This window comes from Martes martes, assembly GCF_963455335.1.
Source record: "Martes martes genome assembly, chromosome: 9".
Classification (NCBI taxonomy): Eukaryota; Metazoa; Chordata; class Mammalia; order Carnivora; family Mustelidae; genus Martes; species Martes martes.
This window is the reverse complement of record NC_137896.1, coordinates 14,108,629-14,252,132: the sequence shown is the minus strand read 5'-3', so window position 1 is coordinate 14,252,132 and position 143,504 is coordinate 14,108,629. Positions and strand designations below refer to the sequence as shown.

The following is a 143,504-nucleotide window of genomic DNA, read 5'->3' as shown; positions in this document are numbered from 1 at the left end:
CATTCCCCCCCCCCCATATCATGAAGACTCAAATATTTCCAATGTCTTTTTGTTATAAAAATGTCCTGATGAGCCTCTTTATAACTATATCTTTGGCACATGCCTTATTATTTGTATGTATGAGTTAATAGAGAAAGATTGCTGAGCAAAAGATGTTGTCTATTTTAGGCTTTGGAAAACATCTGCCACATTTTCTGACTAAGGGTTGGGTTATACTTACACCAACAGGATATCAGATGTGTGTTACCACACATCCTGTTCTACTCAAGGGGATACAAAGGAAAATCTGATACCACTCCGTTTGCTCTCCAGTATTTCAATGAGGAATGACCACATGCATCAGTGTCAAAGCGGCTTGAACTAGAACCCCAACACCCACTCCCCCCAACTTTTAGCTGTGGAAACTGGGCCAATCACCTAACTCCTGGAGCCTCAGCTACCTCATCTCTATTTCTGCATCATAGAAATAATATTCATATTCATCTCATTAGGTTACTAGGATCAAATAATCTAATGTATATGAAACACTCAGCATAGGACCCAGAACATAGTATATACTCAATAATGCTAGCTTTTAGTATTAAGCTCAGAATTTCCTCTCGTCTAGATGTTGGAAAAATATTTCCATTTAATTTTTTTAGTTTTTTTCTTTTATACTTTACATTTCAATTTGTTGAGAATTTAACCTGTGTGAGTAGAGGGGGAGTTCATTCATTTAATAAATATCTATTGGGGGGCACCTGGGTGGCTCAGTGGGTTAAAGCCTCTGCCTTCAGCTGGGGTCATGATCCTGGGGTCCTGGGATCGAGCCCCGCATCAGGCTCTCTGCTCAGTGGGGAGCCTGCTTCCTCCTCTCTCTCCCTCTGCCTAACTGTGATCTCTGTCAAATAAAATAAATAAAATATTTAAAAAAAAATAAATTAATATCTATTAGGGAGTGCCTGGGTGGCACAATTGGTTAAGTGTCTGGCTTTTGATTTTGCCTCAGGTCATGATCTCTGGGATCCAGACCCAGGTCGGGCTCTGTGCTGGACATGGAAACTACTTGAGATTCTCTCTCTCCCTCTACTCCTACCCCGCTCTCCTGCTCATGCATGAGTTCTATCTATCTCTATCTCAAAATAAAAAAATAAATATCTACTAAGTGTCTAATTACAAGTTCTAGGTACTGGAATAGAGTGGTGAACAAAACAGGCAAAAATCCTTAAATTCATAGAACTGACATTCTAATTAAACAATATAATGGGGAAGGACAAAGATGGTAGTAATTGTTAAGGAGAAAACAGAGAAGCAGAAGAGGATATACCCTGCTGAACCGGCAGTTGAGGGCTGGAGAAGATGGGGCAAGGAGGAAGGAAACTTAATTACCACTCAAAATTCCCAGAGCTCTCCCATCTGCAGCCCTTATCTGCTTCTTCACCATCCTGAAACCAAAGAGGAAGGAAAATAAAAGAGCCCAAGGAAAGAGTAAGATTCCAATATTATAAATTATGTGGTCACAAAACAGTGACTGTCCTTCTCCATGGAAGCCTTTATATTTCTTCAGACATTTTCCACCAAGCAGAAGTGCCTCCCCTGCACTGTCCAATATGGTAGCCACTACCCACATGTGATGATTTTGATTTAATTTAAAATTGAGCTTCCAGTCATTTCAAGCATTCCACAGCCACATGTGATTAGTGGCTATTATTTTTTTATTAGGATTTTATTTATTTATTGACAGAGAGATAGAGAGAGAGTGAAGCAGGCAGCCCAGCAGGTGGTGGGGGCAGGAGGGGGGGTGGAGAGAAGCAGACTCCCCACTGAGTAAGGATCCCCATGTGGGGCTCAACCCCAGGACCCTGAGATCATGACCTGAGCCAAAGGCAGATGTTTAACCTACTGAACCACCCAGGCACCCCACTAGTGGCTATTATATTAGACAGCTCAGACATACAACATTTCCATCACCCCTGAAAGTTCTAGAGAACAGCTATGCTCTAGAAGAATCAACCAAAATTCCTCTGCTCAAAAACAACTGTCCTGCTAGAGATCATTTAAAAGGGGCAAAATTCTTCAAAGGGGATTTGAAAATGTATTCTCTTTTCAGAAGAAGTGAAACTTAGAAGCTAGAAAAATGCAAGCTTTAATCATGTGAATCTTTGACACATTGACTTTGAGCAGGTTGGATATAGGAGAGCTGAGGAGAAGAAGATTTGGAGAGAAAGCAAAGGAGGAGAGAAGCCTTTAAAATGTAAAAGATCAGATGGTGGGGGGGCTTCCATCTTAGATGTTTACCTCTGTTCTCCAACTTTCTCCATTCAGAGCTCATGTCCCTGCCAGGAGGCCTCAGGATGGCTCTTGAAGGAAGTGTCAAGTAAAGGTATTGAGACTTCATTTACCATTGGCTAATGTTTAGTAAGAATACAACCTAATTGGTGAAGCTTCAGGCCAAAGGCGAACTACCTCTGAGCATGGTAGATTGCCAGAAATCCTATAAATCATTCACACAGTTTGTCCCAGAAAGCCAGTTTGACATGGCAGGATACCCAGTTCTTGAGCTGGATCAGAGTGTTCTTACAATCTTCTGAAGGCAGCAATGCATAGAAACACAGAGGAGCAAAGCAGATGCTCTGTCATCTGCTTATAGGTGGGGATACGAAGTAGGAGGTAGATGGGTGAAGGTGAGAATGCACTGGGGTGGGCTGGATTCCTGGACAGTATCTTTGCACAAAGAAGGAGGAAGACTGGTGCACACTGACAGAAACACAGTAAATCCAAAGCCATGGGTTCCATGAAGCTGTTTATTTATATCTAAAAATATCATCCCAGAGCAATCTATACGTTCAACACCATCCCGATCAAAACACCAATGGCATTTTGCAAAGTGCTGGAAGAAACAGTCCTAAAATTTGTATGGAACCAGAAAACACTCCAAATCACCAAGGAAATGTTAAAAAAGAAAAAATAAGCTGGGGACATCATATTGCCTGATTTCAAGCTATATTACTATGCTGTGATCACCAAGACAGCATGGTACTGGCACAAAACAGACACATAGATCAATGGAACAGAACAGAAGGCCTGGATATGGACCTTTAACTCTATGGGCAACTGATTTTGACAAAGCAGGAAAAAATGTCCAATAGAAAAAAGACAGTATCATCAATAAATTGTGCTGGGAAAATTGGACAGATATACATAGATGACTCAAACTCAACCATTCTCCTATACCATAAACAAAGATAAACTCAAATGGATGAAAGACCTCAATGTGAAACAGGAATCCACCAAAATCCTAGAGGATAACATGGACAGTAACCTCTTTGACATTGGCCACAGTAACTTCTTTCAAGATATGTCTCCAAAGGCAAAGGAAGCTAAAGTGAAAATGAACCTTCCAGACTTCATCAAGATAAAAAGCTTCTGCACAGCAATGGAAATACTCAACAAAACAAAGAGGCAACCCACGGAATGGAAGAAGATATTTGCAAATGACACTACAGATAAAGGGCCGGTATTCAAGATCTATAAAGAACTTCTCAAATTCAACACCCAGAAAACAAATAATCAAGTAAAAAAAAATGGGCAGAAGACATAAACAGACCCTTATCCAAAGATGGCATACAAATGGCTAAGAGACACATGAAAAAAATGTTCAATATCATTAGCCATCAGGGAAATTCAAATCAAAACCACATTGAGATACCACCTTGCACCAGATAGAATGGCAATAATTGACAAGACAAGAAACAACAAATATTGGAGAGGTTGTGGAGAAAGTGGAAAACTTTTACACTGTTGGTGGGAATGCAAGTTGGGAGAGCCACTTTGGAAAACAGTGTGGAGGTTCCTCAAAAAGTTAAAAATAGAACTACCCTATGACCCAGCAATTGAACTACTGGGTATTTATCCCAGAGATATAGATGTAGTGAAAGAAAGGCCATATGCACCCCAATGTTCATGGCAGCAATGTCCACAATAGCCAAACTGTGGAAGGAGCTGAGATGCCCTTCAACAGATGAATGGATAAAGATGTGGTCCACAATGAGATACAACCTCATATCAGTCAGAATGGCTAAAATTAACAAGTCAGGAAACAACAGATGTTGGAGAGGATGCAGAGAAAGGGAAAACCTCCTACACTGTTGGTGGGAATGCAAGTTGGGAGAGCCACTTTGGAAAACAGTGTGGAGGTTCCTCAAAAAGTTAAAAATAGAACTACCCTATGACCCAGCAATTGCACTACTGGGTATTTACCCTAAAGATACAAATGCAGTGATCCAAAGGGGCACATGCACCCGAATATTTATAGCAGCAATGTCCACGATAGCCAAACTATAGAAAGAACCTAGATATCCATCAACAGATGAATGGATAAAGAAGGTGTGGTATATATATATGATGGAATACTATGCAACCATCAAAAGAAATGGAATCTTGCCATTTGCCATGATGTGGATGGAACTAGAGAGTATTATGCTGATCAAAATAAGTCAATCAGAGAAAGACAAATATCATATGATCTCCCTGATATGAGGAATTTGAGAGGCATAATGGGGGCTTGGGAGGTAGAGAAGGAAAAAATGAAGCAAAATGGGATCAGAAGGGAAACAAACCATAAGAGACTCTTAATCTCACAAAACAAACTGAGGGTTGCTGGGGGTTATGGACATTGGGGAGGGTGTGTGAAATGGTGAGTGCTATGAAGTGTGTAAGCCTGACGATTCACAGACCTGTACCCCTGGGGCAAATAATACATTATATATTAATAAAAATAATAAGAAAAAGAAAACGTGGTCCATATATACAATGGAATATTACTCAGCCATCACAAAGGATGAATACCCACCATTTGCATCAACATGGATGGAACTGGAGGAGATTATGCTAAGTGAATTAAGTCAAGCAGAGAAACACAATTATCATATGGTTTTACTTACTTGTGGAACATAAGGAATAACATGGAGGACATTAGGAGAAGGAAGGGAAAACTGAAGGGGGGATTCAGAGGGGGAGACAAACCATGAGAGACTATGGACCCTGGGAAACAAACTGAGGGTTTTAGAGGAGAGGAGGTTAGGGATGGGTTAGCCTGGTAATGGGTATTAAGAAGGGCACATATTGCATGGAGCACTGGGTGTTATACGCAAACAACAAGTCCTAGAACACTACATCAAAACCTAATGATGTATTATATGCTGGCTAACCTAATATAATTTTTTAAATTAAAAATAAATAAATAAAAATAAAAATATCACTCTAGATCCACGTTTTCCAGAACTTTGAGATCTGTTCAATGAAAAAAAACTTTACTCTTAGTCCAGTTTTCTGAGTTCCTTACTTACTCTTAAAAGGTGTTTAGGATCCTGGGGATCCCCTTCTTTACACACCTCAGGTATACTAACTGAGCCAGAGAAGAGAAATATAATCACGCCCAGGCTGGGTACTACTCACTTACAGAATTCTGGGTTAATTCTTTGGTCATCTTGAGGTAGAGTGTAGGACAATGACAAGACCCGGAGGCATCACAAAGACACAGAAGGACACTCCCCTCAGAATTCAGGATCCTGGGCTTCCCAGATAATGTTAAAGAGGAGAAAGTATTGGACTTACAGTCAGGAATACTGGTACCTTGTTTCATGTCTGCCCCTTTTACCTGTGGAACCTCGGGCAGATATGCCACTTCTGTGTCAATTTTCTTATTGGAACACCAGAAACAATAATCTCCATCCCACAGAAATAGCATTGACATCCCCCGGACAGAGAACACATCCAAACAAGCCACGAATTAAAGCTCGTGCCTCCAGAACCTTACCCACACTTAGCCTCTCAAGGTGTTGAGTTGAGTAGCTGGCTGACAGCTCTTTTATGTGGCCTCTTCTTACTTGGAGAGTGGGGGAGGAGGTTGTGGCCTGGAAGCAGGGGCAGAGGAACAGAAAAACAAAGTTCAAAGGCCTAGAACTTAATGGTGATTTGCGTTGTGGCAGATCTGTAAGTTCTGCCCAGGAACTTCACGTTGGCCATATCACAGACTCTTTCCTTTGTTACTCTCCCATTCCAAAGTATCAGATTTTCTTTGATATAACCAGTATGTTCTCCTAAGCTAGGAGGAACACTGCGTACCTTATCACAGTCCTGGCCTCCCAAACAGACCCAATTCTTGAGGCTTTTATCTGGTGCATCTGAGTTTATCCATAAGTGGGGAGTGAAAGGCAGTTTGTATTATCTATTTGCCTTGGACCTGCCTTGTGCTAATAAGATCCCACCCAATACCTTCTCTGTATTGATATTCTCTTGCTAATTAAAGCAGAACACTGTCTCCCACCAAATCCCCTGGGGATTTGTGTGGATAAAAAGAGACTGAATAGGAAGGACTTTAGGAAAGACAGATGGCCACCTAACAAATGAGAGAACAAAGTGATCGAATCTAGCACCAACATCTTGGCACAAGTTTGTGAGTTGTGGGCTGTTGGTATTTTCCCAACAAATATCAGAGAGGAGCTACCATACCCATATTTTGGAGCTTATTAGAAAAAGAAAGAGTCCAGTGGGCAAGACCCAGGGCTCCCGAGGAACAGACCTCCTTCTCTCAAACTCTATGTCCAGGAATATGTCATACACTGACTGGAGACATCCCTGTACGGTGATTTTTTCACCAGGATATGTTGGATGCATTGAGCAATGAGAAATGTATGTCAGGATTCTGGGCACTTGGTGGAGGAGAGTGGACTGTATAGAGACAAAGATAGAATCTGGGGACTTGGATACAAAGGTGTGAGAGCAAACAGAAGGGAACTTTGATGGGGACTGCAAAAGGTGCCACACCTAAAATGATTGAATTGTGGATTCCCAAGTCATCACTTTCTATGGCTGGAAAATGATGTTCCTTGCAGGGCTGTCACAGCCCTGCCCAGCATCTGGCTCAGATGTTGGGGTTCTGTAGTGGTCTGTTTGAGGAGCACAGACACTGAGAGTGCCAAAGAGGTTCCTCCCTGGATCTCTGCCACACTTTGTTCTGGACCATTCAGATGGGTCTTCAATAAAGTTGTTTGGAATTTAGGAAAACAGCAGGACTTTCCCTTGCTTTTGTTCTCTGTATATTTTATAAACATATTTTATAAACATACACAGACATATATATACACACACATGTGTGTATAAACACACAAACACACATATACTCTTGGGAGGTGAGCATGCACCCAGTGGAGGGCTGGACAACAGCACTCTGGGAGCTGATATTGGGAAGGGACATGGTTATGAATCAAACCTGGCAAGTATGAGGGGTGCAGGGAGGATGAAGACATGGTGAAATCCCAGATTTCACCCAAGTCCCCAGCTCCAGAGTGATAACAGGACATCTAACCTAGTGCTCAATCACCAGCACTCTATCCTGACCACAAGCCATTTCTCCTCTAAGGAGGAAAGCTATAGCTCCCCAGAGAAAAAAAACACTTTTTGTTTTTTGTTTTTTATTGTGCTATGTTAGTCTCCATACAGATGGGTCTGCAACAAAGATGTGTAGAATTTAGGAAAACAGCAGGCTCCTGCTCTCATTCTCACTATGTGTATATTTTATACACACACACACATACATACAGATATTACACATGTATATGCACACATACATGTATACACATACACATATAAATAGACCTGCATATTTGTGTGTATGTATATGAACTTATGTATACATACACATTAGTATGTATGCATATATTGTATTATATGTATTATTATATATGATTAGATACATACATATGCACACATATATTACACATGTATGTAAAACCTGCTTGTGTGGTTTTGACCTGTAATGCACCCATGTGTTCTTCTAAAACTGTAAGGTTGTGTTTTTGGTGTCCACTCTCATAGTCCCCATTCCTGAGGTCTCCAGAAATCCTAGTGATTGCTTACTCCACAGGTATTTGCATATTTTAATTGAGACATAATTGACATATAACATTAGTTTCAGGTACACAGCATAATGATTCAACGTTTATATAGCGAAATCATAATCACAATAAATTTAGCTAGCACTCAGGATTACATTTTTTTTAACTTGTGATGAGAGCTTTTTTTAAAAAAGATTTTATTTTTTTATTTGAGAGAGAGCCAGAGAGAGAGCATTAGTAGGGGGAATAGGGAGGGGCAGAGGGACAAGTAGACTCCCGTTAGCAGGGAGCCTGACCTGGGGATTGATCCAAGGACCCTGAGGTCATAAGTTAATCTGAAGTCAGATATCTCACCAACTGAGCCCCCAGGTGCCCCAGTGATGAGAGTTTTAAGATCTACTCTTTTATCAACTCTTCAATATACAATACGGTATTGTTCACTATAGTCATCAAGCTGTACAGTACATCCCAGGACTTATTTATAATTTACAATTTATAAATATTTTATTTATTTTGTATTGTATTATTTATTTTGTAAATAATACAAAATTTATTTTGTATTTGTATTATTTATTTATTTATTTTGATCCCCCTCACCCATTTTCTTCACAACCTACCTGCCACCTCTGGCAACTGCCAAACTATTCTTCATATGTATGAATTTGGGCTGCCTTTGTTTTCTGGCCACATATACATGAGATCATACAGTGTTTGTATTTGTAAAGGGATCCACCCTCCAAAGAAAAAAACGGCTGATGATGGAAATTAAAGCATCCCTTAGGAAACCTTTTTGGAGAGGGAGGTCTGTATAAGGGTGAGGATTGTGTCTCTTTGGGTAAGACTATCCCAATCAGAAAACGTTGAAAGAGGAGACATTTTGTAGAGATCTGACCACAATCACTAAGGTAAACAGGGAGGCAGGGGAGAAGGAAAGGTGGAGGGATGCCCCCCAAGTGAGTAAGTGCTGGAGCCTGTCAACAGGAAGAAATAACTTAAGTTGAAGGACAAGTAGAATAACTGAGTATGACCTCACACAACAGAAAATGTCCCTGACTCAGGATTCACCCCCTCACTCCATAAAACCAGAATAAATTCCCCACATTTCCTGTTCTTTCAGAGAGTAGAGGTAGTTCATTTGAAATGGCTGTTTCCGGTTGCTCTATGTACTCCTGGCTCTGCCACCAATCCACGTAGAGTTGACGGATCTGCTTGGATAATCATGCAAACCCCCAACTCCTGGACCAAAAGGTTTTTCTTCTAAGAGTCCAATTTCAGGGCTGGGTCTTAATACCCAGTATAAAATAAGAGATAAGAGAGTTCTTCTGGTCCCAGGGCTTGCTTTGTGTGTTTGGGAAGCAAGATTGGAGAGAAGACAAATGTACTACATTGAGCACCTACTATGTGTGCCAGTTACTACGAAGGTATTTATAGATGTTATCTTATTTCATCTTCAGCGTGGAGGTGTCAAGAATTAATGAGTGAACTAAATCTACAGAGGTCATAGGATTGTCCTGGTGTTATGACACTGGCGAATATCACCAGGATTCAACTCCCCATCTGCCTTAGCAAAAAACCTATGAACAGTCCTCTGCTATTCAAATGTTTATAGACAATAAAGGTTTCATTCCTGCCCATTATCTCCCAACTTACACTGTGTTGCTTTATGAGGTTTGAGGAAATTGACACTCTTCCTCTGTTGAATTAAACATGATTTAAACATGTTTAATTACAAAACCAGTTCTTCCTCTCTTTCTCCATACATATGTGTGTGTGTGTGTGTGTGTGTGTGTGTGTGTGTAGGTACACTTGCATACATGTGTGTATTTATTTACTTATACTTAGAATAGCTACTTAACTCTTACACCCATAAATTCCACCTTTCTTATATTAATCTAAAAAATAAAACATTCATGGTTGTGGAGCACCTGAGTGGCTCAGTCAGTTAAGCATCTGATTCTTGGTTTCTGCTCAGGTCATGATCTCAGGGTTGTGAGACTGAGCCCTGGGTCGGGCTCTCTATTCAGCTTCAGCCCTGCTTAAGATTCTCTCTCTCCCATTCCCTCTGTCCCTCCCCCTGCTCCCTCTCTCTAAAATAAATTAATATATCTTTTAAAAATGATTTATGAGGATGTCTGTGTGGCTCAGCTCATTAAGTGTCTGCCTTTGTTCCCACAGTCCTGGGATTAAGTCCCGCATCAGGCTCCCTGCTCAGCGGGGTGTCTGCTCCTCTCTCTGCCTGATGCTCCCCATGCTTGTGCTCACTCTCTCTTTGAAATTAATAAGGTAATTTAATAAATATGTAAATAAACAAACAAAATATTTTTTTAAAATACTTTAAAAAACAAAAAAGAATTATGGCTAAATGCTCAACATAATATACTGTCTAGATAATCAGTAATTAGTACAATGCAAATGCTTCACAACAGGCATATATTTTTTTTTTTTGTTTCTTTTCAGCACAACAGTATTCATTGTTTTTGCACCACACCCAGTACTCCATGCAATACGTGCCCTCCCTAATACCCACCACCTGGTTCCCCCAACCTCCCACCCCCCGCCCCTTCAAAACCCTCAGGTTGTTTTTCAGAGTCCGTAGTCTCTCATGGTTCATCTCCACCTCCAATTTCCCTCAATTCCCTTCTCCTCTCCATCTCCCCTTGTCCTCCATGTTATTTGTTATGCTCCACAAATAAGTGAAACCATATGACACTTGACTCTCTCTGCTTGACTTATTTCACTGAGCATAATCTTTTCTCGTCCCGTCCATGTTGATACAAAACTCGTGTACTCATCCTTTCTGATGGAGGCATCATACTCCATAGTGTATATGGACCACATCTTCCTTATCCATTCGTCCGTTAAAGGGCATCTTGGTTCTTTCCACAGTTTGGTGACCGTGGCCATTGCTGCTATAAACATCGGGGTACAGATGGCCCTTCTTTTCACTACATCTGTATCCTTGGGGTAAATACCCAGTAGTGCAATTGCAGAGTCATAGGGAAGCTCTATTTTTAATTTCCTGAGGAATCTCCACACTGTTCTCCAAAGTGGCTGCACCAACTTGCATTCCCACCAACAGTGTAAGAGGGTTCCCCTTTCTCCACATTCTCTCCAACACACATTGTTTCCTGTCTTGCTAATTTTGGCCATTCTAACTGGTGTCAGGTGGTATCTCAATGTGGTTTTAATTTGAATTTCCCTGATGGCTGGTGATGAACATTTTTTCATGTGTCTGATAATTAGGCATATATTTTAATGAGTTATGTGTGATTATGGAAAACCACACTGTGAGATATTTACCTCATTAAATGAGTGTGGGACAAAATGGGTAACAATACATGGGTGATTCTAAATGTGAGAAAACAATAGATTGCTTATATTAAATCTGCAAAAAAAAAAAATTAGAATGTTAATAAAAAGAGACACAGGCTTTACTACAAAGCTGTGATCACCAAGACAGCATGTACTGGCATAAAAACAGACACATAGACCAGTGGAACAGAGTAGAGAGCCCAGATATGGACCCTCAACTCTATGGTCAAATAATCTTCCACAAAGCAGGAAAAAATATCCAGTGGAAAAAAAAAACAGTCTCTTCAAGAAATGGTGCTGGGAAAATTTGACAGCTATGTATAGAAGAATGAAACTAAACCATTCTCTTACACTGTACACAAAGATAAACTTGAAATGGATAAAAGACCTCAATGTGAGACAGGAATCCATCAGAATCATAGAGAACCTAGGTAGTAACCTCTTCGATATCAGCCACAGCAACTTCTTTCAAGATATGTCTCCAAAGGCAAAGGAAACAAAAGTGAAAATGAACTTTTGGGATTTCATCAAGATCAAAAGCTTCTGCACAGCAAAGGAAACAGTCAACAAAACAAAGAGGCAACCCAAGGAATGGGAGAAGATATTTGCAAATGACAGTACAGACAAAAGGCTGATATCCAGGGTCTATAAAGAACTTCTCAAACTCAACACACACAAAACAGATAATCATGACAAAAAATGGGCAAAAGATATGAACAGACACTTCTCCAATGAAGATATAAAAATGGCTGTCAGACGCATGAAAAAATGTTCATCATCACTAGCCATCAGGGAGATTCAAATTAAAACCACATTGAGATACCACCTGACGCCAGTTAGAATGGCCAAAATTAGCAAGACAGGAAACAACGTGTGTTGGAGAGAATGTGGAGAAAGGGGAACCCTCTTACACTGTTGGTGGGAATGCAAGTTGGTGCAGCCACTTTGGAGAACAGTGTGGAGATTCCTCAGGAAATTAAAAATAGAGCTTCCCTATGACCCTGCAATTGCACTACTGGGTATTTACCCCAAAGATACAGATGTAGTGAAAAGAAGGGCCATCTGTACCCCAATGTTTATAGCAGCAATGGCCACGGTCGCCAAACTGTGGAAAGAACCAAGATGCCCTTCAACGGACGAATGGATAAGGAAGATGTGGTCCATATACACTATGGAGTATTATGCCTCCATCAGAAAGGATGAATACCCAACTTTTGTAGCAACATGGACAGGACTGGAAGAGATTATGCTGAGTGAAATAAGTCAAGCAGAGAGAGTCAAGTATCATATGGTTTCACTTATTTGTGGAGCATAACAAACAATATGGAGGACAAGGGTAGATGGAGAGGAGAAGGGAGTTGAGGGAAATTGGAAGGGGAGGTGAACCATGAGAGACTATGGACTCTGAAAAACAACCTGAGGGTTTTGAAGGGGCGGGGGGTGGGAGGTTGGGGGAACCAGGTGGTGGGTATTAGGGAGGGCACAGATTGCATGGAGCACTGGGTGTGGAGAAAAAACAATGAATACTGTTATGCTGAAAATAAATAAAAAATTTTTTAAAAAATGGCTATCAGACACATGAAAAAATGTTCATCATCACTAGCCATCAGGGAGATTCAAATTAAAACCATATTGAGTTACCACCTGACACCAGTTAGAATGGCCAAAATTAGCAAGACAGGAAACAACGTGTGTTGGAGAGGATGTGGAGAAAGGGGAACCCTCTTACACTGTTGGTGGGAATGCAAGTTGGTGCAGCCACTTTGGAGAACAGTGTGGAGATTCCTCAGGAAATTAAAAATAGAGCTTCCCTATGACTCTGCAATTGCACTACTGGGTAATTACCCCAAGGATACAGATGTAGTGAAAAGAAGGGCCGTCTGTACCCCAATGTTTATAGCAGCAATGGCCACGGTCACCAAACTGTGGAAAGAACCAAGATGCCCTTCAACGGACGAATGGATACGGAAGATGTGGTCCATATACACTATGGAGTATGATGCCTCCATCAGAAAGGATGAGTACACGAGTTTTTTATCAACATGGACAGGACGAGAAGAGATTATGCTCAGTGAAATAAGTCAAGCAGAGAGAGTCAAGTGTCATATGGTTTCACTTATTTGTGGAGCATAAGGAATAACATGGAGGAAATGGGGAGATGGAGAGGAGAGGGAGTTGGGGGAAATTGGAGGTGGAGATGAACCATGAGAGACTATGGACTCTGAGAAACAACCGGAAGGTTTTGAAGGGGCGGGGGGTGGGAGGTTGGGGGAACCAGATGGTGGGTATTATGGAGGGCATGTATTGCATGGAGCACTGGGTGTGGTGCATAAACAATGAATTCTGTTACACTGAAAAGAAATTAAATTAAAAAAAGAGAGACACAGGTTAACTCCCTACAGTTGGATTATCATGATTTTTTTAAATTATACTTTCCCTCTGTAAATTATCTTATAATTAGAAAGTAGGGGGGGAATCTGCAAAGGAGGGGATTCGTCATGTGAGAGCAAGAATCCACTGCAGAAGTCCAAGTCCCACGGAGAACAGGCTGTATTAAGGGCAGGCAAAGGGGAGGAAACAGGGCTCCTTGTTTGGCCAGTGGAAGCAGGGAGGAGCCCAGGATAACCACCCAGCTCTCCAGGGAAGTCTGTGCCAGACTGAGAGCTCTCCACTCTGGCCGGGGGCATGCCAACCCAGGCTCTGCTGTGCCTCCTGCTCCTCTGTGAGCTGCTGCTGCAGGCCCAGGGAGGGCACAAGAAACTGAAGATGATGCAAAGTAGGTGATGGACTAGGGGACAGAGAGGGGAAGGGGGCCAGGAGGTTCTGTGTCCCTTCTGAGGAGGACCTGGGTATTGGAACCTTGCAGCACATCCTGCTCAGACCACAGCACTATGAGGACTCTGATTTCTCCCAAACTATGGCCCTCTGGCCCCTTTATCTGGCCCTGGGAACAGTGATGGGGGTGGAGGGAAACCTACATCTTTTGACTCTCCATTCCTAATACCCAGACACAAACACCACATACAGTGGTGAAAGGTACATCATGGGCTGAGAGTCACATGGAGAAACCAAACAACTGTTCTTAGATTTCTGCACATATGCGACATGTTACATCCGCAAATGTTGGTGGGAGTAGGTGTAGAATGAAAGGACCGTGGGAAAGCAAGTTTTGGGGTGTACAAGGTCAAGTCAAAGTTATCATCGGAGAGACCAGGATGGTGGCAGTGGAAGGGAAACAGTGCGAGTGGTAAAACCTGGGAAGAGGCAAGGGCCCTGGAGAAAGTGACAGTGACAGGAGAGAGGGGGCAGAGTGGCAAGTCACCTTCCTCTCTAGACGCTGCAGATTCTGGAGAGTGGAGAGGGTCTGTAGGATGTCTCAGTCTCTGCTGAGTTCTCAGAGTGTGGATTCAATGGGAGGCATCACCAAGGCCATGACTAACACGGGAGACAGGGTCCTGATTGCAGAGTACCCAGAGGGCCCGGGAAGGCCAGGTATTGAAATCTACTGGGGAAGAGTCAGGGGTTATAGGATTTAAGATACTACCAATCACCACAATTGAGTGAAGGGCAGAAAATGATTTCCCTGAAAAGTCCAAGAGTGTCATGAGTGGGACCTGGGTTCTGGAGTCTTTGGGGAGGATCTGAGAGGAGTGCTCTCAAGGGATCTGGTTGCACTGACTGTATTCCTGCTTTGCTTCAGAAATGGAGCTGTTTCAAAGAAATCAAGGTCTGCGAAAAGCATACCAGCATATACATGTGCAGATGTCCATGTGAATATCATCAAGGAAGTCAAACAAATAACATGCTCTTCAACCTTCTGCAGGAACATTTGCCTGAGCCTCCAGTGAGTGGGTGAGGAGGCTGGACTGTGCATCCTGTTCCCGCAACCCTTTATTCATACAAAGGCATGAGGATCTCAAATCCTGGGCACCAGCATATTAAGATGAATGCCCTCACCCACTGTCTGAACTCTTTGTTCCTGTCAAATAAACCAGAACAGATGTCCACAGACCTGCCTACTTTAGTCCCAGTGTTTGTGACCATTGAGCACCCAGTGCAGACCCCAGAGGGCCCCCCTCTTTGGGTCCAGGTCTCTGATCTCTCTCCCCTTGTCATTCTTCTGTATTCTCTCTCCTTTTCGTTCCTGCACCATTGCCGAGTCCTGGAGGCCCAGCCTCATTGTTGATCTGCTTACTGAGCCAGTACACCCAGGGGAGAAACTTCTCATGTGTGGTATCTCCCCATGCTAACCAGAACATTCCTCAGCCTGGGGTCAAAAGGGCCAAGTTAGACATGAGGCAGATGGAGGCTAGACCCTGGTCACAGAGTAGGAGGCCCAGGGAGGCCTCTTCTTAAACTTGACCCACCACCACCCCATTCCCCCATTCTCCTTGTGAGGTTCAGATTACTGTCCCTTTATAAGGAAGAAAACCAATCCAAGGGAAGTGGAGTGACATGCTCAAGGCAAAAGAGAGTGAGAGGTCATGCTGTGGCTAGAAGGGGATGTTTGTATAGGCCCCCATTTGCTCACAGTTCCTCCATTATGGGGATGAAAGTTGAGTATCTACACTAACATCTAGTGTTACACTCCAGTCCAGGGCTTCCTGCTGGGCATCAGTGAAGGATTGCCCAGAAGAGGAAATCTGCCTCTCTCAGGCCAGAGCCTCTGGCCCACCTCAGCAACATGCCAGGGCTCCTGGTATCAGAGGAACTTCTCTACCTCACCTTGGACTTGCCCTTGGACCAGGAGACCTTAGGAAAGAGATTATGATCAACCAGCAGCACAGAAATCATCAGACATAGGTTGGTTGGTAAGGACATGCTCTGCAGGAGTGCTCCTCACATAGCCTGACTCTGCGAGCATCTTCCCAGGGCTTGGCCAGGCCCCAAACACCCTGGGAGAGACTATTAGGAGAGGCAAAGTTACCTGCCAGGGCCCACACAGGGAATGACCTCCCACATCTATGACCTGTGCTCCCTACCATGTGGGTACACCATGCTGCCAGCTGACCTATTCCTTGCCACTGGCATGAGCCCCTCAGATCATGAAATCTACTGGAATCTGGTCTTCTCCATCATGATAATTGGTGTCTTGGCCCTTGTTACATAGAGCTCTCTGGACACTCCACCCTGCCCCAGTGGACTCAGAGGCTACCCCTAGAAGGCTTTGACTGGGAGGAGTGCTTACCTGGCCAGCACTCCATGTTCTGTCCTATGGAACAGCTGTGTGTTCCATGGTAGGTTGAGTGGAGGAGTGGGGACCCCTGTAAGGCCTTGACTCTCAGGATTCAAGGAAGGCAAGGAGGCAGAGGAGGGAGCACCTGTAAATTCTGCCATGACCTGGGTGTCCAAAAAGCCTGTGGAGAATTGTTGATCAGGCTGGTCTGGTCTGACAAACACATGGCCTCATGGTTGTCATGGCTTTTGTGGTCATTTTTCTCTTCTCATGCTCCAGCCATGCTACTTCTCTACGTCAGTGCAGATGGGAGGACTCTAGAAGTATCTGCTGTGTCTCATACACCATGATAATGGTCAACTCCTGCCTCATTTCCATCCTTTGGATGACCTCATGCACCCAAGTAGGTCCATACTGGTGCCTTCACCTATAAAGTGCGCCCCACCACCACCTCTGGTAGTAGCCTGTGTCATAACAAACCCAGGGTGTCTAATTAAGGAAGTATTGGAAGTTAGCTTTAGGTGCTGAGTGCAAGATCTACCTTCAAGAAATGCCCATCCGCCCAAATATAATTAGAATGGGCATATGGGCGTGACATGCATGATTCAAGGAAGGCTCTATCCTGAGGCAGTTGTTTCTAAGCCTAAAATCCTACCACTAAAATTACATTCTCTAGGAATGTATACCCACCAGGGAGTATAATGTCTGTCCAGTGTCTTAGCTTGGGAAGGGTTCACTTCCTAGAAAGCATTAAGAAGTGGGTATGAGAAGGTAGAACAATCTATGTGAGAGGACATCACGCATCTGATTTCTGAGTCTATTCTGGGTCACTGCTGCTGGGTATACGGCAGTCCTTTTTTAGGTGGATTCGGGTTTCTTTTATTGATAGAATGCTTTCTAGTTTTTAATAATGGTAATTTGGGGGGTTTTTTTGAAAACTCCAGTTATATTTATTTATTTAGATTTTCTTTGTCCATCTTCTTTATTAATCTTTCTCTCATTGATTTTACTTTTTGCATTTTATTTGTGATCTCTTGTCTTCTTTTTCTTTAAGTTTAAATTCAATTAGCCAAGGTATAGTACATCAATCCTTTTTTATATAATCTTCAATGATTCGTTAGTTGAATATTGTCTTCTTTCATTCTTCTTCAATGCCTCTTGTAGTTCAGTTGAATTTATTCTGTCTCAAAATCTTATAACAATCTTTATTTCTGAAATGACCTTTAACTTTTTCTTTGATATTTTTGTTCCGCACACCCCTTATTTCATGTCTTTCTGGATTTTTGGCCACTTATGTGTGAGTTTTAAAATTTCTGATTCAAGGTATTTTTTTTCATCTGTTAAAATCTTTGTTTACAGATATTTATATAATTAAAGTTGTAGGTGTTGTATTAACCTTCTCCCTGACAAGGTGTTTCTGGTGGGACATTTTTTTTTCTGCAGAAATATTTCAGTTTTCATTTGTTCTGTTTTCTTTAATAGTAGATTTATATTGAAGTTGTCTAATATTTTTCCATTAACTTTGTAATGTCTTATTTTAATAGACCAGCAGGGACAGTTTAATGCTCAAATTGTTCTAGGCTTTGACCACTGGAAACCCTCCAAGGTTAGTTCCTGTTTCTCATTCTTTGACTTTATAACATTTCCTTACTTTCCGGCCCTAAAAGATACTATAGTCTCATCTTGTATTTTCTAAGCCTAGTTCTAGAATCAGCCATTTCTCCAAGAAGCCTTAGCCCACTTATTGGAGAATGGTAATAAAAACCAAGATCTGGGCTTCTGGTGTGTTTATGGCTACTGTGGTATCACTGCTTCCAGGCATAGACAGGAAATATACACCATGTGTAACTAATCCATGTACACACACTCTGTCTACTTCAGCTTCTGTCTCTCTGTATATATATTGAACTGAATGTGGGTTCATTTTGATGTCTCTGACTCGAATCCATTACCCGCAGGGCTCATCCTAGCCTTCCATTTTGCTTATTTGTAACTTCTTTTCTCTTACAGTTAGAAACATGGCTTCTAACATCTCCAGTTATTTACTTATTTGTCCAATCTTGTATACAAACTTATGTACATCTTATATATATGTAAAGTCATATCAGAATTTTTACCCAGGAGCGCCTGGATGGCTCAGTTGGTTAAGTGTCCAACTCTTGATTTTGGCTCAGATCATGATCTCAGGATCATGAGACCAAGCCCCATGTCCAGCTCCGAGCTGGACATGAGGCCTGCTTGGGATTCTCTCTCTCTCCATCTCCCTCTTCCCCTTCCCCCTGTTCATGCACACTTTCTCTCTCTTTCTCTCTCTCTAAAAAAAAATTTTTTTTAATTTTTACCCAAACCCTGTGAGAAACAAGTTTACCAGAGACCTGCTCTCTGAAAAACCGAATGAAAGAGCTATTTGCCAGTTACCCACATTAAAATTATGTACTAAAAATAAACTTCTGGCGGTGCCTGGGTGGCTCAGTGGGTTAAAGCCTCTGTCTTCGGCTCAGGTCATGATCCCGGGGTCCTGGGATCGAGCCCCACATCGGGCTCTCTGCTCCGGGGGGAGCCTGCTTTCTCCTCTCTCTCTGCCTGCCTCTCTGCCTACTTGTGATCTGTCCGTCAAATGAATAAATAAAATCTTTTAAAAAAATAAATAAATAAACTTCTATTCTCTGAAAACCATGAAATTAGCCTATCGTTTCTAAGGTAATCAAATGAGGAAGCAATTTGGGGGTATAATATGGTAATCAAAGGTAGTGGGAGGGAGTTGAAAAAACCAAAATCCACTGCTGATAAATGAGTTTATTTGTCAAGGATTTGCTCTTGCCCAGCCCTCAGTGTGAATGGACTGGTGTCCTGCTGGGAGGTTAGGGTTTAAACCTCATGCAAATATTTCCTGCAAGACAGAAATGTTATATACTCAGAGGCTAAGGGAACTCTGAGGAACAAGCATTCATTTCCAAGCTTTATATTACCCATCCCCACCAGACCCTGGGACATGAGTACTTTATGCAATGCCAAGAATTGTATACTTCTGGGGTGGGGAGGTGGGTTTGGCTCATTGAACAGAGAAATGTAGACATTTGGGGCCTGACTGGGCCCTAAGGGTTCAATGAAAGGTCTGACTATGGAGGAAATGGTTAGAAATTTGGAGAAAAATTGGGAAAAGAGAAAACGATTGAGTAATAAAATGAGGACAACGTAGGCATTGATTATATAATGAAAGAAATAAAGTGCCCCAAACTGGTATCTTGGTTTATTCACCAGTGCTCTACTGTCCAGGCTTAGGGGACATTGTCTTCCACCATTTTTGTGCATAGGATTTGAGGAACCTCGGTCTTCTGTTTATGAATAACAGCATCCTAGAATCAGTAAAGACCCACGCCCAAGCACATCTCCCAACTCACTTTATTCTTCCAACAGATGTTCCCACAATAGGTCCAGCAGCATGTATAATTTTTGCTTACACATTTAAGGGCTCTAGAACACTTCTTGGTACATTCAATGACACTTGGCTCTCCCCAACATTCCTCAAGGAACATTTCATCCCCTGTAATTGACATGAGTTGGAAAGAGGCTGACAGGGGCCACATAACCAAGGTGGGAAGAGAAGTCCTTCATAAGCTTAACAGCCCCTCCTAGAATCCAAGCCCCACCAAGCCCCACCCAGGTATCCATCTGCCTTAGGAGAAAATCCCTGTACTAAACCTCCTCATTACATCTTCACAGATCTCTGCCTTTTCTGCTCCCATAGGCCTCTGGGCCCTCATCAAGCTTCCTGGAGATAGGATTCAGCATACACTCCCCACACACACTCATGTGTCCTCCTATAAAGTCTACATTTCTGTAACAGGAGACTTCAGGGCCCAAGGCAGCCTCTAGCCTCATTACCATACCTACTTCCTAGTGTGGGAAGCCACACCAGGGAGAATAAGGAACAGATTATCTCCCTTCTTCTCTTTCTAATTGACCCTGCCTTTAAGAACAGCTTCTCACCAAATTCTCTCTCTCACCCATTCTCTTGGCACCCTCCACTGATTCCATTTTCTCATCATATGGCCCTCAACTTTGCCCCACTAGAGACACATCTCATGTCTCTTTTCTATCTTTTCACATTCTGAAAGATTTGCCACTGAAACTAAGGGTATATATATTAAGAAATCCCCCTATAGTACTCTTCAAATCACACACAGCTAAGACACAGAGCTTCTGGAAGTACGGAAAGATATGGTACCCTGACATGGAAAAATAACATATCTTTATAACTTATGGGATGTATGCAAAAGGTGGCAGGGCCCATTACCACTTTCAAAGTTGAAAGAGGAAGCATCGCAGAACCTCCACTTGGACATTTCTTAGATCTCTGTGCATTAACAAAAAAGTCTCTGAATCTCCAATAGGTGACCCAAGGAAAGTGGGTCCTGAGTCCTGAGTCAAACGTGCCAGACACAATACCCCTTCACTTGTCCAGGAAAAAGCACAATACCCTCCTTCCACAGTACGCCCATCCCCAGGTTAATCACCTACAGCTGTGTTTTTCCTTCATCACTCCCAGCACAGACGGTAGCACCATACAGAGGAATGTCATGAGTTGAGGTGTCCAGAGCTTCATGATGATGACCATATATGTCTGAATATATACTGTCGTGATGTTTTTTTTCCCCTTCCAGTTGCTGCTGGAAATTGAGAGATATAAACAGAGTTGTGAGGCAAGAAGAATTGCTTATAGAATTTCTTTACTATTTGTCTACTTATTCCTCCTTGCCCCCATCCACCCAACAACAGGCACACACACACCAAAGCTGAACACTGGCTTTGCTGAAAGGTTTCTCTGTATCTCACACTTCCTGCCTTCCTTTTATAGAAAAAAATTATTTTAAAAATGTGTTGCCTTCCGTTGATGAAAAGATAATTCAAATCCAGCTGACAAAATTTTTAAAACACAGAAAAGTACAAAGAAGACAATGAAGTATTTCTGGTAACTCCACTATATTGGTGTATGTTATCCTATCTTCTATATGTGCACATAAAACTGAAATCATATCAGACTTGCTGTATATATCTTTTTTATAATTTTTATTATGTTCATCACCATACAGTACATCATTAGTTCTTGATGTAGTGTTCCATGGTTCATTGTTTGCATATAACACCCAGTGCTCCATGCAATACATGCCCTCCTTAATACCCATCTCCTTGTTGCCTATATCTTGACTTTTTATTTTAAAAATGTGTAACATGATATTCAGGGTGCCTGAGTGGCTCAGTCAGTTAAGCATCTGACTCTTGATTTCTGCTCAGGTCATGATCTCAGGTTCATGAGATTGAGCCCTGTGTTGGCCTCTGTGCTGAGCTTGGAGCCTGCTTAAGATTCTCTCTCTCCCTCTCCCTCTGCCACTCCCCCATCCACCTGCTTGAATGCTCTCACTCTTTCTTTCTCTAAAAAATTTTTTTTAATTTAAAAGTTAAAAAAAATAAAAATGTGTAACAAGATATTAAAATTAAAGTTTTGGCCAAGACCTTTGGATAGCCCCTAAAATGAGCTTGTGAGACAGATCATCTGCGAGTTTAAAGAAAATCTGCTCAAAAATCATCTGCAAAAAATACATCAAGTACCTGGCCATTTTCCACATTTAAAACAAGTCAGGATTCACGTGCACCCGAATGTTTATAGCAGCAATGTCCACAATAGCCAAACTATAGAAAGAACCTAGATGTCCATCAACAGATGAATAGATAAAGAAATGTGGTATAGATATATAATGAAATACTATGCAGCCATCAAAAGAAATGAAATCTTGCCATTTGCCATGATATGGATGGAACTAGAGGGTATTATGCTTAGCGAAATAAGTCAATCAGAGAAAGACAATTATCATATGATCTCTCTGAAATGAGGAATTTGAGAGGCAGGGCTGGGGGTTGTGTGGAGTAGGGAAGGAAAAAATGAAACAAGATGAGATTAGGAGGGAGACAAACCATAAAAGACTTAATCTCACAAAACACACTGAGGGTTGCTGGGGGGTAGGGGAGGTAGGGAGAGGGTAGTTGGGTTATAGACATTGGGGAGGGTATGGGATATGGTGAGTGCTGTGAAATGTGTAAGTCTGACAATTCACAGACCTATATCCCTGGGGCAAATAATACATTATATGTTAATAAAAATAATTTTTTAATTAAATTTTTTATTTATTTTCAGCGTAACAGTATTCATTGTTTTTTCACCACACCCAGTGCTCCATGCAATCTGTGCCCTCCCTAATACCCACCACCTGGTTCCCCCACCCTCCCACCCAATAAAAATAATTTTTAAAAAAATACCTTGCATAGAGCTTTATATGTGCCCCAAGGTTTTGTGGAGACATGGGCAGATGTCTGAGTCATACCAGAGAAACAAAGGGTTGGAGGTTGGCTGAAGTGACCTATGGTGACAGGAGGCTATAGCTTCCACTATGGCATTTGATAAGGCAATGCATGCAAGAAAGCCAGTATGGGTTTGCACTAGACTCATGTCAGGCAGGCTGCCTGGGGAGGCCATGGGGCCTCAGCAGAAGGAAGTGGAGAGTGGCCAGATGCTGAGGGTCTGGGAAAGGTGTCAGAAAAGAGGTGGGTTCCGCCATATCAAGACAACCACAGGTAAGAAACTTCCATCAGCTGGGGTTGGGGGAAGGCTCAAAGAACCCAGGAAACCACCCACAACAGAATCAACTTTAAGCAGTACTAAGGCCAGAAAGCACAAAGCACAACGGTACAATACTCCTTGCCAGAAAGAGCTATCCTGACCTCCTCATCTCTTCTCCCTCCTCCACTTTACTTTTTTTATTGTTATGTTAGTCACCATACAATACATCATTAGTTTTTGACGTAGTGTTCCAAGATTCATTGTATACGTATAACACCCAGTGTTTGAGCACTTTCAAAATAGCACTTAGGAGGCACCTGGGTGACTCAGTCATTAAGCATCTGCCTTTGGCTCAGATCATGATCCCAGGGTCCTGGGATTGAGCCCTGCATTGGGCTCCCTGGTGGGCAGGAAGCCTGCTTCTCTCTCTCCCACTCCCTGTTCGTATTCCACCCCGCCCTCTCTCTCTGTCAAATAAATAAATAAAATCTTTAAAAAAATACAAATGGCACTTAGCCAGCCATAGAGAAACTGGCCACTCTCTTTCCCAACCGCAGGTCTCTAGGTGTGGGGGATGCCACAATTTTAATTCAATTTTAGTATTTTGACTGTTGCATGGGCTTAGACTTTTTTTAATATATTCTAAATTTAGGCAGTGTCTAGAAAAGTCAGCTCTCATACACAGGCAGGAAAAGAAGTTGCTTTAATGAGTAAATTTTTTAAAATTATTTTTATTAACATATAATGTCTTATTTGCCCCAGGGATACAGGTCTGTGAATCATCAGGCTTACACATTTCACAGCACTCACCATAGCGCATACCCTCCTCAATTTCCATAACCCAACCACCCTCTCCCTACCTCCCCCCAAAGCAAACCTCATTTTGGTTTGTGAGATTAAGAGTCTCTCATGGTTTGTCTCCCTCCCGATCCCATCTTGTTTCATTTTTTTCCTTCCCTACTTAATGGGTAAATTTAAATGAGACAAAGGACAAGCTTTTCAACAGGTTATCAATAACACTCCCGGTGAGTATCTTCCCAGCATACTAGTTACACATATCATTCATATGTTCCCATTGATCATAAGACATCCAAAAATTTATAATTTCTCTTCATTAGAAAAAAATTAGTGGAGCACTGGGTGTGGTGCATAAACAATGAATCTTGGAACACTGAAAAAATAAAATTAAAAAAATCAGTAAGAACAATCTTGCGACTAAAATTCAATTAAACCTGTTATTAGCTTCAGAGCACAAATGTATAGAAGTCCTGAGTAAAGGGTACTGCCTAGCCAGTAAAAGAAATGAAATCTTGCCATTTGCGACGATGTGGATGGAGCTAGAGGGTATTATGCTTAGCGAAATAAGTCAGTTGGAGAAAGACAATTATCATATGATCTCCCTGATATGAGGAAGTGGAGATGCAACGTGGGGGGTAGGAAAAGAATAAATGAAACAAGACGGGATCAGGAGGGAGACAAACCATGAGAGACTCTTAATGTCACAGAACAAACTGAGGGTTGCCGGGGGGAGGGGGGTCAGGAGAGGGTGGTGGGGTTATGGACATTGGGGAGGGTATGTGCTGCGGTGAGTGCTGTGAAGTGTGTAAACCTGGTGATTCACAGACCTGTACCCCTGGGGATAAAAATACATTTTATGTTTATAAAAAAATTTTTTAAATTATTTTTTAAAAAAAGGGTACTGCCTATTTCAAATCCTACATAGTTAGCCCCAGTTTTCTTCTCCATTAAAATTGGCTTATTCTGCCAATAGGATGCACATCCTGTCTCACCATAAGAAAGAAATTCTCTCCTACTTGTTACTACACTGAAGACTGTCAATATTGTACAGGACAGAAAACAAAACATGAGCATTGGAGTCAGAGAGACCTGGGTTTGAAACCCAACCTCAAAGCATTGAGCTTCATTTAAATTTTGGGATAGGTCTACCACCTAACTTCTCAGAGCCTCAGTTTCCCCACCTGTAATATTGAAGCAAAGTTAGAATCCACATTGTGAATGCTGAGTCTATGAAGCACTGAGCATAGGGTCTGGCACACAGAATATGTAAAATAAATGGCCATTATTGTTATTATTATTAAGCTCAAAAGCTTTTCTTCTCTAGAGGAATAAAGGTTAATCTCTTTAACTTCATTGTGGTCCTTTTTTTTTATTATTTAATTTTCATTTTCAGTGTTCCAAAATTCATTGTTTATGTACCACACCCAGTGCTCCATGCAATGCATGTCCTTTCTTAAAAATAAATAAATAAATAACTATTTAACCTATTTGAAATTAATTCTGGTGAGTGAGTGGGGGCCCAAATTTTACTCATCTGTCCTAAATTTATTCATCCCACAAACACATTTAGGGGCTACTATAAGCCACTCTTCCAAGCACTGAGGCTACAGTAATAAACAAAATTATAAAAAATCCCTGCCCTTGTAAAGCTTACATTCTAGCACAGGGGACAGAAAATAAACATGATACATAAAAGAAATACATATTACTAGAGGGACATCAATGTGAAGGAGAAAAGAGAAGAGAAAGTCTAGGACCTGGAACACAGAATATGTAAAATAAGTACTAGCTGTGATTTTAGGCAACTCACTGGTGATGCGAGTCAGGGTTCTGAGGAAGAGGTTACCTACTGGTCCCCTAAATTCTCAGTCTTCTTCTCACTTCTCTCTCACTCCCAGCCTGGGACTTCACACTACTAAGGCCAAACAGAAGGACAGATACTTTTACCAAAACACTTACAAAGACAAAAGAAGTCTGGATACTATGAATTATATAGTCACAGGAGATTAATTGTCTCTTTCCCAACAAGTGACCAATTTTCCCTCAAAATCTTTATTTTTACTTCCACATTTTTAACAAAGCAGGAAATAACCTACCTACATTGGTTGAAATCTATTCAAATGCCAAAAAATAGACACAATATATAGAGATGTTTCCAAAGGTGCAAAACTCTTTAGAAGGGCTAACTTATTCTCTTCTTAGGCATATGTGAAAAATTATAAAATAGGAAAATAAAACTTGAGGCATGTGGACCATTAGATGAGTTGCCTTTTACTTTTTAAGAACTATTCTTTGAAATAATTTTAAAGTTACAAGAGTAAGAATAGTACAAAGAACATCTGTATACCATTTGCTCAGAATCACTTAAGAATTTGTCTGTAATTACCTCCTCTTTCCCTCCCCTCCTCCCTCATATATATATATATATGTATATATATATATATGTCATATATAAATATATATTATATTTTTTCTGAACAACTTGAGAGTAAATATCATATATCATGACCCTTATTTAGGAATAATATTTCAGTGAGTATTAAAATAGGGACATTCTCTTACATGATCATAGGACAATTAATCAACTTCATTAAATTTAACATGGATAAAATATACTTTTATATATTTATCTAAGCTACCATCAGTTTTCCATTTTAAAAATACACCCAATAATATCCTTTGTCTCTTATGACATTGAAATTTTTGAAGAAAACAGCCAAACTTTTTTTTAGTTAAACTTTCCTCATTTTGTGGTTTCTCTGAAATTTCTTAATGATTAGACTCAGGTTATACATTCTCAGTGGGAATACTATGTAGGCAATACATAGTGCCCTTCTCAGGATATCACACAGGAAGGGACACAGTGTTCACCTATGTAATCTTTCTCTCTCTCTCGGTCACTCCATTTTTTAAAGATTTTATTTATTTATTTGAGAGAGAGAGTTCGTGACTGCGGGAGAAGGGAAGAAGAAGTGGGGGGAGGGGTAGACTCCTTGCTGAGCAGGGAGCCTGTCACAGGGCTTGCTCCGAGTACCTCAAGATCATGACCTGAGCCAAAGGCAGATGCTTAACCCACTGAGCCACCCAAGTGCCCCTTGGTTTCTCCATTTGAACAAGATAAGAATCTCTTCCATACAGAGATAGTGTTGGCATGATATGGAGGCATGATTTGGACAAGGAATTCATCCAACCAAGCCACAAAAAAGTGTTTGCTGGTTCCCACTTCTAGCCCAGGACTTTGACTCTACCTACCTCTGACGATATTCAAGTTGGAAGAGCTGGTAATTATTTGGCTGGTGGATCTTCTTGCTGACTTCTGGGAACCACAGAGCCCTTGCACGGGGCAGACGATGAACAGAACAGATTTCAAAGACTCAGAATGTAATCATGATTCTGACTGTGGCAGATCTGTGTAATCTGCCCCAAGCCATAAGTTGGGTACATTGAGAACATTATCACTGAATTCCTATTCAAAGAGTACTTCCTTTTTCCTTTTTTGTGGCAGGGAATATAGACAGAAACAACACTGTGGAATTTCGGGAGACTCTCCTCCACTAACACATACATTTCTGGAAGTCTGGGTGATTGTGGAGATGAGAGAGGATTTATATATCTATTTTTTTTCCAGAATCGTGTGAAGACTTTTGTAAAGCTCTATACATGTTTGCTACAAATTTCTTGATTGCTTACATCAGCCTACACTACCTTATCGCCAATGTCTTGTGTCTTTTGTGCTGATAAGAAGAGAGAGGTCTGGGGCGCCTGGATGGCTCAGTCAGTAAGCGTCTGCCTTTGGCTCAGGTCATGATGCCAGGGTCCTGGGATGGAGCCCTTTAGTGGGTTCCCTGCTAGGCAGAAAGCCTGCTTCTCTCTCTCCCTCTGCCCCTTCTTGTGTTCCCTCTTTCGCTGTCTCTCTCTGTGTCAAATAAATAAATAAAACCTTTTTAAAAAAAGAAGAAGAAGAGAGAGGTCTACCAAAGAGCTTTCAAAAGACCACATAACATAGAGATTTAAGACACAGACTTAACCTGGATCCAAATCCTAGCTCCCACTTACTTTAAACAAGTCATTAACCCTCTCTGTGCCTCAACTTCCTCATATGCTAAATGGGGATAATAACAACATTTTCCTCATAAGGTTGTTGTGAGGGTTGCATGAGTTAAGCACTTAGAGCCAATGTCTGGCATAGAAGTCCTGCTGTATTTGTTAAATAAACAAAAGAAACACTTAGCCAATGAAGTGTCAAGAATCATTCACCTTACTGGGGAGACAGTGGAGAAAGGGGAACTCTCTTGCACTGTTGGTGGGAATGCCAGTCTGTACAGCCACTTTGGAAAACAGTGTGGAGGTTCCTTAAAAATTAAAAGCAGAGCTGCCCTATGACCCAGCAATTGCACTACTGGGTATTTATCCCAAAGATACAGATGTAGTGAAAAGAAGGGCCATATGCGCCCCAGTGTCAATAGCAGCAATGGCCACAACAGCCAAACTATGGAAGGAGCTGAGATGCCCTTCCACAGACAAGTGGATAAAGAAGATGTGGTCCATATACACAATGGAATATTACTCAGCCATCAGAAAGGATGAATACCCACCATTTATCTCGACATGGATGGAACTGGAGGGGATTATGCTAAGTGAAATAAGTCAAGTAGAGAAATACAATTATCATATGGTTTCACTTACTTGTGGAACATAAGGAATAGCGTGGAGGACATTAGAAGGAAGGGAAAACTGAAGCGGGGGGGGGGGGAACCAAGGGAGGGAGAACCATGAGAGACTATGGATTCCAGGAAACAAACTGAGATTTTCAGAGGGGAGGGAGTGGGGAATGGGGTAGCCAGGTGGTGGGCATTAAGGAGGGCACATGTTGTGAGGAGCACTGGGTGTTATACACAAATATTGAATCACTGAACACGACATCAAAAACTAATGATGTACTGTATGGTGACTAACATAACACAATAAAAAATGGATCAAAGACATAAATATAAGACCTAAAACTACAAAACTCTTAGAGAAAAACACACGGAAAATCTCTATGAGATTGGATTTAGCAGTGATTTCTTGGATACAGCAGAAAAGACACAGGTTAAAAAAAAATAGGCAAATTGAAAATTTAAAAATTTTGTGCATCAAAAGACCCTATCAACAGAGTAAAAAGATTATCCATAAAATGGGAGTAAATATTTGTAAACCATACATCTGATAAAGAATTAATAGCCAGAATATAGACAGAGCTCCTAAAACTCAACACAAAAAAACAAACAACTAGATTTAATCAAAGACTGGAATAGATATTTTTCCAGAGAATATGGACAAATGGCCAATGAGCACATGAGCAGATGCTCCACATTGCTAATCATTAAAAAAATGCAAGTCAAAACTTCAGTGAGATACCATCTCACACCCATTAGGATGGCTACTATAAAAACAAAAAGCAGAAAGGGGCGCCTGGGTGACTCAGTGGGTTAAAACCTCTGCCTTCAGCTCAGGTCATGATCCCAGGGTCCTGGAATGGAGCCCCGCATCGGGCTCTCTGCTCCGCGGGGAGCCTGCTTCCCTCTCTCTCTCTGCCTACTTGTGATCTCTGTCTGTCAAATAAATAAATAAAATCTTTTAAAAAACAAACAAACAAAAAAAACCCAAAGAGCAGAAAAACAAGTATTAGCAAGGATGTGGAAAAATGGAACCTCATACACTGTCGATGGGAATGAACGTACAATAGCACAGCCTCTGTAGAAAATAGTATGGCAGTACCATCAGCATTTTTCACAGAACTGGAACAAACAATTCTAAAATGTGCATGAAACCAGAAAAGACCCCAAATAGCCAGAGGAATGTTGAAAAAGAAAACCAAACCTGGAGGCTTCACAGTTCTGGACTTCAAGCTGTATTACAAAGCTGTAATCATCAAGACAGTACGGTACTGGCACAAAACATAGAACAGAATAGAAAACCCAGAAATAGACCCACAACTGTGTGGTCAACTAATCTTTGACAAAGCAGGAAAGAATATCCAATGGGAAAAAGACTTCAACAAATGGTGTTGGGAAAATTGGACAGCCACATGCAGAAGAATGAAACTGGATCACTTTCCTACATCATACACAAAATAAACTCAAAATGGGTGAAAACAACCTGTGAGCAAAGAAACAAAACACTCAAATCCGCCAATTTGGATCAGTACTCTTGTGGTCCACAGAGATGCAGTGTGGAAACTCATAAAGGAAAACCTCACTGAAATGGAGTTACAGGGCCACAGGGGGGAGCTCTCATACCACGCACTTGTCCTCAATTACCTATGCATTGGGAAATGTTCCTGGCAAGTGGATCCTACCTTAGCCACTTAGTACTTTGCAGTCACAGCAAGAGAAAGAAAGGTTTTCCTCCTTCCCTGGCAATAGCCCAGCCAATAAGAGGCTATCACAACCCAGCCAACTGAAAAGCCATTCCACTTGGAACTACCAGTTAATTCCCACTTTCCTCTATAAAGAAGCATTCCCTCCTTTGACCTCTGGACTCACCTGTGGTTCTGCCAAAACTTGTTTGCCCTGAATTGCAATTCTCTGCTATTCCCAAATTAACCCATTTTTGCTGGTAAAATAGCTGATGGTTTTATTTTTACAGTTAATGGCAGAGACATACACAAACTGGAGAGACTGCATGGAAGTCAGGAGATGGGACCAGAGGGCTTAGCAAAGAACGCAGGTAAAATCACCCTCCCAAAATGAAAGTCTGAAAATGAATGGAGGAATACTGAAGGCAAGGCTGACACCTGGTAGATTAGACCTCTGGTTCCTAAGAAACCATAAGGAAGGGATTGGAAAGCAGGAGGGGCCCAAACAGGCAGACATGGGAAGACACCATTTCTTTGGGAATGCATGGTGGAAAGGGAAGCCCTTCTTGGAGACTTAGTGACATCGGGCAAGAATGAAGAACGAGGAGATATCAATGAGTAATTAGGGCCCAAACACTTGATTATATAGGTTACTTATTTCCCAAAGAAATGATCTGACTGGGCCCATTCTCATTCATACCATTTCCATTTGGCAACGGACTGCCTCTAGGCACATCCCATTTAAAGTCTTCATAGATCAGATAACTCCCAATTTCTGATGGAAAAGTCCAGTTGTAGAGTGACTCCATGTCCCATGGTCAGGCAATGCAATTTTTTATGTGGGTCCACTAGCAAGTAAAGAGCTGCTTTTGAATGGAAAGCACCCATCAACAGAAGAGGACAAGGCCTGACCTCAATAATCCAAGTGTGTGTTCTGTGATTCTCCTACTTGGACATGCAATGGCTCTATCCAGCATCCTAATCTACCACAGACACATTTAGGAAAATGCATATGGCAGGTCCTAAGACCAAGCTGGCGGCAACTTTCAACACATCCTGGGCTTACTGCAGAGTCTTTTTTTGTAACCTGAGCCTCATGCAGCCTTACAGTCCCCAAGGAAATAGATGAAAGGAGCATGCCCAAAAGGGGCCCAGGTTATCTCCAAAATCCAAAGAGGCCCACCACCCATTATATCTTTCTAAATGGTAAGCAATACAAGGTACAGAAACTTGGCTTCTGTCTCAAAAGACTGTCCCTGTCAGCCCCAGGCCACTGGATCTCTAGAAATTCACCAATATGGAAAGTCCTGAATATCAACAAGAGTATCTCCTACACCCTGGCATGCACATGGTAAAGCACTCGGGAAGCCTACTATTTCCCCATGGCCAGTTAGCACAGTGTAAGTGACCTAAAAGTTCAGCATGATGTCCTGTGGAATAGCCCGTGACCAAAGTCTCTTCAAGCTCTACTTTGTCACAGGACCAGGGAGATGACTTAGCCGAGAGTGAGAGTGAAAGTATGTGCTGAGTCTCTACAGGAGGGCGAGCTACTTCTGAAGATCAAGATGAGGGGTGGGGAAGAGAGAATTTGCAAGGAGCATGGCTGGAGCATGGCTGGAGCATGAGAAGAGAACAATGACTGCAGAAGTCATGACAACCGTGAGGCCATGTGTTTGTCAAGACAGACCAGCCTGATCAACAATTCTCCACAGGCTGGGACTTGGCTTTTTGGATACCCAGGCCATGGCAGAATTTACAGGTGCTCCCTTCTCTGCCTCCATGAGAGTCAAGGCCTTACAGGGGTCCCCACTCCTCCACTCGACCTACCATGGAACACACAGCTGTTCCATAGGACAGAACATGGAGTTCTGGCCAGGCAAGCACTCCTCCCAGTCGAAACATTCTAGGGGTAGCTTCTGAGTCCACTGGGGCAGGGCGGAGTGTCCAGAGAGTTCCCTATGTGGGCCCTGGCAGGTAACTTTACCTCTCCTAATAGTCTCTCCCGGGGTGTTTGGGGCCTGGCCAAGCCCTGGGAAGATGCTCGCAGAGTCAGGCTATGTGAGGAGCACTCCTGCAGAGCATGTCCTTACCACCCACCTATGTCTGATGATGTCTGTGCTGCTGGTTGATCATAATCTCTTTCCTAAGGTCTCCTGGTCCAAGGGCAAGTCCAAGGTGAGGTAGAGAAGTTCCTCTGATACCAGGAGCCCTGGCATGTTGCTGAGGTGGGCCAGAGGCTCTGGCCTGAGAGAGGCAGATTTCCTCCTCTGGGCAATCCTTCACTGATGCCCAGCAGGAAGCCCTGGACTGGAGTGTAACACTAGATGTTAGTGTAGACACTCAACTTTCATCCCCATAATGGAGGAACTGTGAGCAAATGGGGGCCTACACAAACATCCCCTTCTAGCCACAGCATGACCTCTCACTCTCTTTTGCCTTGAGCATGTCACTCCACTTCCCTTGGATTGGTTTTCTTCCTTATAAAGGGACAGTAATCTGAACCTCACAAGGAGAATGGGGGAATGGGGTGGTGGTGGGTCAAGTTTAAGAAGAGGCCTCCCTGGGCCTCCTACTCTGTGACCAGGGTCTAGCCTCCACCTGCCTCATGTTTAACTTGGCCCTTTTGACCCCAGGCTGAGGAATGTTCTGGTTAGCATTGGGAGATACCACACATGGGAAGTTTCTCCCCTGGGTGTACTGGCTCAGTAAGCAGATCAACAATGAGGCTGGGCCTCCAGGACTCGGCAATGGTGCAGGAACCAACAGGAGAGAGAATACAGAAGAATGACAAGGGGAGAGAGATCAGAGACCTGGACCCAAAGAGGGGGGCCCTCTGGGGTCTGCACTGGGTGCTCAATGGTCACAAACACTGGGACTAAAGTAGGCAGGTCTGTGGACATCTGTTCTGGTTTATTTGACAGGAACAAAGAGTTCAGACAGTGGGGAGGGTGCATTCCTGTTGACGACCTGGTGCCTGGGATCTGAGATCCTCCTGATTTGGTCTGAATAAAGGGTTGAGGGTGGAGGCATGATGCCCGCCCAGCCCCCTTGCCCACTCATTGGAGGCTCATGCAAACATTCCCACAGTAAGTTGGACAGCATATGGTATTTTCTTCTGGACACTTTAGAAAATATGAACAGTGATTGCTGCAAAGATCCACGCTGGGCTTCTTTTGACAGGCCTTTGCACCTAAAAGGAGCAGGAACAAGATCACTGGAACCAGATCCCCTGAGAGCCCTCCTCTGAAGCTTAAAGCCTCTCCCAAAACCCCAGAACGCAGGTCCTACTCACGACACTCTTGGACTTTTCAGGGAAATCATTTTCTGTCCTTCACTCAGTCCTGGTGGTTGGCAATATCTTAAATCCTATAACTCCTTACTCTTCCCCCAACAGATCTCAACACCTGGCCTTCCCGGGCCCTCTGGGTACTCTGCAATCAGGACACTGTCTCCCATGTTAGTCATGGCCTTGGTGATGCCTCCCATTGACTCTACACTCTGAGAACTCAGCAGAGACTGAGACATCCTACAGACCCTCTCCACTCTCCAGAATCTGCAGCGTCTAGAGAGGAAGGTGACTTGCCACTCTGCCCCCTCTCTCCTGTCACTGTCATTTTCTCCAGGGCCCTTGCCTCTTCCCAGGTTTTACCACTCGCACTGTTTCCCTTCCACTGCCACCATCCTGGTCTCTCCGATGATAACTTTGACTTGACCTTGTACACCCCAAAACTTGCTTTCCCATGGTCCTTTCATTCTACACTTACTCCCACCAACATTTGCGGATGTAATATGTCGCATATGTGCAGAAATCTAAGAACAGTTGTTTGGTTTCTCCATGTGACTCTCAGCCCATGATGTACCTTTCACCACTGTATGTGGTGTTTGTGTCTGGGTATTAGGAATGGAGAGTCAAAAGATGTAGGTTTCCCTCCACCCCCATCACTGTTCCCAGGGCCAGATAAAGGGGCCAGAGGGCCATGGCTAGGGAGGACCCAGAGTCTTTATAGTGCTGTGATCTGAGCAGGATGTGCTGCAAGGTTCCAATACCCAGGTCCTCCTCAGAAGGGACACAGAACCTCCTGGCCCCCTTCCCTTCTCTGTCCCCTAGTCCATCACCTACTTTGCATCATCTTCAGTTTCTTGTGCCCTCCCTGGGCCTGCAGCAGAAGCTCACAGAGGAGCAGGAGGCACAGCAGAGCCTGGGTTGGCATGCCCCTGGCCAGAGTGGAGAGCTCTCAGTCTGGCACAGACTTCCCTAGAGAGCTGGGTGGTTATCCTGGGCTCCTCCCTGCTTCCACTGGCCAAACAAGGAGCCCTGTTTCCTCCCCTTTGCCTGCCCTTAACACAGCCTGTTGTCTATGGGACTTGGGCTTCTGCAGAGGATTCCTGCTCTCACATGACTAATCCCCTCCTTTGCAAAGAGAATTTTTCCCTGAAAGATGTAATATTTCTATATTCTTTTTTCATTTGTTTTATTTTTTTAAAGATTTTATTTATTTATTTGACAGAGAGAGATCACAAGGAGGCAGAGAGGCAGGCAGAGAGAGAGGAGGAAGCAGGCTTCCCGCTGAGTAGAGAGCCCGATGGAGGGTTTGATCCCAAGACCCGGAGATCATGACCTGAGCCAAAGGCAGAGACTTGACCCACTGAGCCACCCAGGTGCCCAATATTTCTACATTCTAATTACAAAATAATTTACAGAAAAGAAGAAAACAGTATGTTTGTAGGAAGATATAAAAACAACCTGAGTCCATCAAGGGATGAATAAATGAAGAAGATACAGATATCATTCAGCCCTAAGAAGGAAGGAAATCTTGCCATTTTTGACAACCTGGATAAAATTTGAGGCATTGTGATCAGTAAAATGTCAGACAGGAAAGGGCAAATATTGTATGATGCCACCTCTTTATGGAAACTAAAATGCTGAACTGTTAGAAACAGGGAATAGAATGATGGTTACCACTGGCTGGAGATTGGTGAATGGGGAAATGTTGGCAAAGTGTATAAACGTCCAATTGTAAGATGAATAGATTCTGGCTATGTAACATATGCATAATGCTTATAGGTAACATCACTGTATTACCTTCTTGAAAGTTGCTAAGAGAGGGTACCTGGGTGGCTCACCGGGTTAACCATCTACCTTTGGCTCAGGTCATGATTCTGGAGTCCCAGGATCAAGCCCCACATGGGGATCCCCATTCACTCGGGAGTCTGCTTCTCCCTCTCCCTCTGCCCCTCCTCCTGCTCCTTCTCCCTCCCTCTATCTCTCTCTCTCTCTCTTGCTCTCAAATAAATAAAATCTTTGGGGCGCCTGGGTGGCTCAGTGGGTTAAAGCCTCTGCGTTCTGCTCAGGTCACGATCTCAGGGTCTGGGATTGAGCCCTGCATCGAGCCCCGCATTGGGCTCTCTGCTCAGCAGGGAGCCTGCTTCCTCCTCTTTCTCCGTCTGCCTGCATCTCTGCCTACTTGTGATCTCTGTCTGTCAAATAAATAAATAAAATCTTTTTTTTAATTATTAATAAATAAATAAATAAAATCTTTAAAAAAGAAAAAAGAAAGTTGCTAAGAGAGTAATAGTTCTGTGTTCTCACCACAAATAAGGAATGATAATTATATGGAGGTGTTGGATCATTTTACGGTAGGCAAGCATATCAAACCAACACATTGTACACCTTAAATTTATATAATGTTATGTCAGTTATATCTTAATAAGTCTAAAAAACAATATATTACATATTTTATATATATAACTATATATATTACACACATAAACTTTCCCAGCTTGAAAAAAATCTGAAATATATCAAGTATATCTTAATAAAGCTATTAATATATTATTATATTATAATTATAACTAATTAATATTGTTAATTAGTTATCAATCTATTCTATATCGATATTAATTATTCTATATTAATTAATATGTTATGTATTATATCGATATATTATATTAATATGTTACATTTAAGTATATTAATACACTATATTTTATTAGTATATTATATTAATATATCATGATTATATTATTATATTGATCATTGGTATATATATATTTTTTTAATTTCTTTTCAGCATAACAGAATTCATTGTTTATGCACCACACCCAGTTCTCCATGCAATACGTGCCCTCCTTAATACCCCCCAACCCCACCCCTCCAAAATCCTCAATTTGTTTCTCAGAGTCCACAGTCTCTCATGGTTCATCTCCACCTCCAATTTCCCTCAACTCTTTTCTCCTCTCCATCTCCCCGTGTCCTCCGTGTTATTCCTTATACTCCACAAATAAGCGAAACCACATGATAACTGACTCTCTCTGTTTGACTTATTTCACTCAGCATAATCTCTTCCAGTCCCGTCCATGTTGATACAAAACTCGTGTACTCATCCTTTCTGATGGAGGCATCATACTCCATAGTATATATGGACTACATCTTCTTTATTCATTCGTGCATTGAAAGGCATCTTGGTTCTTTCCACGGTTTGGTGACTGTGGCCATTGCTGCTATGAACATTGGGGTACAGATGGCCCTTCTTTTCACTACATCAGTATCTTTGGGGTAAATACCCAATCGTGCAATTGCAGGGTCATAGGGAAGCTCTATTTTTTTTATTTAATTTCTTTTCAGTGTAACAGAATTCATTGTTTATGCACCACACCCAGTGCTCCATGCAATACATGCCCTCCATAATACCCACCACCAGGCTCCCCCAAACTCCCACCCCCAGCCCCTTCAAAACCCTCGGATTGTTTTTCAGAGTCCATAGTCTCTCATGGTTCATCCCCACCTCCAATTTCCCCCAACTCCCTCTCCTCTCCATCTCCTCATGTCCTCCATGTTATTCCTTATGCTCCACAAATAAGTGAAACCATATGATACTTGACTCTCTCTGCTTGACTTATTTCACTCAGCATAATCTCTTCCAATCCCATCCATGTTGATACAAAACTCATGTACTCATCCTTTCTGATGGAGGCATCATACTCCATAGTGTATATGGACCACATCTTCCTTATCCATTTGTCCATTGAACGGCATCTTGGTTCTTTCCACAGTTTGGTCACCGTGGCCATTGCTGCTATGAACATTGGGGTGCAAGTGGCCCTTTTTTTCACTACATCTGTATCTTTGGGGTAATTACCCAGTAATGCAGTTGCAGGGTCATAGGGAAGCTCTATTTTTAATTTCTTGAGCAATCTCCACACTGTTCTCCAAAGTGGCTGCACCAACTTGCATTCCCACCAACAGTGTAAGAGGGTTCCCCTTTCTCCACATCCTCTCCAACACACGTTGTTTCCTGTCTTGCTAATTTTGGCCATTCTAACTGGTGTCAGGTGGTATCTCAATGTGGTTTTAATTTGAATCTCCCTGATGGCTAGTGATGATGAACATTTTTTCATGCGTCTGATAGCCATTTTTTATATCTTCATTGGAGAAGTGTCTGTTCATGTCTTCTGCCCATTTTTGACATGATTATCTGTTTTGTGTGTGTTGAGTTTGAGGAGTTCTTTATAGATCCTGGATATCAGCCTTTTGTCTGTACTGTCATTTGCAAATATCTTCTCCCATTCCGTGGGTTGCCTCTTTGTTTTGTTGACTGTTTTCTTTGCTGTGCAGAAGCTTTTGATCTTGATGAAGTCCCAAAAGTTCATTTTCACTTTTGTTTCCTTTGTCTTTGGAGACATGTCTTGAAAGAAGTTGCTGTGGCTGATATCGAAGAGGTTACTGCCTATGTTCTCCTCTAGGATTCTGATGGATTCCTGTCTCACACTGAGGTCTTTTATCCATTTTGAGTTTATCTTTGTGTACGGTGTAAGAGAATGGTCGAGTTTCATTCTTCTATACATAGCTGTCAAATTTTCCCAGCACCATTTCTTGAAGAGACTGTCTTTTTTTCCACTGGATATTTTTTTCCTGCTTTGTTGAAGATTAGTTGCCCATAGAGTTGTGGGGCCATTTCTGGACTCTCTATTCTGTTCCACTGGTCCATGTGTCTGTTTTTATGCCAGTACCATGCTGTTGGTGATCACAGCTTTGTAGGAAAGCTTGTAATCATGCAACGTGATGCCCCCAGTTTTGTTTTTCTTTTTCAACATTTCCTTAGCAAGTTGGGGTCTCTTCTGGTTCCATACAAATTTTAGGATTGTTTGTTCTAGCTCTTTGAAAAATGCCGGTGGAATTTTGATCAGAATGGCATTGAAAGCATAGATTGCTCTAGGCAGTATAGACATTTTAACAATGTTTATTCTTCCAATCCATGAGCATGAAATGATCTTCCATTGTTTTGTGTCTTCTTCAATGTCTTTCATGAGTGTTCTATAGTTCCTTGAGTACAGATCCTTTACCTCTTTGGTTAGGTTTATTCCCAGGTATCTTATGGTTCTTGGTGTTAAAGTAAATGGAATCGATTCTCTAATTTCCCTTTCTGTATTTTCATTGTTAGTGTATAAGAAAGCAACTGATTTCTGTACATTGATTTTTTTATCCTGTCACATTACTGAATTGCTGTATGAGTTCTAATAGTTTGGGAGTGGAGTCTTTTGGGTTTTCTCTATAAAGTATCATGTCATCTGCAAAGAGAGAGAGTTTGACTTCTTCATTGCCACACTTTCTATGACGTCAGTGTGAACATATGATAAAAGCAGGGAAGAACAGTGTGAGAAAGGAAGGTTACAGGTCCAGCTCTCTTATGAACAAGATGTAAAATTCCTTAAAAATAGCAAACTGAACCAAATTATATGAAAATGATAATATCTAATAATCACATTAGATTATGGGAGAAATGTAAAAATGGTTTAAGATTAGAAAACCTGAAATGGGAGTGTCTGTGTGCTGCAGTCAGTTGAGCGACCAAGTCTTGATTTTTGCTTGGGTGGTGATCTCAGGATCATGGGATCAAGCCCCAAATCGGGCTCTGAGCTCAACACAGAGTCTTCTTGGGATTCTTTCTCTCTCTCTCCCTCTGACCCTCTCACTCTCACATTCTCTCTCCCTCTCTCTCATAAATAAATAAAACTTTTTTAAAAAGCTCAGTGGATTAAAGCCTCTGTCTTAGGTTCAGGTCATGAGCCCAGGATCCAGGGATCAAGCCCCACATTGGGCTCTCTGCTCAGTAGGGAGCCTGCTTTCCCCTCTCTCTCCATGCCTGCCTCTCTGCCTGCTTGTGATCTCTGTCTGTCAAATAAATAAACAAAATCTTAAAAAAAAAAAAGAAAGAAAACCTGAAATGTAATTCAACATGTTAACAGAAAAAAGCAATAGATATAATTTCACATAAATTAAAGAAAATTTTCTTTTTGTTGGGAATGAAAAAGAACTTTCTAAACTTGATAAAAGATGTTTATGAGAAATCTAAAATAGACACTATCCTAAAAGGGGAAATTTGGGAAGCTTTCATTTTAAGTCAGGTATCAGACAAGAATATGCACATCTTCACTTCTATACAGTCATGTATGGAGGTCCTGGCCTGCACAAAGACATTTAAAAATAGCATAAAATTTCTCCATCAGGAAGGATGAATACCCAACTTCTGTATCAACATGGACAGGATTGGAAGAGATTATGCTGAGTGAAATAAGTCAAGCAGAGAGAGTCAATTATCATATGGTTTCACTTATTTGTGGAGCATAAGAAATAACATGGAGGACATGAGGAGATGGAGAGGAGAAGGGAGTTGGAGGAAATTGGAGGGGAAGATGAACCATGAGAGACTATGGACTCTGAAAAACAATCTGAGGGTTTTGAAGGGGCAGGGGGTGGGAGTTTGGGGGAGCCTGGTGGTAGGTATTATGGAGAGCATGTATTGCATGGAACACTGGGTATGGTACATAAACAATGAATTCTGGTACACTGAAAAGAAATTTTAAAAATTAAAAAAAAATTTTTAATGACATAAACTTTTTTTTAAGATTTTATTTATTTATTTGACAGACAGAGATTACAAGTAGGCAGAGAGGCAGACAGAGAGAGAGGAGGAAGCAGGCTCCCTGCTGAGCAGAGAGCCCGATGTGGGGCTTGATCCCAGGACCCTGGGATCATGACCTGAGCCAAAGGCAGAGACTTTAAACCACTGAGCCACCCAGGAGCCCCAAATGGCATAAACTTTGAAGAGAAAAAATACAACTGTCATAATTTGCAGATGATGATTGACTACCCAAAACACTACAAGGAACACGCCAAGAAATTAAAATGAACTGTGGGAGAATTTAGCAAGGTAGCTAGTAACAGATCAATACATAAAAGTCATTTCTCTGCATTAGCAACAAACAGAAAGAAATAACTAAAAAGTTACCCACACCTTACCATTTTATTTTAAAAGTCCAAGCTTCTGGGAATAAATATAACAAAGACATGCCAGAATTCTACGTGGGAAAAATTATTAAAGTTTTGTGAAAGGACATTAACAAAACCTAGACAGAGGAAAGACATAACAAGGACAAGATTAGGAGATGAAAGGGGTGTAGATTTGAAAAAGCTACCTGGCCCTGGGTGGGCGTGGTTGGGAGGTACTTGGATATCTGTCATTGGAATACACAGGTGCAAGGTTGGTCACAGCATGCCTCTACTTTGCCCTCCTTCCCTCTCTCCTCCTCTAAGTTGTGCCTGGTCAAATCCAGCAGTCCTCAGCCAGGACTTACCCATCTGTCCTGCCAGCAGCATGAAGCCTGAGTTGCTTCTCCAGCTCCTTCTGTTGATTCACTTAACACCACAGCAGGTGACTGGAAGCCCCAAGGAACATGTGATGAGTAGGTGCTGGGTCTGGGCTCCGGGGAGGGAAGCAGCATCTGTAGAGATGAGAAGATCTGAGGGCTGAGGATAAACATGGTGGGAAAAAACACAGTATCATGTTCAAGGGTCCAAGTCTTATTGCCAGTAAGATCCAGGTTGAATCCCTGCTGTGTGTGTACTGAGTGGTCTTCAACAAAGTGTCTGGTCCTCAGATTTTAACTTTGCAAAGGTAAAATAACACTGGGACAGCTCAGGGGAGAAACCGAGATACTGCATGTACACACAGAGCACTCTTAATGGACCGTGATAAACGCTCAATAAGAATTAACTACTGTAGATGTTATCAGCCTCATCATCCAGTGTATTCTTGCTGTCCTAGTTTATTCACGGATGCTTGAGCCAACTTTTCAAGCAATAAAACAGAGAGGAGGGGCACCTGGGTGGCTCAGTAGGTTAAGCATCTGACTCTTGATTTCAGCTCAGGTCCTGATCTCCATGTGAGATTGAGCCCCACATCAGGCTCTATGGTCAGCAGGGAGTTTGCTTGAGATTCTCTCTCCCTCTGCCCCTCCTCTCTCTTTTCCTCTCTCTCTCTCTCTCAAATAAGTAAATGAATCTTTTTTAAATAACAGAGAAGAAAATTAAGTTGATAGAACTCAGCCTGAAGCCTACATAATCTAAGCTTTGGAGAACATTTGGGAGGGAAGGAAAGAAAGTCTCACATTTTACTCCACATTTTAAACTTTCAAAGGTACTTGCACAATTACCAGTGACTAGCATCAGCGGCAAGGTATAGAGTCCATCTCAGCAGCCACCATGGCCCAGCTCAACCTGTAAAGAGCTCCCACAGTTCATTTGACCAATACCAAATGGGAAATGAACTATTATCCATCACACCTACATTCTTCTATGGGAAGAGCATCCTCAGAATGGTGGGGGCTCGGAAGAGGGAAGTGTGTACTATCTCAGGAGTTTAGGGGTGCAAGTTCCTGTTTTAGGGGTCTCAGAAAAGCACACAGATTTGTAAGACAGAGGGAGGCCAAGCGAGATGCAAGAGAATGAGGGCAGGATTAATTTGGAGAACCAAGGATTAAAGTTTGAAGAAAAACACAAAAAGGGCTCCTGAGAGACTGGTAAGTCTTTGTGAGTAAGGTTGGAATCACATAACCAGAAAAGGAGGCAAAACATGAGAAGGTCCACCTCTCTGAAATCCCTGGCTCACAGACTCCTTCCTCACACCGTTCCTCCCCAAAGTGGGGACGAGTTTCAATTTCTTGCACTGATCTAGTGACCCATGGGATGACTGGGAGATCAGGATGAATGCTGCATACTGGTCTCTGCCAAATTGTCAACAGCTTGGGCCTTGGCTTTTTTCTCTGGTGCTATTTGTTATAATTATAACCCCAGTTTCATTAATCATTTGTTCTCTCCAGGTCAGTATGATATCCTATGGACCCCTTTCTAATTGCAAATATTTGCAAAGCTGTAAGTCAACAGGGGCTTATAGAATGTTCCACATATGGCATTTACCCCAAAGAAAGGGCAAGTCACAAGGTACAAAAATTAGGGCCTGGCTGGGCTTTGATGAAGGGGCTAATTGTACCTATCCTTAATGCCTTGGAGCTCAGGAACAGAAAGCAGGTTGTGAGCTGTGGCAGGATCTCCTGGTGGAGGTGGTGTTGACTTGGACCCAAGTACGGAGGGATGAGGGAGGAATGAGATGTTAGCATTAAAATGCTTATTCTTTTCTAATAGTAGAACATGGGGGCATCCTGACACTCTGACTTCCTTATCAGAAGAGATCTGGGAAGAAAGAAAAGTTGATCTTTGCTCCCCATTCCAAAATACCCACCCTCAGCCCCATGAAATAAGTTACACCCAAACTCATTTGTGATTCTGGTCCTAGAATTCTAGATGCCAGTAACTTTAGTGTACTGAAGTGTACTTCATCCTTTCCCCAAATCTTCCTTCCCCCTCATTTTTCCTACACACAAATAACACATGTTAGGTCAATCCTAGGATAAACTATGTTGTTAGTGAGAGGTTGTACAACTTGCTTGGGACTACACAATGATTCAGTGCAAATGCACCTACACACCACTCTCTTGCTCATCACACACTGTTCATCTCTTGAACTGGACCTAACTACAGTCTATGAGGTATCTGATCTGCAAGGATGGGTACAGGGTTCTGCCGACCTGTCTCCAGTCAGATATCCAAGCCTTGGTTTTCTCTGCCAAGAACTCAGAGAAAGGCATCAGCTAAGGACAAAATCTGATTCTACATCCCTGTGACCACAGGAGGAAGATCAGGGTGGCTGGTTTTCTGGCAGTTACCTGGGCTTTTGGAGTTCTAAATGTTGCTCCAGTCTGTTGTTTAGACCCTCCTCTTTCCTGGTCTGTGTTCCAGGGAGTATCTTGGAACCCCCACCCTGCAGATCAGATCCTGGAAACTGTACTCAATTCTGTACATTGCAGGAAGATTGCCAAAATGGACTTCAGTGCTGTTCTTCCTTCTGTGGGATAGTCTGTACATTAAACAACCATGTAAATCATGACAGGTAAGGGGCTTTGCATGCCTGTTCTGACCTAGCTACCTTGGGGAGCTCAACAGAAGAGTCTCTTACCAGCCCCTACAGTGGATCTATTTTTCTAACATTCTCCTTCTCTTTGCCAAGAATAATTTTCTTAAATGCCCTGATTAAAAGACACTTCCTCCATTCCCAAACTAATTAATCCATCTCTTCACCACATCTGTGAATCCTTCTCTTCACCACATCTGTGAATCTCTAAATATGCCTCTCTGAGCACACCCACAAACTCCTCCATCCACAAATCCTGCCCTGTCTTAGAATCCACCCTTATCCTGAAGCCTGGGACATTATATCTGAGGTCATAAGTCTCATCAAAATCCCAAAGCCAATCTGTTTTCTTTGTTTTTGCTTTCCTTCTTTCACCAAATACTGTCCTTTGGCCCCCAGTGTTCCTGGGCTCTGGAGATCCTGCAGCCTGAGCAAAGCTTTGGTTAACCGCCAAGGCATTAGCACTGATCCCACATCTGCTGAATGGAAGTGCTCCCAGAACAGAGAAAGAGAGAAAGGGCATTAAAGAGCTATGAGACACCTGGTTTCCAATTCTATCTTTCAGCTATATCTTTCTAACAACCTTAAGAAAGACAATTCCCCATGTTTGCCTTTCTTTCTCATGCATAAGATGAGGACTCTTTATTTCAACCTTGAAAGGTTGGTTCAAAGACCCACAAGGCAAGAGATTCAACCAGTGACCTTCTAAATGGTGTTGTTCTCTGCTGTATTCTCTGCCCTGAACACAATACCCAATATATGAGACAAAGTACAGAGTGAGGAAGTAGGGTCCCAGAGCCATTCATCCACACCCAAATCCTGGCTCTCCTACTTCTTAGCTGAGTGACCTCAGACAAGTTAATCAATCTCTCTCTGAGCATCCTCTTTAAGACTAGAACAACAATAGTGACAAGAAAATAGATAACCCATGCAAACTCTAAAGATATCATGTGCCACAAAGTAATTACTCAGTAAATTTTGCAATTAGGTAACCACTTTTCTTTTATGAGACTGGCCTTTACAATGAAACTTCACACCTTTCAAGGTTCTGCAGGGGGATGCAGAAGCATAAGTATGACTCTCTTGTCACTTGGTTCTTTGAGGTTCTGCTTTCCCTATAGCAAGAAAACTTAGCTTCATGGTCTAATTTTAATGAGGGAAGTAATGGAAAATTAAATATTGTATTTCTAAGAACAAAACTTCACCAGAGAGGGGCACCTGGGTGGCTCAGTGGGTTAAAATCTCTGCCTTCAGCTCAGGTCATGATCCCAGGGTCCTGGGATCGAGCCCCGCATCGGGCTCTCTGCTCCGTGAAGAGCTTGCTTTCTCCTCTCTCTCTGCCTGCCTCTCTGCCTGCTTGTGATCTCTCTCTGTCAAATAAATAAATAAAATCTTAAAAAATAAAAAACTTCACCAGAGAATATTTGAGAATATTTTTCTTCTACAGAACCAAGAAAAAGAACATAAGAAATATCAAGGCACCACCTAAACGTACACCTAGAGGAGTTGGAAAAAGAACAGCAAAGAAAGCCTAAATCCAGCAGAAGAGAAATATAAAGTTTAGAGAAGAAATCCCTGATATAGGAATCAAGAAACAGTAGAACAGATCAACAAGAGTAGGAGCTGGTTCTTTGAAAGAATTAAGATTGATAAAACCCTGGCCAGACTTACCAAAAAGAAAAGAGAAAGGATCCAAATAAATAATCATCAGGACAGTATGGTACTGGCACAAAAATAGACATATAGATCAATGGAACAGAATAGAAAACTCAGAAATGGACCTTCAACTGTATAGCCCTTGGTTTAAAAAAAAAAAAAAGTCTCTTCAACAAATGGTGTTGGGAAAACTGGATAGTCACATGCAGAAGAATGAAAGTGGATAAATTTCCTACATCATACACAAAAATAAACTCAAAGTGGTTGAAAGACTTAAATGTGAGACAAGAAGCCATCCAAATCTTAGAGGACAACACAGGCAGCAACCTCTTTGGCCTCAGCCACAGCAACTTCTTGCTAGACAAAGGCAAGAGAAACAAAATCAAAAATGAACTATTAGGACTCCATCCAGAAGAAAAGCTTTTGCACAACAAAGGAGACAGTCAACAAAACTAAAAGGCAACCTATGGAATGGGAAAAGATAGCCACAACATCTTATCAGATAAAAGGCTAGTATCCAAAATCTATAAAGAGCTGGGTGTTATATACAACTAAAGAATCTTTGACACTACATCAAAAACTAATGATGTATTACATGTTGGCTAATTGAACATAATTTAAAAAAAAAAAGAACTTATCGAACATCCAACAAACAAACAAACAAAAATCCACTTAAGAAATTCGCAGAAGGGGTGCCTGGGTGGCTCCGTGGGTTAAAGCCTTTGCCTTCGGCTCAGGTCATGATCCCAGGGTCCTGGGATTGAGCCCCACATTGGGCTCTCTGCTCAGAGGGGAGCCTGCTTCCTCCTCTCTCTGTCTCTGCCTGCCTCTCTGCCTACTTGTCTATCAAATAAATAAATAAAATATTTTTTAAAAAAATAAATGCGCAGAAGACATGAACAGATATTTCTCCAAAGAAGACATACAAATGGCCAACAGAAACATGATAAAATGCTCAACATCACTCATCATCAGGGAAATACAAATCAAAACCACAATGAGATATCACCTCACACCAGTCAGAATGGCTAAAATTAACAACTCAAGAAACAACAAATGTTGGTGAGGATGTGGAGAAAGGGGAACCCTCTTATACTGTTGGTGGGAAAGCAAACTGGTGCAGCCACTCTAGAAAACAATATGGAAGCTCCTCAGAAAGTTAAAAGTAGAACTTCCCTAGGACCCAGCAATTGTACTAGTAGGTATTTATCTAAAGGATACAAACATAGTAATTTGAAGGGGCACATGCTCCCCAACGTTTATAACAACAATGTCCACAATAACAAAACTATGGAAAGAGTCCAGATGTCCACTGACAGACAAATGGATAAAGATAAGTGGATAACACACACACACACACACACACACACACACACACACACACACAAAGGAATATTACTCAGCAATCAAAAAGAATGAAATCTTGCCATTTGCAATGACATGGATGGAACTAGAGGGTATTATGTGAAGTGAAATAAGTCCATCAGAGGAAGATAAATACCATAAGTTTTCACTCATATGTGGAATTTAAGAAATCAAACAGTAGAACAGAGGGGAAAGGAAGGAAAAATAAAGTAAGGCAAAAAGAGAGAGAGAGGCAAATCATAAGAGATTCTCTTTTTTTTAAGATTTTATTTATTTATTTGACAGAGTGAGACACAGCAAGAGAGGGAACACAAGCCAGGGGAGTGGGAAAAGAAGAAGCAAGCTTCCTGCTGAGAAAGGAGCCTGATGCAGGGCTCAATCCCAGGACCCTGGGATCATGTCCTGAGCCAAAGGCAGACACTTAATGACTGAGTCACCCACGCATCCCACCGTAAGAGATTCTTAACTATAGGAAACAAACTGAGGGTTGTTGGAGGGGAGGTGATTGGGGGAATGAGGTAACGGGGTGATGGCATTAAGGAGGGTACTTGATGTAATGACCACAGGGTATTATTTGCAAGTGATGAATCACTAAATTCTACCCCTGAAAATAATAACACAGTGTATGCTAACTAAATTGAATTTAAATTAAAAATTTTAAAAACAAAGAAACATCATGGTTGGCAACTGAGGCATGTTTCCAAGAGCATTTTGTGACTATTGGGGTTTGGCCTGACACTCCCAGTGTGGGATTTTCCAGTTTTCCTCCTCTAGCCTCTTCAATATCCCGGCAACATCAGAATAGACTTTTGTCACCCCAATTGTGCCCTCCTCCAGTATCCCCACACGCACACACCCACCAGGCTATGCTCCCATTCCCTGGAGCAAGATGTGGTTCAGGGAGGGTTCTGGCACACAGAGCAACATAAGGAGGCAGAGTCTTGGCCTCAGGTTGGGGGTGGGGTGTGGAGAACACAGGGTGCTCACATCTGAGCTGTTGCCAAGGAACAGGCTCTGCCAGGCTTCGGGTTAATGATGTCCCGGGTGGGAAGTCAAGCTGAGCCCTTCACACTCTGTGTGGTCTTGGTCAGCTCACTCCACAACTCTGAGAACATCAGCTTCCTCATGTGAGAGATGAAGAGAACATCCATACATCAGGTTTTGTGAGGATTACATGAGGCCATGTGGAATGGAAGAACTTGATCATTGCAAAGGCTCTATAAAGGTTAGAAGCTGCCAGCAATTCTCTCTTTCTGGGTTCCAGATTTTTCCCCTTAAAAAAGGGGGGATCATCCCTATTATTTTACCAATGTTATAGAAAGCAAGAGAGCAAAGTAGAATCCTCTGTAACTCTACCACCAAAACAAAGCTACAATTCATAACTTGGTGGGTTTGGGTTCAGGCCATTTGGGGGAAAAGGAGGACCTTAGAGTCTTCTCACAGTCCTTCTGAAGTCACCAGAGTTCCCAAGGGGTATTTCAGCTTAGACAGTCCTTTTATTAACCCTGTACAAAGGAGTTCGATAAATGGTGACAAGGAAAGGCCAGTGGAGGAGCTTATGTGCATGAACCCACCCATGTTCAGACCTGGTGAGTCAGCCCTGCTAAATTCCTCTGCACCTTGTATATGATTAACCACCCAGGCCACACCCTGGCCACCCATCAGAGAGCATCAGCATTGTCACATAATCCATGGCCTAGGCAGTGGGAAGATACTGAGCTGGTAGTAAGAACCCAGGTGAAAGGTAACAGAAGGTGGCTGGTGCAATGAAGTAGGTTATTTTTATTGTAGTTTCAGGATTGCATGGTTATGGGTAGATGAGCCTTAGCAAGCCTCATTTCAAAGCATTTCCCAGTGAGACAAGACTTCACCTTGGACATGCAGAAAAACACTTCGGTAGACCTAATTGCATCTTCTACAAAAACAGGCATCCTGTTATCTTCTGGTAGGCTCGGCTAGGACGATGTCCTCTGATGTATCGCATTAACTATAATATCTGTTTGATCTACATGTCCAAATATTTGCTCTCCCCAATGCTGTAGCATGTCCTCTGTAGAATGGTTCCCCTGAACTGACCATGACTGCTCTGGAGGTCCTCGTGCTAGCTGGGAAGCTTGGGTAAGGGAGGAGATGGCAGTGCCAGTGAGGACCTGAAAATAATGCCTGTCTTGTTCCCAGAAAGAGCAGTCTCAAGCTTCCTGTGGTGATGGAATGGAAGACAGAATAGCCCAGGCAGATCTTGCCAGCATCCTCCACAAAACCTGAGCTCTGGTGGTCATTGCCAAGGGCTTCCACCTTTTTAATGTGAGCTAACATTTTAGCCGTGACATGCTTCAACTCATCAGGTCCTCAACTGTAATACCCAGTTTACAAACAAGGAAACTGAAGATCATAGAGTTAAAATCACATAGCCAATGGGCCAGTGGTGAAGCTAGAATATAAACCCAAGGCTTGGGATGCCTTTTTCCCAAGGAATTGCAAATTTGGGCAGTCAGTTTCAGTGCTGCCAAATGGATCTTCACATTTTCCTGCTTCCACTGAATTTTCCCATTGATGCTCTTGCCCCTGCTTCCTGCTCAGGCCTCATAACTCCTCATTCCCCTTCACACTTAGAAAGCTGCCTTTTTCAGCTTGGCCTCCCTCCAAGGCCCCGTGCCCTCTGTCCCTCTGTGCTCAAACTCTAGCTTTTCACTCTGCCAGAATGTCTTTCTCCCACTCTCCCAACGAACTCCCACTCATGCTTCAAGCCTTACATTAAATAAAAATCTTTGTAGGACCAATTCACCCCAGATGGAATGGGCCACTCTGTGTCCTTTCAAAGTACTGTATCTTGCCCTTATATGAACTCTCAACACATTGTCCTATCATCATTTAACCTAGTATTTTCTCTATCTAGAGAATGAATCTCATAAAAGCAGGAACTGTGTCAGACTTCTTTGCCACAGAACCTTAGAACTTAACACCGTGTTATGCACATAGTAAGGCTACAATTCTGACTTTTCATATGGGATGGGACAGAAGCTGGCAAGGAGTAGACCAATCCTAACACTTGATGCCTTGTTCTCACAAAGAAAATCTTTACTGCATAGTCCGGAACCCCTCGGATATCAGATGACTACTTTGGGAGCTGGACTCAGCCTCCTTTTATAAATTATTTTTCTTTTTTTTTAACCATTCTGTTTTTTTTATTTTTCCTTTTCAATATTTTTTAAATTTTTTATGTATTCGTGGTTTTTTAGTGTTCAATGAGTCATTAGTTGTGTATAACACCCAGGGCTCATCCCAATATGTACCTTCTTTGATATCTATCACGTGGTTCCCCCATCCTCCCACCCCATTCCCTTCTGCAACCCTCAGTTTGGTTCCCAAAGTCCAGAGTCTCTCATGGCTTGTCTCCCTCTCTGATTTCTTCCCATTCAGTTTTCCCTCCCTTCTCCTGTGGTCCTCTGCTCTATTCCTTATATTCCACATATGAGTGAAACCATATGATAATTGTCTTTCTCTGCTTGACTTATTTCACTTAGCTTAATCCCCTCTGGTTCCATCCCTGTCGATGCAAATGGTGGGTATTCATTCTTTCTGCTGGTTAATACTCCATTGTATATATGGACCACATCTTTTTATCCACTCATCTGTTGAAAGGTATCTCAGCTCCTTCAACAGTTTGGCTATTGTGGACATGGCTGCTATGAACATTGGGGTGCATATGCCCCCTCTTTCTACTACATCTATATCTTTGGGGTAAATACCTAGTAGTGCAATCTGGTACAGCCACTCTGGAAAACAGTATGGAATTTCCTCAAGATGTTAAAAATAAAAATTATTTTTCTTAAAGACAAAATGATATTTGCTTTTGGAAACTTTGAATAGGATGAAAAACACTCCCTCCACTTCCCCCCAAAAAAACTTGAAATATCCATTTAGAAAGGATGGTAAGATAGAGTAAGGTCTAAAGGTCCTAACTGTTCTGAGATTCAGTCTAGCTTTATCCTTGCTGGCCTGGGGAAGCTGGGCATCTCCAACCCCTTGGGGCCTCAGTCTCTTTATCTTTAAGTGTCATTAAACACCTACCCTCAGGTGTGTCATGAGACCAAATGAGATGATACAGGTGAATGATGTACCACAGTTCCTGGTAGAGTCTAAGGAGACAGTTACTATCATTGTTCATGTCTTTCCAATCCTTTTAACAAAAATTCTTGTTTTAGAAAAGAATCAAAGTGTACCTTCCACCTTAAACTCTATGTCTTAAAAAAATTTACCTAGATTCCATGTAAATTAGCTCCCAAAGAAGACGCGTGTCACGTCTCTGACCTTTGAAACATCTTCTAAGATAGAACAAGGCATAGCTATGGAAAGTGCCCCATCCCTGAGAGATAATATGATTAAACCATATGATGAAGTATCAGATAATTTAACAATGATCTTGATTCTTCTACTAAGTCTCCAGCAACTATGGAAGATGTTACTTCCCCCTGCAAACCCCATGTGAATGTACCAACTTAGAAATTTGTGGTCACCTATTCCCACCATACCATACCCATAACCACATCTCAGCCAAATGAACTTTTCCCAAGATAAATTTATCCCAATTTCATGTCCCACTCCTCTCCTCTATTTCCCCTTTCTAATGTGGCTTATCCCTGGTGATCCTTGGCCCAGAGCCAGAAACTTTGTTCAGAAGATGCTGCAGGCTCCCTCACCACCATGAGCTGACCTGATGTGGTTCAAGTTGACCTAGGCCAGGCCTAGGTCAAGTAGCCAGGCCTCTCACACTAACAATGGCCCATTCAAACTGCAGCTATCACTGTTTGAGTCACTGGAACTTTTTTTTTAAGATTTTATTTATTTACCTGACAGAGAGAGAGATCAGAAGTAGGCAGAAAGGCAGGCAGAGAGAGAGGAGGAAGCAAGATCCCTGCTGAGCAGAGAGCCCGATGCGGGGCTCCATCCCAGGACCCTGGGATCATGACCCCAGCCAAAGGCAGAGGCTTAACCTACTGAGCCACCCAGGCGCCCCGAGTCACTGGAACTTGATCTATCTCTCCATTATAAGGACACTGATCACAGGAGGCTATTTAAATGTAAATTTATATTAATTACAACTCAGTAAAATAAAATAGTCCATCAGTTCCTCAATCACACTAATCACATTTCAAGTGATCAATAACCTCATGTGGCTTGTGGCTACTGTTGTTAAAAAAAATCAAATACAGAACATTTCCACCATGGCAGAAAGTTCTATTGGAAAACATCATTTGGGGCTACATAGAGCTAATATCTAAATAATAATGGCAAAATAAAGATCATGGTGTCAGAGAATTTTACAAGGGTTTACTATTATAGTTTTTTTTTACATTTATTATATTAGCATTTAGTTCCAGTTATTTGTGAAGAAATAAAATTCCAAGAAATGTGCTAATTATTGAAGGATGTATTTGAACTTTTTCCTCTAGTTATAATATATTAGTGTAATATGAAAAGAACCTGAGGTAGATACAGGAAGTGAAGGCACTGGGAAAATGGAGATCTCCTACTTCATAGCTACCCACATGCGGATTTTCCAACTGAAGGACCTGGAGGTGATACAGGAATGGGCCCATTTTTTTTTTTGGAGGATTAGATGAGTGTTGGATTGGAGGACCCACAGCAATCAAACCAAGTGAAAATTGTTACTAAAAGACTGATGAAATAATGATATGGATAAAGATATTTATCAATATTACTTATGAATATGAGATATTTGAATCAACTTTAATATTCAACAATAGGAGACCAGTTATGTAAATCATGGTAGAACCACTGTGTGAAACAAACATATTTATGATAGGCTAAGGAATGGAATTTCATCCCTGTCTCACAGATTTTAGCTGAGACTTATAGCTAAAGACAATCATCAATGAGTGTCCATTCATTCTAAAGAGAAGAATTAAATACTTGAAGAGGAAAGCATTCAGAAGTGGCCAGAGTGGTTCAATGGCCATCACTCACCTCCAGCCATCCAAGAGAAGGTTAGAGCTTTAATAGAGAGGGTCAATGAACATGTTTTTAGAAGGGGTGTCATAGAACTAAGGAATGCTGTGCTCCCCTCCAGCCTGACCCGTGAGGATCTTTGGCAGAACCAACCATCACAGGTGAGTTCAGTCTTCTGCAAGAAGGGATGACTTACATTCCAGCCCCATGCTGAGTGCAGCTGAATTGCAGGAACAGGAGATCCTCTCCTATGCTGCTGTCCAAGCAAGGCATGAAAGAGAGCTTGAAAGAGATTGAGGTGTATCCTCTGAGGTTGAAAGGCATAGAGACTACTGTCTAGATGCTGAGAAGTGATGGGAGAATTTTCCCATAGAGTCTGAAAAGGCTAGGAAGCCTGAGTCTTCTTGTAAGCCAAGAAAATAACAGAGAAGTAACCAGGCTTGAGACATCTAGTAAAACCTTCAGCAAGAAGGCTGCCACTTGTGGACATCTTGAGTGTGTTGCCAGGGGCAGTTATAGAAGAAACCAGGACAGAGTGCATCATCTAATCAGGAAATGCTGCAGCCTGGAAACAAAAACACCCCTTGGACTAAGGGGGATGGGTTATGCAAATGCCTTGAGGAAGGATAGACTAAAAGTCTTCCAAAGACTCAACAACCCAAGATTCCTTGCTCCCCTTCATCTTCCCACTAATCTTTCTTCTAAAACTCCAAGAGTGTCCCCAACAATGCCAATTGTGATCTGCCAGTTTCGTTTTGGGGGGCTTTAGGGTTTGATGGGTTTTGTTGTTGTTGTTGTTGTTGTTGCTGTTGTTGTTTTGTATCACAGGGCAAAATTCCTCCATCAAATGTCACAAAACCATATCTTCATTATGGAGTAAGATTGCCAAGTAGCTACTTCATGCTCCTTATTTCGCTGAACAAATCAAGTGGTTTCCCTGTTGGTTGTTGTGATTAGTCACCTTTACAAAGGAGAAATAGGACTGCTACTCAACAATGCAGCAGGAATGAGACCTAGAACACAGGAATTTTCTAGGTCTGGCATTATAGAAAATTACAGCAACTGATACAGAGACACAAAGAGTTCACATACTTCAGAAATGAGGATTTGGAACATTCTACCAGGTTTAAAAAAAAAAAAAAAAAACTTCCAAAAAACAAGAGCCTGGGACCTGACAGATTCCCTGGGGAATTCTACAAAACCTTCAAAGAAGAAGTAACACCTGTTCTCCTGAAGCTGTTTTAAGAAATTGAAGCAGAAGGAAAACTTCCAGACTCTTTTTATGAAGCCAGCATTACCCTGATCCCCAAACCAGACAAAGACCCCAGCAAAAAGGAGAATTTCAGACCAATATCCCTGATGAATGTGGATGCTAAGATTCTCAACAAGATCCCAGCTAATAGGATCCAACAGCACATTAAAAAGATTATCCATCATGACCAGGTGGGATTCATCCCTGGGTTGCAAGGATGGTTCAACATTCTTGAATCAATCAATGTAATAGAACAAATCAATAAGAGGAGAGAGAAGAACCACATGGTCCTCTCAATTGATGCAGAAAAAGCATTTGAAAAAATCCACCATCTGTTCCTGATTAAAATGTTTCAAAGTATAGGGATGGAGGAAAATATTCCTCAACTTCATAAAATCTATCTATGAAAAACCCACAGCAAATATTATCCTCAATGGGAAAAAGCTGACAGCCTTCCCTTTGAGATCAGGAACATGACAAGGATGCCCACTCTCACCACTCTTATTCAATATAGCATTAGAAGTCCTAGCAACAGCAATCAGACAACAAAGAGAAATAAAAGTTATTCAAATTGGCAATGAAGAAGTCAAACTCTCTCTCTTCGCAGATGACATGATACTTTATATGGAAAACCCAAAAGACTCCACCCCCAAACTACTAGAACTCATACAGCAATTAGTAAGGTGGCAGGATAGAAAGTCAATGTACAGAAATCAGTTGCTTTCTTATACATTAACAATGAAAATACAGAAAGGGAAATTAGAGAATCGATTCCATTTACTATAGCATCAAGAACCATAAGATAACCTGGGAATAAACCTAACCAAAGAGGTAAAGGATCTGTACTTGAGAAACTACAGAACATGAAAGACATTGAAGAAGACACAAAAAGATGGAAGACCATTCCATGCTCATGGATCAGAAGAATAAACATTGTTAAAATGTCTATACTGCCCCATAAAAAGAAATGAAATCTTGCCATTTGCGACAACGTGGATGGAACTAGAAGGTATTATGCTTAGTGAAATAAGTCAATCAGAGAAAGACAATTATCATATGATCAATTATCATATTATCTACCTGATATGAGGAAGTTGAGAGGCAACACTTTGGGGAGTAGGAAAAGAATAAATGAAACAAGATGGGATCGGGAGGGAGACAAACTATAAAAGACTCTTAATCTCACAAAACAAACTGAGGGTTGCTGCGGGGAGGGGGTAGGGAGAGGGTGGTGGTGTTATGGACATTGGAGAGGGTATGTGCTATGGTGAGTGCTGTGAAGTGTGTGAACCTGGTGATTCACAGACCTGTACCTCTGGGGCTAATAATACATTATATGTTAATTTTTTTAAAGTGTCTGTACTGCCTAGAGCAATCTATACTTTCAATGCCACCCTTATCAAAATTCCACCAGCATTTTTCAATGAGCTGGAACAAACAATCCTAAAATTTGTATGGAATCAGAAGAAACCCCAAATCGCTAAGGAAATGTTGAAAAAGAAAAACAAAACTGGGGGCATCACGTTGCATGATTACAAGCTTTCCTACAAAGCTGTCATCACCAACAGCATGGTACTGGCATAAAAACAGACACATAGACCAGTGGAACAGACTAGAGAGCCCAGATACGGACCCCCAACTCTGTGGTCAAATAATCTTCCACAAAGCAGGAAAAAATATCCAGTGGAAAAAAGACAGTCTCTTCAAGAAATGGTGCTGGGAAAATTGGACAGCTATGTACAGAAGAATGAAACTTGACCATTCTCTTATACCATACATAAAGATAAACTCAAAATGGATAAAAGACCTCAACGTGAGACAGGAATCCACCAGAATCCTAGAGGAGAACATAGGCAGTAACCTCTTCGATATCAGCCACAGCAACTTCTTTCAAGATATGTCTCCAAAGGCAAAGGAAACAAAAGCGAAAATGAACTTCTGGGAATTCATCAAGACCAAAAGCTTCTGCACAGGAAAGGAAACAGTCAACAAAACAAAGAGGTAACCCACGGAATGGGAGAAGATATTTGCAAATGACAGTACAGACAAAAGGCTGATATCCAGGATCTATAAAGAACTCCTCAAACTCAACACACACAAAACAGATAATCATGTCAAAAATGGGCAGAAGACATGAACAGACACTTCTCCAATGAAGATATAAAAAATGGCTATCAGACGCATGAAAAAATGTTCATCATCACTAGCCATCAGGGAGACTCAAATCAAAACCACGTTGAGATACCAACTTACACCATTTAGAATGGCCAAAATTAGCAAGACAGGAAACAACGTGTGTTGGAGAGGATGTGGAGAAAGGGGAACCCTCTTGCACTGTTGGTGGGAATGCAAGTTGGTGCAGCCAATTTGGAGAACAGTGTGGAGATTGCTCAAGAAATTAAAAATAGAGCTTCCCTATGACCCTGCAACTGCACTACTGGGTAATTACCCCAAGGATACAGATGTAGTGAAAAGAAGGGCCATCTGTACCCCAATGTTCATAGCAGCAATGGCCATGGTGACCAAACTGTGGAAAGAACCAAGATGCCATTCAGTGGACGAATGGGTAAGGAAGATGTGGTCCATATACACTATGGAGTATGATGCCTCCTTCAGAAAGCATGAGTACACGAATTTTGTATCAACATGGACAGGACTGGAAGAGATTATGCTGAGTGAAACAAGTCAAGCAGAGAGAGTCAAGTATCATATGGTTTCACTTATTTGTGGAGCATAAGGAATAACATGGAGGACATGGGGAGATGGAGAGGAGAAGGGAGTTGGGGGGAAATTGGAAGGGGAAATGAACCATGAGAGACTATGGACTCTGAAAAACAATCTGAGGGTTTTGAAGGGGCGGGGGGTGGGAGGGAGGGTGAGCCTGGTGCTGGGTATTGTGGAGGGCACGTATTGCATGGAACACTGGGTGTGGTACATAAACAATGAATTCTGGTACACTGAAAAGAAATTTTAAAAATTAAAAAAAAAACACACAACACTAACTAGCTGGTGCATTGCTGGGTGAAAGCAAAGGGAATATGGATGAATAATGTGAGGAAGAAGTCATGAATATCAGCCACCACTTTCTGATCAGAAAAGAGGACTATAATTTTCTCTTCTTTGCTGTATCATGGATGTTTATAAATATAAATGTCATTACTGTTATATATTTGTGTGTGTTTATTTTAGTTATTTCCCATCTCCCATGTTCTCCTACTATTTTATATGATGTGAGCAGGTAATACTTATATTAGAATTTTTTCATAGGTGTTTTAGTCAGCACTGTTCAGTAACAATCCCCCACCATAAGTCTCAGCAGCGGCAACAATAAAAGTTTCTCTCACACACACATCAGCAGGAAAACAGATGTCTGACTAATCTAAACCGGGTTTGACCGAACTTGGATCCAGGCTGAGAGTAGAGTCCTTTTGATCCTTGTGTCTCTCCTCCTTCTTGAACCAAGAGTTTCTCAAGAAACACTCTTCCTGTGGTAAAATGCAGAACTCAAAGGGGAAATCCAACCCTGCAAGCACATTTCTTTTTTTTTTTTTAAAGATTTTATTTATTTATTTGACAGACAGAGATCACAGGTAGGCAGAGAGGCAGCCAGAGAGAGAGGAAGGGAAGCAGGTTCCCCGCTGAGCAGAGATCCCGATGTGGGGCTCGATCCCAGGACCCTGGGATCATGACCTGAGCCGAAGGCAGAGGCTTTAACCCACTGAGCCACCCAGGCGCCCCTGCAAGCACATTTCGAGACTGATATTATTCCTTGACCAAAACAAGCAAAAAGATTAAGTCTAAAGTCAAAGACCCAGGAAATATAGAAGTACAGCCTGTCCACCTGGAGGTCATTGGATGAAAGTAGATATATAATAATGGATTTTATAAGGCTTACAAGAAAGAGATTAACTTAATTACTATAAATACATAATGCATCCAATGTACTCACACTTTGCATTTCAAAAAAAAAGAAATGTCCCTTCTGAATGAGTCTGAAATTTTTTAGAAAACTATGATCATATAGTGTGAACACTACACTGGAAGCAATGGGCCAGAGAGAGGGCAACTAGAAAGAAGGAAGCAGGAGGATAAGGAATAAGGTTGTACTTCTTATTTCCACCATTTAAATAATGAGAAAGAAGCAAAGCACTAATGAGGTGTTCTCAGCAAAGCTGGTGAATACATGAAAAAAAAAAACTGCTCTCAGAAAGAGCAAAAGTAAGAGTCAAGGGTATGGGCTAAAAGCAAAATTAGGAGTCAGAGATTTAACCCTTGTTGGAATCTGGGACTCTCCTGATGGAAACTTTTACTAAGTCCTTTTGTGTCCCATCCACACCTCCTTATTGGAATGAAATTTTTCAATTTGAGCAGAACTAAGTGAATGTCTGACTATGTACAAGAAATTATTTCAGTCAAGGGTCTTACATGGGAGGTTGACTACTGCACAAGAATGCTACATAACAGCGGTATGAAGAAACCTGAAGGCTTTTGGAAAAGTGTGCATTAATTCATGATACATATAATAAGTGTAGTAGTGTATCAGCATGACTGAGTTGCTTGAGAAAACTTCAGCGCAGGAATCAATCAGAGAAGCTGGTCCTTCTGCCAGATGACCAAGAAGGGAATTCAGGGCAGAAACTTTCCATTAGACAAATCCAGGGAATCTTTTGGAGCAGTGGTGGGACGCACTGTTTAAGCAAGTAGTATTAAGCTACTAAATAAAATATCTTGCTCCTGCATTGACCAAGAGAGCAGAAAGAAGTCACAGTGACATGGGGACAAAATTATCTGTGTGGATCTATGGATTTAGATTTTTTTTCCCAGTTAGCCTTGTGTGCTGTGGTTCTGGTGACTTGGCATGGCAGTTTCCACACAAATATGACAGAAAAAAGTCAGAAGCACAGTCCTAAGAGAGAAATATACAGGATGTAGATACAGACCCCTTGTCAGATAGCTTCCATACTCAAGGAAGCAGAACTCCTTCATCTGTAGCATGTACTCATGAAACCATGTTTCAGAATGCCACTTGCCTGGGAACTCTCAGGCTGAAAGAAAGATGATGTATCAGGAGCAGTGGCCAGGGAAACAGTTGCAATTCCATGAAGCTCTGAGTGCATTAGCTTCACAGTAGTACCCCCACACACACCCCCGCCACCCTCCAGGCACACGCTTCCTGACTCAAGTGGATTTGTCTATACTACTGGCATGTCCATTCTCACTATCAACTGGAGTAAGTTTATTAAGCTTTGGTCAAACACAAAGTGCCAAGCTACTCCCCTGGACACACTCCAGAATATTGTCCACTCAGTCAAGTCAGAGATAGGTCCTACATTCCATCAATCTTTTGTCACTTTTTAGGAGCTTCTTCCTGAATTAAGAACAAAATTATGGGTTCTGACTATGGGAAAAAATACCTCTTAGGGCATTGGGAAATCCTAACCTAGAGTCTAGCCTCACGGTATTCTAAATCTTTTTCAGGGTAAAGGCTAGGACAGGAATGTAACTCCTCCTGGAGTCTCGGTACTGCTCTTAAACATCAGGTCTAATAATCTGGAGCAGTGGGTAAAGCACCCAGAAAGGCCCAGATGAACCTCCTACTTGATGCTTTTGGGATAAGATGGGAGAAATTTTATCTGAGCTGAAACTATTCTTTTAGGCTGGGACTTAATTTTTTGGTGGCTCCTCGTGCATTTTGTTCCTATCTTTCCCACTTCACTAGTTCTCAGCCCCCGGGGGAGGACAGGATGTGCCAAACAGCTAATAAACCAAGGGGACCTTGTGTCCCCAGAGCCCCATCCCATTCTTTACACCTTCAAAGCAGCATGGTGTCCTGAAAAAAAAATTTTTTAGGATTTTATTTATTTTTTATTTGACAGACAGAGATCACAAGTAGGCAGAGAGGCAGGCAGAGAGAGAGGAAGGGAAGCAGGCTCCCTGCTGAGCAGAGAGCCCAATGTGGGGCTCGATCCCAGGACCCCAGGATCATGACCTGAGCCGAAGGCAGAGGCTTTAACCCAATGAGCCACCCAGGCACCCCCTGAAAACCTTTTTAATTTAATATGAAGACCCAGGTTCAAATTAGTTTATGGTTTTATTTACTGCCATTCAAACTTGTTTCAAAAGATTTAAGGCAGGGGTGCCTGGGTGGCTCAGTGGGTGCACTGCTAGGAGATATCATAAAATGGGTTCTAAGCTTTTGTAATAACAGCACAGTAAGGGCAGCACAGCTACAACCTTTAGAGTAAGCATAAAGTTAGCCCAAAAAGATACTCAGGAATAGTGAAAATAATCATGGTAGTAAGTGGCCAAAGAGACAAGCTCCTTCACATGTCCTCGAAGAGGAAACACTGGGTGGTAAGGTGAATAGCACTCTCTGTGACAGCCTCATGTTAAATTCCAGGAAGTTTCCTGGGGCTCCTTCCTTAAGGGTTATCAAGCATAGGCTGACAACACACAGTTCAGTTCCTTGGAGGCCCTACATGGCATAATCCATGAATGTGTTTAAAGAATCCAGAAGAAAAATGTGCTAATTATCTTCATTTCCCTGCATGCCTCCACAATATTGTTTTCCCTTTTTTTTTATTTTTTTAAGATTTTATTTATTTCTTTGATAGAGAGAGAGACAGAGAGAGTGGGAACACAAGCAGGGGGAGTGGGAGAGGTAGAAGCAGGCTTCCCACTGAGCAAGGAGTCCAATGGGGGCTATATCCCAGGACCCCAGGATCATGACCCGAGTCAAAGGCAGATGCTTAATGACTGAACCACCCAGGTGCCCCTCACAATATTGTTTTTCTTAGTCCATTTTTAGGAAGGCATTGAGGAGTAAATTTGAGACCACCTTCCCCAACAAAACCTGACTTATGAATAGATCTTGGGTTTGGCAGAAAAGACTAATTTACCATGAAACTCATGTAGCTTAAGCTCCAGGCCCCTCACTTGCTTCTCTCCGGATGAGGAGAGGAAAAAGCAACACCATCCAAACATGGAGGCAGACAGCATTGTCCCAACCTTGGCGGGGGGGAGGGGGGGTGTTGGCTAGAAGAGTGGGGGGCTGCAGGGCCATATCCTAATAGTGGCCTTAAGTTAATTCTGTGTTCATGTCTGGGCAGCCCACACTGACGATCTGCCTTGGTTGCACCCATCAAGCAAAATGCTCCCATATTTGATCTCAAGAAGAAATAGCAATAAGATGTTGCATGGCAACATGCTTGGAGCCAGGGTTCAAGGTTTCATGGCCACATCATGAACCCAAGACAGGGCACAGTGAGGGCGGTGAGGACCTGGTAGAGCTCGATCAGTGACTATTAGGCTGCAGTGAGGTTTCATTAGATCAAGACCAAAGAGCTAGAATTCTCCAAGGGCTTGTCCCGGGCATGCAGCACCACCAGAGCCAGAAACTATGAAGAAAGCTATAGATGTGGCATTACCAATGTTATAAATCTAGAAAGGATCTTTCCCAATATCAACAACTTAATTTTTTAATTGAAATATAACTGAGATATGACATTGTGCAAGTTTAAGGTTTACGTTGTGTTTTGATACATTTATATATTACAATATGATTACTATAGCATTAGCTAGCACCTCTATTGAGACACATAATTGTTATTTCTTTTTTGCGGTAAGAATGATTACAATCCAGTCTCTCAGCAATTTTGAAGATTATAACACAGCATTGTTGACTATAATCACTGTGCATTAGTTCTCCAGGACTATAACTTTAAGATTTTTATCAACCATGCTAGAGCAAAGACTGAATTATCTTTCTGTTCTCTCTCTAGAAACAAGATATAGGGTCACCCAGGTGGCTCAGTCATTCGGCATCTGCCTTCAGCTCAGGTCATGATCCTGGGGTCCTGGGGTCGAGCCCTACATCAGGCTCCCTGCTGGGCTGGAAGCCTGCTTCTCCCTCCCCCACTCCTCCTGTTTGTATTCCTTCTCTTGCTGTCTCTCTCTGTCAAATAAATAAAATCTTTTTTAAAAAATAAAAAATAAAAAATCACTGTCATGAGAAGAGGTGATCAAAGAATAATCGCCAGAAAATATAAGAAAATGGTATTTAAAAATATTTTAAATAATAGTAACGAAATGTTATTTTTCTAGGATTCATGATGTTTGATATATTCATAAGCTTTTGTAAGCTTGTGATTTGTTATAATTTCTTTTTTTTAAGATTTTATTTATTTATTTGAGAAAGATAGAGTGAGAGATAGAGAGAGAGAGAGAAGGAGCAGGGAGAGAGGCAGAGGGAGAGGGAGAAGAGACTCCCCAATGAGCAGGGAGCCCAATGTGGGGTTCAGTCCAGGGACTCTGGGATCATGACCTGAGCCAAAGGCAGATGCTTAACAGACTGAGCCACCCAGGTACCCTATAATTTCCTTTTTCCTTCCAAATAAATATTGACTTACATACCTAACTTTGTATCCATAGTTTTTTGCATCATTGCACTGCAGTGTTTCTCTAAAATAAGATTCCCTAAATTGTACAGGTTTCAAGCTCCATGAAACCTGTTACATCCTTTTATAACCAATCAGTAACACAGTAAATAAACTGTTTCTGAAGTCTGTGAACTGCTGTAACAAATTACTCCAACCCAAGGAAGGGGTCATGGGAGTTCCCAGCCTATAGTTTGTTGGTCAGAAGTCTAGTTAACAGCCTGGACTTGCCATTAGTATCTGATGTGGGTAAAGGGGGTGCAGTCTTGTGAGACTGAGCACTTAATCTGTAGGATCTGATGTATTTCCCGGTAAATAGTGTCAGAATTTAGTTAAATTGTAAGGCACCCAGTGGTGTTGCAGAATTGCTTGATGTGGGCACTGGGTGGCTCAGTGGGTTAAGCCTCTGCCTTCAGCTCAGGTCATGGTCCCAGGGTCCTGGGATGGAGCCCCGCATCGGGCTCTCTGCTCAGCAGGGAGCCTGCTTCCTCCCCCTCTCTCTGCCTACTTGTGATGGCTCTGTCAAATAAATAAATAAATAAATCTTAAAAAAAAAAAAGAATTGCTTGATGTATGGAAACACACACACATACACACACACACATCTGATCTCAGAAGAGATGGAGAGGAGAAGGGAGTTGAGGGAAATTGGAAGGGGAGGTGAACCATGAGAGACTATGAACTCTGAAAAACAACCTGAGGGTTTTGAAGGGGCAGGTGGTGGGAGGTTGGGGGAGCCAGGTGGTGGGCATTAAGGGAGGGTACATATTGCATGGAGCACTGGGTGTGGTGCAAAAACAATGAACACTGTTACGCTGTAAATAAATAAATAAATAAATAAATAAATAAATAAAAAGAAGTGAAGCTATATTGTTATTGTAGAGTCAGGAGAGTAAAGGGCATACAGGAGGAGTGTGGTTTTCCCTTTTACTACCCAAAGCAAGTTATAGATTCCATGCAACCCTTATTAAATTCCAATGACATATTTCACAGAAATAGAAAAAACAATCCTAAAATTTTTGTGGACCAAAAAGACCCCAAATAACCAAAGCAACTTGAGAAAAATAAACAAAGCTGGAGGTATCACATTTTCTTATTTCAAACCACATTTATTTTTTCTTATTTTATTATGTTATGTTAGTCAACATACAGTATGTCATTAGCTTTTTTTTTTTTTAAGATTTTATTTATTTATTTGACAGAGAGAGATCACAAGCAGACAGAGAGGCAGGCAGGGAGAGAGGAGGAAGCAGGCTCCCCGCCTAGCAGAGAGCCTGATGCGGGGCTCGATCCCAGGACCCTGAGATCATGACCTGAGCCGAAAGCAGAGGCTTTAACCCACTGAGCCACCCAGGCGCCCCTGTCATTAGTTTTTGATGTAGTGTTCCATTATTCGTTGTTAGCATATAACACCCAGTGCTCCATGCAATACATGCCCTCGTTAATGCCCACTACCAGGCTCATCCATCCCCACACCCCCCCTCCCCTCTGAAACCCTCGGTTTTTTTCCCATAGTCCATAGTCTCCCATGGTTTATCTCCCCCTCTCATTTCCCCCCCTTCATTTTTCCCTTCCTTCTCCTAATAAGTGAAACCATGTGATAATTGTCTTTCTCTGCTTGAGAAATATGCTTATTTCACTTAACATAATCCTGTCCAGTTCCACCCATGTCGAGGCAAATGGCGGGTATTCATCCTTCCTGATGGCTGAGTAATATTCCATTGTATATATGGACCACATTTAAAAGCTACAGGAATCCATAAGAGACTCTTAACTCTAGGAAACAAACAGGGTTGCTGGAGGGGAGGTGGGGGAGGGGCTACAGGGGGATGGACATTAAGGAGGGCACGTGGTGCAGTGAGTGCTGGAAGTTTATGCAACTGATGAATCACTAAACTCTACCCTGAAACTAGTAATACACTATATGTTAATTAATTGGGGGGGAAAAGCTACAGTAATCAAAACATTATTGTACTTGCATGAAAACAGACCCATAGACCAGTGAAACTGAACCAAAAGCCTAAAAATAAACCCATGTGTATACGGTCAACTAATACCTGACAAGGGAACCAAGAATACACAATGGGAAACGGATAGTCTCTTCAATAAATGATGCTGGGAAAACCACATATCCACATGCAAAATAATGGAACTGGACCTCTAACTTACACCACTCATGAAAATTAATTTGAAATGGATATGGACTTAAACTAAGACCTGACACTGTAAATCTCATAGAAGAGAAGCATAAGGAAAAAGCTCCTTGACAATAGTCTTTGGCAATGATTTTTTGGATGAGACACTAACAGCACAAGCAGCAAAAGCAAGCATAAACAAGTAAGACTACATCAAATAAAAAAGCTTCTGCAAACAAAGGAAGCAATCAACAAAATGAAAAAACAATCTATGGATTGAGAGAATATATTTGCAAACCACATATCTGGTAAGGAGTTAATGTCCAAAATTTGTAAGGAACTCATACAATTCATTGAAAGTGAAAAAAAGCCAAATACTCTGATTTTTAAATGAGCAAAGGACCTGGATGGGCAATTTTCTACGAGACGGATGAATAGCCAACAAGTACATAAAAAGGTGTTCAACATCACTACTCATTAAGGAAATGCTTATGCTAGACGTAAGATTAATATATAACTTAAATCACATTTTCATGTATCAGAAACAAATAGAAATATAATGTTTAAAGATATCACTTACAATAATACCAAAAATATAAATAAGATTACAAGACCTGTTCGAGAAATATAAATATTGTTAGCCTTTCTTGGAAGATATTAAGAAAACCAATACAGGGGCACCTGGGTGGCTCAGTGAGCTAAAGCCTCTACCTTCAGCTCAGGTCATGATCCCAGGGTCCTGGGATCGAACCCCGCATCAGGATCTCTGCTCAGCGGGGAGTCTGCTCCACCCTCTCCCCACCTACCGCACCCCCCCCCCCGCCTGCCTCTCTGCCTACTTGTGATCTCTGTCTGTCAAATAAATAAATAAAATCTTAAAAGAAAAGAAAAGAAAACCAATACAGATGGGAAATTATTGTATATACCTAAGATAATATTTTAAAGATGTCATTCTCCCCAAATTGACCTGTAAATCCAATTCAACTAAAATCAATATCCAAGATGGGCCTTTTGGAGAACTTGACAAACTGACCCTGAAATGTATGTGAATATGCAAAATCCTAAGATAATACAAAATTCAAGTAATTAAGAATGGCTTTGGAGCAGGAATATATAGTAGAGTGAAACACAGATCTCAGAAATAAGTCAAGCAGAGAAAGTCAATTATCATATGGTTTCACTTACTTGTGGAGCATAAGGAATAACACGGAGGACATTGGGAGATGGAGAGGAGAAGTGAGTTGGAGGAAATCAGAGGGGGAGACAAGCTATGAGAGACTGTGAACTCTGAGAAACAAACTGAGGGTTTTGGAGGAGAGGAGGGAGGATGGTTGGGTGAACCTGGTGGTGGGTATTAAGGAGGGCACGTATTGCATGGAGCACTGGGTGTGGTGCATAAACAATGAATTTTGGAAAACACACACACACAAAAATTGAATTAAATTAAATTAGAAGCCAAAAAAAAAGAAAAGAAATAATCCCCAATGTATAAGAGAAGTTATTATATAGATATTATATAGATAAAATATATGATATAGATATTACATAGATAAAAAAAGAACTTATCAACAAATGGGTCTGAAGCCATTGAAAAATTCAATCGGATCATTATTTCATACTTGACCAAAAATAATCAACTTCAGGTAGTTTAAGAGTTTAAATGTGAAAGCCAAAATTTCAAAAGTCTTACAAGAAATCAAAACTAAGTTGTCCCATATTCTAGGCAATATAGTATAGTGAGTTCAAATCTTGATTCCACTGCGTAATAGATGGATGACCTTGCACGTAAAACTTAACCTCAACTTCAGTTTCTTCATCTGTGATGATGACAGTTGCACCTAACTCATGTATGTGCTTTTTTTGAAATTGAAAGATTTTATGCAGATGGATAAATAATAGTGCTTACATGAAGGAAGTACCATAGAGGTTAGTTACTATCATTACTATTATTGTTCTTATTACATTCTTCCTGTTTCACCAAGATCAGTGTCTTCCTTGTTGTGGAAGGTTGAAGAGAGGAAAGGAAGCAATTCTTTTTTAATTCTTTAATCATTCTCTCCTCCATCATTAAACTTATGTTAGAAGTTCTGATCCTTTCATTTCTATGGTTCCTAGATGAACATGGGACTCACTGTCAAGAGTTTAACTGGCCTGGGACCTTCAGCTTCATGGCTGGGTACTCAAGCATTCACTGTTCAACTCAATGCCTAGTAATGCCCCGTCCTGGCCCTTGGGGTGAGTGGGCACAGCCATCTCAAGTATCAAGCCCAAAATATAACATCAGTTGATACCAAGACTCTCCTACCTCCTGCTTGCTGCATCATGAAGCCTGCTCAGTTGGGATTTCTCCTAGGGCTCTTCATCTTCCTCTGGCTGACTACCCCATTAATGGGTGGTGTTGCTAGACTTGCTGAAATGATATGTGGAGACCTCAAAGGTATGAACTTAAGGCCAAAACAAATGCAAAGACCAATTATGAATGAGGGAGAAAGTGTCCAAAAAAAAGTGATATCCAGCTGGTCCAGGAAGGTCCTCCTTTTAGGCTAATACCCATAGACTCTTAGTCCTTTGACTATGGGCATTACTTACTCTAGGGCTCTTTTGGATGTCTGATAAGAAAAAGCAAACTATGATGCAAATCAGTCCTTTCCAGATGGGGGTGTCTTTTGTAGGCGTTCCAAAGTACCAGAAGTATTTTGAACTAGGGGTTTCCTGAAAAATTTCGAAGATCCCAGACCATTTAAGAATATGTACTGAGAGGAGAGTAAAGGGGGATTGGAAACTGAGCAAACTGAGGCATTTTCAATATCTGGGTTCTGGGTGCAGAGAGAACACTTGAACCCATGGTCCTTATTTTTTTTTTAAGAGTTTATTTATTTATTTGACAGAGATCACAAGTAGCAGAGAGGCAGGCAGAGAGAGAGGAAGGGAAGCAGGCTCCCCGCTGAGCAGAGAGCCCGATGAGGGGCTCGATCCCAGGACCCTGAGATCATGACCTGAGCCGAAAGCAGAGGCTTTAACCCATTGAGCCACCCAGGCACCCCCCCCATGGTCCTTATTTACAGAAGCTCACAAGGTAGATGTGAAGGATAATGAAGCTTTCTTCCATGGATAATGTGTACAGGCTCATTGTTTCTGGAGCACAAGAGGTGGCACAGTCTACACTGTGAGTCAGACACCCCAAATTCTGGCGTGGCCACTTAGCAAATGCATGCCCTTGGTCAAGCCACTCAACCACTTACTACCCATTTCCAAACTAATGTGAGGAATCTTTAAGGGCCCTGTAAAGCAAGATCTCTGGCTGAGTTCTAACTAATTCTCCCTAACTCAATGGGAACCTCTCATGCAGATCCCTGCAAAATGGATATGGAAGTTGGCAGCTGCTTTGAAATTCACTTCAGATATTTCTACAACCAAAGCTCCGAAAGATGTGAAAGTTTTATCTTCTCCGGATGTAATGGCAACCTTAATAACTACAAGCTTAAAATAGAATGTGACATAGCCTGTGTCAAAGAGTACAAAATAACGTAAGGAATCCCATCTTGCCCTTGATCCTTGGGGGAGAGGAAAAGGAAAGGCTCTGAGATCCTAAGATTCCTTGTTTGGGATGGGAAGAGGGAGGATTGTCCTCAATAAAAAGCTTAATAGTTGAGTTGGATCTCAGGATCATTTATCTTTTTCCAGTTGGGAAATCAAAAGTCCAGAGAAAAAACAGTAGTCACCATTTATCAAATAATTACCACGTGCCAGGTGCTGCGCTAAGCAATTGACATATATTGGTATAATTTAAAATTTAAACCACCCTAAGAGATATTTTTATCATTAAAGTGGGCAGATGAAGAAACCAAGTCCAGTGGAGGTAACTACCTGGCCCAAGTTCACATTTACATGATGTAGCAAGGTTTCTAACCAGATCTGATAGTCACCCAGGGCTTGACCATTTTACATACACAAGTTCACCCAAATCCAACCCTTTTAATCCCAGACTTGTAAAATCTCCACAGTAGCATGGAGTTTTATACGACTGAGCTCTCAGCTCACACTTCGGCCATTTCCCAGTCACTGGAACTAGAAAAAGATCCTTGGAGGCTAACAAGGCTTTTGTATGGCTGATTTCCAGGAGAGTAAAATGGAAAGTGACCTTGGGAGTAACTCAAAAACAGAAATTTTGCTTTATTTATTTAATATCCCTAGTGCATTTTTGCAATGCCTGGCACATAGTAGAAAAGACTAAGTTTTAAGGGAATGAAAGAATAGGAGATTAATCAATGGAACAGGAGGGACATTGAAAGATATGGCATCTCTGCACTTCCCCTGGGATAAAAAATGACTTAAATTAATCCAGGGAAACTTTCCAAAATCTATTAACACAGATCTGTTTTTTGTTGTTTGTTTGTTTGTTTGTTTGTTTTTGCTTAAACAGGGAAAAAAGGCCAAAAGGTTAGAGTTGATGCACCATTCCGAAATATTGTTTTAAGAAAATTCAAGCCAATTTTTAAATCTTTGTAATATTTCCATAATCCTGGAAACTTCAGCTGTTTGCCATTTTCCTGACGTGAGTTCTCTCTTTGCTGAGAAATGACTTTATGACCATTAAAATAAAAGCAACTTTGTGTCAGCCTTCCCTACTCTCTGAAAGTCTCTTCCCCTGTCTTAACCAGAGTTGAATCTCAGCTGGTCCCATCGCCTCCTCACCCCTGAACCATTCCTCATATGTGCACATAATGTTTCAGGCATGACAAGCTAAAGCTGAATGGGTTCATATCACCTCCCTTCTCAGATTGAGCTGGTTCGTAGAACCAAGGTACTAAACCCGTGCTCTTTGCCCTTGAAACCAAATTGATAAGTGAACCTCACATTCACATGACATGTCCTTGTACTCATAACAAATGTTTCTTTGTGATGTGTCCTGATTCATGCCCACCAAGTCAGGAGCCCCAGTTAGTTTAACTAGCCTTCTGAATTGGTCCCTATTAATAAGTAGTTATTTAAACATTGTTTAGTACCTCAATCTTTGAAATTTGACTTGGCTGTTCTCAGTCTTTCTGGAAAAACTACCCTCCATTTCTTTTTTTTAAGGTACAATAATTTTTGAAGTTTAATACATTTCAGACATACAGCCACCCTTTTGTTTAAAACCAATTCTAACTTTCAGCTTCTGCCTGCTTCATTTCATATTCCACACAGTAATTTTCTTCATTTTACAGAACAGTCTTAACTTCTATTACACTGTCATATTTTACTGTGCATTAAGCATTTGGTATCAGTAGACTAAACAACACAGAAAGCAGGATTATGCTGTCAGACTTAATAATTCAGAAATATTAACCAGCTCTCATAATTATCGATAGTTCTCCATATGTAGTCAGCCTTCAGTGTACATTTTGTACTTCTGCATAACTCTCTGCCTACCAGTATAAGATAATAGTGCCTAATCTTTCATGTAACTAAAAGAGTTAATTTGGTTAAATGAAATCAATTCATCAGCAATATTATGCTAAGCAAAATAAGTCAGAGAAAGGCAATTATCATATGACTTCACTCATATGTGGAATTTAAGAAACAAAACAGAGGATTATATGAGAAGGGAGGGAAATATAAAAGAGACAAACCATAAGAGACTCTTAACTATAGAAAACAAACTGAGGGTGGCTGGAGAGGAGGTTGGTGGGGGGATGGGGAAACTGGGAGATGGGTATTAAGGAAGGCACGTGGATGTAATGAGCACTGGATGTTATATGCAACTGATGAATCACTGAAATCTACCTCTGAAACTAATAATACACTATATGTTAATTAATTGAATTTAAATAAATGTTTTTAAAAGATTATCTTTCAAGTAGAAATGTTCAAATGAGGATGTTATGAGAACAAGAACTTCTGATCAGTACTAATGGCTTCAGGTCAGGATTCTGTAAACCCTCCATTTCAATCCAATGACTGTGTTTTAGCTACCAAGAGAATAATCACCCAAACACTAGTTGCCAAGTCTGAATATAATGCTACAAGGTTCACCATGGCCATGACCTTCCCACCTGTAGGACACACAGCCTAACCATTTCATCTCTGAATTTATTCAAGCATCCCTTTCTGTCATACCTTCCCTGTCTATCTTATTGACCAAGTCCAATCCCTCACTTGTGAATGCATCCTGGACTATTGGTACTAGGGCCAACATCAGAGACATTATAAACCAGTGAGATCCTGTAACTAGACAGGCAAGCCTGTTTTGTCTCAATCTTAAGAATAGGAAAATTAATCTAAATTGAGACCATTTTCTGCAAGAGCTCTGATTACTTCAAGATCTGACTATCATCAAAACAGGGTTTATTCTGAACAAGTGAAGCCCAAATTCTGGCATGTTCCAACTTTGGTGAAGACCTGGGAATTATAAATTATTCTTTTTTTTAAATTTTTTATTTATTTTCAGCATAACAGTATTCATTGTTTTTTCACCACACCCAGTGCTCCATGCAATCCGTGCCCTCCCTAATACCCACCCCCTGGTAATTATAAATTATTCTTAAACCAAATCAGCTGCTGGAGACATGCCGTGAACCCTGAAATAATAAGGACTAGGCTAACCTGCCTGGTTAACGTAAATGGAAGTTCTGAGATTTTCCTGTTGTGAGTCACAGGGTATCCTGTGGTGGGTATCCTGGAAATAAACAGACTTTCAGGGATAAAATAACATATTCCCACAGCCTGATTGCTTCCTCTCCTAGCCAAATCCTGGAAAAGCCAGACAAGTAAAAAGAAGGTATATGGGGGCACCTGGGTGGTTCAGTTAGTTAAACATCCAACTCCTGATCTCAGCGCAGCTCATGATCTCAATGTTGTGAGGTCAAGCCCTGAGCCAGCGCTGTGCTGAGCATGGAGCCTGCCTAGGACTCTCTCTCTTCCTCTGTCCACCCTCAACTCGTGCTCTTTCACCCTCTTAAAAAAAAAAAATGTATGGATATGAATAACTAAAGTCAAGATTAAGAATTTTTTGATGAAAGAGGGTACTGTTATCTTGGTAAGAAAATGAAAGAGATGCCCAAGACAGGTTGCTGGGCACCAATAGTAAAAGAATGAGTTGGGTGAAGGCTTTTGAGTTATGTTATTCTCCCCACAACAAAAATCTGGATCTATCATTATTTGCTCAATAACCAAAAACATCTACACAGTACCACAAGTGCAACTAAGATAACAAAATGGTGGTTCCAGAGCCCAGCTATCATAAGAAGTGTATAAAAACACGTGTAATTGGATGAGGCAAACACAGAGTTTATAGTTTTTCTACTTCCTATACACACTGATGGATGGATGCCAAAACCTAAGGGGAAAAATAAAACCTGAGAAGGAAACACATGTAGGGCAGAAATGTAGATAGGTTCCAAGTGCAAAGGGGGGAAAAAGAAGAAAAGTACTATTTAGGAAGTAGCAAATGGGTATAAATAAGCCCAGATTGTATCATTGTGGAGTTTTAACTGGAATTTTCCACCACCTACTTTATTTTTTTTATTTTTTCAGTGTTCCAAGATTCATTGTTTATGCAACTACACCCAGTGACTTTAAATCAACCAAAGGCATGCAGGTTACCCAACCAAACACCCATCTACCACATGCATATGAAAATTAGTAACGAGAAACATCACTAAAATGGAGTTGGGAGGAGTTAGGACTCCTAGTCTATTGTAGACCCAACAGGAAGAGACCAACCTGACCTTGCAAGTGGATATTACTCTACCACAGGAAAGAACACCTTCCTTATCCCTCCCGGCAACAGTTCAGCCAATGAGAAGCCACCATACCTTGAACTCCCAGTTTACGCCAATAGACTTTTAGTTTATAACAGCCTTCCCAACAGACTCCTCTTCTCCTTATGAAAACATACCTCATCTTTGTTCCCCAAACTTGCCTGCAGTTTAGCCATAGCTTGTTTGTTCGGACTGCAAATTTCTTTTATTCCTCAATAAGCCCATCTTTTGCTGGTAAAGTAACTGGTAATTTGTTTGTTTGTTTGTTTCAAGGGTAACATACACAACAAAAGCAAGAAAGCTCACATTTTCATGGACAAATGATCACAACTAAATTTGTCACAAACACCTAAACAAAGAGAAACAACAAGCCAAATAGCCAATAGAAAATAACCCAGAATTAACCGAAGAGATAAATGAAATAATTAATATTCTCAACTAGTTAAGAGTGGATATTGATATGTTAAAGCAGCAACATATATTCACAGAGAAGAACCAATAAAAAATAACAGGATTTGGAAAATAGAAGAGGGGACCTAAATGACACCATAACTGAGATAAATATAAAGGAAACACCCAAAGTTTGAATTAGTGACAGTAGATTAGGTCAAGGAGCCCTTTGAAACATTAGGAAAGAATAAGGAAATCCACAAACTGAGGGTTGCCCGGGGGAGGGGGTAGGGAGAGGGTGGTGGGGTTATGAACATTGGCGAGGGTATGTGCTATGGTGAGTGCTGTGAAGTATGTAAACCTAGCGATTCACAGACCTGTACCCCTGGGGCTAATAATACATTATATATTTATAAACAAATAAAAATTAAAAATTAAAAAAATAAGGAAATCCTAAAATATGAACATTTAAGGTAGGGGAATATGACAGAGTAGGAATCACCAGGACCTCCCTACCTAGACAACAATGGCACTGACAGAGTATGTCTGATGTAACTGTATTCAGGACTGGAGTCTACTGAGGTTTGCGACTTCCAGAGGAAGGCTTGGAGGGTAACTGCAATTAATTTCAATCAATTTCAGCTCTTAGCGCTCTAAGCAGCTACACATTCCCCACCCTCATGGGTTTGGGAGGCAGCTGAGCACATTTTCCTGGAGCAGCTTAAACACAGCTTGCAACAGCCAGGTTGCAGGCCCCCAACTGAGCAGAGAGCCTTGATGTGGGACTTGACCCCAGGACCCAGGATCATGACCTGAGCTGAAGGCAGACCCTTAACCTACTGAGCCACCCAGTGACTCAGGGATAGCTCTCCTCCCAATGTCAGGGATATATGTTCTGATCCCTCATCCGATTGCTGCCTCCCCTCACAGAATGCACACAAAGAAGTGCCTCCTCTTATTACTGCAAGTTCCCCCCACCTCCTCAGGCTAAAGTAATTTCCCAGTGTTTAAGGGGCCTGTGCCTTTTTCTCCTCCCTTTATCTTCCTCTTTTTCTGCCTATGGGAGCCAGACATTAAAGACTAGAAATTCTGGGGCACTTGGGTGGCTCAGTTGGTTAAGCCTCTGACTTCAGCTCAGGTCACCATCTCAGGGTCCTGGGCAGGGAGCCTGCTTCTCCCTCTGCCTCTCCCTCTGACTGCCACTCCCCCAGTTTGTGCTCTCTCTCGCACGCGCTTTTTAAAATAAATAAATAAAATCTTTTTAAAAATCCTTTTACAAAAAGTTAAAAAATAAAGACCAGAAAATTCAAAAACAACTATATACATGGGGAAATTTAAAAGTGACCATGCATGTCCCGGAAAAGGCTAATAAAACATGAGACTATCTTAAGTTTATATTTAAGTCTGTTCCTCAGCATAAGACAGCCTAAGCAATCCAAAAAGAAAACAAATAGAGGTGCCTGGGTGGCTCAGTGAGTTAAGTGGCTGCCTTCGATTAAGTGGCTGTCTTGGGCTCAGGTCATGATCCCAATGTCCTGGGATCAAGCCCCACTTCAGGCTCAGCAGAGAGCCTGTTTTCTCCCTCTCCCTCTGCCTGCTGTTCTGCCTACTTGTGTACTCTCTCTATCTCCTGTCAAATAAATAAAATACTTTTTTCTTTTTTTAATTTTTATTTTTTTTATTTCTTTTCAGTGTTCCAGAATTCATTGTTTATGCACCACACCCAGTGCTCCATGCAATATGTGCCCTCCATAATATCCACCACCAGGTTCACCCAAGCTCCCACCCCCTGCCTCTCCAAAATCCTCAGATTGTTTTTCAGAGTCCACAGTCTCTCAAGGTTCATCTCCCCCTCCAATTTCCCCCAACTCCCTTCTCCTCTCCATCTCCCCATGTCCTCCATGTTATTCCTTATGCTCCACAAATAAGTGAAACCATATGATAATTGACTCTCTCTGCTTGGCTTATTTCATTCAGCATAATCTCCTCCAGTACCATCCATGTTGATACAAAAGTTGGGTATTCATCCTTTCTGATGGAGGCATAATACTCCATAGTATATATGGACCACATCTTCTTTATCTATTCCGTTGAAGGGCATCTTAAAGGAGAACATAGCCAATAACTTCTTCGACATCGGCCACAGCAACTTCTTTCAAGATATGTCTCCAAAGGCAAAGGAAACAAAAGCAAAAATGAACTTTTGGGACTTCATCAAGATCAAAAGCTTCTGCACAGCAAAGGAAACAGTCAACAAAACAAAGAGGCAACCCACGGAATGGGAGAAGATATTCGCAAATGACAGTACAGACAAAGGACTGATATCCAAGATCTATAAAGAACTCCTCAAACTCAACACACACAAAACAGATAATCATGTCAAAAAATGGGCAGAAGACATGAACAGACACTTCTCCAATAAAGAATAAATAAAATATTTTTTTAAATTTTTTAGTAAAATGAAATAATTTAAAATTTTTTTTAAAAAGCAAATAAATAAAACCTCACAAAAGCAACAACAAAATAAAACAGCATACCCTGGGAAAGGAAGAATCTAATTTCCAGAGTTACCACATCATTAGGTTTAAAATTCCAGTTTGCATCAAAAAGAAATCACAGGGGCACCTGGGTGGCTCAGTGGGTTAAGCTTCTGCCTTTGGCTCAGGTCACGATCCCGGGGTTCTGGGATCGAGCCCTGCATTGGGCTTTCTGCTCAGTGGGGAGCCCGCTTCCCCCTCTCTCTTGTGATCTCTCTCTCTCTGTGTCAAATAAATAAATAAAATCTTTAAAATAAAATAAAATATAATGTTAAGAGATAAAACCAAGTCCCAGATCTACTTGTGATCTCTCTCTCTGCGTCAAATAAATAAATAAAATCTTTAAAATAAAATAAAATATAATGTTAAGAGATAAAACCAAGTCCCAGATCCACCTGCATAGCATGATTCCAATTATGTTTTTGGTTTTTTTTTTTTAAGATTTTATTTATTTATTTGACAGACAGAGATCACAAGCAGGCAGAGAGAGAGGAGGAAGCAGGCTCCCCGCTGAGCAGAGAGCCTGATGTGGGGCTCGATCCCAGGACCCTGGGATCACGACCTGAGCCGAAGGCAGAGGCTTTAACCCACTGAGCCACCCAGGCACCCCATGGTTTTTTTTTAAACTAACATAGAAGTTCTCTTAATGAAACCCACTTGGTTAATTAATTAGCACTCTGTTTCCTTTATAAAATACACAGACTTATTTGTTCTCCCCTTGGGAGACATGCATGGGTAGCAGATAGGTAAAACATAATTTGCCCTCAAAAAGATGATTCTAGCTTTTAAAGGAGCAAAGAATACTGCTAATACTTAGAGATAGGTGTCTAAGCAGATGGAGAAAATTTGGAGATTGGGTAGAAGGACTGAGGAGAGAAGTAACGCTTTCCTTTCCGTAATTCAATAAAGAAAATGATGGAGATAGCTATAGATGGTCTCCAACTTTATGATGGTTCAACTTAACAATATTTTGACTTTATAATGGTGCAATAGCAATATACATTCAATAGAAACCATACTTGGAATTTTGAATTTTGATCTTCTCCCGCCAGTACTAGCCATCTACATTCCTTGGCTCTCTTAGACTGGCCAGGAGCTGTGAGCACGAGTCCCAGTTGGCCACAATGATCCCAAGGGTCAACAACCCATGCACTTGCCACCATGGTCCACCCATAAAACCATTTTGCTTTCCACCCTCAGTACAGTATTCAATAAACTACATGAAATATTAAACATGTTATTATTTCAAAAAAAAAAAAAAGCTTTGAGTTAGTTGATTTTGCCCAACTGTAGGCCAATCTAAGTGTTCTGAGCACATTTAAGGTGGGTTAGGCTAAGCTATGATGTTTGATAGGTTAGGTGTATTAAATGCATTTTTGATCTACAATGTTTTTTACTTACAATGGGTTTATCACAACATAATAAGTTCAGGAAGACCTGTACCTTTTCATTTTTTGTAATTTTTAAATAATTTTACTAGAAGAGTTTAAAGGACACAGAAAATTGTCGACCAGTGTTTGGTAGAACATACAGTATAATCATCTCACTTTTAAAGTCAGCATTTACTTCAATTTCATGCATATTTATTAATGAATTCAGGCATTCTGCTGTATATTCAGTCAGTCTCAGCACTTTCATTTTTTGGGGATTTTTTATGCTATTAACCATAAAAATATGCAAACTATTTCCCAGTAAATTTTTTATCTCCTCCAGGTTTGAGTTCTATCCTTTCCACATCCTATTATTGAAAATGCTTATTTCTTCTCTGTCTCTCTTGGCTATTCATGCCAAACTTTTGTCCATTTTAACGATGCTTTTAAAGTACAAACTTTCTGGGCGCCTGGGTGGCTCAGTTGGTTGAGCGACTGCCTTCAGCCCAGGTCATGGTCTCAGAGTCCTGGGATCAAGTCCCACATCGGGCTTCCAGCTCTATGAGGAGTCTGCTTCTCCCTCTGACCTCCCCTCTCATGCTCTCTCTCACTCTGTCTCTCTCTCTCTCTCTCTCTCTCAAAATAAATAAAAATCTTAAAAAAAAAACGAAAGTACAAACTTTCCATTTTATTTGACAATTATATTTTCTTTTCTCTAATTTATTAATTTCAACTGTTGTCTTCATCAATATCTTGTCTACTCTCTTTATATTTATTTCGCTGTTTTTGTTCCATTTTCTTAAGTTCAAGCCAACATCAACTTACTTTCAAATTTTTACATTTATATATTAGAGCACTGATAATAATTTATTTACAACTGTTCTTCATAGTAATGCTGATACCTTGAGCCAGGAGTAGTCATGACCCTTAGATATGAAGAAGAGAGAGGGGAGACTGAGGCTCACTGGTAGAGTTGTGACAAACCATGACCGTGCAATGCTACATAGTTGGGTACCCAAGCACTTCACGTTCTGCTCACTAGGCTGATTCTGGACACACCAGAACACAGGCTTGAGCCCTGGGGGGGTATGAAATCAGAGAGATGGGTTCAACTCCTCCCAAGAGTAGGAACTCCACCCTCAAGATATAATGTGAGCCCAGTCCAGGACTCTCCCACCTGCTATCTGCAACACCATGAAGTCTAAATGGATCCTCTTTTCTTTGTGTCTCCTCCTCTTGTCCATGCCCCTCCAGACGCTGTCAGGCATGCTGTTTCCTGCAGAGCTCAGAAAAGAATTGTGTGAAAGTGGACATCTTGGAAGTAAGGAAAAATAAGAAGGGCAGCCCAGGGGAACATTGTAAAGGCAAACGTGGTCTAGGCAGCCTGGGTGACAAGCAGAAACAAAGTCTTGCTTTTATCTCAGACCATATGGCTCTAAAGCATCTGATTCCAGAAGTTTCATTCAATTCTGTCTAGGGATTGGAGAAGGAGGAAGATAGACAATAGAATCAACTTAGTTTTTTCCAAAGGGATTTCAGAGGAAGAGGAGTGGGGTTATGAAAATTGGTTAATGTCAGGAGTGTCCAGGAAACTACTTTATTGGTGTGTGTGTGTGTGTGTGTGTGTGTGTGTATTAGAAAAGCTTTAATTCTACTTAACACATACGCACAGGACCACTTCTCATTCCAGGGATACAGAGAAGCAGAGGTCATCATTCACACTCTAGAGCACTCACGTCTACTTATCATGATGAATACGTGTGAAATACTCAGAGTAAACATGGCAAAAATTTCCAGTTGTGGGTAAGGGCTGTAGTTGGACTTGAGGAAGACTGACATTAACTCCTTCTTTGTCTCCAATGTGGCCATCATTGTTCCTGCTCTGACCACACACCTCCATGGTCTCAGTGAGGCCAGGTGAGTCTGCCTGGTGGGTAAAAAGAGGGGTTCATTGGGAGAGGACACAGACAATGGTGGAGGAAAGGAAGATATCCTGCCAAATTAAGCATTTTAAGCCTATCCTTCAGGAGTAGATGTAGACAGCCAAAGGCCTGTTTAGCTTGTTTGTTTGCAGAGACTCTGTAATAGTCAAAGTAAGGGCTCTGACCTATGGCCTTGGGGGAGCAGATGACATGTTCACTCCCGATGCTATGGGAAAGCCTGTGGAGAGTTAGGAAATGGGATATATTTAATATGAAATTCTGCAAGAGAGGGAGGACACCTCAGGTCTCTCTTGCTTTTGGCTCTAGGTTAGTTGAGCTATCTTATTCTCCTTCTCCAATTACTTGTCTGAGTCACTGACCCAAGCCAGAGTCTAAATCATTGCCCCATATTACATATACAGTGAAATTTATGATGAAGGAACTCTCCCAATGAAAAAGTATCAGGTAGATTCACATGGGCTGATGGCCATCAGTCATCTGACTCCAGGAGGAAAAGAATGCCCACTTAGCAGTAGAAAAGAAAACCTGACTCCAGGATTCTCTTGCCCAGAAATCTGCAACTATCCTCCGGTATTCGGCACCTGTAAGTCCGTTTACACCAGATTCTACTACAACACCTTGACATTTCTGTGTGAGCCCTTCATCTTCTCTGGATGTGGAGGCAACCGAAACAACTTCAAACACAAATATCTCTGTGAGAAATACTGTATTCCTGAAAAGTAAGTCTCCCAACTCCTCACCCCACCCCCAGTGACACCAAATACTAGAAATTCTGGTTGGTTGGTTGGTTGGTTGGTTGGTTTCTTTGTTTTTTCAGGAAAAAGCATGTAAGAGGCCATGAGAGACTGAGCAATGGGACAAGGAATTTTACCTCGGTTGGGGACAATCAGTCACGGGCACAAATTTCAATGTCTCAGTCATTTAGTCCAACAAAACCCTTTTGTAATTGTGGAAATCGAAGCCTGGGAAGGTCAATGACTTACCAAGCTCATTCAGAAGTAGGACATACATCCAGACCCCCTAGCTCTCCACACAGCATCTCACTACTACCATGATGGCCTCAGGTCTTTACGTTCCCATCCAACCTTTATTGTTGTACAGTTAAAAGAGAAGCAGTGAGAGTTGGCAGGATAGTTCAGTATCTACAGTGAATGTTACACAGTAGGTCAGGCTCAAGAGCAAAGATCTCAGTTTATTAATTTGTATATCCTTGGAGTATAGCACTATATTTGCTCACTAATATTTTATAAATGGATTATGGATCAGGACAGATAAAAGAATTAAAAACATCTCTGAAGCTCTGTTGAGACATAAAGGATCCATGGATTCTACCAAAGACCATAACAATCACTACATTTATTTATTAACAGAGAAAGAACTGTTCAAAGAAAGGACGTTTAACATGACAGAAGGAAGAAACAAAGAAAAAGGAATATTCTTTATGCAAAAGTATGCCAAAATAATTCTGAGTAAATAAATTGAACTATTACTGGAAGATTTTCAAATTCAGAATTCTTGCTTAATTTCCTTGCCCGGCTTTGCCTTTCATACTAATTAGATATATAAAATTTTAACTGAAAAATTCCTGTATGTCAGGCCTGGTCTAAATTCACCTACCTTTCTCATCCCAGATTCTTCCAATGTAAACCACAAGTGACCTCTCGGAGGATACCAGCCGTGTAATGACTCATTCTGTATAAAAGCAATTATTGTTGATATCTCCTTGATATGACCTGCCAAAGCTGAGTTTGCTTCTGTATTTTGTCACTGATCCCAGTGGATTTCCATGTAAATGGCACTAAAATAATCATCATTAAGTTATTTCATCTGCCCAAATCAGTGAGCATTAAACTCTCAACAATGCTCATATTCTAGGGAAATGTCTCAAGTGCCCCCAGATACCTGCAATATAGAAGTTGTGACTTTACACCTGGAAGCGGCAAATCTTGAACCAAGTTGCACTTCTATAGTCAGAGTATGGAGAGTCATTCCCCTTTGCCCTGACTGCCCTATTCATATTCTCACCGAGGATATGAAGCCTTACAAAGGAGTCCAGCGATACGAGCAGCCTAGACCAGTATTCTAAGGACCATATACAGTAGGGGGCACTGTAGCCCAGGGTAAATCCATACACGGGCATTCTAGGTCAGTCCCAACAATGGCAACCCCTGTCTCTGGACTTTGTGCAGAGCCTTGGAGACATCTTGGGAATTGACAGAAAGTATAGGTCCAAGGGGCGCCTGGGTGGCTCAGTGGGTTAAAGCCTCTGCCTTCAGCTCAGGTCATGATCCCAGGGTCCTGGGATTGAGTCCCCCATCGGGCTCTCTGCTCAGTGGGGAGCCTGCTTCCTCCTTTCTCTCTCTGCCTGCCTCTCTGCCTAATTGTGATCTCTGTCTGCCAAATAAATAACATAAAATCTTTTTTAAAAAATAAATAAAGGCAATCTTAAAAAAAAAAAAAGTATAGGTTCGAGATATAACCCCAGCCCTTCACTCAGGAATTGCTCCTGTGTAAAAAGGGGCAAATGAAAAAGGTAGCTTCTGGGTATTGAGCCAAAGTCTAGTATTCCAGACCATTCTGAATCCACAGAAAACTTTTTTCTAGGTCTGGCATTATGTATATAACCTATCTGGTGCCCATTCACGGATTCTGGAGATTTTCCTCCCCCTGACTATGTGAAGCACAGTGTTACATAAAGAGGACTCGAATGTAATTTCCTTGAAAATCCTTTCAGAACTATAGTCTAGTGTTCCAAAGAATTACTATAAGTAAAATATTCTCTAAAGACAATTATTACCCAACGTCCATTTTAGCCTTAGACGTTCAGATCTCTTGTGGGTGCTCAAGGGATTGTCCAAATTTTGTTCTCACTCGGTACTAAATTTACCTCTAAGAGGAAGGTTTGTGTGTGCTGTCTGTGGTGTTGCAGGAAGATATTCACAAGTGCCCATAAGCATCAGTAAAATGACACAGAGCCATACATTTGCGGACCTCTACAGAACTACATACCCAAGGACCTCTACAGAACTACATACCCAAGGAGTAACGTCAAAAGACAGAACATCAATCCACAAGAAACCCACAAGAGTTTCACATTAAATTCAAGTGAGATATCTTGAGGGGATGATCCCTGGTAAAAAGGGGACATAGATAACAACATAAATCAAGGGCATGGGGTACATACCAAGGACAGAATGAAAAGATTACAGTCCTGAGTCTGGTCTCTTCCCAAGGTCGTATCTGATCACTAGAGAAAGTTGAAGGGAAAAATTCCATTATATATGACAAAATTAAAGTAGTTTAAGAATGATTTGGTTCGGGGTGCCTGGGTGGCTCAGTGGGTTAAAGCCTCTGCCTTCGGCTCAGGTCATGATCTCAGGGTCCTGGGATCGAGCCCCGCATCGGGCTCTCTGCTCAGCGGGGAGCCTGCTTCCCCCTCTCTCTCTGCCTGCCTCTCTGCCTACTTGTGATCTCTCTCTCTGTCAAATAAATAAATAAAATCTTTAAAAAAATAAATAAAAATGTTCATAAAGAATGATTTGTTTCCTCTTTCCAAGAACCCCCAAAGAGAAGGAATTGGTGCAGCAGATCTTGGAATGTGGAACAAGTTAGCCTGTCATTCAAGAGATCCTCAGTGTTTGCAAAATCGGAACTTTTAGAAGTCTGCTACAGCAGGGAATGTGCCCGGCTTGGAAGTGCTCACATAGCAAAGCGAGGTGGAATCCCAGGTGGGATAGCAGTGTCTCCAGATCCGTGGGGTCACAAGAGGAACAGGTGGCACCTGAGTGCAGCAGACTTCCCAGGCATAGGAGTGGGGAAGCCAGCTGAGAATGAGTATAGGAGCCAGCTTTCTGCTCTTTGCTGCCATAAACTGTGAACCACTGCACAGTCCTGCAGTCGCTTTCCTAGGGGGTCCAGCAGAAGACAGAAGCGTGGTGAGACCCTCTCCCCCAACCGCCCCCTCCCCCAATCCCTGGAGGAAGAGCATGGGATGGAGCCAAGGAAGCCCCTAAACTTTGGAGTTTTGAAACTCAGTTGCATGACTGAGATAAAAAGCGCTCATTCACAGGCCGGGCAAACACAGAGTTCTGACAGAAACCGGGGAGACAAGAGTAGTTGATTGCTTTTCTGTGAGGGCTCACTGAAGAGTGTGGGTGCCGATTTTCAGCCCTGGGGCTAGAGAGTAGGCAGAGCCATATTCATCCGGTCCATCAGAGAGGAAAACCTTCAGAGAGAAAAAACAGCGCCATCTAGTGGAGTCTGGCGCCTCTTACACGGAGCCGGCCTCCTGCACACTGCAGGTGCTTTTCCACCAGGGCAAGTCCCCCACCCCCACCCCCACCCCGGAATCAGCACAGCTTGCCCCTCCCCCAGAAGACCAGCACAAACAAATGGCTGGCACCAAGCTTACTGATCATAGAGGCCTGCAAAACTAGCTCTTGGGGAAAACAGTATATAGCATTCTTTGTATTTTTATTCTTTAGTCTTTTAGTGTTATTTTTTCAGTTATTTTCTTATTTTTTAATTTTTTTAATTTTTATTTTTTATGTATTTCTTAATTTTTTGTTTCCTTTCATTGGAATTTCTTTTATATACAATAAATAATTTTATATATGTATATATAAACATATATGTATATATTTTTATTTTCTATATAATAAAATAATTGACATATAAATATGTACCTTTTTCTTTCATATATTTTCTTTCTTTCTTTCTTATTTTGAGATCTAGTTTTTTTTTAACCAGCAGACCAAAACACACCCAGGATCTAGGGTTTTTTGTTTTTTTGTTGTTGTCATCATTGTTGTTTTGTTGCTTTTTTTTTTCTTTTTTGTTCTTTTCTTTTCCGGACAAAATGACAAGAGAGAGAAATTCACCCCAGAAGAAAGAAGAAAAGGTAGTATTCACTACCAGAGATTTAATCAATATGGATGTAAGTAAGATGTCTGGACTAGAACTTAAAACAATGATTATAAAGACGATAGCTGAGCTTCAAAAAACATAGAAAGCAACAGAGAATCCCTTACTATAGAAATAAAAGAACTAAAATCTACTCAAACCAAAATTTTAAAATGCTATTACCAAGATGCAGTCCCAAGTGGTGTCATAAAAATGAGGATGAATGAAGTAGAAGAGCAAATCTGTGATATAGAAGATAAAATTATGGGGGCGCCTGGGTGGCTCAGTGGGTTAAAGCCTCTGTCTTCCGCTGGGGTCATGATCCCGGAGTCCTGGGATCAAGCCCCACATCGGGCTCTCTGCTCGGCGGGGAGCCTGCTTCCCTTCCTCTCTCTCTCTCTCTCTGTCTGCCTCTCTGCCTACTTATGATCTCTGTCTGTCAAATAAATAAATAAAATCTTTGAAAAAAAAAGATAAAATTATGGAGAATAAGGAAACTTAAAAGAAGAAGGAAAGAAAACTATGAGATCACGAAGGTAGACCTAGAGAACTCAACAATTCCATAAAAGAAATAAAATGCATATTATAAGAGTCCCAGAAGATGAAGAGCTGGAGGAAAAGGACAGAGAGTGTATTTGAACAAATCACAACTTCCCTAATAAGGACAAGGAAATAGGCATTCAATTCCAAGAGGCACAGAGAACTCCCCTCAAAATCAGTAAAAATAGGTCAATACCTCAACATATTATAGTGAAACTTGCAAATTACAAGGATAAAGAGAAAATCCTGAAAGCAGCTCTAGACAAGAGGTTCTTAACCTACCAGGGTAGACACATAAAGCTGGCACCAGACCTGTCCACAGAGACTTGGCAGGCCAGAAAGGACTGGCAGGATATATTCAGTGTGCTAAATGGGGAAAATATGAAGCCCAGAATACTTTACCCAACAAGGCTGTCATTCAGAATAGAAGGCAAGATAAAGAGTTTCAAAAGACAAACAAAAACTAAAGGAATTTGTAAAATGCTAAACCAGCTCTGCAAGAAATATTAAAGGGGACCCATTGTGTGGAAAGAGAGACCAAAAATAAGAAAGACCAGAAAGCAACAGAGACAATCTACAGAAGCAGCGACTTTATAGATAATATAATGGCACTAAATTCATATCTTTCAATAATTACTTTGAATATAAATGGACTAAATGCTCCAATTGAAAGACACAGGGTATCAGATTGGATGGAAAAAAAAAAAAAGACCAATTGACATGCTCTTTACAAGAGAGTCATTTTGGACCCCATGACACCTCCAAATTGAAACTGAGGGATTGGAGAACAATTTATCATCCTAACAGACATCAAAAGAAGCCCAGAGTAGCCATACTTATATCAGACAAACTAGATTTTAAACCAAAGACTGTCATAAGAGATGAAGAAGTACACTAGGTCATAATAAAGGGATCTATCCAACAAGAAGATCTAACAATTGTAAAAATTTATGCTCCTAACTTGGGACCAGCTAAATATATAAATCAATTAATAACAAACATAAAGAAACACATTGATAATAATACAATAATAGTAGGGGACTTCAGCACCCTACTCACAGTAATGGACAGATCACCTAAGCAGAAAATAAACAAGGAAACAATGGCTTTGAATGACACACTGGACCAGACGCACTTAACAGATATATTCATAGCATTTCATCCTACACTCTTTTTGAATACACCTGGAACATTCTCCAGAATAGATCACATACTGGGTCACATCAGGCCTCAACAAATACAAAAAGATTGATATCATACCATGCATATTTTCAGACCACAGTTCTATGAAGCATGAAGTCAACCACAAGAAAAATTTGGAAATGCCACAAATACATGGAGGTTAAAGAACATCCTACTAAAGAATGAATGGGTCAATCAGGAAATTATAGAAGAATTTTTTTTAAGATTTTATTTATTTATTTGTCAAAAAAAGAAAGTAAGCACAGTCAGGGAGAGCTGCAGGCAGAGGGAGAGGGAGAAAAAGGTTCCCCGCTGAGCAAGGAGCCTGATTTGGAAATCAATCCCAGGACCCCAGGATCATGACCAGAGCTGAAGGCAGATGCTTAACCAACTGAGCCACCCTGGCACTCAACAAAATTAAGGAAGAATTTTAGAAATACAGGGAAGCAAATGAAAATGAAAACACAACAGTTCAAACCTTTGGAATGCAGCAAAGGTGGTCCTAAGAGGGAAGTATACAGCAATATAGGCCTTCCTCAAGAAGCAAGAAAAGTCTTAAACACACAACCCAACCTTACACCTAAAAGAGCTGGAAAAGAACAGCAAATAAAGCCTAAATCCAGCAGAAGAAGATAAATAATAAAGTTTAGGGAAGAAATCAATGATATAGGAATCAAGAAACAGTAGAACGGATCAACAAAAGTAGGAGCTGGTTCTTTGAAAGAATTAACAAGACTGATAAACCCCTGGCCAGACTAACCAAAAAGAAAAGAAAAAGGACCTAAATAAATAAAATCATGAATGAAAGAGGAGTGATCACAACCAACATCAAAGAAATACAAATAATTGTAAGAGAGTATCATAAGCAAGTATATGCCAACAAATTAGGCAATCTGGAAAAATGGATAAATTCCTAGAAACATATAAGCTACCAAAACTGAAACAGGAAAAAATTAAAAACCTGAACAGAGGGGCACCTGGGTGGCTCAGTGGGTTAAAGCCTCTGCCTTCAGCTCAGGTCATGATCCTAGGGTCCTGGGATTGAGCCCCACATCGGGCTCTCTGCTCAGCAGGGAGTCTGCTTCCCCCCCTTCTCTCTCTGCCTGCCTCTCTGCCTACTTGTGATCTCTGTCAAATTAATTAATTAACTAATTAATTATTTTTTTTAAAAAACCTGGACCCATAACCAGCAAAGAAATTCAATCAGTAATCAAAAATCTCCCAACAAACAAGAATCCACGGCCAGACAGCTTCCTGGGGGAACTCTACCAAACATTTAGACAAGAATTAATACCTTTTCTTCTGAAACTGTTCCAAAAAATAGATGGAAGGAAAACTTCCAAACTCATTCTAGGAGGCCAGAATTACTTTGATCACAAAAAACCAAAGACCCCACCAAACAGGAGAATTCCAGACCAATATCCCTGATGAACAGGGATCCAAAAATTCTCACCAAGATACTAGCTAATAGGATCCAAGAGTACATTAAAAGCATTATTCACCAGGACCAAGTGGGACTTATTCCTGGGCTTCAGAGGTGGTTCAACATCCACAAGTCTATCAGTGTGATATTCCACATTAATAAAAGAAAGGACAAGACCCATATGACCCTCTCAAAAGATGCAGAAAAAAGCATTTGACAAAATAGAGCAGCGTTTCTTGATAAAAACCCTCCACAATGTAGGGATTGAGGGAACATATCTCAATATCATAAAAGCCACACACGAAAGACCCATAGAAAATATCATTCTACATGGGGAAAAACTGAGAGCTTTAGCCCTAAGGTCAGGAACACAACAGGGATGTCCACTCTCACCACTGTTGTTCAACATAGTACTGGAAGTCTTAACTCAGCAACTGGACAACAAGAAGAAAGAAAAGGCATCCAAATCCGATGAATTCAAACTCTCACTCTTTGCAGACGACATGATACTCTATGTGGAAAACCCAAAAGACTCCACCAAAAAATTGCTAGAACTGATACAGGAATTCAGCAAAGTCACAGGATATAGAATCAATACACAAAAGCCTGCTGCATTTCTATACACTAACAATGAAGCAGATGAAAGAGAAATCACGGAGTTGGTCCCACTTACAATTGCACCAAAACCCATAAGATACCTAGGAATAAACCTAACCAAAGAGGTAAAGGATCTGTACTCTGATCCAAAGAGATGGAAAAATGTTCCATGCTCATCAACTGGAAAAACAAATATTGTTAAAATGTCTATACTACCCAAAGCAACCTACATATTCAAATATCTCTACTAAAATACCACCAGCGTTTTTCACAGAGCTGGAACAAACAATTCTAAAATTTGCATGGAAGCAGAAAAGACCCCAAATAGCCAAATTAATGTTGAAAAAGAAAATGAAAGCTGGAGGCATCGCAATTCCAGACTTCAAGCTCTATTACAAAACTGTAGTCATCAAGACAGTTTGGTACTGGCACAAAAACGGACACATAGATCAATGGAACAGAATAGAGAACTCAGAAATGGACCCTCAACTGTATGTTCAACTAATCTTTGACAAAGCAGGAAAGAATATCCAGTGGGAAAAAGACAGTCTCTTCAACAAATGGTGTTAGGGAAATTGGACAGCCACATGCAGAAGGATGAAACAGGATTGCTTTCCTACATCATACAAAAAAATAAACTCAAAATGGATGAAAGACCTAAAGGTGAGACAGGAAGCCGTCAAAATCCTAGAGGACAACACAGACAGCAACCTCTTCAACCTCAGCCACAGCAACTTCTTGCTAGACACATCTCCAAAGGCAAGAAAAACAAAAGCAAAAATGAAGCATTAGGAACTTCATCAGGAGAAAAGGCTTTTGTACAGCAAAAGAGACAGTCAACAAAACTAAAAGGCAACCTATGGAATGGGAAAAGATATTCACAATGTCTTATCAGAGAAAATGCTAGTATCCAAAATCTGTAAAGAGCTGGATGTTATATGCAATTAATGAATCTTTGAACACTACATCAAAAACTAATGATGTACTATATGTTGGCTAACTGAACATAATAAAAAAAAAAGAACTTATCAAATTCAACACACAACAAACAAAAAAATCCATTCAAGAAATGGGCAGAAGACATGAACAGACATTTCTCCAAAGAAGACATACAAATGGCCAACAGATACATGATAAAATGCTCAACATCACTCAGCATCAGGGAAATACAAACCAAAACCACAATGAGATACCACCTCACACCAGTCAGAATGGCTAAAATTAACACCTCGGGAAACAACAGATGTTGGTGGGGATGTGGAGAAAGGGGAACCCTCTTACACTGGTGCTGGGAGTGCAAACTGGTGCAGCCACTCTGCAAAACAGTACGGAGGTTCCTCAGAAAGTTAAAAACAGAACTACTCTAGGACCCAGCAATTGAACTGACAGGTCTTTATCCAAAGGATACAAACACAGTGATTGGAAGGGGCACATGCATTGTTTATAGCAGCAATGTCCACAGTAGTGAAAATATACAAAGAGGCCAGACGAATTGAGAAAGAAGATGTTGTATATATATACAATGGAATATTACTCAGCTATCAAAAAATCTTGCATTTTGGAATAATGTGAATGGAACTAGAGTGTATTATGCTATGTGAAATAAGTCAGTCAAAGACAAATACCATATGATTTCAGTTCCATGTCTGCTCCCCTGTCCCTGCCTGCCTCTCTGCCTACTTGTGATCTCTGTCTGTGTCAAATAAATAAATATTTTTTAAAATAATAATAATAAAATAAAATGTAGCTACAAGCTGACAAACCAGCAGTTTCTTTGGCCCACCCCACCCTTCACCTACTGAACCAAAACATCTGGGATGGAATTTGGGAATCTGCACGTTGACAAGCCCCCTCAAGTAGTTCTGTTCTAAAACCAGCCTCTGGCAACCTCTCCTCTGCTTTCTGTCTGTGTGGATCTGCCTGTCCTAGATAGTTCTTATGAACGGAAGCATACAGGACATGACCTTTTGTATCCGTCTTCGTTCACTGAGCGCAATGTTTGCAAGGCTTGTCGTGCTGCAGCAAGAGTCAATACTTCATTCCTTTCCATGTCTGAAGACTACTCCATTGGAGGGCTAGGCTGCATTCTGTTTTGTTTATCCACGGATCCATTTATCGGTTGATCCTATGCCCTCACGGGCATCTGTGTTGCTTCCACCTTCTGACTATTGCAAATGGCCTTCTGTGAACATTCGTGTACACGTTTTGATTTGAACACCTGTTTTCCATTCATTTAGTTATAGACCTGAGAGCAGACTCCCTGGGTCATATGGTAACTCCATGTTTAACTTTTTGAGGAGCCACCAAACTTTTTACTTTTTTAATTTGGCCACTAGAAATCTTGACATTACATAGGTGACTTGCATCATATTTCTCTTGGACAGCGCTGCTCCAGAAGCTTCTTTCTGCCCAAGCGTTCCACAGAGGCTAACCTCTCCTGTATGTATACCATACCATCTGCCGAACAGGACTGGAGGAACGTAAATACTAAGAAGCAGATGCAGGAAACTGGAAATCATTACACCAAAAGTAGAAGAGAGCCAAGAGAGTAAGAAAAGAGGGTTATCACGAAGAGATTCATTTTTTCAAGAAAATGTGAATAACCATCACTGGATGTGCCTTTTGTGTCAGGCTCTGTGCTAAGTGCTTTCTAACTTTATTTATATATATATATATATATATATATATATATATATATTTTTTTTTTTTTTTTTTTTTCCACTCAGCAATCCTGGGAGGTGGGTAACGTGATAATGGGATTGTCCTCGCTCATTTTGCACAGAGCTAATACACAGCAGAAGAGTCCAGATTCAAACCCAGGCTTCACTGTAAAACCCAACTCTTGGTAGCCAAGGCAAAAATGAAACTTGGGCTCTGGAAAGCACTTTTTCACTGGGGCCGATTCAGAGGGAATGTCTGAGGGAGGAAATCTCTAATTTCAGAGGGAAATTCCGAGGCCAGGTATGTCACTTCCCTGCCCATTCTCAGAATGGCTCATGGCCAGAGGGAAACTTTCTCCTGACCTGTGACTTTGTACAAGAAACACTGATACAACGTGATCGTGTCCCCAAGGTAAGTGTTACCTAAAGGGCAGGGTCATTCCACAAGGCATGAAAAGGGAGGGCATAATGTTAGGTCTCAGAATTGATTAAGCGCAATTCAGTAGGGCTCTGGAGAAAAAGTGTAACTTTTTCTCAGAGTGACTGGAAAAATCCGGGAGGAACTCAGACAATACTGAACTTTCCCCTTAACTAGGCTTCTAGAATATCGATCCCTGCATTTGCTTGGCCTGGAAGCGGTCTATGACTTAGGCCTCTGCTGCCCTCTGGTGGCTCTGAGAGTAAAGGCACCCAGCCAAGAATTCTTTCCACTCAAAAACTCCCCTCCCATTGTTGTTACCACAAGCGTCCCCAAAACAGCTCAGCCCAGCATCTGAGCTCCCCACCGCTCCAAATAGGCCTTGAGCGCTCGCTGAATACCCGCACCGCATCTTCAGGGCTCTGTTCCCAGCCTCACTGTTATGCCCTAATAATGGGTCCGTGATTAAAGGAGCGAGACTAATACAAAGCGAAGGTCAAGCAAAGCTTTATTTTGTGCCAAGCATCAAGAATCTACCCGAACGCTCGGAGCCGCACCTCTTGCAAGAGAGGGCGACCCTTCTATGTTTCACAGACCAGCTTTTAAGGGCAAAGGCCATGCGGTCGGGCCTGGTCACGCACAGGTGACCAATGAGATTGTAACACACACAGGAAACTCCACAGTGATGCTAGGTGACCAATTGAATTACAATTTACCCTAGTAGACATTTGAATCAGCCTATTACACCTTGATTAGGATTGGCGCCCAAAAGGCTCCCAAAGGGTGGGGCCCATACTCCTTGGTAAGGAGGGAGACAGTATGCAACCCCCCACTGATCGGATGTCTCCACCTGGCCGGACCCACCCTTGTATCTGGGCTTTGTTACCTGGAGCTGGTTTCCGGGACTTGTTTTTAAGTGAATCCCCTGGGGGAAGGGGAGCAGAGACAGTTTAAGGGTTAAACAACAAGGCTTTTGTTTAACCTCAATGAAAGCCTCTTGCTAAAATATAAAAATATAAAATAGGTCCTTCCACTCACAAACTGCGTTTCATTTCCCTGCCCTGCTTGCACCGGGTCCTGGCTCAGGCTGGAGCGGGGACCCAGGTCACTCTTGGAAGAAAACAATTTCAAGAGCTGCTATCTGATGGTCTGTCTGTAGGACCAGGACAGCAGAGTGTCCAGAATATGAATGAGAAAGCATGAAAGGGAGAGTAGGAATAGGTCACAGATATCCAGGGCCAAGCTCCTCCCACCTGGGACCTGCTCTGCCAGACACAGGGTCTCAGGGCTGGAAGGGACTGAGACTCTTGAGGAACTGATGTTTGTCTCTCTGTGTCCCCTTCTCCTTCTCTTTTCTCCCTCCCTCCGTCTTCCTCCCTCCTCCATCACTCCCTACCATTCCTTCTCTCTGCCTTCAAGTCTCTCCCTCTTCCTCCTTCCTTCTCCCTCCCTCTCTCTCCTCTCTCCCTCTCTCTTTCTCCCTGTCTTTCCCTATCTCTCCCTCCCTTCTGCACATCCCTCTTTTTCCCTCTCCCTTCCTCCCTCTCCCTACTCTCTGCTTCTCTCTCTCCCTGTCTCTCCTGATATCTCCTTCTGTCTCCCTCCCTCTCTCTCCCTCCTTCTCCCTACAGAGAAAGAGGCAGCCCGCCCTAGCTCATGCAGCCAATCTGGACTGGAACCCAGAGTTTCCCCTGCCCGTTCCTTTTCCTTACTTCCAAAAATATCACAGTTGATGCCAAATCACTTGCCTACCTCCATTTTATAGTGAGAGAAAGTAGAATACCAAAATTGTTGAAGCATACAGACCGAGGTTCAGACTAGCCCCACAACTCACTCTGAGACCTTGGGCGAGTTCTATTTCCTCACGTGAAAGACACAGGACTTCCCAGGGCCGCTGTGCATGCCCAGTTCTCAGTCCAACACCTGGGACATAGTTGGTGCTCAGTAAGTGTTAGCTGTTAACTCTTTGGGGTGCTTCTTCGTTCTTTTCCAATGCTTGGGAATCTATAGGAAGCTGGCCTTCTAGGCACCAACACCCTTGACAAGGGAGCTTAACTTGGGTAGAAAAAGGAAGGTAGAACTTAAGAACATCCCCTTGCCAGGGGCACAGGTTGCACCTCACCCCTCTTACCCCTCTCACCCCACCCATCCCACTTACCAATGACGTTATGTTCCGCACAGAGAAAGATCCAGAAGAGCAGCAGGGAGAGGATGCAGAGCCCATGATATCACTGAGGCAGCACACACATGTGCCACCTGCGGTCTCCACCACCTGATGGTCAAGGAAAGGGATGGAGAAGTGGGGAGCTCAAAACCCACTGACTCTGGTCAAAGAACAGGTCTTAGAGGACTCACATTTGAGGACTAGTATGTATCAGAGCCCCAGAAATTCCTGCCCACTGGTCAGAAGGGTTGGAGGAGGTCATGGAGAGGACATGACTGCCAATTGACCTGCATGCTGGCCCTGGGCAGTTGGGGGCTCCTCCCCCTCCCTTGTCCTTGGAATGTTCCACTACTCACTGTTCCCATAGTGGGAGCCATTTTCAAGGATGTACCCTTGAGGGATCAAGATGTTGTTGAGACCCTCTGGCCAGTGCATGGGACTGAGCCCTGTAAAGGTCTCTCTGTAAACTGTTAAGGTTCCGGTGGTCAGGCGCTGACTTCTGCTGGCTTCTGGACCCCAAGACAAGCGTCCTGTGTAAGTTCCCTTGCACCTGCCACCTGCTGATGGGGAGTGATCTCTTTCTTCATCTCACCATGCCCTCTGTGTATAGGGAGCTGGTTTCAGATTTCACCCCCCAAGGTGAGCCAGCAGGAAGCTAAGGATGGGGAGGGGCGTGGTTGTGGTTTTTCATTCTGGTCAGAGCTAATTTCAGGGTGCAAGTTTAGGGCATCTCTAATAGAAGGGCCCACTGAGATCTGCTTCCCCAGGCCTGAGGCTGAAATGGTCTTAAACTGAGGAAGGAAAGGTTCTGATGGCTTTTTTGGTTTAGGGTACAACAGTAGGAAAAGAGGCCTAGAAAGGCCCGGAAGAGGGGGAGGGAGAAATGGAATTTGGCCCCATCTCAACCTTTGACCTCCAACTCCAACACAATCCCAAGGTCAAATTCAGCCCTTTGGTTCATGCGCTCCTGCACGCGCGCTTGCTCTCTCTCTCTCTCTCTCTCTCTCATTCTCTCCCCTCCCCCCAACCCCATGTCGTTGCTCCCATGTGGACAGAGTGGGCTGCCCCAGATGAGGAGGAAAGATCTGGAAGGGACATCTCTCCTGGTGCTCAGCCTGAGCTGGGCTTGGACTCACACCTTCCTTTCCAGCCCCACCCCCAGCAGAAAATCACCCTACTATATTTTAAGATCCCAGGATTGCTGTTTTCATTGAAAGCTTCTTCGTATTGATTTTTTAGACAGTGTCCATATATTATCTCTTTATTTAATGAACAATAACACGATAAGGAAAACAATGGAAGAAGAACCTAAATTGTTCAGCAGCCTATTACACCGACGAGGACGGGGGCGGGGGGGGGGTCCTCCTAGGTCCCTGCACTATGAGCCTGGGGCCCTGAGGGTCCCTAGGACGGCCACTGCAAGGCTCACTAGCCACTCTTCTTCGGATCAAACACAGACATGTCTCCTCAAAGAGATGAGTGTTCCGAACCAGTAGAAACCAGAATTTCACAGGCCAGTGTGAAAACAGAGGGAAAGGGGGCACAAAAAGACAACAGTGATGGAAATTTTTTTTTAGTGTTCAAGATTTTTATTTATTTATTGGGAGAGGGGCACAGGGAGAGAGAGTCTAAAGATTTTTATTTATTTATTGGGAGAGGGGCACAGGGAGAGAGTCTTGAGCAGACTCAGAGCCCGACACAGGGCTCGATCTCACGACCCTGAGATCACAACCGGAGCAGAATTCAAGAGTCCGACGCCTAACCGAATGCGTCATCCAGGTGCCCTGGAAGGTTTTTTTTAAGTTGTAACTTGCCTTTTTCTGTTAGAGTTGGGAATTATAAAAAACATTTTTGCAATATTCGAGGTGAGCACTAATATTCTTTCTTGTTATAAAAGTCCTGCCTACTTAGAATCTGTTTCTGTCCAAATTTTGAATGCATATGTCCTTTAACCCAGTACGACACACGAGGTTCATTACTTCCCTCCTCCATTCTCTCCTTTCTTGCTAATAGAATCTCAATTTTTAAATCCAGGTGGGCCCCTCCCTCAGCCTCAAGGATGAAGCACATTTCATCTAAGACAGTCACATTTTCCCCTTCCTGTTTGCAGACATTAGCTTTTCCAGCCAATGAGAGGACGAGGGAAACGTGGGGAGGGGTCGGCTTCCGAGGAAGACGGTCTCTGTCATTAAAAGGAGAGACCATTTGAGGTGAAGGTCTTTTCACCATTACCCTTTCCACAGACCTTCCTGCTGTGACGTCCAGAGCTGCAGCAACCGTCCCACACCCGTGAGGGGACTGTCTTGAGGACAAAAGCCAGCACGCTGAGGTTGGTGGGGAAGGAAGGAAGGGGTCTTCTTATTAGCGCTGTGGATGCCTCTCTCCAGACTCTGATGTGAGAAAATTAAATGTCTTTATTGACTAAGCCACTGTTGGGTGGGTTTTCTAACACTCAAAGCTCAACAAATTCCTAACAGACAGACTTGGGAATTATATTCATTCTTTCTGTCACTCAACAAACACTGATGGGGGCCTTTTCTGGGGGGGTCAGGCTCTATTGGAGAAACTAGAATTCTACCACAAAGAATTTCCCCAGATGTACCTGCAAAAGAAGGCCAACAATTATATGTACAAGGATTCATGTTCACCAGGAGAAGACTAATTAAATTAGCTATTTTCATGGTGTCATGTTACAAAATAATGTGATGACATAAATTTCTCCAGGATATAGAACATGATCCATTTTGTATGCATTTTTTAAATTTATTTTATCTTTTATATTCTGAGAACCTGAAGGCAACCCTTCCCTACAGCAAAGCTACCTGGAGGGGACAAACTGCCTGTCTTGAAGCCAAGGGCCAGCCCCCAGAGAAGGAGATCCAAGGTGGGATCATCCAAGAAACTATAGTGAACTAGTTTCCCACCCCAGTTCCATCCCCAACTCACATTCTCTATTAAAAGATCAGCAGGCCCAAGAAGAGCCCTGGTGATCCCACTCCTGAGGCTTGAGAGAGAGAAATCTACGGCAAATCAGCCGAGACTGACTCCCACCCACCTCTGCCCTCACCACCGGGGCAGCACCCACTTTCAGTGTTCTCAGAAAGGACGGGTTGCCTTATGTCCCGTAATCCTGCAGCCACGCTCAGACCCCCTAGCTCTCTCTCCTCATCCCGGCCCTCCAACAGCATAGGCAAGAAGGTCAGCACAGGGGCGCCTGGGTGGCTCAGTGGGTTAGGCCTCTGCCTTCGACTCAGGTCATGATCCCAGGGTCCTGGGATCGAGCCCCGCATCGGGCTCTCTGCTCAGTGGGGAGCCTGCTTCCTCCTATCTCTCCACCTACTGTGATCTCTGTCTGTCGGATAAATAAATAAAATCTTTAAAAAAAAAAAAAAAGAAGGTCAGCACAGTCTTTATTGGGGAAAAGCAGTACCCCACACCATTGCCCAAACCCACGACTCTGTTTCCCGTGCTCAGGGCCATGGCTGGAACAGAAGCAGAGCAGAGAAGGCAACGAGAGCCCCCAGGAGGCTCACAGCCCCAGGACATCACCCTCTTGTGGCAGCCAGGACAAGCGCCCCTGTCATCACCAAAGCAGCTCAGGACAAATCACGACACTAAGGCATCAGGATCCCTGCAGAAAGAAGCAGCAGCAGGTCACACTTGTGCCCTCCTGGCTCTGGCTGCCCCCCACCCTAGAGAAGTTCGGCACACATTGCTCCCCAAAGCCTTGGATGGCTCCCTGTTCCCCCAGACAATCCAGTCCAAACTGGCAGTGAAGATTACTCACTCAGATGTCAACTTTATGTCTCCTAGCACCCAAACAGCCCACTCTCGCCCCACCCCGACCGGGGTCCCCAAGTATGTCACACACATTCCAACCTTTGTGCCTTTGCTCACCACCAGACCGCCTGTCCAGCATGTTCTCTGTGCTTTCCTCCCTTTGCCACATCCTGCCTAGTCTTTAGGGCCCAGATTCAATCCTACTTTGGGCAGAAAGACCTTCCCAAGGAGCCACACCCACTCAGAGCCTAGACGCCCATGCAGTCTATACAAAGGTTTCCCATCTGGGGCACAGGATCTTTCTCTCCCACCAGACTCTCCAGGGCAAGAACTTTGTCTTGATCCTCTGAAGGCTCCTACCCAGGAGCTAAGCCCGTGCTCTCTGCGCAGAGCAGTCAAGTGCACTCTTATCAATGAGGCTGGCCGTGACTCACCTCCAGCAGAATCAGGGCTGAGGGTCCGGTTGGGGTTTGTGACCAGTTCCACTGGCAGTACAGATGGGACACAAAAGCGGCCACAGCCTGACTTGCAGCACTTTTCCCCGGCCTGGCAGTTCTCATCCATCATGCAGGTGACAATGCACAGGCCCACCAGAACGTGTGGACACTCACCACCCCACCCTGTGGGGTCAACAGAAACAGGTAGAGACAGGACTGTCGGCGCCACTGACTCTGGATGCAACTGAGACTCGGAGGCTCCAGACGAATCCATCCCTGACTGCAGCCAGATCTTAACCAAAGACCTGCCTGGAAAACCTGGGAGTTAAAGCCTCTGAGAATCAGCAGGGCCACAAGAGAGCATCTGGACCAGCAGTTTTCAAATGGTCTCCCACAAGTTGCCTGGAGGTCCCTGGGTTTGATACCACTGTGGAGGGGGCTGCGTGGAGTGCCAAGGAGCCCCCCACCATGGCTGGGCCTCCCAGTGTCCCTTCCTCGGGGAGGCCTCCCTCTGCCACCCCAGACAAGGTTTGGTGCCCTGCTTTGTGCTCCTCTCATCAGAATTCATTACAGTTCCTGATCTGTCTACTTTCTCTGATGAGTTATATAAGGACAAGAATCTATCTTCAGAAACTTGAACACTGCCTGGGAATCTACACGTTGTCTAAAAACAACATCTGAGCCAGTGATTCTGAAGTGGAGTTCTACAGTGCCTGGTATAAAAGGAGCATTCAAAAATATGGATTTGTTTAAAAATACGTATGTTGAAGACAGTAAACAACGTGTGTTAAAGAGGATGTGGAGAAAGAGGAACGCTCTTACACTCTTGGTGGGAATGCAAGTTGGTACAGCCACTTTGGAAAACAGTGTGGAGATTCCTTAAGAAATTAAAAATGGAGCTTCCCTATAACCCTGCAATTGCACTACTGGGTATTTATCCCAAAGATACAGATGTAGTGAAAAGAAGGGCCATCTGTACCCCAATGTTCATAGCAGCAATGGCTACAGTTGCCAAACTGTGGAAAGAGCCAAAATGCCCTTCATTGGATGAATGGATAAAGAAGATATGGTCCATAGATACAATGGAGTATTATGCCTCCATCAGAAAGGATGAATACCCAACTTTTGTATCAACATGGACAGGACTGGAGGAGATTATGCTGGGTGAAATAAGTCAAGCAGAGAGAGTCAAGTATCATATGGTTTCACTTACTTGTGGAGCATAAGGAATAACACTGAGGACATGGGGAGATGGAGAAGAGAAGGGAGTTGGGGGAAATTGGAGGGGGAGATGAACCATGAGAGACTGTGGACTCTGAAAAACAATCTGAGGGTTTTGGAGGGTCGGGAGATAGGAGGTTGGGAGCCTGGTGGTGGATATTATGGAGGGCATGTATTGCATGGAGCACTGGGTGTGGTGCATAAACAATGAATTCTGGAACACTGAAATTTAAAAAATAAAAATTAAAAATAAAAAATACGTATCTTGAAACAAAGAAATCAGATCAGGAATGCTCTTATCTATTGCAGATATGTTGCTAAGAATCTGGTCAGAAAACCATGACCTTGGGCAACTCCCTCACCTTACAGATGGAGAAACTGGCTCAGGACGAGTCTGCTTCCCTGAGGTTACAGAGCCGGTCAGCGGCAGAACCAAGACCAGAAGCCATACCACCTGTCTTCCAGTATCAGAACTTTTCCTTCTAACTCACACTGCCTTCCCCTAGTTCTTTCAACACCAGTGCGGGGCCCTGGGCTCCAGGAGAGGTGGGGTGGCTTTGGGCTGGGTCTAGGAGGACAGGAGGGATGAGAACTCGGACTCCTCCCAGGAAGGGAAAGACCAGAAGGCCACAGATGGCTCCCTCCCCAACCCACCCTGAAACTCACGAACCCCTTCCCCAAGGGGCCAACATACCTCCCCGAATGTCTCCACGGCATGAGTGGCCACAGCCGGTGCTGCAGCACTTATGCCCCTGGGGACAGGACTCGTCCCTGTCACACAGCTCCTCGCACGGAAGGGGGTCAGCAGGACATTCGCCACCAGACTCTGCCACAGAATCAAAGCATGGGACCCAGAGGTGTTCAGACCCAGTGTTTCCAGTTATTTTCACTGTGACTCCTGAGTTTTATTACATTATATATATTTCATTGTGTATGTTAATCCATATGCATGCTTAAAATATGTATTTATGTGCATATACGTATGTACTTTACAGTCTATTTCTTTTTTTTTAAAGATTTATTTATTTAACAGACAGAGATGACAAGTAGGCAGAGAGGCAGGCAGAGAGAGGGGGGGAAGCAGGCTCCCTGCTGAGCAGAGAGCACAACGCAGGGCTCCATCTCAGGACCCCGAGATCACGACCTGAGCAGAAGGCAGAGGCTTTAACCCACTGAGCCACCCAGGCGCCCCTCTTTTTTTTTTTTTTTTTTTTTTTTTAATGCTGGTCATCGACTACTAAAATGGTCTCAAGACTCGAAGTCTGGAAAACACTATGGATATCTAACCCACTGTGGCAAACAGACTTACGGCCAGCCCCACATTCACTGTCCCTCCCTCCTTCCCATGGTAGACACCTATGATGGTGGCCCCCAGGGAGCCACACCTCCCATGTGGTCTCTGGGCAGGACTGTGTGTCTTGCTTTGACGAACAGGACACCAGCAAGTGTGATGCAAGCAGAGGCTTGATAAGCACTTGTGTGTTGGGGTTTGTCCGCTTAAAACACCCCCCGCCTTGGAAGCCAGCCGCTATGCCATGAAGAAGCTTGAGCTCAACTCCAGAATGATGAGATGCCCCAAAGAGGGAGAAGCTGGATGAAGAGACGCATCCTGCCCGGTCCAGCCACCGTCAAGTTCCCCGCTGGGCTCCCAGCTGCACGCAGCTGCATGAGTGACCTAGCTTTGCCGTGTGGGCAGAAGAACGGCCCAGGTGAGCCCCGCCAACTCAAACAGCCACGGGAAAGAGGCAACTGTTGTTATTTTGAGCCACTAAGTTTGGGAAGTATTTGTTATGCAGCCGTGGACAACTGAAGCACTTGCTAATGAAACCACAGTTGTGTTTGGAGAGGCAGCGAGCCCAGCCAGCTGCAAAGCTTTGCTTCCCCAAGTTACCTTGTAACTAGGAGTGGCCACAAACTAGGACAGAAGCTGGAAAAACTTTTGCATTCTTGACCCAACTACAGCACCTTTCAAACTGCGCCCTGACTTCTCTTTCTTCCAGTGCAAAGACAGACCTAACCCAAGGAGGTAGAGCCATCTTCTTTCAACCACGAGGCAACGAGTATGACGAAGCCAAGGAAGGCAAAGGAGAAGGAAAAAAAATAAATAACCTCATCCTCATCGGTGTTGTGGAGCCATCACCCCAGCCCTGGTCCCCACTTCAGGACTTCTTGTTATGTGAGGAAAAAGGAACCCCTATTTTGTTAATTTTCTGTTGCATACAGCCAAGCACAACCACGATGTGCCCCTTCACCACCCCTCTGAAGACAGTGATGCCCAGAGAAGAGAAGGGGTTTACCCAGAACGACAGAGTCAGTCAGGGGCAAAGCAGGACAAAACTCAGCCTCTTGGTTTGCAAACAAGCACTCTTTCTACTACAACATCCTTAAAACACGCAGGCCCCGGGCCAGGTCCCCCGGAGCAGGCACGCCCTAGGAACCCACATCCAAACCAAACTGCCTGGCCGTGACTCATTCATCTCAGTGTTTATTTCAGCTTCTTTAAGTGGAGAAAAGAAGCGACAGGCTATTAAAAGCATTGTGGAAGACCGAAGCAGGACTGGCCCAGTGCCTCTGAGTTGGGACATGTAAGTACAGTTGCCTATGGCTGGCTCTGGGAAGTCTGCCGTGATGGAAAAAAGCCAGTGTTGGCCTCCCAGGAGGCTATGTGCAGCTGACAGTCAGGGTCTAATAACCCGGCATCACAGGATTTTCCTGAACAGTCCCTATTTCAAAGAATCTCTGCCATTGTCAGAACACATCGAATCTGATTTTTTATCCAGAACACATGGTCACGCTAATTGCCAGATGTGCCTTTCCACACCTCCCCACCTGCTTGACAAACACTAAAATCTATTTAACAAAGAGCGAAGCCTTTCATCCCACAGTTGAGAAGGCTGGGCATTAAAAAAAAAAATCTCTGGTGGGAAAAACCTAGCAATATAACTTCTCATGGGGTTATACAGAGAAGGACACTTCCCAGATGTCACCATTTTGCTGAGCTTGGCCCTGAAGTGACTAATGCCAGGAGCGTTCTGCTGCTACTCATCCCCAGGACTAGGCATGGAGAAACCTCTACTCTCTTCCAGGCTAGGCTTCCTTGAGGTCCCTGGAGTTTTGTCAAATAGTAGACACAGTGAAGGGACTCTTGGGGAACAGGCTAAAGCCCTGAGGGTCAGAGCACATGCCCTTTGACCAGTGCCCACCATGGCCACCACTGCATCCCCCATGAATTCCTGTCAAATAATTCCCTACTCTCAGCTCAAACAGTGGAACTGATGGCCTCCAAGCCAGACTATGCCATCCTTACAATTTTTAAGATTTATTTATCTATTTATTTTAAAGAGAGAGGGAGAGAGAGCACAAGTGGGAGAGGCAGAGGGGAAAAGAGAGAGGGAGAGAATCTCAAGCAGACTCTGCGCTGAGCACAGAGCCTGATGCAGGGGTGCATCTCACAACCCTGAGACCGCGACCTGAGCCAAAATCAAGAGTCAGCTGCTTAACCAACTGAGCCACTCGGGCACCCCACTCTTAAAACTTTATATTCAACTGAAATCTGGATGTCTAGAAGTTCTATCCATCAGTCCTTGTCCTATGCCCAGAAACCTTGTGAAAACATGACTAGCACCATCATGCCAGACAGGACCCTCTGCCTCTCACTCTCTCAGGTTTCCCAAACTAGGTAAGCTCAGTTCCTCATACCACATGGTTTCCAGGCACCTCATAGTTATCTAACCAGGAATCAGGATGAGAAAGAGGAATGAGAGTCAGAATGGGAATGGTCATCCCCACCCTTCAAATATGCCCCTATCCCAAGACCCAAGCTATCACACACCAAAAAAGTGGAATAAAAACCTGACACCCAGGAAATACTCAGACATAGGCTTTCCTGTTGCCCCAGCTCTAACCTTCCACTATATTTGAGGGAAGGACAGTGGTGCTGATAGAAAAGTGTAATCTCAAAACTTCTTAAGCCAAGAAGGGCCCTCTGAGCCATCATACCTCCTCTTGCAAACAGACAGCCAGCCAGACAGACAGCCAGCAAAGGAGCAGGACTGGCCTGTGGTCAATGGTGGCAGAACTGGGTCCCAAATTCCCAGCTCTGACACCCGGACCGATGATGTGGTCCTTTAAGCCACATCATTGTGATTCCCTACACTCCACGAGGATTACCCAAGAACAAGAGCTGGGACTCACTCACCGGGAGACTGGGTGGCTCCCTGCTCAACAGGGAGTCTGCTTCTCCCTCTCCCTCTGCCCCTCCGGTGCTCCTTCTCTCTCTCTCTCTCACTCACTCTCTCAAATAAAAAAATAAATCTTTATTTTTAAGTCTCCTAATAAATCTTTTTAAAAAGATTTTTTTTAATAAAGTAAAATGAAAACCAGACTGGGTCTCTCTTCCCTGCTTTTACAAGCCCCGCAAAGGCTTCCTAGTGCATTCAGAACAAAGCCTTAGACAGAAGCCCTGGAGTCTCACCCGAAATCTGGACTCTCCCTAAGTGGAGCCACCTTCCTTCTCTTTGCCTTTCCTCCACCCCCACTGACCTCCTTTCACTTCCTTGAAACAGTAAGCTCTTCCCTACTCCCAGCCTTGGCCCGTGCAGCTCCCACTCATCCTCCAGGTTGAAAGGACACCTCCTAGCCTCTGCCTTTGGCTCGGGTCATGATCTCGGGGTCCTGGGATCGAGCCCCATGTCAGGCTCTCTGCTTGTCGGGGAGCCTGCTTCCCTTCCTCTCTCTCCGCCTGCCTCTCTGCCTACTTGTGATCTCTGTCTGTCAAGAATAAATAGAATCTTTAAAAAAAAGAAAGAAAGAAAGAAAGAAAGAAAGAAAGAAAGAAAGAAAGGACACCTCCTCTCCAGCTCGCTTTGATGTCCCTTCGCAGCCCTCATCACAGTTGGTGCCCAGTATTTATAACCACGGCGGCCTTGCTCACCATGGGACATGTATGCCAGCCTGGCAGAGGCTCGACAGGTAGTGAGCAAGGGAGAAAGTGGGGGGAGTGGACAGACAGGTCAGACTTGGGATGGTGGGGAGGGAATCTGAACAGAGAGGTGCTGGGCATCACAGCACAAGCTGCTGAATGTTATTCGGCAGGTTTTCTAAAGGCTTTTTAAATACATTTCTTGGGACGCCTGGGTGGCTCAGTCATTGAGCATCTACCTTCGGCTCGGGTCGTGATCCCAGGGTCGTGGGATTGAGTCCCACATCAGGCTCCCTGCTCGGCGGGAAGCCTGCTTCTCCCTCTCCTGCTCCCCCTGCTCGTGTTTCCTCTCTTGCTGTCTCTCTGTCGTAGAAATACACAGAATCTTTTAAAATAATAAATAAATAAATTCTTCCAAAGTGTATGATATAGACCCCCAGTGTGATGGGTTTAGGAGATGGGGGTGACGAGGTCGTGAGAGGGGAGCCCCCATGAAGGGGACACTGCCCGCGCTGCACCCTTCCACCCTGTGAGCTCCCGGGGAAGACATGGCAGTCTGTGAACCAGGAAGCTGGCTTTCCCCAGATACTGAATATGCTGGCATCTTAATCTTGGACTTCTCAGCCTCTAGAATTTAAGACATAAATTTCTTTTATTTATAAACCCAGTCCATGGTATCCTGTTCTAGCTGCCCAAAGGACCTTATCACTTTTTGAGGTAAGTACACTCATCTCCACCCTACAGAGACAAAGGCCAGGACCAGAGAGGCCACACAGCAAGCAGAGAAGCCACAGCTCACATCATACTCAGACCAGAGCTGCCTCGCAGGGCAGGTCCCAGTGTCTGCCCGGAGCCCTCGGGCGGCCTGACCGTCCCACCGCCTTACCAAGCCGACCAGCACTGGCTCTGGTAAAACTCTGGCCATGTCAGAGCTGAGGGAGAGCAGGAACTGTTCAGAGCCCAGGACGGACAGCCTCCTGTGACGACGAGTGTAGTAACCAGTCCCACTGAGCAGCCCAGCCCAGGCCCGGAGCCCTAGGGAAGTCATTGCCTACTAAGACTGCAGCCAGTTCCGCCTCCCGCTAGACGAGGACGCACACTCAGCCAGTAAGTACGCTCCGGGAGATCTGCAGGGAGGTCACTGTTGCAGGCTGCCTGGCTCCAAGGGAGGAGGCAGCCCTGTCTGGCCTGGCCAGGGCCCAGAGCTGCTCACAAAGGGCCTGGCCTGGGTGCCGGCCTGTCCCTCAGCGCCTGTCACTCGGCCATCAGCTTCACACACTGGAAGACTGTGCTGGGCCCTGCAGGCTGGCGGTGAGTGACTGGCCTGACACAGGTTCCCAGGCTCTGGTTCCAAAACTGGGCCAAAAGAGTCCTGGCAAGGAAGACAACCCTCTATTCTCCCTTACGGGCAGGGCGCCCGAGAGAGTTGCCGAAGCCAGACAGAGACAGCCCCACGGGGTCCAGGGAAGGGGCTGCTACCTGGCAAGGTTTGGCTGGGAGGAACGAGGCGGTCACATGCTGTGGAGTTCCAGGGTCTCCAAGAGGAAGAGGTCCGGGGAGGAGAAAGCAATCCTGGTTCTTGATAAAAGGGGCTGGTGACCAACCGCACTCCTGAGGAAGCCCAACTTAGCAGGCAACAGGAAGGAAGCCAATGTCCACTGAGGGCTAAACACTTTACATACTTTGAACCTTTACAACAACCTCCAAGGCTTATTTTTTTCCATTTGACAGAGAAGGGAAATGTGGCCCAGAGAAGCAGAAGACACTTGACCAGGGACCTGCTGGCCGGTAACTGGGGAGCCTCAGGCTTGAACCCAGCTCTCTGATGACCCAAATATAAGCTTTTCTACTGGAATAGCTGCCACATGCACTCACAGAGAACGATTCCAGTTTCTTTAGGAAACATAATGGAAAGCGTGATGTAAGACCCCATTTAATGCAGTGAAGAAAAAATAAAACTTAGGCATTAACTTATCAAGAAGTATTTTAAAACTATAAACCACCCTGAGATACACCAAACACACCTGGACAATGGGAAGACATAGAGATTCAACATAAAAATGTCCGTTGTCCCTAAGTTAATTTTTTTAAGATTTTATTTATTAAGTTGAGAGAGAAAGAGTGAGAGAGCGAGCAAGAGCAGGGCAAGGGGCAGAGGGAGAGGGAGAAGCAGGCTCCCTGCTGAGCAGGGATCCCAACGTGGGGCTCAATCTCAGGACCCCGAGATCAGGACTTGAGCCAAAGGCGGACGCTTAACCCACTGAGCCACCCAGGTGCCCCCCTGAAATTAATTTATATATCTAACATCTCTCTAAAAAAAGCAGCCTTCATATTTTCAGGGAGGGGGGTAGTGCGAAACAATATGATAATAAAATCTATATGGAAGCACAAACAAGCAAAATTAACCATAAAAATCTGGAAACGACAGGGACATGAGAAGGAACAAGCCAACAGAGAGACACCATCAATTTCTAATACTTTTTGTAGGCCTCTCAGAAGCCAGGGGAGGAGGCGAGCACGAGAGCAGAAAGTTCCGCAAGCCACAGATCTCCCTGCCGGCAGCCTCCTCTGCCGGCCTGGATCCCATGCCACAGATCATCCTGGCTGGGGTACCTTTTGTCTGTGGTTTGTTTGTTTGTTTTTAAGTTCTCAGAATTTGGCAGGCAATTATGGTTGCTCAAAGTAAGGAAAAACCAGTAATAGTATGGTGTGGGCTTATTTGAGAAAGGAGACGGCAGGCCAGCGAGCCCGGGAACGCCCGGGGCAATATTTCTTACCTAGCTTGGGTTTAGTGACTGGGACCACACAGCGCTTGTTGCAGCCAAACGTGCAGCATTTCTCTGTACCTGGACAAGTCTCATCAGTGACGCACCTTTGGAAGCAGGATTGTTTCCGAACAGCCCTGGGACAATCTCCTTTCCTCCCTGTAGGGAAAAAGGGAGACAGCCATACACACAAAAAAAGAGAGAGAGAGAGAGAGATAGTAGTGCCCGGTGGCTCCCACAGGTTTAGCAAAAGGGAAAATCACAGAAAGGAAGGAAGCTCTGAGCTTCTTCAGGACGCTCAACCCTGGTGCTAAAGCAAAGACAATAACAATGATGAGAGCTCACATTTACTGAGTTCACCTTGTGCCAGGAACCTCTCATTTGATCCTCATAACAATCCCAAGAGGTACAAACCATTATGCCCATTTTACAGGTGAGGAAATTCTGCTTTAAAAGCTTAACGCTTACAAAGAGTGGCTTACAGCTTATTTGCAGCAAGAAAAGTCTCCCTGGCTTGAAATCTACTCTTGTGATCACCACCTCTAACAGGCTTCCCCTCACAGTTTGGCCCCCCAGCCTTCACGGGAGCCCTGAGTGCAAATAAAAGGCAGAGACCATCAGTGTGTCTTCCTTTCTGATAGAGGACAAAGAACTGGGGGTTGCATGATTAAAGAAGAAACCCCCAAACCGGGGAGAGATGCTGCAGACAAGGTCCATTTCCAGAGCCCATCTAAGAGATAGGAGGCTCTCTGGGTCTTTCTAGCCCAGAGGCAAGGTCAGAGAGCACACCTGGATTGTGCCCCTCCAGCCAACCTACCTTCTGGAAGGCCTCCTCGGCAGACACGACCGCAGCCGGTGCTGCAGCACTTTTGCCCAGCAGGACATGACTCATCCCCCTGGCACAGCTCTCTGCACGGGTGCTTATCAGGAGGGCATTCTCCCGCTTTCACTGCAAAAGATATCCCACGAGGTTGAGGTGACTGGCTAAGCCTCAAGAAATGGGGAACGGAAGCCAAGCATTTCAAGGCTCTTCAGGCTCTGCCAACATTCCTATCCAAGATACCTCTGCCACTGCTGTCCCCTCCCCTCACACAACCCCTGACACTTGCCCACCACTACTGAATGTCGGGCCACTTTGCAGATAAAGAGAGGGAAAGGTTGGTGTGATCCTGTTCACATTTAAGGAGCTCTAGAGAAAAGCCAGCACCTCTACTAAGCCAGACTGGAAGGCCTACCTCCTTGTCCAGAGAGGGTAGAGAAAGCCAGGAAGACCTATTCCAGCTGTCCTGAGAATCTACGCATCCAGTCCTGTCCTACAGAGATGACCATCTCCACAAATGAGGACTCTCACTCCAGGAAGAGGCAGGGGAGGTCTTCTTCTTAGTCACTTTGTTACTGTTAGCCAGGGATCCCAAATAATAGCTCACCATGCTCTCCTGCAGCCACCCAGGAGGTCAGGGACCCAAGAGCAAGAAGGGCCTTCAGGAGGAAGAGGCAGCTCAGCATGACAATGGTGCCGAGAGTTGAGATGAGCGCTCAGTCCAGGCGGGAGGTGTACACCTTGCTTAGGGCACCCACCAAGGGATGGGCAGGACTAGGAGACTGCCCTAAACCCAGTCCCAAAGTCTTCCCTTTCGCAATATTCCCCCAAGGATGTGTTCTCCCGACAAGAAGAAAAGTGACTGGTTGCTGGTATGTGGGAAACTTCCTGGCACTCCCAAAGGCACATGTGATGACAGTGACCAAAGTCTGTAATGGAACATACACAACACCCCTGGACAATGAGGAAGAACCTGATGGGTACTTGGGAGAAATGAGGGATGGCCACTGAATACAGGATCAAAGGGAGCCCTAAAGGGCTTTGGAAGGACACAGCTGTAGCCAAAGTGACGGAGGGAAGGACCAGAGATGCAACTTAATAAAAACCAAAGCTAATAAAATGCAGTGTGGCTCCTGTTCATCCTAGCAACCTAGAAAACAGAGAATGGAGCAGACTACTTAGAAACCGTGAAAAAAAAACTACAGTAAAGGCATATTTGAGTTTGTTCAGAATGAATACAAATGCACCAACACCTGCATCTTTGTCTGTCTAGCCCATACAGGTCATTTTTGGATTGTGTGAAGGCTAGTTCACAGAACCCAAAAGAAGTTGCTATGATTCAAGTAGTCTAGACCATCTATCCTCCCTTTCTTCATCTCCTCTCTCTCTCTATTTCATTTGACTTATCTGTCCTGCTTATGACTTTGGTCAGACATGATATTTAATGGTATCCACTGGGACTGCTTAGCCCGTAAGATTAAAGAGCAGAGGAAATTCAAGGCTTAAAGTAAAAATCTCCTTAATAGAGCCAAAGAGTTTGGTGCTAAAGAGTTGCCTTATTGTTTTAAGGCTGATATTGGAGCACGGATATATTTAACATTTGTTGACTTAACAACAATTCAATGACTTAACGTGTTTTATACATATTATTTATTTTACTTCTCACAATAATCTTGCAGAGGTAATAAAAACTGGTTCAGAGGGCTTGAGAAAGAATACCCAAGGTCATAAAGCTCGTAAGTGGTGGTTACCAGAATTTAATAATAGTAACGACGATAGCATTGCTTGAGGGCTTACTTGCGCCACAATTCTAAGTGCTTTATACGAATTAACTCACTTAATCCTCACTGCAACCCTGTGAATTAAGTACTATTATCCCCGCTCTACAGATGGGGAAACTGAGGCACAGAAAGACACATACGTCACACAGTTAAGAGGTGGTAGACCAAAGGCAGGCACCCCAATTCCATAGTCAGCGTTCTTAATCACCATATCATCCTGGATTTGAAGTCAGATCTTTCTACATGAAAAAACTCGTACTTTTTACTACCTCATATTGTGACCTGGTAAAAGTAACTTTCTCTACTATCCATAAATCGATCCAGTTCTATTCACGAACATCTCAGCTCTAAGCCAGAGCTAAGGGGAGCTCTGAGGAACTCCAGACGCCTCCACTGCGTCCCCCGCCCATCCCAGAATCACCAGTCTGGAGAGAGCAGCCCAGCTCCCTAGGGCTTGGGGAGTCCACTCAGCCTTCATTATGCTTTCAGATAAAATAGGCTGCCCCTGGGGCCTAGCCCTAGAAGGACCCTGTGGGCCAGACCCCCTGTTGGGGTTGGGTTTTGGGTCCTCGCATTAGACCGACTCTACGGCTTTCAAAGACTGAACTGTAGGCGCCGCTGTGCTCCCCTCCTCCTCCTGCCCCGCACTTCACCAGCCTGCGCCCAGCGGAAAGATCTCTCGGACCAAATACCCACAGTCTGCACCCGAGGCGCGGCCCTGCCCTAGACAAAGCCCCCGCCACCGCGCTCACTGCGCCGTTAGGAGTCCGGGACCCCAGCGAGACGCGGCCTTGCGGTTCCCATGGAAACCCAGCATGTCGCCGCGGCGCGCTTCCTGGTCGGCGCGCGGCGCGTTCCAATGACGTCACGGGGCCACTTTCCGGCCGGTGGCAGAGTCGGACTGAAGTTGTGGGGGCTGGGGGAGCCATGGGGGCCACTGGCGACGCCGAGCAGCCGCGGGGACCCGGCGGGGCAGAGCGGGGCGGCCCCGAGCTAGGCGACGCGGGCGCAGCGGGGCAGCTGGTTCTCACGGTGAGGACGCCCCCGGGGAGGCCGGGGCTGGGCCTGGGCTCGGGCCGGCTGGGCCTCGGGCTCCCGGGACCCTGGCCCGCGGGCAAGAGAACGCGGCGGCTGGTGCTGCCCAGGGGGTTGGCGTTTTCGCAGTGCGACGACCTGGATTCAAATTCTGGTGCCGCCCTCCTAGCTAGGTGACGTGAGCCAGTCCTGTCAACCCCTGAGCTCCAGTTTCCTCTTCTGTAAAATGGAGATGATTAGTGCCGCCTCATAAAGTTGTTACAGGGTTGGGGTGTAAATGCGAAGAAAGCGCCCAGCACATCGGCTGCCCCAGAGTAGTCCCTCGGTAAACACTGGTTCTCTTCCTCCTGCCGTCCCAGAAAAGGTGGGTTTGGGACTTTGGAGGCAGGAAACTTTTCCTGAGTTCCTCCACCCCGCAGGGCCTTTCTGCCGCCGCCCTCCCGCCTAACCCAGGGTGGAAGAAGCGCTGAAATTCCCTGAGAAACAGGGGTGTCTAAGTTTAACTTCATACTCACCTTCCACCTCTACCCCAATGTGACGGGCCTCAGTGACATCTGTTCCCTTGGTCCCCGCAGAATCCTTGGAACATAATGATAAAGCACCGGCAGGTGCAGCGAAGGGGCCGCCGCTCACAGATGACAACAAGGTAAGGCTGGTCCTGGGTATTCACCTCCCAGCACCCTTGGGGTCCCCACTGCACAGAGCTGGAAAGAGCTCATCAGCCATTGGAAAGAACACTGGACTAGGAAAGCGGAGACTCAGCTTCTGTAACTCTCTGTTGACCTTGGTTGAATCATTGCCCCCTCTGAATTCAGGTACAAAATGGGGAATCATGGATTCAGCAGTGCCTGAGATCCCTAACATTCAGTCGGCTCTGTGGTTGAGGGCTGTAAAAAGGCAGAATAGCAAACAGTAGGATTTGGGGGTTTTTTGTTTTGTTGTTTTGCAAACAGTAATATTTGTGTCAGGGAAGGGAGAGAGCACAAGATGGACCTTGGGATGCTGATTATATTTCTTGACAGGTCGTGATTAAGTGGATGTTTTCTACAACTACTTGTTAAAGGTGTATAGACTTTGTATCTCATAAAACGCTTTAAAAAATAAAACTCATTTCATAGGGTCATTATGGAAATAGAATAAAAAACCATGTCCGTGTAGTTTGCACAGAACCTGGGCATGTAGCTTGTTTTCAGGTGAAGCTATCTATTATTGTCGTTAAAGGAGCCTGTGTCAGTAATTGGCTGGGCACACTAAGAAAGATATGTCTGGGACATGACCCCTGACTGTGTCTTGCTCCTGAATGCAGTTTCACAGATCCTGCCATCTCCATGGACCTCCTCCGAGCTGTCCTGCAGCCTAGCATCAATGAGGAGATCCAGACTGTCTTCAACAAGTACATGAAGGTGAGAGGGACAAAGAGGCATGGGCGAGCCTTTCCTACATCACATTCCCCTGGATCCCTCTGCTACACACAGATGTATAAAGTCTTCCAGTTCTGAACCCCTGAGAACTTTTACCCCTTTCTTTGGGGGTAACTTGAATACCTCTTCTGCCAAGCTATTTTGAGGATAAAATAATTTAAGTGTAATGTGCTCAGCACCATGCTTCAAACAAGTGTTTTTGTTTGTTTGTTTGTTAAAGATTTTATTTATTTATTTGACAGAGAGATCACAAGTAGGCCGAGAGGCAGGCAGAGAGAGAAGGGGAAGCAGGCTCCCTGCAGAACAGAGAGCCCAATGCAGGACACGATCCCAGGACCCTGGGATCATGACCCAGGCCGAAAGCAGAGGATTTACCCACTGAGCCACCCAGGTGCCCCCAAACAAGTGTTTTTATTATTTGTATAACAGTATCAACATTATTATTATTTAAAATTCCTTTCTAAGCCTCTAAATAAACTTCTGCATGACTCTGCTTGTCCCGTAGATGCTTCAAGCAGCATATTCAGAACTGACCTTTTTCTTTCTAAACCTCTTCTTCTTGTGTTGATTCATTCAAGAAGTATTCACTGAGCTTCCACCGTAATAGCAGGCACTGTTCAAGGCACTGAGGATGTAGCAGAGAAAAAAATGAACAGTGTCCCTGCCCTCTTTAAACAGATGTGTACTACATTAGGGAAGGCCAGAGAGAATGGGGAGAGAGTGACCAGTGGGAAACAGTAAGGCTGTTTCATAGACTGTGCCCAGGAAAGCCACATGTGAGCAGAGGCCTGAATAAAGGAAGGGAAAAACAAGCTATGCAGACACATCAGGGAAAAGCAGTCCAGGCAGGGGGAACAAGGGCAAATGCCCTAAGTTATGCTTGGCACATTCAAAGCAACAAAGTCTCCAGTGTGGCTAGAGCCAGCTGAGCCAGGAGGAGGGTAATAGGAGAGGTAATCAGAGGGGAAAGAGGGGCCCAGTTCATGGAGAACCTTTGAGGCCATGGTAAGGATGTTGGGGTTTGACTCTGAGTTTTGAGCAGAGTACTTAATGTGAACATTTTTAAAGGGTCACTCTGACTGATGTGCAGAGAATCACCTGCAGGAGGAGGCTTGAGATGATGGTGGCTTGAGTGTTAGCGGTAAAGGTGTTGGGAAGGTAGGATTCCACGTGTGTTTTAGAAGTAACAACAAGCTTTGCTGATGATTCAGATGTGCGGGTAAAAGAACGAGAGAAGTGAACGCATCAGTTATCTGCCCTGGGCAACTATAAAAACATCATTGCCACTGGCTTGATATGAGGAAGACAGGAACGAGCAGGGGGGATCAGGAGCTCATTCTGGGACATGTGATGTTTGAATGGGACTACCATTCGTTTAGAAACCGGAAACCAAGGACTCTGCCTTTCCTTCATCTCCCCTGTCCAGCCACAGTCCTGTACAGTCCACTTCACAATCTGTCGTGCCCTTCTTCTTCCTCACCTCCGCCTTGGTTCAGGCCTTCATTTTCTCTTACCCAGGCCCCTCCCGTGACCCCCTACTGCTGCTCTTCTTCCCCTCTTTCATCCCACCCTCCCTGCAGATGCCAGTGACCTCAAAGGTGTAAATCTAAGGCTGTCACTCCCCTATTTAAAATCCCACAGCAGGGGCGCCTGGATGGCTCACTGGGTTAAAGCCTCTGCCTTACGCTCAGGTCATGATCCCAGGGTCCTGGGATCGAGCCCCACATCAGACTCTCTGCTCAGTGCGGAGCCTGCTTCCCCTCCCCTCTCTGCCTGCCTCTCTGCCTACTTGTGATCTCTCTCTGTCAAATAAATAAATAAAACCTTTAAAAATAAAATAAAATCCCACAGCGGTCTCCTGGGTGGCTCATTCAGTTAGGTGTCTGACTTCAGCTCAGGTCATGATCTCGGGGTCCAGGGATCAAGCCCTGTGTCAGGCTCCCTCCTCAGTGGGGAGTCTGCTTCTCCCTCTGCCCTTCCCACCACTCCTGCATGCATGCACTCCCTCTCTCTCTCAAATAAGTGAATAAAGTCTTAAAAAAAAAAAAAAAAAGAAAGAAAGGAAAGGAAAACATATTCTTTCCTCAAGAAAATTTCTCTCTAGGGATGACTGGGTGGCTCAGTGGGTTAAGCCTCTGCCTTCAGCTCGAGTCATGGTCCCGGGGTCCTGGGATCGAGTCCCATATCGGGCTCTCTGCTCAGCAGGGAGCCTGCTTCCCCCCTCTCTCTCTCTGCCTGCCTCTCTGTGTACTTGTGATCTCTATCTGTCAAATAAATAAATAAAAAAAGAAAAGAAAAGAAAATTTCTCTCTAAACGCTTTAACAATTTTGTATTTATCCCAGCAGCATTTTCGAATGCCTTATGCAGGACCAGATTTCATTCTTAGGTGCAGAGTCCACTTACGGTCACCCCTGTATATTCATGACACTGCCCACTTCACAGGCTGGTTGTAAAGAATCCAGATTGTTTTAGCTAGCTTTCACTTAGCCAGTAATCAACACTGAACACCAGTATTCATCTCCAGTTCTTAGGGATTTTATTTTTTTTTCAAGATTTCATTGATTTATTTGAGAGAGAGATCATGAGAGGGAGGAGGGGCAGAGGGAGAAGTAGACTCCCCACTGAGCAGGGAGCCCCACAAAGGACTCGATCCCAGGAACCTGAGATCATGACCTGAGCTGAAGGCAGATGCTTAACCAACTGAGCCACTCAGGTACCCTAAGGTTTTGTTTTAAAGTAAAACTCATCTGACTATTCATTTAATTTTGCCTGAAGAATTTTCCTCTTCACCTCATCAGACTTCTAATCCACACCTTCTTGTACTTCTTCTTAGCTGAACATTAACAATATCAGGCGTTCGGTCTTGTCAAATATAAAATGAAAGAACATCCCCTTGGGAAGTGCCTGGCCAGCTTACTCAGTACAGCATGCGACTCTCTTTTCTTTCCTTTTGTTTTTGGTTGTGGTTTGTTTTTTGTTTTTTGTTTTTTTTTTTTAGATTCATTTATTTATTTGAGAGAGAGAGAGAAAATGCAAGTGGGGAGGGGGTTGAAGGAGAGAGAGAAGTAGACTCCCCACTGAGGGGGAACCCGATGTGGGACTCGATCTCACAATCTGAGATCATGAGCTAAAATCAAGTGTCAGGCACTTAACCAGCTAAGCTACCCGGAGCATGCAACTCTTAATCTCAGTGTCATGAGTTTAAGCCCCAGGTTGGGGGGGAGGGGGCGCCATGGAGACTACTCAAACTTTAAAAAAAGAAAGAAAGAGAGAGAGAGGAAGGAAAGAAGGAAGGAGGAGAGGAGATGAGAAAAGAAAGTACATCCCCATAGTTGTCTCCTACAGTATATAGGTACCAGAATTTTTCTGTATGACACTGTCTTCTGGAGACACAACTTGGACTCTTATGAATGTGTTCCTAGTGCCTCCATTTGGGACCTCCCATCACCTGTCCCTCAGTGTTTTCAGGCTCTGACTCTCCCTCTTCCACAGTGAAAGAAACTTCTGCCTTCCCCTTCCCCAGCTGATTGGGACTGCAGGTGTCCCGGGGCCCTGGTCAGGTCTCATGCCACCCATTCCACACCTTTCTTTTGGCTTGGGCAAGGTCAGAATTCAGTGAGGACCTTCTACTCTCAGGATCTTTTCTGGTCTGCCCTGGGCTGTTCATTGTGGGCACTGGCATTCTTTTTTCCTTCTACAGAAGTAGTGCAGGTATGTTATAAAAATTGAGATACTATAGGTAAGCAAAAAAAAGAAAGAAATTGTCCATAATGTCACTGTTACTTTAATATATATCCTTGCAGTTTTTTTGTCTTTCTGTATTTGCTTTTTGCTGTTTTATTTTTTTTAAGATTTTATTTATTTATTTGACAAAGAGTGAGAGATCACAAGTAGGCAGAGAGGCAGACAGAGGGGCGGGGGGAAGCAGGCTTCCTGCTGAGCAGAGAGCCTGATGCGGGGCTCGATCCCAGGACCCTGAGATCATGACCTGAGCTGAAGGCAGAGGCCTAACGCACTGAGCCACCCAGGCGCTCCCTTTTTGCTGTTTTAAATAAATAGGCTCATTCTGTACCAAACCTTGCTTCCTTTCCTAAGCAATATATCATGAATGCCTTTTCATGTCAAAAACATACTCTCCTATACCATCCTTACTGTAATTTTTAATATTTACATATTTCCTAGTATGGATGTGCCGTGATTTATTTAAGCTATAATTGACAGTTAGGTTATTCTTCAATTCTGCCCTATTTATTTATTTTTTTCTTTTTAAGCAGGCTCCCTGCTGAGCAGAGAGTCCGATTCGGGGCTTGATCCCAGGACCCTGGGATCATGACCTGAGCCGAAGGCAGAGGCCTTAACCCACTGAGCCACCCAGGCACCCCGATTGTGCCCTATTTACACCTTAATGCTGTAATGGCCATCCGCTGGGCACCTCCATGATTGTGATCCTCCTTAAGACAGGATAGAGTGGGAAGTGACCAACTCTCGATCTATCTGATCTGAAAGCCACGTTCGTAATCACTGTTCCCTTCTGTATGAGAGGAAAATAAAAGCTTCTCTCTTGTATTCTGTTTCCTTTAAGTTATTGCAGATTAACAGGTCTTCTGACCTTGTCCTCTGCTGTACTTCTCCCTAGTTCTTCCAGAAGGCAGCACTGAATGTCAGAGACAACGTGGGGGAAGAGGTGGACGCAGAGCAGCTGATCCAGGAGGCCTGTCGGAGCTGCCTAGAGCAGGTGAGACCCAAAGGGACAAGAGATGCAGAGACCTAGGCCCAGGCTTCGTTCTCAGGGCTCTATTAAGAAGTGTGATCGCTTCATTCATGGTACTTGGGGGGATGCCTGATAAGCCACGAGCCTCCAGAGAGGGCCTGGAGCTGCTGCTGACAGAGAGAAGGGAAGTGGCTCCTCTGTACCCAGTGCGGGACCAGTGCTTTCACGTGCACTAGTTTGACACCCCAGAAGACATACTGTAATCCCTAGTTTCCAGATGAAGAAACTGTGGCTCTGAACAAGCGAGAGTTAGGATAGCTGAGCCCTCTCTCACCTCTGCGAGTGGTGACATCACTCTGCAAGTAGTCACAGCCCCTTTTATTACCATGGGGCCTGTCACCCTTTCTGCCTTCCTGCCTCGAGGGGTGTGCTCGGGAGGCATGACATCAAGTCTAAAAATGCCTGTGTTCCCAAAATAGGAGTGAACCTGTTTGCATGTGTCAGCTGTTCTTATTAATAGGAATTGTCAGCATCACCCGCTTCTGTGCTTAACTGTGAAACCACTGGCTCTCAGAGATAGAAATTTCTTCACACTCAGAGCCGCAGAGACGGGTTTGAACTTAGTCCTGGGAGAGTGATTCTCCGGAGATGAGAGAGTCATGTCTCCCAGGAGGTGGGCTGGCCAGCTGCTCAGGCACAGCCTCAGAAAAGAGCAAGACCAGGGCCTGAGCCTCAGCTTTTGAGGGGGCAGAACTCTATCCATTAGTGCTTTTGAGAGGGCAGAACTCTATCCATTAGTGCAGTGAAAGCTGATCCGGTTCCCATGGTTTTGTATTTAAGTCTGCCAAACTCCTAGGAGGCCAGTTCATTACTTCAGTCTGGGACTGGAGCATGTTACGATCAGTTGTAACATCTGCTCATAATCAGACATGGCAGTTTGCGAATGTTCTTCTAAGTTTGAACTGAATCGGGATTAAACTGATAAACCTTCAGTCTCGGTTGCATCCCAGAATGCTTTCTTGAGTTTATTTACCTCTCCAGCTCGTATATATCGTGCGCCATTTCTGTGCCAGGCCCCAGCTGCGCTATGCAAAATGCACACAGGCCTTACCCCAGCTCCCTGATGTTACTCCAGTTATCATTCAGTAGATCTGGAATTACAAACTGTTCTGAGTGCTGTGAGCTCAGGAGGCCATGAAGAGAGTAGACTAGAAGGTACGGAACCTGGAGGCAAAAGGAAGCCGAGTACATCCAAGGGACAAAAATAAGTTAGGGCTGCTGGTGTTGAGGGGGTGGAGAGAATGATACTTGTTGAGGTTGGAAAAGTAGCAGAGGCCAAATCAAGCCAAATTACAGGTGTGGAGTTCTAAGCAGAAGAGCTGCCTACTGAGATTGGCATTTTGAGATCACTTTGGCTGCCATAAGGAGATTGGTTTGGGAATCTGCCCTAGAGACTGGAAGGGAAACGTGTGCAACTCTTCAGGAGTCCCCGGAAGGAGGAGATGAAAGTGAACCGGGGGCATGATCTGTACTCCGTGGATGGGTGCACCTTTCCCGTCTGCTGAGTCCCCACGTCCACCTCCTGGAGTCCCTTGGCGGGTATCGATATGACTGGGAAGCTGGAGTGTGGAACAGACGGTGTGGGATCAGAGCGCAGGAACTGGAGCACAGGAAGGTAGAAAGCCCAAAGTTCAGCAGGAAAACCGATGAATCAAGAAACTTCCAACAAGTCTTTTGACCCTTCTTTTCCTCAGTTTTCTTATCCCTAAAATTGGGAGTAAGAATCCCAGCACCAGGGGTTTGCTGTGAGGATTAAATGAGAAAATACTCATACACGACCAGCACCACGTGGGTGCGTTACAACAAAGAACATACTACACGTTAAATACATGGGAGTTCTGTTCGTGATTATAATACACAGCGGCCTCCCGACAGAGCCTGGTTTTCAGGTAGCCCAGGAAACTTGAAGTTCTTCGGCGTCCCCTCGTCTGAACTTGCACACGTAACTTCTTGTTGCTTGAAAAGATTCTTCACATCGGACGTGAGACAATTAGAGAAGGGTGTTTAGTTTGTTGGGGTTGACTTGATTGGTTTGCACTTCCGACCCCACATCATGCTTCCTAATCTCCTGGGCTACACCTTTCTGGCTATTTCTCAGGGAGAAAAGGCTGATCTTATCTATATCCTGTTACCTTGCATTTTTTTGTTTGCTCGATTTTGTTTGCATGGTAATTGGTTTCTGTTTGTTCATTTTATTTACTTATTTAATTATTTATTTAATACACATCCATTAAGAAAAATTTGGCATGGTAGTTAAGAATGCAGGCTTTCTTTTTATTTGCACTGTCCAGATAGGAGTCCTGGCTTTTTTTTTTTTTTTTTTTTTAAGATTTTATTTATTTAAGAGAGAGCATGAGAGGGGGAAGGGTCAGAGGGAGAAACAGACTCCCCGCTGAGCAGGGAGCCTGATGCAGGACTCGATCCCGAAACTCCAGGATGATGACCTGAGCTGAAGGCAGTCGCTTAACCAACTTTACCAGACTAGCTGTGTTAACTTGAGGCGAGTTACTTCACCTTACTGAATCTCAGTTTTCTCATCTGCAAAATAGGTGTAGAGGTGCTGCACCATAGGATTGTTGAGAGGATTAAATGTTGTAATATCTTTAAAGATTTTAGATCAATAGCAAGGACTCAGTAAATGTTACCTGCTGCTGCAACTCCTCCCACCACCCCCTCATTGCCTATCTTCTAGCTGCACTGGAATCCTTTCTGCTTCTCCAGTACACTGAGCTCAGGGTCTTTGCACTTGCTGTTCTCACTTCTCAGCATGCCCTGTCCTTAACTCTTTATATAGCTGCCTCCTTTTCTTCAGATTTAGCTCAAATATTGCCTCTCGGAGAGGCCTTCCCTGGCCACTTCATCTGAAGTAACACCCCCCCACCCCCGCCACCCTGCCCAGGGAAACCTGGGTGGCTCATCAGTTAAGCATCTGCCTTCAGCTCAGGTCATGATCAGGTCCTGGGATTAAGTGTGCTCAGCGGGGAATCTGGTTCTCTGCCTCCCTCTGCACCTTTTCTGCCTCCGGCCCCACCCCCACCCCCACCCACCCAACCCCTGCTCAGGCTTCCTCTCTCTCTCTCAAATAAATAAAATCTTTTTAAAAATAAAGTAAGGATGCCGGGATGGCTCAGTTGGTTAAGTGTCTGCCTTTAGCTCAGGTCACAACCCCAGGGTCCTGGATCCTGGGATGGAGCCCCTCCTTGGGCTCCTTGCTCAGCAGGGAGCCTGCTTCTCTCCCCCTGCCTGCTGCTCCCCTGCTTGTGCGCTCACTCACTTTCTCTAACAGATAAATAAATAAAATATTTTTTAAAAAATAAAGTAGCTCCTCATGCTCACTCTTTTCCCCACCTCCAGTTAATCTCTATCACCTTGTTGATTTCTACCACTGACTTCAATCAGAAAGTATTAATAGTTCATGAATTTATTTTCTGTCTCCTTTATACCCCCACCTCTGCTCAATGCTTGAGCTTTACAAGAGCTGAGGCCTAACCTTGTTCACTACAGTTTGCCCAGCCCTAGAATAGGACTCTTAACATGGGGGACGCTGAGTGTGTGCTGAATGATTGCGTGCATCAGTGAAGGAGGAAGCGAAGGAACAAATGGCAAATGAACAAGCAGGGTTCCTGCTCTCCTAAAACCTACAGCTTGGTTAGGCAGACAGATGAATTATGTTACCGCAAAACGTGGACATAATTTCACATGGAGACTTGTGCACTCTTCACTGCAACGTTTGGAGGAGGTTTACGAGTCTAGTATTGGACTTAGCAAACTTGGGACCTCCATGCATAGACACCAGGCAGACCGTTGTATAAATCTGGAGCTCAGCGGAGAGGCCACAGCTGAAGAGAAAAACAATCATAGGGTCAACATGGTGTGTCAACTATACTCAGTTTTTTTTTAAGATTTTATTTATTTATTTGACATAGACATCACAAGCAGGCAGAGAGGCAGGCAGAGAGAGGGGGGAAGCAGGCTCCCCGCTGAGCAGAGAGCCCGATGCAGGGCTTGATCACAGGACCCTGAGACCATGGCCTGAGCTGAAGGCAGAGGCTTAACCCTCTGAGCTACCCAAGTGCCCCTGAACTCAGATTTTTAAAAAATTACAGTGTCATCCATGTATAGATGTTAACTGAAGCTGTAAGCATGATGAGAACGGATAGAATACCAAATGGAAGAAGACAGAATGAACCACACTGAGGAAGATGAGCCAGCAAAGAAGGCTAAGAGAGAGTGGCCAGACAAGTAGGAGGAAAAGCAGGGAAGTGTGGCCACAGGAGCCAGTAGGAGCGAGTTTCCAGAAGAGGGGAGTGCTCAGGCTTATCGAATGCTGCTCACGTTCTCTTGTGAGAGAACACAACTCTTCCCGTAACCTACAGGGCCAGGGCCCTGCCTGCCTCATTCATGCTCCTCATTCACGCCTCTCTCCTCTGCCCACTATTTGCCAGGCCATCTTTTTCTTGCCCTCCTCCCCGCTGCTGACACACTTCTCCTCAGCTCTTCTTCTTCTGCCCAGCCCAGCCCAGAAGGCTGCCTGCTCAGCACAGCCTCCCCTGACCGCCTACTTAAAGCAGCCCTCCCCTCGCTAGTTCTGTCACATCTGCCTGGGGTTCTTTCTCCGCACCATTTATCACAATCTGAAATTACCTTGTTTATACGTTTGTTTATTTGCTTATTATCCAGATTGCCTGCAGAGTAGAAGCTCCGCAAGAGCAGGGACTTTGCATGTGCTGCTTCCTACTGTGTCCCCAGTACGTCTACACGGGGAGCTCAGTATTTATTAAATGAAAAGCAGCAGCTTATTGAGGAATATGTATTATGTTAATACATTTAGTTAGGAAAAATAATATATAGTATATATTTACATAGAAAAAAGTAATGAAGAATTTACACTGAAATATTAACAGTAGGGGCGCCTGGGTGGCTCTGTTCATTGACCATCTACCTTCGGCTCAAGTCAGCTTCTTGCTGACTTTTTTACATTATGCTTCTTCCTCTCACGCTCCCCCTGCTTGTGTTCCCTCTCTCACTGTCTCTTTCTCTCTGTCAAATAAATAAATAAAATCTTTAAAAAGAAAAAGGAAAGAAGTATTAACAGTAGTCTGTAGATACAGAGATTTCAGGTTTGGTGTGGGGATTTTTTGTATAGTTTCATCTTTAATTTTTCAGCAATGATCATTAATTATAGTTGACCCTTGAACACAATTAGGTAGGGGTGATGGGCACCAACTTCCTGCAGTGTAAAATACACAAATACACATACATCCTTCCTTTTTTTTTTTTCTTTTTTTAAGTAATCTCTGCACCCAACATGGGGCTCAAACTCATGACCCCAAGATCAAGAGTCCCATGCTCTACCAGCTGAGCCACCAGGGCACCCCCACATATAAACTTTCGACTCCAAAAACTAACAGCTTATGTTGACCAGAACTACCTTACCCATAACATCAACAGCTGATTAACACATATTTGTATATCATATCATTTATAGATTGTATACTTGCAATAAAATAAGCTAGAGAAAGGAAAATGTTACTAAGAAAACTGTAAGAAAGAGAAAATACATTTGCAGTACCGTACTGTTTTTATGGAAAAAAACTGTGTAAGTCAGCCTGTGCAGGGTCAACTGAAGTTTTTAGAAAGAAGGTAGATATCTATGTATATGCATCTCTCAAGATGCTTTTGTACTGATCATGAAAACATTTCAATCCAATCTGGAGTTTTAACCCAGCCGTTACCTACCACAATAGTGACTGTTAACACTTGGTCTTGTCTTTTCAGGCTAAACTACTGTTTTCCGATGGAGAAAAAGTAATACCCAGATTGACCCATGAGCTTCCAGGGATAAAGGTCAGAATCACTGGGTCTGGGATGTTGCAGGGGGAGACCGATGAGGCTGGGAGGCAGGTGAACTCTCTGGGCCCAGGGAGCTTCCACACACAAGGCACTTGTAGGACGAGCTCCAAATGGCGTCATGCTGGGAGAGCTCAGGAGGCCCAGCCCAGGGAGGGGCCCGATGAGGTAGTCTAGGGCTTTGCCTTCAGCAGCCCCTGAACCTGCCAATCCCAGGCACTGGCTCGCCACTGACCCCTCCTTTCCATTTTCCTCCAGCGTGGCCGACAGACAGAAGAGGAATGTGCCCATCGAGGAAGCCCTGTTCCCAAAAAGGTAACTCATCTCCATGCTTTCTGGCTGGAAAAAGACCCTGCGACTCCCGAAGATAGAGGGCTTCCTCCATGCATCACGGGGGCCTTTCTAGCATGAGAAGCAGGACCCCTGGAGACTGTTAACTCTCCCTGCTCACTCTCAAGCATCATTTGGTCTCTTTGGAAAACCATCTCCACCAAGTGACCCTCGGCCTGCCAGTGGCGTGGGGTGGGGCTTCCCACGGGGTCAGGCCTCTGACAGCTGTTCTTTCTGGCAGAGGAAGGGACGGCCTCCTGGACACATGCTGTCAAACGACCGGGCAGCCGCTGGCCTGGTGTGAGTAGGGGCCGGCAGTGCGGGGAGAGCAGGGAGGGGGTGGACCTGGAGGGAGAGAGGCCAGAGATCCCCGCCTGCCAAAATCAGATCCCACTGTTTGAGTCACCGTGGGGGAGGGTTAGTCTGGTTTGAGGGCTGGGGAAAGAAGGCAGCAGGGAGGACATTGTTTTATCCTGCTTTTGCCCCAGAACCGTTCTGCCCAGCTTGATTAAATACCAGAGCTGTTTTTATTGTTAGTTACATACTAAAGGCTCAGAAGGTGTTGTAACTTCTCTAAGTATCTTACAAACTTTACCTTCTAACCCTTACAGCCACCCACTAGTGAAGATATAGTTAATTTTGTAAATCAGGAAACAGACTCAGAATTTTTGTCCAAGGTCAGCCAATTAATAATGAGCATCATTGTACTATAAAGGTTTTGAAGCAACAGAATTTTTTTTCAAATAAAACTTTACGTGGAAGTCTGATTGAGAAAGCCACATCAGTCTGGTTGGGAGCAGCGGGTACCATCTGAAACCACTGGCTTAGGGAGACGGAGCAGTAGAGCAGTAAGGCCGCCACACTGTGGCTTGGTCCTCCCCCCACCTCCACCCAGGCTCGCAAACATGGGGGAGGGGCAGTTGCTGTTGTTCCCTCCTTTTCACAGAGAAGGCAAGGACAGCTCAGAGAGCTTCCTGGACCTGCCCTCATGGCTAGGTAGTCTCAGAGCCAGTCCTAGAATGCCTTTTTGCCTTTGTACCTCCTCAGTGGGTAACCAGGAGAAAAGACCACCAGGGCCAAAGTGAGAGTGTGTGAGGAACTCCTACGACCACCAGCAGGCTTTGTTCCAGTCCCAGGCCTCACCTCGGAGAATTTACCTTTCTTCTTTCCTTCCAATCAGATGGAAACCAAAATCCTGTGAACCGATTCGCCGAGAAGGCCCCAAGGTATGATTATGTGAGCGTGGCAGTGACCACTATCCCAGGGAGACTCAGTCAAGGTTCTGGACCCACCATGAGGGAAGGGGCTAGAGTGTGAGGAAGGTGCACACGCCATTCCAGAGCCATCCCACCTATTCCCCAGCCTCCACCCTGTACCCACATCCCCCTCTGGCCTCCCAGAAGGATCTTAGACAGGGATTGGAACTAGGGGTGTTTAATATAAGACAGGCCCTGCACTAAATCTTTTGTATGTCATCTCCTCTAATCTTTATAACAATCTTCTGAGATAGATTCTGTTACCCTTCTGTGGTGTAGTGTATTAAGTGTAGTTATCGTATACACTTAATACCCTTGAACTTATGAAGGCTCAGAGACCTGCTCAGAGTCACACAGCTGCTAGATGGTCAAGCCAAGTGTCAAAGCCAAGGTCCATTGCCACCAGAGCCTATGGTCTTAACCATTAGCCTCTCTTGGCTCCAGAGAGTTGTTTGCAAGCTCTTTTAGCAGTAGAATCCTTTCTTCAAATAAAGCCACGAATGGAAGCCCAGTAAGGTAGGCGAAAGCTCCACTGGCCTGGCGGAGGCTCTGTCTGGTAGAAATGTTCCACCTCCTGTGTTACAGGCCCTCTCTGCTCTCACACCAGTGACGGTGCCTTTCGTCTTCAACTCTGCTCCCCTCGAGCTAATAATATTGCATTTTCCTGATCTTTGTGTTCCTCTCCGGACATCCCTTCTTCCTCAGCTGTGAGCCTTGTACATGGGCATCCCTCAGGGTCGTCTCGTTGGCCCACTCCTGCACGTCAAGCTCCGTGAGTGCTCTCAAGCATTCACTCTCAGGATCTCAGGGACCAGTGTGTGCCGAAGTCACCATACCTCTTTGTCCCACACGTCTCCTTCTGGTTTAGAATTTACGTCTCCTGCCGTCTGCCAGACCTCCCTGCCTGGAGCTTCTGCAGCATTTCAGACTCAGCCTATCTAAAATTGCAGTCAGAATCTTTCCTCATAGACCTTCTTTGACATTCTCTACTTCAGTCATCTTTCCCTCTTGCCCTCCTTCCCATCTAAATCCCCTCGAGGCCTGGCTGATCCCACTTCCCACATAGATCCCAGTTCCTCTCCCCTCCTTGTCATCCTTACTGCCGTCTGAGCTCAGACCCTTCTCTTGTTTCAGAAATGCTTTAGTCCAGCAACCCCTAAACTGTTCCCTGCCTGTAGTCTTGCCACTTCGAATCCATCAGACGTGTGGGCGAGTGAGCAGTCTTTAAAGCAAATCTGGCTCTCCCTATTTAGCAACCTCAGTGACTCCCCGTGGCCTACAGAATGAATGAAGTGCAGACCCCTGAAAGCAGCACACTTGAGACTCGGGAGGGCCAAAGCCTTTTGCTTTTTCTCTGTCCCCTGCCAAGAGCTGAAGGAAGGGATCCAGCCTACTGCAGAGAGGCTGCGAAGGAACCAGCCAGCTCTTACCTCCTCCTGGTGGTTTTTCTTTCCCACCCCAGTTTATTTTTTGTCTCTCCTCTAGCCCCTATCTCTGAAGCTTTTTAGTGAACTGTCATGTGCCACGAAGCCTCCGGTAAAAACAAAAACAAGACTTTCTCTTTCGGAGGAGTTGGGGGAGGAAGCACACCTGGGCCTCTAGCCCCTCTCTGCTTCTCCCTCCAACCTCATTTGTTGCCTCTCCGTAATCTGTGCTCTGTCTCCTTTTACTTCACAGAACCCCTCGTGGTGTCTCCAGCCTGCCAAGCCCGCTCTCGCTTCCTACCATTCATACTGTACCGCCCTTTCTTCCTCCCCTCTGCCCTTCCAGAATTAACCTGGGAATTAACCTCTGCAAGAGAGCATTCCTGTTGCCCTCCCCCGTGGCATCTCTCACACCCAGCATCCGTATCCCTGCCTGTCTCATGCTGGTTTAATTATCTGTACATAATGTCTGTGGCTCCCAGAGAGCAGAGACTATCTTACTCATCTCTTTATCCCCGATATCTAGCCCAGCATATTGTCAATACTTGGTTTCTTGATTCAGCTGTTCAGAATAGTGGACGAGGATGGTGATAGGAGAAGAGCATTTCCATCCTGCCCACCAGGTAAATCTCACCTCACCAGCCTCTCTATCTTTTGCATAGTGGGACCCAGCCCGGCTGAATGAATCTACCACCTTCGTGTTGGGATCTCGAGCCAACAAGTAAGTTCGAGAGCTTTGGTGCTGAGGGGGAGGGGCAGCTTGGGGGCCTACCCCTAGGACTGCAGAGGCTGGAATCCTTACACTCCTCTGTCCCTTTTCAGGGCGCTGGGGATGGGGGGCACAAGAGGAAGAATCTACATCAAGCACCCGCACCTCTTTAAGGTAGGCGAGTGCAGGGGGTGAGGTGGGCCACCGCAGTGCACACTGGGAGCTCTGGACCGCACAGAGAAGCTTGGAACAGACACTGATCTGGGAGTCAGGGCTTCTGCGCTCTAGTGACCCCTCTGCCCTTAACCTTTACCTTTTGGAATTTACTGAACATTCTGCCCCTCAATAATAGCTACTTTTCTTGTATGCTTATTGCAGACCAGACAGGGTTCAGGCACTGCACTTACTTTATCTCCGCGAGCTATTCTTTAAAACGGAGATGGCTATCATTGTTTCACAAATTAATACATAAAAAAATAAAAACAGGGGCACCTGGGTGGCACAGTGGGTTAAAGCCTCTGCCTTTGGCTCCAGTCATGATCCCAGGGTCCTGGAATCGAGCCCCGCCTCGGGCTCTCTGCTCCGCAGGGAGCCTGCTTCCTCCTCTCTCTCTCTCTGCCTACTTGTGATCTCTGTCTGTCAAATAAATAAATCAAATCTTTTTTAAAAATAAACAAATAAATAAAAACAGAGGTAAAGAAAGGCTAAGTGACTGGCCCAAAGTTACTTAGCTGTAAGGGCCAAATCTAATGTAAGTAGGATTCCAGTCTGGGTCTGTCTTCCCCAAAGCCTGAGCTCTTAACCCTTACCTTATTCAATTGTATGTAAAATAGAGTGGAGCACGGGTGCAGTTCTTACCCTTTTCAGAGAGAGGTCCTTAGGTCTGTCCTATTTAAGAAAATAATGGGGGGGCAGGATAGCAATCACCCCTTAAATGAATTTGTGTTTTTGCCATCATAAAAGTATCCAAATATATTAGAAAAATAGTAGTGCATGTGTGTTTAAGATGTGTTTTTGCACCCATACATAAGGCTTGGGGTCCCAGAATTATGGCTCTACTACATTCTGTGCAAGTTCAGATTCTTTGAAGGGCGGACCTGCTGCTGCTTTTTCAGTCTTATATCCTGAGAGCCTCAGCACCTAGATGGTGTGGCGTACCTGCTATTTCATTTTCCTTTCGGCATCTTCACTCCTGCTGTTACCTCTGATGACCACCCCCACCACCCCCACCACCCCCACCCCCCAACCCCGCTTAGATCTCTGCCTGACTCTTCTGTAGAACCACCTCTTCCAAAACCCTCTCGCATCATCCCCCAAGTGTATGTGCTCCAGCACCTCCTTGGAACTCCAGTAGCACAATGGTTAGGAGTGTGGCTTCAGCCCCGTTTCCACTGCTTGGTAGCCGTCTGACCTTGGTCAAGCGGCTTCACATTTCTTTCTTTCTTTCTTTCTTTCTTTCTTTCTTTCTTTCTTTAATATTTTATTTATCTATTTGACAGACAGAGATAACAAATAGGCAGAGAGGCAGGCAGGGTGGTAGGAAGCAGGCTCCCCGCTGAGTAGAGTCTGATGTGGGGCTGGAACCCAGAACCCTGAGATCATGACCTGAGCCGAAGGCAGAGGCTTAACCCACTGAGCCACCCAGACGCCCCCATATTGCTTTTTCTTTCTTTCTTTTTTTAATTCAGTTTAGTTACCATATGGTGTATTACTAGTTTCAGAGGTAGAATTTAGTGATTAATCAGTTGCATGTAACACCCAATTCTCTTTCCATCAAGTGCCCTCCTTAATGCCCGTCACCCCTCCCCTCCAGCAACACTGTTTCCTAGAGTTAAGAGCCTCTTAAGGTTTGCCTTCCTCTCTGTTCTGTTCTTATTTTATTTTTCCTTCCCGTTTCTGAGCCTGTTTTGTTATCTACAAAAATAGAAAGATACGGTCCAACCTTGTAGGGCTGGTAGAATTAGGGGAGAGTGCAGGAAAGCTCCCAGCACACTGCTGGCACATGGCAAGGCTCCGTAAATGTTCGTGATTACCAGCACACATTCCCAATTCTTCCATCTACCATTTGTTATGAACTGCCAACCCGCATTTATTACCAGTGGGGACGATCTCTCACTGTAATCTTTCCAGTCTAAGAAGTGGAAGGAAGGGGGCACCTGGGTGATTCAGTTGGTTAAACAACTGCCTTGGGCTCCAGTGATGATCCTGGAGTCCCAGGATCGAGTCCCACATCCAGCTCCCTGCTTGGCAGGGAGTCTGCTTCTCCTTCTGACCTCTCCCCTCTCACACTTTCTCTCATTCTCTCTCTCTCTTAAATAAATAAGTAAAATATTTAAAAAAAAAGATTAAAAAAAAAGTGGAAGGAAGATGTTTTTAGTTTTACTTTTCATTCTCTGTTAGTGACGACAGGCATCTTTTCATTCATTTAGCTTCCATTTGTACTTCCTCTGTAAACTGCCTCTTGTATCTTTTGCCCATTTTTCTGTCCTCCTGAAGGCATTATTCAAATTTTTCTTTTCCTTTTTAGCTTTTTTTATTATAGAAATAATATATAAACCCATTCTTATTATAAAAAGACCCAATATGCAGAAACTAGTAGGGAACAAACCACCAAGTTCCCCTTCAGCCTTGACTCAGAGTCTCCTCCCCTTGAGGCCAGCAGCAGCATCCTCCAGGCTCTCCCTGTGCACACACATGGGTGGGGTTGTGTCCTTCAGTGATACTTTGTGTTATTGACTATACACATCAATAGCAATAATACACGTATGACTACATATTGTTCTCTGATCTTATTTTTTTCACCCAAAAATTCATTCATTCACCGAACATGTATTTATTGAGTGCTAAACATTCTCAAAGTGCTAGAGATACAACAGTGAACAAAATGGACACACAAAACTCCGTACCCTCGAAGAGCTAACATTCTAGTACAAGGCCAGATATGGCTTGTGGGCCAGATCCAGCCAGGAGCCTGTTTCTGTCCAACTCAAGTTTTTTATATTTTTAAAGGGTGATTTAAAAAAAAAAGGGGGGGTGGTTCCTGGCTGGCTCAGTCAGTGGAGCACGTGACTCTTGATCTTGGGGTTGTAAGTTCAAGGCCCAAGTTGGGTGTAGAGGTTACTTAAAAATAAAATCTCTAAAAACAGTTAAAAAAATAAAAATGAAGGACATGTGACAAAGATGTATGTGGCCAGCAAAGCCCAAAATATTTATTAGCTGGCCCTTTACAGAAACGGTGGGTTGACCACCTTCAATCTGTGAATAATGTCTCAAAGATTTGTCCGTGTTATTAAATTAAGTCTCCCTCATTTTATTTTTAACAGCTGTGTAGAATTCATAGAATAGATATTCCATAATTTATTTCATTACTCCCCTGTAGTGGCTTTGTTATTACAAATGCTGCTATCCCAAACATCCCTTGTGTACATGTGTGGGGGATTCTGCAGGATAAACCCCTGGAAGTGGGACTGAAATTGGGTTAGAAAGTGCTTACTTTTAAATTTTTTATTAATATTTATATTACTTGGGAAGTGAAATAATTATTTACACTCAAAGGGTAGTAACCATACAGATTTCCCAGCTTTGTCTCTATTTCAAATGTCCTACCTATTTTCTAAAACCTACCTTTATTGAGCACTTCCTGTGTGTCAGATACTGTCTTTACCACTTTTATTAAATGCATTTTTTTGAGTTTTCATTTGTTTATTTGACAGACAGAGATCACAAGTAGAGCAGCAGGCAGAGAGAGAGGGAGGAGCAGGCTCCCTGCTGAGCAGAGAGCCCGATGAGGGACTCAATCCCAGGACCCTGGGATCATGACCCGAGCCGAAGGCAGAGGCTTTAACCCACGGAGCCACCCAGGCACCCCTGTCTTTACCACTTTTTTTGCACGATCTCATTTATCCTTGACAAGCTCCTAAGTATTAATACTGTTGGTTTCACAGATGAAGAAACTGAGTCTCAAGGAAATTGCTGCCCAGGTTGACACCATCTACTAAGAGGCAGGGACCAGAATTTAAACCTAATTCCAAAATGAACTTCTTACCCACAGTGCTATTCTACCTCCCCCAGAGCATGACCTGTCCTGAGTTTTGTTTCAGAAAATATGGTTACCATAACGTTTCACACATCTGGCAAACTACCTCAGGTCATTTTTTGAAAAAGAGTAGACCTCTGGAATAATAGTCACCGGTCTGACCAGTTGCCAGAGTGCTGTGCTTTGAGAATGGAAGGGGTAGGAAATGTGCAAATCTCTAGGATTTGGGTCCTGTCCCCTGGCCTCCTGGGCTCAGCTCCACTCACTGCGAAGAGCTTGGCGAGCCCTCTGCATTCACCGGGCTGGGACACGGTCTTGCCGAGAGTTGCTCTGGGACCATATGAGGATCCTCCCACTAGTCTAACATCTGCGACTTCATCCCTTCCAGTACGCAGCCGACCCCCAGGACAAGCACTGGCTGGCCGAGCAGCATCACATGAGGGCAACAGGGGGGAAGATGGTAAGCACTGTTCACACATGCCCTGTCAGAGACCCACCCAGCCCAGGAGCCATGGGTCCTGCTGTTGGTGACAGCTTCCCTCCGTGTCTGAGACTCCCCGAGCCTGATGAATGTGGAAAGGGAGACTTGTCAGGGTGGAGAGGGCCCTTCCCACTGAAGACTGGACTTACTCCCTGGATTCCCTTCCCACTCACCACTCCCTCACTCCCTCCGACATCATCCCTCATATTCAGATTCTGTTAGCTGTGCATAAGAATGGCAGGTGCCCGACACATGGAACACTACTTTTCCCTCTTGTGCCCATTGACAGATGCTTCTCATGGATCACCACCTCTGCCACTAGACACTGTAGGCTCTTCCCCCAACACAGTGCTCCAGGGAGCACCTCCTGTCTGCAGGAGTTAGCACATGTGGTGAAACCTGTTTGCCACGCCTAGCACCCCCTTCCAGAATCACCTCTGCTTAAAGAGTTCTTAGGTCATCAAGCAACGATCTTGGGAAAACCATGGTTGCGGGTGTTCTGAAACTAGCAGGGCTTTGTCCGTCATATGCGGTGTCCCCCACCTGAGGACTCAGTCCTACCATGGGACTGCTCCTGTTAGAATTCAGGGGCCTTGCAGAGAGTGTGCCATCTCCTTCCTGGCAGGGAAACTATCTTCTGTTTTACTACTGAGCTTACTCCTATACCCCATTTCAGAAGATTTCAGGGAGCTTACCACTGATGGATAAAATGCAACATATGTAAATAAGAAATAGATGGGAAAAAGGAAAGACGGGATCTAACGTTAAGCCATGAGCAAAAGTAGCTTTAAAGGGCGTGGGTTTTTTTAATAGCTGACTTGGGAAACCAGCACACTTCTGTGCATTTTTGCAAATATAACGCTAGGCCTTCTCAAGGACATCTCATTGGTTACAAGAGTTCACAGTGCTCATAAGATGACAGATTACTCCAGGGACACACAATCCTGACCCTAAAACCAGAAAGAACTGTTTCCCACGGGAGATTTTCCCATGTGATGAACAACAGCCTCTGTGTGGTAAGCACACGAGAGGGCTCCCTCCCCCTGCAGCCCATGGCACTGTGCCACAGCCGTGCTGCAGGCCGCTGGTAGGAGACAGCCACACAGCTTCTCACGTTTGCCCTTTTGCCGCGAAGTTCAAAACCAAATCATCTCACTTCCAGACTTAACATACAGCTTCCTCCTCCTGATTCCCCGTTTCCATGTGTGTTTTGCTAGCTCTCTTGCCATTTCATGTTAAGCCACCTCAAAGTCTTTTTTTTTTTTTAAGAGGAGGAGGAGGCTGTAAGGAAGTCGCCCATCCCAGCTCCCTTACCCATCAAGTTTCTGTTTGAGTGAAAGGTTGTCTCAGGAAGCTATTCTCCAGTCTCTCCCTACTCACTCCCCCCTCAACTGTAAATGAGGCCCCTCTCCCTTCCAGCCCTTACATTAAGCACATGTTTAATAAAGTGATACTGAGTTGAAATGAACCAGAGGCCATGATCACTCTCCTTTGCTCTTGCCCTAGGCCTACCTCCTCATCGAGGAGGACATCCGGGACCTCGCGGCCAGTGATGACTACAGGTGAAACCCGTCGTCGGTACCCTGCCCCACCCCCCGCAGTAGCCCCTTGGGATGCGCTTGGGCCTCCACCCTCCCTTGCTTCAACTCTCCTCCTCAATGTCTATTCCAGAGGATGCCTGGACCTGAAGTTGGAGGAGTTGAAATCCTTTGTGCTACCCTCCTGGATGGTTGAGAAGATGCGGAAGTACATGGAGACACTACGGACAGAGAACGAGCATCGTGCTGCTGAAGCACCTCCACAGACCTGACCGAAGCCAGATCCCCTGGCTACTCTTGGCAGCCCTCTTCCAAGACCCTGTCACCCACACGGCTGAGGCCACTGCTGGGACTGCTCCTGGATGGATCTCAGCGGCATTAAGCTGTGCCTGGGCTAGTCTGTAGTGACTCACTACAGAGCACCCTCACACTGGCACGTGGTTCTATATTTCTAAAGTTATTGGGTTAAGAAGCAATTAAACAGTTTGTAATAAACAGACAGTGAGCTAGCTGTGCGGTCTGTTGTAGGGGCTGACAAATGCCAAGCAATCTAGAAGTGGTTGTAGGAAAAAAGAACCAGGTACCCCTCCTCCATCGCAGGCAGTATGGTCCTACTGACCGGTGCAGATCTGCTTTAGGAGACAAAGCTGGGAACACCGTGTACCCTGCAAACCTTCCCTGTTTCTTACTTCTTCATCCTCTAAGGTGTGGAAGTGGCAGAATGTGTTGGCTGGCACTGTGGGGGTTGATGACAGACCAGAAGAAAAATGCGGAGAGGCTTTTATTACGCCCGTTTTACTCGCCCGTGTCCGAGGTCACAAAGCAAACCGTTGGAGAGGCCGAGCAGGAGCCTGTTTCCAGCAGTGTCCTGCTTTGGCCATCGTTCCCCTCCTGTGAATTTTCAGACACAGGTCCCAGGAGGTGTGCGGGACATTAAAACTAGTAGAGGAGCAGGGGTTTCCGGGATGAGGGAAGGGTACTGATGTCATCCAGACCCGAGCCCTCCCTTCCCCTTGGAGCAGGGATCCCGGGCCCAGCCCGGAGTTCCCTCCTGCAGCCAGGCCTGGAACCCGAAAGGGTTCATCCCACGTGGACTTTCTCTTGGCCCTTTAATGGTCGGCGTTTTCCGATCTGCAGCAATCCGCAGCAGATTCGTTAGTTAATGCCAGCCTCTTCTGCCAATCGCCCTTCAGAAGCCTGTTCCCGCCCCCCAATGCTGGTGCGCTGGGGGGGTGGGTGCAGCAGTCGCGTGCTGACAGCGCACTCCGGCGCGCCCCATTGGCTGGATCAAACGCAAGCGAGCCGCTGATTGGCCGGTGCTGCTAGAGGGTTACAATTCAAACGCGGGCGGGCGGACCCCGGGCCCTGCAGTTGCAGTCGTGCTCTCCGAGTTCCTGTCTCCCACCTCGCGCCGCCCGGATGGCCTCCCAGAACCGCGACCCAGCTGCCGCCAGCGTCGCCGCCGCCCGCAAAGGAGCCGAGCCCAGCGGGGGCGCCGCCCGTGGCCCCGTGGGCAAGAGGTAAAGAGTGTGGAGTGCCGGGCCGGGCACGGCCTGGGCCTCGGCGTCTGGAGCTCGGACTTCCGGGCCCCCACCTCCTCCTGGGGTGGGTAGATATGCTGGGACCGGAGGGCACGCAGGGAGCTCGGGTTGCCCTTAGAGGGCCCCCGGAAGGAGGACAAAAGGGGGAGGCACGCTGCCATGATCCTCCGCGGGTGAGTCAAGATGAAAGTGTGCCTGGGACCGTCGGTGGTCCGGCGAGGTGGGGGCGAGTGGGGACGGAAGTGGGGAGAAACTGGGATCCGGCATCGGGAGAGAGACCTCAGAGAAGCCGAGGGGCTTAAGAACAAGGCAGAACCGTCCTGCCTGAGCCTGGTAGCTCACCCAATTAGGAAGGGTGAGGACTCACTAGGACTCTCCGGTGGAAATGGGGGTGAGTGTGCCCCAGCTGAGTCTGGCCTCAGGGCAGGGGGAGCCTCCATGACAGCTCCTCCAGAGTCTTTGGGGTGAGGGAAGAAGCGCCGTGGGGAGCCTGGGCCATCCACACTCCCAGGTGACTCCCAACGCTTATATTGCAGGCTACAGCAGGAGCTGATGACCCTCATGGTGAGTGACTCCTGCCCAGACCCCCAAGCTAACTGATCCACCCTCCACCTCCCACTCACTTATCAGCACTGGGGACAAAATGATGAGTCCACTTTCCTGTCTTCTGGGAAGAAGTTAATAGACCCCACCTGCACCTTTCTCTCCAGGAGTGTCTACTCCAGGTCCCACCCACCCCCACCATCACCATGAAGTTCTCTCTAAAATACAGTTCCCTGAAGCCATGCACGGCCTTCTGTCTACGTTGCCTGGCCCTACTTTCCTGCCCTGAGATTTACCCACACCCAGCTCTACCCTTACTATTCCTAGGAAATACACCTGTCATACTTTCAAGTAATTTTCCCTAGATGACTTTGTGTACTTTAACCCTGAATATCCCACTTGTGTCCTTCAATGCTGATAATTGTATCCCTCCCTAGTCCGTGAGTCGTCTTTAGGCTTTGTATGTAACCAGCACTAACTAGCATGTCGAACTGAATTCCCAATATCCAACAAGATTGGGGAGTACAGAGCTGCCTTCTGTTGCTCTGCATAACCCTTCCCTCCTTAACACACCCAGTACTCCACCCCAAAGGGCAGGTTCCACCCCAAGAATTGAATCACTTCCTCAAAAAAAGCCTATAGATTTGATCCAAATTTTGGATCAAGATTTGATGAGCTTAAGGGGGAGGATTTCACCCACTGACCCCCAGAAGTGTACTCTGCAGCCCAGCAGATGTTGTTTCTTCCCCAGATGTCCGGTGACAAAGGAATTTCTGCCTTCCCTGAATCAGACAACCTTTTCAAATGGGTGGGGACCATCCATGGAGCAGCTGGCACAGTAAGTGTAGGGTCGAGGTAGGTGAGTGAGTTTGCTGGGTCTGGGGAGAGGTTGGAAGTAAAAACCAAATGCAGGTCAGCTTCAAGCCTGGCAGGACACTTCCTTGTTCTGTTCTTGTGCTCTCAGACTGCGGCCCTCATCTCCCTCTGTACAGTAAGAGGTTGGGTTTAAAGCAGAGCTTTCCATCTTTGATGCCTGTGGGAGGCCAGACAGAAAGGAGTCTGGAGCGTACCTGAGGACGTTGGCCGATGGAAAGGCACAGGTCTCAAGACGGCAGATTCCCACTGCTGCACATCTGGTTTAAGATGAGTCAGAAGGGAAAAAAAAGATGAGTCAGAAGGAAGGAAAAAAAAAAAAAAAAGATGAGTCAGAAGGGGCGCCTGGGTGGCTCATTTGGTTAAACAGCTGCCTTCGGCTTGGGTCATGATCCCAGGGTCCTGGGATCGAGCCCCGCATCAGGCTCTCTGCTCAGTGGAGAGCCTGCTTCTCCCTCTCCCTCTGCCTGCAGCTCTGCCTACTTACTTGTGCTCTATCTCTCTGTCAAATAAATAAATAAAATCTTTAAAAAAAAAAAAGAGTCAGAAATCCAGGGGCACGTGGCTGGCTCCGTCAAGTGAATGTGCAACTCTTGATTTCAGGGTTGTACGTTCAAGTCCCTTGTTGGGCATAGAGATTACTTAAAAATGAAATCCTTCTAAAAAAACAGAAATTCAGGTGTATGCCTTAAATACCCTAATTTTGACGTGTCAGCAGCTAATGTTGTGGCTCACTAAAGCACAGGTAGTCCTCAGGATGCCAGTTTATACCACAGGGTCACTGAGGTTCCTGCCAGCTGGAGGGAAAGTACCAGAGCCAGTGTAACACTTTGTTTTTTGTCAAGTCCCAGACAAACTCAAAAGCCCTTGAACGGCCCTTACTGGGGCTTGGGTTGGTAGGTGAGGCTCAGGCTCACTCCCCAGCTCTGTTTCTCCAATGCCAGGTGTATGAAGACCTGCGGTATAAGCTCTCCCTGGAGTTCCCCAGTGGCTACCCCTACAACGCGCCCACGGTGAAATTCCTCACACCCTGCTACCACCCCAACGTGGACACCCAGGGGAACATCTGCCTGGACATCCTGAAGGACAAGTGGTCAGCCCTGTATGATGTCAGGACCATCCTGCTGTCCATCCAGAGCCTGCTAGGAGGTGACTTCCGAGACCAGCCCCTCCCTGAGCCTGGGAACCCAGCCCCGGCCAGCCTCTTCTCCTCCTACTGACGATTCTCTCTTTCCGTCCACCCACAGAACCAAACATTGATAGTCCTTTGAACACACACGCTGCCGAGCTCTGGAAAAACCCCACAGGTGGGTCCCTCATCCTTCTCGGGCACCGGGTGATCCCTCCCCAACCTTCAAAGACTCCCTCAAACAGAAGGATGCTGATGACTTGGGATTGTGTCCCGAGGACGGGGTTGGGGTGGATGTCAACCCAGATAACCCAGTTCTGCCTCTGCCTCGGTGTTTCTGATTTGCCTATTTGCCGTCAAATCAGAAAACTAACTTTCTACATTAATGTAGGTTGAGGGGCTTTGAAGTAGAAAGCAAACTTTGTGTAAATGACTTGCTCACTAAGACCCCCAGTCACCTCCCCAGTGTCCCTGGGGTCGCTGAACCCATCCAGGAGAGCTGACAGGCAACCAACAGAAGGAGAATCCCCCCACCCAGCTCCCCAGACTTGTCCCACCTTTGTATCCTTGCCTGCCCCCTTGCCCACCGTAACCCTTTTCCTCACCACTCCCTGAGACCTGCCTGTTCTTTTCCAGCCTTTAAGAAGTATCTGCAAGAAACCTACTCAAAGCAGGTCTCCAGCCAAGATCCCTGACTGTCCAGCCTCTCTCCTTGTGTCGTCTTTCTATTTTCTCCTCAGACAGTCTGTCTTTTTCTTCATTTCTATCTAGGACTGTGTATCTTAAGCTGTGGTGTCATTTTTGTTTTGTTTCTGTTTTTTAAATTAAGCCTCTGGTTGAGCCCTTGTGATGAATATATTAAATAAATACATCGGATTTTTTTTTTACAAGTTGCCTTGTCATTACCCCAAGGATGGGAGCGCTCAGGGTCGGTGGAGTAGGATCCCGGCTCTCGCCCTGCTCCTCTCCCCAAGGCCTGGAGGCAGCTGACAGGCTGAGCGGCTGAGCAAGGGGGTGATGAGGATTCCTTCCCTTGTGACCTTAGTCACTTCATGACTGCATCTGTCTCCTCTTCTAGAAGGTAGTATTACAAAATGCCTTTCCATCTAGTTGTGACGTGCACTGGGAACGGCAGTGGGGACTGGAGCTGTCCCAGCTGAGTTACAGAGGAGGCTGAACCAGACCTTGAACCGAAAGAGCTATAGCTGTAGAAGGAGTATATATGCACACACAGGTGCACAGCCGGGGCTTGGGAGGTAAGGACCAGCCACTGTGCTCTGATGGGGTGTTCTGGTCCTAAGACAGAGAAGAAAAGCACTCAGGTCACCCTACAGCAGGCCCAGGGTCTGGGAGACCACCAGAGAACACCTCTTCCTGCCAGAGAGCCCAGGACAGCTTGACTCACCCCTTAGCCCAGCCCCCCCCCCCATGGATGGCCCCACACTCCCAGGGAGTACCTTCACCTCCTCTCCACCGGTGAGTCCTCCCGGCTGCTGTCCCCACCAGCCCAGGCCCCTGACCCCGAGGCCCTCTTGACCCTGTCCTGCCACAGACCTCAGCCTTGAGACCCTGAGAGGAAACTCGTGTGCCAACCAGTTGGGGTCCCTACAGGGGCAGGTGGGGGAAAAGCAGGCTAGGGTAATGGCCCTGGTCCAGGTCCCACAAGATGTCCAGGATGGACCAACAACAACAGCTAGGTGCCCTCCAACACTGCCTGGGTCTTGGCCTCACCCAACCTACCCAGCTCTGCCAGCAGCTGGTTGTGCAGGCCCAGGGGGAGGGGGAGGAGACAGTAGTGGAGGGCATCAGGAAGGTTCTCACCATCCTCCTGCTCCTGCCAGCCCAGGCTTCTTTCCTGCCCTCTTCCCCCATGAGCAGTGGGGGAGGCAGGCAGGTGAGAAGTGGTGTAAAATCCAGATGTGGATGTCCTCAGCCGGGGTCCTCTTACATGGTGATGTTAGCTCTCCCCTGTGGGCTTGGAGCAGGGTTGCCCAATCCAAGGTCCAGATAAATCTGCCAGGGGGCTACCTCAGAGGCAAACTTTGATTCAGTCGGTCTGGGTGGGGCCTGAGGTCCTGCATTTCTCTCGAAGTTAAAGGTGTAGAGCGGTGTAGAGTGGTGTTCTCAAGGTGTGACCCTCCCACCTTTCACCTGGGACTTGGTAGAAATGCAGAGTCTTGGTCCCAACAAGCTCTCCAGGATTCTGATGCCCTCCCAACGTTGAAAAGCCCTGGCTAAAGGATGTCTAAGAACAGGGCCTGCCTTAGGACACCTCTCCACGTAGTCCTTGATCAAAGCGTTTGCCCCCTACCCCCAGGATGGCCACATGGCCTGTCTCGTGTCAGTCCCAGGGACTGACTGTAGTTCAGAACTAATCAGAGTGTTCCCTGGGATTCATTCCTGGGAGAAAGTAAAATTATTTTACTAATAGGGTTGCTGAAAAGAGGAGGGAGTCCAGGCAGTTGGTGCAGTCAGCTGCAGATGGAAGAAAGCCAAGCAGAGACACGTAGCTAGGAGATGGAGGTGACATTGAGATTGGCCTCCAGCTGGGATGCCTTAGCACCCCAGTTGCAAGAGCCAGTAAAGCCCTTTAAAGTCTGTTTGCTTTAGGTTTTAGCACTTGCAACAAAAAGAAGCCTAGTACAGGAAGTATTGGAAGGTATCACTGTTCCCATATGCGCCCTACAATTACTGAGTATCTACAAAGTAAAAGCCCAAAGCAGGGGGAAGGACTAGGTCCTGTCCTCAGAGGCTGAACTTGGGCAACGAGGGCGGGCAGACCGGCACGTGAGTGGGGTAGAGTAAGTGCCCTACAGAGGGGTGGTGAAGAGCTCTGACCCAGCAGTCCGCACACCACCCCCATGTTACTTGCACACACTTAGACTTAACCTCTGTAAAATGCAAATATTAGTAGCTACCTCAGAGGCTAGATGGGCCTTGGAATAGTGCCTGCCTTGTCAGGTAATAAACATCAGCTGTTAGACTCACATGTTACAAAAGCTCAGAGGTGGGGTACCTAACGCAGACCAGGGGGGTCAAGGAGGGCTGTCTGGAGAAGGAGATGGGGTACAAAGAAGTTCAGGGGTATGGAATACTGGCAAAGTAGCATGGTAGTCAGGTCACATGGGGCTTGTAAGGCCTTCCAGTTAAAGGCCTGTAATTAAAATGCAAGGGCTTTACCTTGAGGCAGCTAATGAAACCTTGAGTAGGCAGGGATGTGATCAGATTTGGTTTCAGAAAGCTGCTTCTGGCTGCCACCTGGGGACTGAGTGGCAGGGAGATTAATGGCTGTTCTCAGCAACCTGGTGAGCTGTGGCGGCAGCCCAAGTCACAACACCGAGTGGGCTCAGAGAGGAGGGAGAGAAGGGTAAGGGGATAGGAAGAAAGGAGCAGGGCAGAGTCAATTACAGGCGGCGAGCGGGCTCCGGAACTCCTGATTTGGACCCATCCCTCGGGGTGCCACCCCTGAGGTGAATGAGTGCCGGGAGAACAGGATGGAAGGTAAGCAGGGTTTCTCCGTGTAGGGCAGGACCAGTGCCAAGGACTCAGGACAGGCAGGCAGAACTGTCAACAGGTAGATGGATAGTGATATTAATAATATTAATAATAGCATTAAGCACTTAGCATGTGCCACGCTCTGTTCTAAGCACTCTGCACTGCACACACTAACTTGTTCTCACAACCCTGCAAGGTACGTACTGTCATCAAACCCATTTTACAGAATAGGAAATTGAACCACAGAGTGGTTTGTCATGGGCAATGAGGATTCACACTCTAAAAGCACAGTCACCACTGCACTGCATTAGCTTGGACCTGAAGCCTGCTCTAACTGAGTTGTGTGCAAAGAGCTCTGGAAGCCAGAGCCCACTCAGCCAGTGGGAGCAGGGATCAAAGGAGAAGAGGGTATCTGCGCTGGGTCTTGGTGTCTTTGAGATGGTATCTGAGCTGAGTTGAAAAACTGCCAGGCTTGTTAGAGGAGGAAAGGAACCCCAAGGAAGGAGAAGAGCATGAGCAAAAACCCGAAGGCTTGAAAGTGCACCCCCACTGCCCAGAGCAGGAGCCACAAATCGCCCGGTGTGGCTGAAACCGGAGCGCGGAAGGAGAGGAAAGGAATTTGGACTTGATTCTAGAAGCAAAGGGGAGCCTTGAAGGTCTTTCAACAGGGGACCAGCAAGGTCAGATTTCTTTTAGCTAGATCATGTTAACGGGCCCTGTGTTGAGCGCATTGGCGGGAGCTGGAGCAGGGGTCCGGTGTGGAGATGATTACGTCAGAAACGCCTTCCCGGCTGAGTGCCCCCACCCTCCTGTCCCATCTGCAGTATGGAGCACCTAGAAACACTCAGGAGAGACGAAGTAGAAGTCACGCAGGAATGCATGCCGCCTGGAACGGATGGATACAGTGCTCAACTTTCCCATCCCCAGTCCGTGAGCCTGCGCCCAGGAACCAAAGGCTCCAAAAAGGAAGGACGGTGGGGAAGGAAAGGGGCCTCACCTCGGGCTCCTCCGAGTTCCAGCCTCCTGCCACGCCCTCACCCTACCCGCCACCCCAGCACCCTCACCCCGACAGTTCCAAGCCCCCGCCCCCGCCCCGTCCTCCCTCTTCCAGCATCGGGCGCGCCGTGGCCCGGTAGGCCGAGCTGTCCACGTCCAGCTCCAGCCGCCGCCAGGAACCTGCCCAGCTCGTCCGCGTGGCCCTGGGCTCCTGCGCCTCGGGGCGCCTCGCAGCTTGGCTTTCCCCTCTACCGAGCCTCGGGTGGCGCCCCAGTCGGGCGGGCCCTGACACCTCCCCCAACCCCCCACCCCCCACCCCGCTCCTCCTCTCACGCAGGCTACGCGCTTTGCAGTGTCTGCTTTTATTCCCTCTGGACGCGGAGCCAGCAGGGGCCGCGCCTCCCTCCCGGGGCGGAGAGCGGGACCAGGCGGGGGGCGGGAGGTGACAGCGCCCTCGCCCGAGGGACGCGCGGTCTGGGCGGAGGCGAGGGCGACTTTTACTGCACGCCTTCCATCATCTTCAGGAACTCTGCGGGGAAGGAGAGGAAAAGCATAAATCGCACGAAACCGCCGAGAGCTCCCCGCCCCGCCCACGAAGCCACGGACTGCAGCGCGCACGGGGGCCACGCCCCGGGCGTTCCGCCTGGCTCCGCCCCCCACCGCGCCCCCGCGGCCCTCACCGTCGAAGTCAATGCGGCCGTCGTTGTTCTTGTCTCCGTCTTTCATGAGGGATTCGATCTCCTCGTCTGTCACGTGCTCCCCAGAGGCCCTGAAAATCTCAGCCAGCTCCTCCGCATCGATGTAGCCGTCCGCGTTCCTGGGGGGGGCGAAAGAACTGGGTGGGACTCAGGGCAGGTAGGAGCGAGTCGCCCTGGCCCCGGCGACACCCCCTCCCTCCCGGCCCCTCGGAGAAGTGAAGCGCGGTGCTGCCGGGCCCCCAGCGCACCTGTCAAAGATGCGGAAACACTCGGCCAGCTCCTCCTCGCTCTTCCCCTTCGCATCCTCTTTCATCTGGCGCACCATCATGACCAAGAACTCCTCAAAGTCGATGGTGCCGCTGCCTGAGGGGAGCAGGTGGCAGATGAGCCTCACCCCTGCATCTCCACCTCTCCCGCCACCGTCGCGGCCCCGCCTCGGAGAACCACCTGCTCACCGTCCTCGTCCACCTCCTCGATGATGGCGTCCAGCTCCTCTTTGGTGGGTGTCTGGCCCAGCATCCTCATCACCGTGCCCAACTCCTTGACGCTGATGTCCCCGCCACCATCAGCGTCAAACATGTCGAAGGCAGCCTTGAACTCTGAAAGAGGCAGAGGACTAAGGTGGGGCCAGCTGGACTGTCAGCCTCACACCTTCCCTCCCCTGCCGGACACCAAACCTTGCCCAGCACACCACGCGGCAGCCAGCCCTCCCACCCGCACCCCTGCACTCACCAGCGATCATCTCCTCGCTGAGGTAGGACCGGGCCTCTGCCTGCTGGTCCGTCTGCAGAAGACACAGAGTCAGAGAGTGGAAGGGGCGGCCCCAGAGCTCATTCTTGCCTTAACCCCATTCTCTTCAACCCCCTTCTATCAGTGAGCTTTGGTCTTCCAGAAAAACTATTCCAAACCAGCACCACATTTTGCATGCTCCCACAGCTACCGGACCCCAGTTTTGAAGAACTAGGGAAGAAACACAGATTATACCCAAGGTCTTCAACCTTGCTAATCAGATGTCAAGTCAGGAATCCCCCCCACTAACCTCGGGCAAGTCACTTATTCTACCCTCTCTCTTCTCAGCGGCTTTTCAGGGATGAGGTGACATCCAGGATGTCACCATCATGCCAACACGATTCCAGTGTCCCCTCCCAGTTTTCCCTAGCTCCCAGCAGAGCCTGGCTCTGTAATAGGGGCTCAATACATGTTTGTTCTCAAATAAATAATAATGCAAGGCAAAGTCATTGAGCACTGGTTAGGTGTCAGGCCAGAGACTGGGCCCTGGGACCAAGAAGACTCAGACGCATCATCCCTCCCCTCCAAGAACTTGTCGAGATGGAGATTTTAATTTTCTTTCTTATCATTGAGCCATTGGAGTAAATACTACTGGTGCTGGGGAGAATGTGATGGGGGCCTTGTGGAGGTGAAAATAAGATTGGGGGGAGGGGATCTGGCCACATCCAACCCAAGCCTTCCGGCTATGGGGCTTTGAACTGAGGCTGGTTGTGGGGAGGGCTGAGGTGGCCAAGGCGTTCTGCCGGCTGGCTACTGCCCTCTTCCTTGCCCTCCCCTCCTCCCTCCTCCTTGCCCACACAAGAGGATGGGCTATTTTTAGCTTGGCATGGGCAACAGCAGCTGTCCTCCAGGGTCTAGTTACCCCTTGAAGTGAAGTGGGGAGGGGGACCTCAGGGGAATTGATACCCCTAGATTAGGAACCCTCTCTGGGAGGCGGAGGTCTCTCTAACCTTGGTCTATCACCTGCCCCTTCTCCGCACCCTCGGAGCCCTTGGGATCCTGCACCTTAGCTGGCTTGAGACCCTGCAGCACCCCCCCCCCTTCTTCCAGAGGAGTCTTCAGGAGAGTTTGGCAAGGCTTCTAGCCCACCCCTGCTGCTGGCTTGCTGGGTGACTCACTCTGGCCCTCAGGGTCCCCCCCCCCATCATGAGGGAGACAAGCAAGGAGCCCCTCATGGCTCCATGACCAACACAGCCGGAGCCTCAGGTCTGCAGGGAGTCAGCAATCACCGGAACACCCCAATTCCCCCCACCCCCGGGGAAGTCCAAGGCCTTCTTCCCAGACTTCCTCCTAGACATCTGGGCTCCAGGAGCCTTCATGTTCCATCTTCAAATGTCCAATTAGTGAACTACAGAGCACCCAGATCTGGCCTGGAAGCGGTCCAGAAGTGTTTCAGCAAGCAAAGGGATGAAGTCCCTTCTTGTCCTTACCATGGTTGCTAGTCCCAGGGCCTCCTCCTCTGCTGCAGGTCACCTCCTCAGCACTCCACCACCCGAAGATGCCCTGGCCTGCTCCAGCCCCTCGGATTTGTAGGGGCACCCTCTCCTCCCACCTCCCTGCTCCCCAGGACTAGTTGCCCTGGCCAATCAGATCCTGGGGTCAGCGAGCACCTCCTCCCCCCACCGCATCCCAGAGTCCTAGCCCATTACCTAATTTAGCCAAGGGCCCTTGCAGAGAAATTTAAGCCTCTGAGCAGGTGGCAGGCCTTGATGTCCTAGATTCTTGGGAGGAGAACCCGCCCTGCTCCACTGCCTTAGGGAGCCCCTGCTCAAGAAACACGGTGGCTCCAAGATGGGTAAAGGACAATCGGAATGGAGAAAAGTGAAGCAGCACAGCAGACAGGGAAGAGGACAAGCCTGTGAAGTCTGAAACCCAAGATCCCGGTTCTGTTGCTGCTAGCTGTGCACTCTCAGACAGGCGACCTGCCACTCTGAGCTTCAGTTTCCTTCTCTGGGAGGTGGAGATGGGGACAGTCGTGACCTCCCTCACAGATGGACCATGGGAAATGGAGCCCAGCTCTAAGTCACCTAGCTTGTGCCGGCTCCATAGGGTTGGTGCTTGGCAAGTAGAACGGCCGGCCTGTCTGAACCGTGGTAGAGGGCCGGGGAGGGGAGGAGGAGAAGGTGACAGCCACAGTCATTGAACCTCTAGGATGAGCCACACACTATGCTAAGCATTTTAACCATGTGATCTCACCTAGATCACCCCCATCCCATGAAGGAAAAGCTATTATTATTCCCTTTTTACTAGGGAGCTTTGTAAATCATAAAGTCTCTAGTCATATCAGTGATTCTTATTAATCCTGAAGGGAGGGGCACCTGGGTGGTTCAGTTGCTTGGGCGTCTGCCTTCAGCTCCGGTCATGATCCCACGGTCCTGGGATCGAGCCCCATGTCAGGCTCCCTGCTCAGCCAAGAGCCTGCTTCTCCCTCTATCTCTGCCTCCTCCTCTGCCTACTTGTGCTCTCTCTCCCTCTGTCAAATAAAGAAATAAAATCTAAAAAAAAAAGAAAAACGTCCTGAAGGGAAGTTGGGACAGCCCTTGAGGGGACCTGTCCAAACGAGAAATCTAGGGAGGGGTCCAGGAGATGGGTATGCAGTCGGAGAAGAAGTAAATGTTGAAAGCAGATCTTTCTCTCAAGTTTACCTTCTCCTGGGGAAAGGTGTTTGAAATTATTTTTTGAGGGCAAGGGAGACTAGGTAGAGGCCAGCTCTCCAGGTGAGTAAAGGGGCAGCCGGCCCCTTCCTAGAGCTCAGT

At 44.7% G+C, this 143,504-nt stretch overlaps 6 protein-coding genes across 8 annotated transcripts; 3 read left to right on the top strand and 3 right to left on the bottom strand.

Moving 5' to 3' along the window:
* Nucleotides 1-19,240: 19,240 nt before the first annotated feature.
* On the bottom strand, nt 19,241-20,983 carry WFDC11 (WAP four-disulfide core domain 11; the record flags this gene model as incomplete). The annotated part of the gene is made up of 3 exons (XM_080814732.1): nt 19,241-19,255; nt 19,767-19,909; nt 20,887-20,983. The coding sequence occupies 3 exons, from the start codon at nt 20,981-20,983 to the stop codon at nt 19,241-19,243; spliced, it is 255 nt and encodes an 84-aa protein (XP_080670858.1).
* A 45,578-nt stretch (nt 20,984-66,561) lies between these two features.
* On the top strand, nt 66,562-67,770 carry SPINT4 (serine peptidase inhibitor, Kunitz type 4; the record flags this gene model as incomplete). The annotated part of the gene is made up of 2 exons (XM_080814731.1): nt 66,562-66,676; nt 67,589-67,770. 2 exons carry the CDS (start codon nt 66,562-66,564, stop codon nt 67,768-67,770), a joined length of 297 nt encoding a protein of 98 aa, XP_080670857.1.
* A 27,730-nt stretch (nt 67,771-95,500) lies between these two features.
* Nucleotides 95,501-108,649, bottom strand: WFDC3 (WAP four-disulfide core domain 3). 2 transcript variants are annotated; one of them, XM_080814039.1, is made up of 6 exons: nt 108,585-108,649; nt 106,049-106,180; nt 105,244-105,390; nt 98,240-98,371; nt 96,322-96,507; nt 95,501-95,738 (listed from the first exon to the last, which is right to left on the bottom strand). In XM_080814039.1, coding segments are annotated over exons 1-6 (615 nt in total). In that variant the 5' UTR covers nt 108,586-108,649; the 3' UTR covers nt 95,501-95,721. The 2 variants fall into 2 exon arrangements, with proteins under 2 accessions (XP_080670165.1, XP_080670166.1); XM_080814040.1 differs by lacking the exon at nt 108,585-108,649 and adding an exon at nt 106,659-106,756.
* Nucleotides 108,650-108,699: 50 nt separating this feature from the next.
* DNTTIP1 (deoxynucleotidyltransferase terminal interacting protein 1) lies at nt 108,700-131,192 on the top strand. The gene is made up of 13 exons (XM_080814038.1): nt 108,700-108,864; nt 109,443-109,513; nt 110,174-110,270; nt 114,926-115,024; nt 120,839-120,907; nt 121,169-121,225; nt 121,482-121,540; nt 122,421-122,466; nt 124,583-124,641; nt 124,743-124,803; nt 129,054-129,125; nt 130,653-130,708; nt 130,818-131,192. The coding sequence occupies exons 1-13, from the start codon at nt 108,760-108,762 to the stop codon at nt 130,954-130,956; spliced, it is 990 nt and encodes a 329-aa protein (XP_080670164.1). The 5' UTR covers nt 108,700-108,759; the 3' UTR covers nt 130,957-131,192.
* Nucleotides 131,193-132,014: 822 nt separating this feature from the next.
* Nucleotides 132,015-135,656, top strand: UBE2C (ubiquitin conjugating enzyme E2 C). Of its 2 annotated transcripts, none has more exons than XM_080813849.1 (6): nt 132,015-132,204; nt 132,762-132,789; nt 133,520-133,606; nt 134,586-134,790; nt 134,889-134,948; nt 135,407-135,656. In XM_080813849.1, exons 1-6 carry the CDS (start codon nt 132,104-132,106, stop codon nt 135,463-135,465), a joined length of 540 nt encoding a protein of 179 aa, XP_080669975.1. In that variant the 5' UTR covers nt 132,015-132,103; the 3' UTR covers nt 135,466-135,656. The 2 variants fall into 2 exon arrangements, with proteins under 2 accessions (XP_080669975.1, XP_080669976.1); XM_080813850.1 differs by having other exon boundaries at nt 132,186-132,398.
* A 3,240-nt stretch (nt 135,657-138,896) lies between these two features.
* Nucleotides 138,897-142,700, bottom strand: TNNC2 (troponin C2, fast skeletal type). The gene is made up of 6 exons (XM_080814282.1): nt 142,179-142,700; nt 140,692-140,743; nt 140,415-140,558; nt 140,208-140,322; nt 139,942-140,078; nt 138,897-139,790 (listed from the first exon to the last, which is right to left on the bottom strand). Exons 1-6 carry the CDS (start codon nt 142,179-142,181, stop codon nt 139,759-139,761), a joined length of 483 nt encoding a protein of 160 aa, XP_080670408.1. The 5' UTR covers nt 142,182-142,700; the 3' UTR covers nt 138,897-139,758.
* Nucleotides 142,701-143,504: the final 804 nt, after the last annotated feature.

Bases quoted from the DNA above. Each gene is read 5' to 3' on its own strand.
- TNNC2 (XM_080814282.1), bottom strand. The intron at 140,323-140,414 runs GTGAGCAGGTGG...TGCTCCCCTCAG, and splicing joins CGAGGAGGTGGACGAGGACG to GCAGCGGCACCATCGACTTT. The intron at 139,791-139,941 runs GTGAGGGCCGCG...CCTTCCCCGCAG, and splicing joins CGGCCGCATTGACTTCGACG to AGTTCCTGAAGATGATGGAA.
- DNTTIP1 (XM_080814038.1), top strand. From the start codon at position 108,760: ATGGGGGCCACTGGCGACGCCGAGCAGCCGCGGGGACCCGGCGGGGCA. The intron at 120,908-121,168 runs GTCAGAATCACT...ATTTTCCTCCAG, and splicing joins ATGAGCTTCCAGGGATAAAG to CGTGGCCGACAGACAGAAGA. The intron at 130,709-130,817 runs GTGAAACCCGTC...TGTCTATTCCAG, and splicing joins GCGGCCAGTGATGACTACAG to AGGATGCCTGGACCTGAAGT.
- WFDC3 (XM_080814040.1), bottom strand. From the start codon at position 106,737: ATGCTGAGCTGCCTCTTCCTCCTGAAGGCCCTTCTTGCTCTTGGGTCC. The intron at 106,181-106,658 runs GTGAGCTATTAT...TATCTTTTGCAG, and splicing joins GGTGGCTGCAGGAGAGCATG to TGAAAGCGGGAGAATGCCCT. The intron at 105,391-106,048 runs GTAGGTTGGCTG...TTTTCCCTACAG, and splicing joins CCGAGGAGGCCTTCCAGAAG to GGAGGAAAGGAGATTGTCCC.
- UBE2C (XM_080813849.1), top strand. From the start codon at position 132,104: ATGGCCTCCCAGAACCGCGACCCAGCTGCCGCCAGCGTCGCCGCCGCC. The intron at 132,205-132,761 runs GTAAAGAGTGTG...CTTATATTGCAG, and splicing joins CGTGGCCCCGTGGGCAAGAG to GCTACAGCAGGAGCTGATGA. The intron at 134,791-134,888 runs GTGACTTCCGAG...GTCCACCCACAG, and splicing joins CATCCAGAGCCTGCTAGGAG to AACCAAACATTGATAGTCCT.